The sequence below is a fragment of the Pelophylax lessonae genome (assembly GCF_965119305.1).
Source record: "Pelophylax lessonae genome assembly, chromosome: 11".
NCBI classification, from domain to species: Eukaryota; Metazoa; Chordata; class Amphibia; order Anura; family Ranidae; genus Pelophylax; species Pelophylax lessonae.
In genome coordinates this window covers 65,966,410-66,110,588 of record NC_138778.1, presented here as the reverse complement: position 1 = coordinate 66,110,588, position 144,179 = coordinate 65,966,410, and the positions used below count along the sequence as shown (strand labels likewise).

The 144,179-nt window shown below is 44.3% G+C and overlaps 1 protein-coding gene across 1 annotated transcript; it reads right to left on the bottom strand.

Moving 5' to 3' along the window:
- Positions 1-62,752: 62,752 nt before the first annotated feature.
- Positions 62,753-139,340, bottom strand: ST6GALNAC2 (ST6 N-acetylgalactosaminide alpha-2,6-sialyltransferase 2; the record flags this gene model as incomplete). The annotated part of the gene is made up of 8 exons (XM_082272780.1): positions 62,753-63,217; positions 63,298-63,397; positions 71,913-71,996; positions 88,769-88,872; positions 92,684-92,822; positions 100,631-100,793; positions 132,885-133,068; positions 138,924-139,340. 8 exons carry the CDS (start codon positions 139,338-139,340, stop codon positions 63,050-63,052), a joined length of 1,359 nt encoding a protein of 452 aa, XP_082128906.1. The 3' UTR covers positions 62,753-63,049.
- Between the last annotated feature and the right edge of the window lie 4,839 nt (positions 139,341-144,179).

The window sequence follows — 144,179 nt, the reverse complement described above, 5'->3', positions numbered from 1 at the left end:
AAAAAGTATGAAGACTCAATAGGGAACTTTTTTTGTCTGATTTGATAGAAAAAAATAAAATTTTTATAAGACCAAAATATGAAGACTTGTGATTCTATGTGGATATATTTTCCACCACAAATTAAATAACTGGGCACATTGAATTTAAAAGGTGCATTGAATGTAAAAGGTGCATTGAATTTAAAAAGTGAAGTCCTTGCTGGTATTTTCTCATATCTATTCATTCATTCTTACTAAGTTGTATGGAGGTGATTTTTTTTTTCTGCTGCAGAACATTGAACCATTCACATCAGTCTCTGCCTCTGAAGGAGTTTACAATCTAAAGTCCGTTCCATAGCTATTATTATTAAAATTATCCGCAGACTACAGACAAAGAACATTGTGAGGCACTCCAGTTCCCTAAAACTTCTGAGCAGCTGCTGGCAAACATATATGAGATTCACACAAAAGGCACCTATATGGCTTTTCTACCATTTATTACTTGCCATTGCTAGCATGAAGCTAACAAGTTAAATCTATATTGATTCAGTCCTATCCACTTTATCTTTATATATATATATATATATTTAACAATATTATAAGGCAACACTTTTGTTTTTTTCCCCATTTTTCATGAGCTGAACTCAAAGATCTAAGACTTTTTCTATGTACACAAAAGACCTATTTCTCTCAAATATTGTTCACAAATCTGTCTAAATCTGTGTTAGTGAGCACTTCTGCTTTGCTGAGATAATCCATCTACCACACAGGTGTGGCATATCAAGATGCTGATTAGACAGCATGATTATTGCACTTAGGCTGGCCACAGTAAAAGGCCACTCTAAAATGTGCAGTTTTATCACACAGCACAATGCCACAGATGTTGCAAGTTTTGAGGGAGTGTGCAATTGGCATGCTGACTGCAGGAATGTCCATCAGAGCTGTTGCCCACGAATTTAATGTTAATTTCTCTACCATAAGCAGTCTTCAAAGGCGTTTCAGAGAACTTGGCAATAAATCCAACCGGCCTTACAACCTCAGACCACATGTAACCACACCATCCAAGGACCTCCACATCCAGCATCTTCACCTCCAAGATCGTCTGAGACCAGCTACCCGAACAGCTGCTGCAACAATCAGTTTGCATAGCCAAAGAATTTCTGCACAAGCTGTCAGAAACCATCCCAGGGAAGCTCATCTGCATGCTCGTCGTCCTCATCGGGGTCTCGACCTGACTGCAGTTCGTCGTCGTAACTGACTTGAGTGGGCAAATGCTCACATTCGAAGGTGTTTGGCACTTTGGAGAGGTGTCCTCTTCACGGATGAATCCCAGTTTCACTGTATAGGGCAGATGGCAGACAGCGTGTATGGCGTCGTCTGGGTGAGTGGTTTGCTGATGTAATTGTTGTGGATCGAGTGGCCAGTGGTGGCGGTGGGGTTATGGTATGGGCAGGCGTATGTTATGGACAACGAAAACAGGTATATTTTATTGATGGCATTTTGAATGCACAGAGATACGGTGACGAGATCCTGAGGCCCATTGTTGTGCCATTCATCCACGACCATCACCTCATGTTGCAGCATGATAATGCATGGCCCCATGTTGCAAAGATCTGTACAGAATTCCTGGAAGCTGAAAACATCCCAGTTCTTGCATGGCCAGCATACTCACCGACATGTTACCCATTGAGCATGTTTGGGATGCTCTGGATCGGCGTATACGACAGCATGTTCCAAGTCCTGCCAATATCCAGCAACTTTGCACAGCCATTGAAGAGGAGGTTGGTCCAACATTCCACAAGACACAATCAACAACCTGATCAACTCTATGCAAAAGAGATGTGTTGCACTGCATGAGTGTCACGTACCTGATCCGAGGCCGAGGTGCAGAGAGGGCTCCCCTTGCGGCTGAGTGCGGTACACCCCTGGGGTTGAGACAGAGGGTGTAGCACCCACAGAAGCACCGATTGCCGGCAGGGTCCTTATGGCGGTCTCAAGCAGGGTTCTGGGTAGGAATACACCGGACAATCTAAGAAGGAACCAGGAACAACCAGGCAGTAGGTGTAAGACCGGCCGGGGGTCGAACACAGGGCTAGGTAGGAAGCTTCAACAGGTGCAAGCCAAAGGTATAGCAGGACGGCCAGGAGCAGACAAGTCCATGGGAAAGCCGAGATCAGGTACTGGAGGGCAGGTAGACAGGAAGCAAGAAAGTGGGCCAAGCCAAGGTCAGATAATAGGAGAGCCAAACTGGAGCAGGGATGGTGAGACTAAGCCAAGGGTCAAAGCCAGGAGAGAGAGCAGACAGGTCAGGAACAAGCCGGGTCAAACTGGAATCCAGGAAGTTGTAAATGCTCAGGACACAGGAAGAGCTGAAGACAATCCAGCAATTTGATGAGCTGAGCAGAGTCCTTTTATAGGCCAGTGAATGAGTCTATGGCCTGAGTCCATTGCGGCCATTGGAAGTACTGGCGAAGTTGCCAGTTGCAGCACAGCCATTTCTCTGACAACGAGTCTATGGCCTGAGTCCATTGCAGCCATTGGAAGTACTGGCGGAGTTGCCAGTTGCAGCACAGCAATTTCTCTGGCAATGAGGCAAATGGTGGTCACACCAGATACTGACTGGTTTTTGGACCCCCTAATACAGTAAAACTGCACATTTTAGAGTGGCCTTTATTGTGGCCAGCCTAAGGCACACCTGTGCAATAATCATGCTGTCTAATCAGCATCTTCATATGCCACACCTGTGAGTTGGATAGATTATCTCGGCAAAGCAGAAGTGCTCACTAACAAAGATTTAGACAGATTTGTAAACAATATTTGAGAGAAATAGGCCTTTTGTGTACATAGAAAAAGTCTTGATCTATGAGTTCAGCTTATGAAAAATGGGGGCAAAAACAAAAGTGTTGCATTTATAATTTTGTTCAGTGTGTGTAAACATCCCTTGTAATAGGAATAGGGCATGACAGGTCCTCTTTCTGAAAAGATCTGCAGTCTATAAGTCCCCACATCTCTCCTCTTGGCTGGAAAGCCTGAGTTTAAAAATAAAAAAAATAAAAAATCTCAGACTTTTTATAAAAAAACAATGGCAGTGTTTACACCTGCCGGTGCCAGACGCGACGTCATGAAATCTCTACTGGCCTCCAAGGGTCATAGAGATGGCTGGGGGCCATCTGGTTCCCAGTCAGCTCTAAGGTAAACTTTCACCGGCGGCAGGTTCATTCTCCGACTTGCCGATCTCACAGACGAGACCAGAGAAGCACCGAAGAAGCACTGGAGGGAGGCGGGGGGGGGGGGGGGGGGTTGACATTCCCTCCCGCCGTTGTTAAAAGCAACAAAGTGGCAAAACAACCCCTTTGATTGTTTTTACTGTGCACGGAATCGCCTACTGAAAACAAATATATCTGAATGATGCCTGGAGCTGAAGGCATTATTCAGATATCACCACTTCAAGTCCCCTACGTTAATGACGGCAACCCGGGGGAAGTGAATACTGAGGTTGTTCTCAGAGACGATGCAGAAGAACAGAGAACCAAATTTACCAAACAGGGCCGATGCTTGTCAATTTTGCATCCTAGGCAAGACCAGCTACTTGCACCCCCCCAAAAAAAAAAAAAACTGTACACATTGCCCCACTTCCTGCACATAATATCCTCCCTTTAACTCGACGACCCCCTTCCTGCATACACTGCCCCCCTTCCGGCACACACTACCCCTATTAACGCTACACCCCCTTCCTGCACACACTGCCTCCCTTCAATACTACATACCCTTTAAACCTACACCCGCTTCCTATACACACTGCCCCCTTTTAACCCTACACCCCCCTTCCTGCACACACTTCCCCCCTTCCTGTATACACTGCCCCCTTTAACTCCCTTCCCGCACAAACTGCCCCCTTTCCTGCACACACTGGCCTATATAGACTATACCCCCCTGTGATGTGTGTTGCCCCCTCATTGAACTGACCTGAGCTGCCTTGCCAAACACATTGAGCAGGGAATGGTTGGAGCAGGGCTGCCACTAGAAATCCCGGGGCCCCCGGATTCCTGACAGAGCCCCCCCACCCCCCAAAAAAAAAAAAATAATAAATCTATTAGATATTATCACTAAAAATATAAAAATACATGAAAATCAATATTAGCAGACACAAACATAACATAACATACAAAATTCCTGCTAAATCTAAAAGATAAAACTGTGCTGAGATAATAAATAAAGCTCTCTGTGTGGCAATATGCACCTGATCCCCACCAACCAGCATGGTCTCAAGATTATCACTATGCACATTTATAAATGAAATAAATTTATGATGTGTTTTTTATGTTTCAGATTATTATGTTTTATTTTGTATATTTGAGCACGGAATGCACTTTTGGTTACAGTAATATATTTTTGAATTAGAAGATCTCTAAGGTTATTTTTTTATTTTTTTTATTTTACAAGAAAATAAAATGGTTCCAACAATACTTGGCTATCTTTTTTTCCAGAAAATAGCATCTTTGGAGTAGGCAGCAATATATGTATTATACGTGTATGAAAAAAATAAGAAAGGGACACATAAATAGTTAGATGTTTTCCATTCATAATCCACTGATAATGGTGTTGAGTTAACTTTATAAAAAAAACACCATGCAACATGCATAATAGCCAAATCATTAACATCATAACAGAACACATGCCTCTTTAAATAAAAGAAAAATAATTAGCAGCAGCAGCTTTATTCTTCTCACATTAACCAAGATGAGCATGTGCACTGCATTTCAAAAATGAATTTGCCTGCCGCGAGACGAAAGTTCTTTCTTGATACAATGGCTATTTTTCGTGCACAAATTCTTCCGGGTCATTATTTGCTTCTGATCATGCGTGTTCATATTTTAGATTTTTGACTGACGAATTCTGTACAGACTTCACGAAAATCAGATGTTCTATTCACGTACGACAAAAATTATATAGCCTGCGCATCAGGATTTTTTCGGCCAAAAAGTCGGAGTCGGCTGTTGAAAGCCCTATACTAACAATCCGAAAAATGGCAGATCGTTCGTCGGACGAAATTTCCCTTCAGATTTTCGTATTGTGTGTACAGGCCTTAAGCCTTGCCCTGAACACATAACTTACTTGTACAAGTACAGAATAATACCTGTTGATCTTCCAGACATGCACTTTTAAGCCCTGTTTTGGGCTAGTAAAATCCAGCTTTTTTGTGGACTGAGTGGTATCAGTCCTTCTAATGTCTTAAGCTTAACTACTCAACTTCTCCAGCAAGAGGGCTAATTAGCCTAGAGATAACATAGGAAGTCCGCACAGGACAAAGGACAATTCTGAATTAGAGACAAGATCAATAATTTGTACTTATCGGATATAACAAAATGCTTTCAGTGGTATATTTAACAGACCAAAAGGGAGCAAATAAAAGAAGTTCATTGGACGACTTCACAAACACTCTTAGGCCCCTTTCACACACGGAGTCTGTCAGGCGGACTCAGTTTTTCTCAGCGGGGGATCGATCCTTAGGTGTTCAGGCGCCCTGTGCGAGCTAATCTTGTGGCGCCCCCCCCCCTCCGCGCGCGCATTTTCTTGCACCTTTTATGCACTTCATTTGACTTTTCTTTTTTTTGATCACTAATAACTGAGCCCCCTCTTACATCAGAGACCCCCCACACAGAGCCCCCCCTACATCAGAGAGCCCCCACACACAGCCCCCCTTACATCAGAGACCCCCCCACACAGAGCCCCCCTCACATCAGAGACCCCCCCCACACATCAGAGACCCCCCCACACAGAGCCCTCCTCACATCAGCGACCCCCCCATACACAGAGACCCCCACATCAGAGAGCCCCCCTTACATCACAGACCCCCCACAAAAAGCCCCCTTACATCAGAGTTTCCCCAAACAGAGCCCCCCACATCAGAGAGCCCCCCTTACATCACAGACCCCCCACACAAAGCCCCCTTACATCAGAGCCCCCCCCACACAGAACCCCCCACATCAGAGAGCCCCCCTTACATCACAGACCCCCCACACAAAGCCCCCTTACATCAGAGCCCCACACAGAGCCCCCCACATCACAGACCCCCCACACAAAGCCCCCCTCACATCATAGACCCCCCCTTACATTTTTTGAAGGAGAGAGATCTAACTTACCTCACGCTGTCTGCAGCTTTTTTTTTCTTTAAACTTCTCGCCCCCACACATCCCCGGGGAGTGTGGGCGGGGCGGGAGGAGAAAGAGAAGGGGCAGGAGGAGGAGGAGCTGACAATCTCTCCTCTGGCGTCCCTGCAGGGAGGAGGGATCTTTCAGCGTGGATCGGAGGCTGAGCTGTGTGTGATACACAGCTTGCCTCAGACTGCAGCAGCTAGGAGACCAATGGCACAGCGGCCTGTGTTAACCCTGTCCAGGCCGTGGTCGCCGCTTACCTCCCGCTGTGCGGCCTGATCTTCTGCGAGCTGTGATGGCCGCACGGCGCCCTTGTTGCCCATGGCGCCCTGTGCGGCCGCACCGCTAGCACACCCCAAAGGCCGGCCCTGGATCTGCCGATCCCCTGCTGAGTAGGCGGATGACAGCTGTGTCTCCGCGCTGTGTGCTGAGACACAGCTGTCAAGTCCCCATTCCCCCATAGAGGAGAATGGGGACTTGACAGCCGTGGGAACGGACCGTCTGTTCATTCTCATCCGATCCGATCTGCCAGACGGATGGAAAATAGGGTTTCCATCCGTCCGGTTTTGACAGATCGGATCAGATCGAATGTTAGCGGACATGTCTCCACTGACATCCGATGCCCCATAGAGATGCATGGGGCGTACATTCAGATCCGCCCAAAAAACTGACATGTGGATCTGAACGGACTCCGTGTGTGAAAGGGGCCTAACTCTAAAGCTGGCCATAGACTATTACAATTTGGTCAGTTCTGAAGGGACTTGCTGAATATTGATCAATGTGTGTCTGTCCCCTTTCAACAGAAGTCAACTATTTGACCAGTGGATGGAACATGTTGAAAATGTTGTTTTGATCAGTGCCTGCTAACAGTGGCAGGATCTGCTGTCAGAATACAATGTCCCAGTAGGGGGGGCTCCTCCAACCACCTCGTTGGTGGGGATGGAGGAATCTTTATGATGGGTATACATACACTAGCATAATTTCAAATAAAAATTCATATAAAGATTCTTAAGACTCGTACACACTTTACGAAAATCGGACGAAATATCCTCCGATTTTTCTCTCTCATGCTCAGCAGTCATAACCATTTTTAGTTGACAGTGCAAATTGTTCATGAAATTTCTCGTCCGATTTATTTATTTATTTATTTTTTTGGGACATTTGTTCCTAGACTTCCGGGTCGTCAGCAACTTCAGATCATGCACTTTCGTATCCAATTTTTCGTGGACGTACTGCATACACATTAAACTAAAATTGGTTGTACTGGGGACGGACGATAAAAATTTTGGTGTTTGTCCCTCCACTGGCTGCTGAAAGTTGTGTACACACTAGCTGAAAATCGTACGATTTTTCTTCAGACGGGAATTTTCGGCAGATTTTCTACTAGTGTGTACCCCACTTTAGTAAAATTATCAGAACATTTAGATGTCATTCGAAAGTAGTTCAATACTTTGTTTGCTTTTAACATTCAATTTTGGAATAAATGGCCTACTGAATAAAAACCACACGCATGGTTAGAAATTTGTACATTCGATGGTTGACCGTTGATTTGACCCCACTAATGATTCGAAAAATAAACCAACACTCTTACTTTGAAAAAAGCCAAAGGAAATTGTACTAGTGTATACCCAGCTTTTAGGCTGGGTTCACACTATGGCGAATTGGATGCTGGTTTCCCCCCATCCAATTTGCATGTCAGGAGATTGTGACCGGTCCTGTATGGCCAGTTTGTTAAGATTGTATAAATAATCTTTTGCAGATAATCCTCACCAGAAAGGCCTGTAAAGCAGGAACTTTAATATAATTTTTCACTAAATCTTTAAGCATCTGATAATAGAATGATAAAAAAAAGACTCTTGGACGCAGTGGCGTAGCGTGGGGGGTGCTGGGATGGCCAGCCGCACTGGGTGCAAAATCCGGAGGGGGGTGCATCCCGCGGCCCCGCCAGTGTCACTTAAACGAGGCCGGTTTAGACTTTTTTAACGGAACACCGGCCCAACGTGCTCCCGAGGCGCCTTTGATTTAAAAATGGTGCCGCCCAGCGCCAACATGTCACCGTGCATGAGCCGCCGCCGATTGGGAAAGGCCGCACACGTTCGGCTATTCCCAGGAATAGCCGAACGTATACGAGCTTTCCCGAGCGGCTGCGGTGCATGCGCAATGACGTGTTGCCGCCGGGCGGCACCATTTTTAAATCGATAGTGCCTCAGGAACAGGTAAGTGTGAGACTCCTCCACAGCTGCACTACATGCCATTATGCGGGGCTGCGGGCATACTACAAGAGATGCAGTGCTGGGGGGATGGTACACCTGTACCATCCCTCTAGCACTGCATCTCCTGTAGTATGCCAGCAGCCCTGCATTCTCCTGTACAATGCCCACAGCCCTGCATTCTGCTGTACCATGCCCGCAGCCCTGCATTCTCCTGTACAAAGCCCGCAGCCCTGCATTCTCCTGTACAATGCCCGTAGCCCTGCATTCTCCTGTACCATGCCCGCAGCCCTGCATTCTCCTGTACCATGCCCGCAGCCCTGCATTCTCCTGTACAATGCCCGCAGCCCTGCATTCTCCTGTACCATGCCCGCAGCCCTCCATTCTCCTGTACCATGTCCGCAGCCCTGCATTCTCCTGTAATATGCCCGCAGCCCTGCATTCTCCTGTACCATTACCATGCCCTGTACCATGCCTGCAGGGGGGTCAGTGTAGGGGGGTCAGTATAGGTGTCAGTGTAGGGGGGGTAAGTGTAGGTGTCAGTGAAGGGGTCAGTCAAGGTGTCAATGAAGGGGGGTCAGTCTAGGTGTCAGTGTAGGGGGGTCAGTCTAGGTGTCAGTAAAAGGGGGGTCAGTGTAGGTGTCAATGTGGGGAGGGGGGTCAGTAAAGGGGTCAGTGTAGGTGTCAATGTGGGGGGGGGGGTCAGTGTAGGGGGGTCAGTGAAGGGGTCAGTGGAGGGGGTCAGTGTAGGTGTCAGTGAAGGGGTCAATGTAGGGGGGTCGGTATAAGGGTTCAGTGAAGGGGGTGTTAGTGTAGGGGGGGGACAGTGTAGGGGGGTCAATGAAGGGGGGGTCAGTGAAAGTGTCAGTGTAGGGGGGTCAGTGTAGGGGAGGTCAGGTCCCGCGGCCCTGCCAGTGTCACTTAAACGCGTCCAGTTTAGTTTTTAACGGAACACCGACCCAACGTTCTCCCGAGGTGCCTTTTATTTAAAAATGGCATTCTCCTGTACCATTACCATGCCCACAGCCCTTCGTTCTCCCGTACCATGCCCGCAGGGGGGTCAGTGTAGGTGTCAGTGTAGGGGGGGTCAGTGTAGGTATCAGTGAAGGGGTCAGTGTAGGTGTCAATGAAGGGGTCAGTGTAGGTGTCAATGAAGGGGGGGTCAGTGTAGGTATCAGTGAAGGGGTCAGTGTAGGTGTCAATGAAGGGGTCAGTGTAGGTGTCAATGAAGGGGGGTCAGTCTAGGTGTCAGTGTAGGGGGGTCAGTGTAGGTGTCAATAAAGGGGGGGTCAGTGTAGGTGTCAATGTGGGGAGGGGGCCAGTGAAGGGGTCAGTGTAGGGGGGTCAGTATAAGGGTTCAGTGAAGGGGGGTGTTAGTGCTGGGGGGTCAGTGTAGGGGAGGGTCAGTGTTGGGGGGTCAGTGTAGGGGAGTCAGTGTAGGGGGAATCAGTGTGGGGGGCCAGTCTAGGGGTCAGTGTAGAGGTCAGTGAAGGTGCCGGTGTAGGAGTCAGTGTAGGAGTCAGTGTAGGTGTCAGTGAAGGGGGGGTCAGTAAAGGCGGGGCAGTGAAGAAGGGTCAGTGAAGGGGGGCCAGTGTATGTGTTACTGTAGGGGGGGTCAGTGTAGATGTCAGTGAAGGGGTCAGTGTAGGTGTCAGTGAATGGGGTTCAGTCTAGGGGGGCCAGTCTAGGGGGGTCAGTGAAGGAGGGGCAGGGAAGAAGGGTCAGTGAAGGGGGGCCAGTGTAGGTGTCACTGTAGGGGGGTCGGTGTAGGTGTCAATGAAGGGGTCAGTGTGGGGGGGGGGTCAGTGTAGGGGTCAGTGAAGGTGTCAGGTAGGTCAGTGTAGGAATCAGGAATGTCAATGTAGGGGTCAGTGTAGTAATAAGGTAGGTCAGAGTTACAGTTATCAGGTTGGTTAGTGCAAGAATCAGGAAGGTCTGTGTAGTGGTGAGGTAGGTGTCAGTATAGTAATCGGGTAGGTTTCTATAGTGGTCAGCTAGGTCTCTGTAGGTGTCAGTATAGTGATCAGGTAGATTAGTGCAGGAAACAGGTAGGTCAGTGTATTGGTCAGGTAGGTTTGTGTAGTGGTCAGGTAGGTCTGTGTAGTGGTCAGGTAGATTTGTGTAATTGTCAGTATAGTAATTAGGTAGGTCAGTTTAGTGATCAGGTTGGTCAGTGTAGTGGTCAGGTAGGTCTGTGTAGTGGTGAGGTAGGTCAGTGTAGGTGTCAGTATAGTAATCAGGTAGGTTAGTGTAGGAATCAAGTAGGTCTCTGTAGTGGTCAGATAGGTCTCTATAGGTGTCAGTATAGTGATCAGGTAGGTTAGTGCAGGAAAGAAGTAGGTCTGTTTAGTGGTCAGTGTAATTGTCAGGTAGGTTTGTGTAGTGGTCAGGTAGGTCTGTGTAGTGGTCAGGTAGGTCAGTGTAGGTGTCAGTATAGAAATTAGGTAGGTCAGTGTAGTGATCAGGTTGGTTAGTGCAGGAATAAGGTAGGTCAGTGTAGGTGTCTGTGTAGTGCTCAGGTAGGTCTGTGGAGGTGTCAGTATAGTAATCAGGTAGGTCAGTGTAGGAATAAGATAGGTCTGTGTAGTGGTCAGCTAGGTCAGTGTAGGTGTCAGTGTAGTGGTCTAGTAGATTTGTGTAGGGGGCGCAAATTACTTACCTTGCCTCGGGCGCTGACAACCCACGCTACGCCACTGCTTGGACGTACATCTCAAGGATCAAAACATTCAGTGGTATGGGAAATAATTACGTCCACACACACCTACACAGGTTGAACTGGATGGACTATTGTCTTCATTCAACCTCAACTACTATGTAACTATGTAACGTTTAAAGGCAATAAATATGCACATCTCCTGTACCTGAAAGTTTTGTTTCAATGTTATCTGGCATCTTTTCATGCGTATTATAGGAATGTACAATTTTTTTTAGTGGAAAAGATTATATTGAACAAGAATGTTTGTACAAAACTATTAGTATTCTGGCCAGTTATTTATGAGAGTAAAGGCCCGTACACACGTACCGATCGTCGGCATACAAACGTCGGTGGACGAAGGATCTGCCGATTGTACGCGTGTTAGTATGGTGCCTCCGACAGATGTCTGCGCACAATCCGCGGACAAAAGTCTTTCGTGCAAACATGAAAATATTTGTATGCCGACACCAGAACGGACGATTGTTCGCCTGTCAGTACACAATTCGGCCGACAGACCGCAGATTTGCAAGACTGGGCATGCTCAGAAAATAGAAAACACAGGGAAAGTTAACCATTACATGACATCACTTCTGCAGTCGGCGGACAAAATTCTTGTGCTGTCCTTGTGCTGTCTTTGCACTTTTCAGCAGACACCGACATCCCGGGGAGAAAAGAGGAACATTTGTAAGCCGACCATCGGTACGTGTGTACGGGGCTTAACCCTGTTTGTTTATGGTATTGTGCACTTTTTTTAACTAAAGGCAGCATAAAGGAATGGAGATTTGTTCTATTTAAAAAAAAAAAACTATCCTACACGGAAGCGGATGTAAATGGATGTGAAAAGATGATCATCTTTTGCATTAATTTGTCCATAGGAATGCATTGCCCTCTGTTTTTTATTCATCAACGGATGGATGAAAAATAGACAGACAGAGTGCCCGTGTGAAAATGGCGTAAGGTTTGGTTCACACTACTATGATGTGATTTTGAAGCAATTTTCAGTGTGATTATGTAATGCGACTTTGATCCGACTTGGCTGCATCTTTGCATATTCTGTAGGCCCAGGTCGCATTGTAAATCGCACTAAATTAGTACAGGAACCTTTTGCAAAACTGAACTGTCCAGAAGTCTGAACAAAACAAATCAATCTGTGAATGGGCAGCTTAAATCAGCCACCTGCCTTTCTCCCTCTCCACGGAGAGATCGCAAATGACATGTTAGGGAACGAGCAGGGGAGGGAGCGTGCATCCGGCGGTGCGCGCTCGCCCCCTAGAGGCTCACAGGCTAGCGACGTTGTACTACCTCACTTTGCCTGTGAGGGGCTGACTGCCGCCATAAATAGTCATGCGGCGGTCGGCAAGTGGTTAAGGGCTGTGTCACACCTTTGCTGGCCATACACTATACGAAAAATCGTTCAAACTCATTTTCAAAAAACAAACACTCGGCCCGTGAGAGCAAACGATCGTGCCATCATGTAATGACCGAATTTTGAGCGATAAATCAGCTTTTCATTCATTTTGTCCCATATACCTAGTGCAAACAGTTCGGGCGAGAAACACATTATCCTTTCAATTTATCGTTCATTCGGCAGAATTTTCCAAACTGTTCCTTCAATTTTTCAGCTCTGAAAAGTTAAAACTGATTTTCTATTTGTGCCCATTGACTAGATGAAAAATGAACGAATGGACCAAATGACAGATTTTCGAACGGTTTTTCGGCTAGTGTATGGCTAGCTTTAGGCTCCTTTAAACATGTGACATTCCTTGCCACCCCTCTGAGAATTGATCTGCAGTGGACTGCTCTTCAGACCACATTTGACAGGCAGCTAGGAGGCACTATGTTACCTCCTCACAGCCTGAGTTCCTGTTTTAACTCTGTAAGCCCAAATCACAACAGCAACCATTGCACAAAGTTGCAGCAACGCTCTGTTCACTTCAATGGGTCATGTTTGCTGATGGTGCTGCCTACCTAATGAGAAAGGTAGAATAATTTCTGCTGTAGCCATGAAACAACGCATGCATACAACCCCAATCTGGCTGTCTTTGCAGCTTAGAGAGTGTGGTGGAAAAAAACGCAGCTCAAACACCTATTATTACCGCCCTCCTCCCAACCGCATATGTAAACTAAGCCTAGGAACCTGTGTAAACGGCCTTTGGGTTTGTGTCGGTGGCCTTAGTTTGGGACGCATTTGAGATAATTTAGAAATCTTTGACAGGGGCACTTAACGTGCAGTTGCCAGGCTGCAAGCCAGTTTTGCATAGACTTCAATGGGAATGCAAAACCCATCTGACGCAAACAAAAGCCTGTCGACACAGGCCCCTAAAAATGCTTGTGATGGTATCTGTTTTAGAAGCTGTGTCAATTTTGACATCAATTTTCTATTTAGTTTTAGTCATAGTCTTTTGATTAAAATGCCATTGTAGTTTTAGTCATATTTTAGTCATCTGAATCATTTTAGCTTTTGTCGTATTTTAGTCGACTAATTTCTGCAGTACATTTTAGTCAACTATTATATTCTACAATTTAGTCAACTAAAATTGAATGGGTTTTGTTAAATCATAATGCATTATTTAAACTTTTCTCTAGAATTTCCAAACTCATTAGATTAGGAGGTCAACAGGCCTTAAAGTGGAAGTTCCATTTTTGGGTGGAACTCGGCTTTATTATGAACTAGCCTGGTTGAGAACAATGCATATGGCCTTGTGAATCATGTTGTTTCATATGATGTATGAACACGCACCCAGGCCCAAAGCCAGCCGTCCACACATACTGTTACTTTGTTCTATACCCTAAAGCTTCTAATTTCTTTAAGATTCCAGGATGGAAACAGGTTAGTTCATGTAGCAGCAGACTCCCCCTCCCCCACACGTACCTGCACTGTCTGCCATCCCCTGATCTAGTGAATCACCCAACTTGAAGCAGTAATTAGACTAAGTGCAGGCAGGTTTCAGGTTCCTTTGCATTGTACCTTTTGCCATCTGTCCCTCTGAACAAGAGGTTGGAGAGGGTCAATGACTCAATGACCTTGTCTGGGACCCTGTGGACTTGTTCTAACACAGACAGTGCTTAGATGGGCTACTCCAGTTACATGCCATGACAATGACCTTCTCTGACTTGTGTCTGAACTGTGCTCAACGTTGAACTCCAGGCAAACAGCTAAACATACACAGGTGTTATATATTTATATAAGAGAGCTGTTTTACCTGTCAAAGGATTTGTATTTCTGTCCACCCGGTTCTAATGCCACGTACACACGTACCGATCGTCGGCCGAACGATCGGCCGTCTTTTGTCCAGGGCTGTCGTGTCTGTTGAAAACTGCAAAAGACTGCACACGAATTTTGTCGGCCAACAACAGCCGACTGCAGAAGTGATGTCATGTGATGGTTAACTTTCCTTGTCTTTTTTCTTTTCTGAGCATGCTCAGTCTTGCTAATCTGCTGTCTGTCGGCCGAAATCTGTACTGACTGGCGAACAATCGGCCGTTCTGGTGACGGCCAACAAAAATTTTAATGCCTGCAAGACAGATTCTGTTCGGCCGAAAATGCGCTGTCGGCTGTCGGAAGCATCATACTAACAAGCCTACAATCGGCCGATCGGTCTTCGGCTGACAATCGGTACGTGTGTACGGGGCTTGAGATGTAAACAGCTCTGTCACAAAGCACATAGCAGAAGGCTGATTATTTTTCCTTATACTGTATGTTACTATACATCTCTGGGTGTGGACTTAGCCCCTGAGCCATGATTGACTAAAGGCCTTTGGCCAATCATGGCTCTGACTGGACATTGTGATGTGATTGGCCGAAGCATACAGGTCAGGTGCATGTTTTGGCCAATCACAAGCACTTAATGCACTGCAATTATGGGGCACTCATGGGCGGGTGAACTCACAAACACCCAATGTTCGACTCGAACGTTCAGCCCATCCCTACCCCTGGAGTCGGACTAAAATGCGGCTTTGAAATTGTGCGAGTATAGATGAACTTGCATGATTTCAAAGCCGCTTTCAGTCTGAACAAGGACTAAAGTCAGAATCGATCCAGAGCCTGGACCAGCTGAGATACGTTAGCGGACAGTGGGCTTTAGCCTGCTGTCGGCTGAAAACAGGTCACAGGAGTGCAGAATGAACTGCACTCCTCTAATCCATAAGAGAAGTATGACCAAAAAAGCTTTGGCTATACTTTTCCTTAAATTCATCACTGTGCTTCTTCTTCGGGTCCGCCGGTCACACGCGCGGGGGGGGTCCGTGACCACTCAGGAGTGGGAGCGCGCCTCCGGGGGCGCGCGCTCACTCCCTAGACCCTCACAGGCTAGCGACGTAGACCTACGTCACTCTGCCTGTGAGGGGCTGACCGCCGCAGTAAATAGTCGTGCGGCGGTCGGCAAGTGGTTAAGTACACAAAATGTTGAATACTTTAGTACTTCTACTCAAATCACTTTTTGATAGAGCACTTCCACTTCTACTCAAGTCACTTTTTGATCAAGCACTTGTACTTTTACTCAAGTATGGGTTTCGAGTACTTTATACAAGTGTGTCCACGCCCCACACTACATAAGATTGCTTACACAGCAGCCGTGTGTAGTGTGTTAGTGGAGATTAGGAGTGGAGATTAGGCAGGTAGTTAGTGGATTGTGCTTTCATATTCAATTCAGTCAGTCAGTGTAGTGTAGGGCTAATTCTTGTGTAACACAGTTTACGGCAGTCAGTTTAGTGTAGTATTGTACAGATTAGTGTAATGCTGTGCTGTGATTCTTGTGTAACACAGTGAAGTGGGGCCACTGAAGTGTTGGTGTATACAACACAACTGTGTCAACCCACTGATCCCATTTTTTTTTCATTAAATTTTTTTTTTTTGCAGCAGCATTAGGTTCTGTTGCTGCAATATTAGTACTCCCCCTTCTGCGTCGCAGGTGCTCTTAGTTCTGCGTCAGCAGTGGTTTTTTCTTTTGTGGCGCAGCAGCACTAATCTTAATTAGGGCATAATTGCTGTCCCCCATTTTGTTTCGCAGATGCTATTCCTTCTGTGTCAGCAGTAGGTTTTTTTGTGGCATAGCAGCACTAATTGTATTTAGGGTATAATTGCTGTCCCCCCTTTTGTGTCGCAGGGGCTATTTCTTCTGTGTCAGCAGTAGTTTTTTTTTGGGGCGTAGCAGCAGTAATTGTATTTAGGGTGTAATTGCTGTCCCCCCCCCTTTTGTGCCGCAGGTGCTATTCCTTCTGTATCAGCAGTAGTTTTTATGGTGGCGTAGCAGCACTTTTTGTATATAGGGCATAATTGCTGTCCTCCCTTTTGTGTCGTCGCAGGTGCTATTCCTTCTTCGTCAGCAGTGTTTTTTTCTTTGGTGGCGCAGCAGCACTAATTGTATTTAGGGCATAATTGCTGCCCCCCCCCTTTTGTGTCGCAGGTGCTATTCCTTCTGCGTCAGCAGTGGGTTGTTTTTTGTGGCGCAGCAGCAGTAATTGTATTTAGGGCATAATTGCTGTCGCCCCTTTTGTGTGGCAGGTGCTATTTCTTCTGCATCAGCAGTGTTTTTTTTTTTTGTGGTGCAGCAGCACTAATTTTATTTAGGGCATAATTGCTGTCCTCCCTTTTGTGTCACAGGTACTATTCCTTCTGCGCCAGCAGTAGTTTTTTTTTTGTGACGCAGCAGCACTAATTTTATTTAGTGCATAATTTCTGCTCTCCCTTTTGTGTCACAGGTACTATTCCTTCTGCTCCAGCAGTAGGTTTTTATTTTTTGTGGCGCAGCCGCACTAATTTTTTAGGGCATAATTGCTGTCCTCCCTTTTGTGTCACAGGTGCTATTCCTTCTGCCTCAGCAGTTGGTTTTTTTGTGGCGCAGCAGCACTAATTGTTATTAGGGCATAATTGCTGTCCCCCTTTTGTGTCATAGATGCTATTCCTTCTGCGTTAGCAGTAGGTTTTTTATGTGGTGCAGCAGCACTTATTGTATTTAGAGCATGATTGCTGTCCTCTCTTTTGCGTCGCAGGTGCTATTCCTTCTGCGTCAGCAGTGGGTTTTCTTTTTTTTTGGCTTAATTACTTTTTTTTATTACAAATAAAATACATATAATAAAACAGTTTATAGTGCACCAAGTACAAAAGTATTGCACCCAAGCACCATATTCCCTTCCCCCACTCTATAATAAAAAGTTACAAAAATCTTCCCCAAAAAATAAAAAACAATACTAAAACAGTTTATAGTGCACCAAGCACAAAAGTATTGCACCCAAGCATCATATTTCCATCCCACATTCTATAATAAAAATGTATCAAAACCCCTCCAAAAATCCCCATCATGTCTGAAAGGCCAACAAGGAGAGGCAGATGCTCACAGGCCACTAAAAGAGGGCAAACAGCCTCTGTATCCACAGTGAAAAGTGGTGGTCACGGACATAGTGCATCCTGTGTAGTGATGGACGAACATCGGCCGTGGGCGGTTCGCGAACGTCAGCCGCAAAATTTCTCAAAAGTCCGCGAACCGTGAGTTCGCGGCAGGCCCCATTGACTTTAATGAGAGGCGAACTTTAAAAACCTTTAGGTCATATTTGCAGCCACAAAAGACGTACTAGCTGTGCACAAATAGTCCCAGCACATGAACAATGTCATAACAGAAGTATTGCAATTGAAAAAGTTGCCCTAAATTTTTTTTTTTTACAGCAAAAATATATATTTTTTTCCATAAATCAGCCAGAACTGACAGCAGCCGGTAAATACATGTCTAATACATATAGGGTCCATTCTCACATCTGTAAAATGGGTCAGAATCCATTCCACAATTTGGCGGAACCTTTACAGACCCATTGTTTTTCATTTCCAGTCTGAAAAATTAGGCATTCACAGGATAAAGAAGTAAGTGTTGGCCATTCCAGGCCCCAAAAATTAGCCCACATGCGTTTACCTGACAGCTAAGAACGTAGTATTCTGTGGCTGAAGGTACATTAGGCATTCACAGGTAACAGAAGTAAGTGTCGGCCAGTATTGGTCCCAAAAATTAGTCCACATGGGTTTAACTGACAGCTACAAATATAGTATTCTGTGGCTGAAAGTACATTATAAACAAGCAAAAAATTGGGGGAGCAAGCCCTGAACATGTATATCTAAAGCCGGTGCAGCTATGGACCAAGCAACATGTATATTAAAAAAGAATAGCGCACACATGCAAAATAAATGACTATCAAATATGGAGACAATCCATAAATAAAAATGGGGATTTAGTCCCACCATATGGTCATATCGTGGTCAAGCCCACCACTACGTCAAAGTACCCCATTGTCAGTGGGTCCTACACTATCCATAAAAAAGGGGTGAATCCAGCCTCTCTAACCCTTGGAGACAACACTCCTTGCTGGGATAGATGTGCTAATGCACTACAAGAGACTCCTCCTATATCTACTTGATAGTGGAACGCTGATAGAGTACAGGTGTGTGTGGGGGGTGGGGTGCTCAACATCAGAAGTCTGGTCAGACCGAATACATAATAAACAAGCAAAAAATTGGGGGAGCAAGCCCTGAAATGTATATCTAAAGGCAGTGCAGCTATGGACCAAGCAACATGTATATTAAAAAAGAATAGCACACACATGCAAAAGAAATGACTATCAAATGTGGAGACAATCCATAAATAAAAATGGGGATTTAGTCCCACCATATGGCCATATCGTGCTCAAGCCCTCCACTACGTCAAAGTACCCCATTATCAGTGGGTCCTACACTATCCATAAAAAAGGGGTGAATCCAGCCTCTCTAACCCTTGGATACAACACTCCTTGCTGGGATAGATGTGCTTATGCACTACAAGAGACTCCTCCTATATCTACTTGATAGTGAACGCTGATAGAGTACAGGTGTGTGTGGGGTGCTCAACCTCAGAAGTCTGGTCAGACCGAATACATAATAAACAAGCAAAAAATTGGGGGAGCAAGCCCTGAACATGTATATCTAAAGCCGGTGCAGCTATGGACCAAGCAACATGTATATTAAAAAAGAATAGCGCACACATGCAAAAGAAATGACTATCAAATATGGAGACAATCCATAAATAAAAATGGGGATTTAGTCCCACCATATGGCCATATCGTGCTCATGGGTTTAACTGACAGCTACAAATATAGTATTCTGTGGCTGAAAGTACATTAGGCATTCACATGATACAGAAGTAAGTGTCGGCCATAAAAGGCCCCAAAAATTAGCCCACATGCTTTTAACTGACAGCAAAGAACTTATTTTTGATGGTTAGAGTTACAGGAGGCATTCACAGTATACAGAAGTAAGTGTCAGCCTGTATAGGCTCCAAAAATTAGCTCACATGGGTTGAACTGACAGCAAAGAACTTAGTTTTTGATGGCTAGAGGTACAGTAGGCTTTCACAGTATACAGAAGTAAGTGTCGGCCTGTATAGGCTCCAAAAATTAGCTTACATGGGTTTAACTGACAGCAAAGCACGTAGTATATGATGGCTAGAGGTACATTAGGCATTCATACAGTATACAGAAGTAAGTGTCGGCCTGTATAGGCTCCAAAAATTAGCTCGCATGGTTTGAACTGACAGCAAAGAACTTAGTTTTTGATGGCTAGAGGTACAATAGGAGTTCACAGTATACAGAAGTAAGTGACAACCTGTATAGGCTGCAAAAATTAGCTCACATGGGTTGAACTGACAGCAAAGAACATAGTATATGATGGCTAGAGGTACAGTAGGCATTTACAGTACACAGAACAGTAAGTGTCGGCCTGTATAGGCTGCAAAAATTAGCTCACATGGGTTGAACTGATAGCAAAGAACATAGTATATGATGGCTAGAGGTACAGTAGGCATTCACAGTACACAGAACAGTAAGTGTCGGCCTGTATAGGCCCCAAAAATTAGCCATTCAATGGACATGAAATGCCTTTAATGCCGCTGTATTTAGCGAAGACAAGGACCAGGAATTGTTGTGGGTTGATGGCGTTCTGGCAGATATTTGTGGCCTGTGATGAGGAATTGAATGAAACATGGTCTACTGGTGGTCACATGTGTTGAATTCCTCAGAGATCCATGCCTCATTCATTTTTATAAATGTGAGGTAGTCTACACTGTCATGAGCTAGGCGAGTGCGCTTATCGATCACGATCCCCCCTGCTGCGCTGAACGTCCTTTCGGACAGGACACTGGATGGGGGCAAGCCAACAGTTCCATTGCACATTGTGCAAGCTCTGACCAGAGGTCAAGCCTGCCCACCCAGTAGTCCAGGGTTTTATCACTCCTCAGACCGTCCACATCGGCCGTTAACCCGATGTAGTCGGACACCTGTCGGACAACTTTTTTTACGCTCCAACATTTGAGCCACAGAAGCCTGCCTTTTTCCAGAACAACGTGATGACGGCATCATGGAAGGTGGAGTGTTGGACAACTATGAGGAGACAGGAGAAGGAGAAGAGGCTGGACGGTGAGAGCATGGAGTGTGGCTTTGTGGGTTCTGACAGTGTTGCTCCCACTGGGCTTGGTGATGGCGGATTTCAGGTGCCTTCTTAAGGCAGTTGTCCCTAGGTGAGTGTTGGGCTTACCGCGACTTATGCCTTGACTGCAAAGGCTGCAGATGGCAACACTGATGTCAGCAACGGACACATTAAAAAAAGCCCACACTGCGGAGCCATGTGGCGGCGTCCTGGGAGCACCAGATGTGACTGTACATGGTTGATGGCTCACTCCTGATACATTTGCAGTCTGCTTTGTACCTCTTGTGCAATGCAAGTTTTGCCTGCCTCTCCTCCCTATCTGCCGGTCCGTCAGTCCGCCAGTTCTACAAATAATTGGCCAGTAACTGTTGTCACTGTGTGTAGTACAGTTAACACAGCAAAAGAGGCCAGATTTTTGCAGGACTAAAATACAATTTTAGAAAAGTATACTGTTAAATAACACCTCACTTCAATCTGTGGTATTGGGGGGGCCACAGGTTTATCACACCAGTTCTACAAATAATTGGCCAGTAACTGTTGTCACTGTGTGTAGCACTGTTTACACAGCAAGAGGCCAAATTTTTGCAGGACTAAAATACAATCTTAGAAAATTATACTGTTAAATAACACCCCACTTCAATATGTGGTATTGGGGGTGGGGGGGTGGGGTGGGGATTGGTGTATCACACCAGTTCAAAACATTGGCCAGTGAGTTTGGCGCTGTGTGTACCAGACTTCACTCAGCAAACGAGGCAATATTGTTGCATGACACAAATACACTTATAAAAGTTTACTCAGATAACACCCCTCTTCAATATGTGGTATTGGGGGGCCACAGGTTTATTACACCAGTTCTACAAATAATTGGCCAGTAACTGTTGTCACTGTGTGTAGCACTGTTTACACAGCAAGAGGCCACATTTTTGCAGGACTAAGATACACTCTTAGAAAAATTTACTCTTAAATAACACCTCACTTCAATCTGTGTTATTGGGGGGGCCACAGGTTTATCACACCATTTCTACAAATAATTGGCCAGTAACTGTTGTCACTGTGTGTAGCACTGTTTACATAGCAAGAGGCCAAATTTTTGCAGGACTAAAATACAATCTTAGAAAATTATACTGTTAAATAACACCCCACTTCAATATGTGGTATTGGGGGGCCACAGGTTTATTACACCAGTTCCACAAATAATTGGCCAGTAACTGTTGTCACTGTGTGTAGCACTGTTAACACAGCAAGAGGCCACATTTTTGCAGGACTAAAATAAACTCTTAGAAAAATATACTGTTAAATAATACCCACTTCAATATGTGGTATTTGGGGGCCACAGGTTTATCACACCAGTTCTACAAATAATTGGCCAGTAACTGTTGTCACTGTGTGTAGCACTGTTTACACAGCAAGAGGCCAAATTTTTGCAGGACTAAAATACAATCTTAGAAAATTAAACTGTTAAATAACACCCCACTTCAATATGTGGTATTGGGGGGCCATTGGTGTATCACACCAGTTCAAAGAATTGGCCAGTGAGTTTGGCACTGTGTGTACCAGACTTCACTCAGCAAACGAGGCAATATTGTTGCATGACACAAATACACTTGTAAAAGTTTACTCAGATAACACCCCTCTTCAAAATGTGGTATTGGGGGGCCACAGGTTTATTACACCAGTTCTACAAATAATTGGCCAGTAACTGTTGTCACTGTGTGTAGCACTGTTTACATAGCAAGAGGGCACATTTTTGCAGGACTAAAATACACTCTTAGAAAAATTTACTGTTAAATAACACCTCACTTCAATCTGTGTTATTGGGGGGGCCACAGGTTTATCACACCAGTTCTACAAATAATTGGCCAGTAACTGTTGTCACTGTGTGTAGCACTGTTTACACAGCAAGAGGCCAATTTTTTGCAGGACTAAAATACAATCTTAGAAAATTAAACTGTTAAATAACACCCCACTTCAATATGTGGTATTGGGGGGCCATTGGTGTATCACACCAGTTCAAAGAATTGGCCAGTGAGTTTGGCACTGTGTGTACCAGACTTCACTCAGCAAACGAGGCAATATTGTTGCATGACACAAATACACTTGAAAAAGTTTACTCAGATAACACCCCACTTCAGTATGTGGTATTGGGGGGGGGGGGCACTGGTCTATCACACTAGTTCAAAAAATTGGCCAGTGAGTTTGGCGCTGTGTGTACCAGACTTCACTCAGCAAACGAGGCAATATTGTTGCATGACACAAATAAACATGTAAAAGTATACTAACACCCCACTTCAATATGTGGTATTGGGGGGGGGGGGGGGAAATATCACACCAGTTCTAATACATTATAAGTGCTTTTGTCACTGTGTGTAGTGTTGCTGCAGAAAAGCTCAGTCTCACCACACACCTGTCACAATGCTGAGCAGTGCACAATGATATTACTAATCCACTATAATATGCTTTCTACGAATTATATTATACCGTGGATTACCCCCCTCCCCCACCCCCCACCCCTTTTTAGTGCACTGCACAGCAATACCAAACAATTTGCAGCCCTTTAAATTACTTTTGTGGACATTAACAGAGCGATTTGTGTCACTGCTGACGATCTCTAACTGCCCCTACAGCAACCACTGGATACCTCTCCCTATACTAAAGAGACTGTAATAGACCCTATAACGACATTGCAGCACTTTAAATTACTTTTGTTGACATTAACAGAGCGATTTGTGTCACTGCAGATGATGATTTCTAACTGCCCCTACAGCACAGACTGGATAACCTGTCCCTATACTGAAGAGAGACTAGACCTATACCGATATACCAGCCCTGAAAAGGACTTTTGCGGACATTAACATAGCGATTTGTGTCACTGCAGCCGATCTCTAACTGCCCCTAAAGCACCGACTGGATACCTGTCCCTAACCTGAAAAGAAACTGTAGAAGGCCTATACCGAAATACCAGCCCTGAAAAGGACTTTTGTGGATCTTCACAGCGCTATATGTGTCTAGCAAACTCTCCCTCATGAGCACAGAAGACCTCTCCCCACACTGGCAGAAAACGGAATGTGAAATGGCTGCCAGGTCAGGTCTATTTATAGGGTAGGGGGACTGTCCATGTGCTGGAATGTTTCAATTGGCTGTCCCGTTCCACCTGACGGCTGTGTCATGGGTCAAAGTTCTCCCCAATGTAAACTAATATGGCCGCCGCAAACTACGCCATGTGTTTTCGCAAATTTCTGCTGGCTGACAGTCTTAATTTCGTCTACTAAAATATTTTCGTTGACTGAATTACCACTGTTTTGGTCAATTAAAATACAACTAAAACAAAAACAAGTTCAGATGACTATAATAAGACTACAACTAAAATGGCATTTTAGTTATAAGACTAAAATACGACTAAAATTACAATTTAGTCAAAAGACTATGACTAAAACTAAATCAAAATTCGCTGCCAAAATTAACACTACTCTGCTGGCTATTTCTAAATTGGCACACGATTCCATCCAGAGCCTGTAATAATGGCACATTAAAGTTTAAGCATGTATTGCACTACAGCATAAGCATAAGTAAGGGCCATCTATTAAAAAAGAAAAAAATTAGGAAAAAGGCTTCTATTATATTTTGACTTAATATTTAATGTTGGTAAAATATTCAGGTAATATGTGCAATGACAGTACAGCCAATAGAGTTTACAGTTTTTGGGGTTGTTGTATTTTAAAGTTGCACTTCTGTTTGGCAAAAAGCAATATTTTTGTTTGCTTATATATCACAATGGCTATAGCCCCGTTCACATAGGGGCGATCCGACCTCGGGGGGCGACCTCCGAGGTCGCGGTGCGAGCAGCGCACCGCGACCTCGGAGCGGCCGCCACGGACTTCATAACATTGAAGTCTATGGCGGTCACCTCCGGGTCGCCCCAAAGAAGCTCCGGACCCTTTTTCTAAGTCGGAGCGACTTATGTCGCTCCTATTAGAACGGGTCCGCAGCTTCCCTATGGAAGGCGACCTACGGCGACCTGTGAGGCGACCAGGTCGCCTCACAGGTCGCCTTAGTGTGAACGGGGGCTAAATCTGTGTCTGTAGTGTGTGTTCAAACCTTAATACCATCAATAATAACAAGCTATTAGATTTTTAATCCAGGAGTATATAATTAGTTTGGAAATTCTAGAGAAATGTTTAAATATTGTATTACAATTTATCTAAACCTATTCGATTTATAGTTGACTGGAGATTTTAGGTGACTAAAATCTGACTAAAACTAAAACAATTCAGATGACTAAAATACAACTGAAACTAAAATAGCAATTTTACTCAAAAGACTTAAATACAACTAAAACTAAAATGGCATTTTAGTCAAAAAACTATGACTAAAACTAAATTGAAATTTGCTGCCAAAATTAACACTGCTGGCTGGTACTGCTGGTGAGTTCTGCTGGCTGGTACTGCTGGCGGGTAATGCTGGCAGGTACTGTTTGTGGGTACTGCTGGCTGGTTGCCAACCCACTATCCCAGAGCATCAGTGTGACAGGAGCTAGGGCTGGAGGAAGCATGCAGCTGCAGTAGAGCGCTGATGCTTCCTGTATCGCTCCTGTCACAGGCGGAGTGCATTTGTTTTCACTCTGCCTGTGAAAGGAGCTGGCGCTATACAGGAAGCATCGGCTATGCTTCCTCTAGTGTGGGCTCCGTTCTTTACACTGATGCTGGGGGATGGCGGGTCAGGAAACCGCAATATGGGCTTACGACCCGCCATCCCAGAGCGACTTATTTATGCAACAATAATAAATGCACAGCAAGAGAGAGGAGCAAAATCAAGAACAGCCGGGGTCAAGTTCGGAAGCGTGTAGTCATCTAAGCCGAGATAGAGTCCAGAAACATGTAGTCATCTAAGCCGAGATAGAGTCCAGAAGTGGGTAGTCTACCGAAGCCGGGTTGTCGTCTGATGCGGGGTCGTCTGCTGATGTGGAATCCAGAACCAGGAAGGTTGTCAGACAAGCCAAGTCATGCAAGGAGAAACCACAGAGACCAGAGGACTGCTAGCAGTGATGCACCTTGGAGCACAAACACAAGGGCAAGGTCTGAAAGCCATCAGGTGATATATATAGTCAGGTGTGCAACATCATCACTGAGCAACGCCCATGCAGCAGACAAGTGATGATGCAAACAGAGTTTAAAAGAGACAGAAGTCTGCACATGTCCAAGATGGCTGCCAGCAGGAAGGCAAGGTAAGACCTTGACAGTAACCTCCCCTCAACGGCCCCTCCTCCGCGGAGCAAAAATACAGTTTCTGAGGAAAGTGAGTATGGAAAGGGTGGAGAAAGGTGGGAGCATGAACATCAGTGGAGGGAACCCAGGAGCGCTCCTCAGGACCATAACCTTTCCAGTGAACCAGGTATTGAACCTGACCCCGGAAAAGACGAGAACCCAAGATGTTGCTAACCTCATACTTATGATTGCCCACAGGAATGGGACGAGGGCGAGGAAGTGAAGAAGTATAGCAATTTCAAACCAGTGGCTTCAAAAGTGACACGTGAAAGACATTGGAGATACGCATGTCAGGAAGAAAATCAAGGGCATTGGCCACCGGGTTTACCTTACAGAGGAGAACAAAACAAAACAAAACGAGGTGCCAGTTTTGAAGTGGGCACCTTGAGGTTGAGGTTGAGACAACCACACCCTCTCCCCTACCTGGTACGAAGGAGCAGATAAACATCTCTAGTCTGCCTGGAGCTTCTGACACAGTGCAGAGACCCGTAAAGACTCTTGAAACTGCACCCAAGAGGAACGGAGGGCACGAAGGTGATCCTCTACAGAATGTCCTGTGGCGAGAATGACTTGGGCAACACAGCCGGTTGGAACCCATAATTGGCCATGAATGGAGACATTCCAGAGGACGAGTTGGCTGCAGAGTTCCTGGCAAACTCTTCCCAGGGTAGCAGATCAACCCAATTGTCCTGATGGTCAGAGATATAGCAGCGGAGAAATTGCTCCAGGGCTTGGAACGTTCAGCGACACCATTGGACTGGGGATGGTAGGCCGAGGAGAAGGAGAGTCGAATACCCAACTGAGAGCGAAAGGCGCGCCAGAACCTAGAGACAAACTGACTTCCACGGTCCAAGACAATCTCCTTAAGCAACCAGGATATGATCTGAAGGTATGGCAAATGTTGGCACGTAGTCCTCCCTGGACAACTCAGAATACTGGCGAGACAAGGCATCAGCTTTAACATTCTTGGAGCCGGGCAAATAGGAGACCACATAGTTAAAATGAGACAAGAATAAGGCCCATCTAGCCTGATAGGGTGTGAGCCTCTTGCCCTTCGAGAGACAAGTCAGATTTTTATAATCGGTAAGAATGAGAACTGGAACCCCAGAACTTTCGAGCAAGTGTCTACACTCCTTGAGAGCCAAGATAATGGCCAAGAGCTCTCTGTCTCCAATCTCGTAGTTGCATTCAGCTGGAGACAGCTTCCTGGAGTAGAACCCACAAGGAAATAAGGGTCCATCAGGTGTCTGATGCTGAGACAGGAGGGTGCCTACTCCCGTCTCAGAGGCATCCACCTCTAGGACAAAGGGCAAACCAGGATTTGGATGAGACAGAATGGGAGCCGAAGCGAAAGCAGACTTGAGGGCCTTGAAAGCTTGGATAGCAGCAGGCGTCCAATCGTGGGGATCTCTGCCCCTCTTGGTCAGATCTGAGATAGGTTTGGCCAAAGAGGAAAAGTTCCTGATAAATTTCTGATAGTAGTTGGCAAACCCAAGGAAACACTGAACAGCCAAAACCTTCTGAGGGTCCATAGAGAACACCTCAGCAGAAATGATGTAGCCCAAGAAGGCAACCTATCATGAAAGACATCATTGATAAACTCCTGGAAGGCAGCGGGCGCATTGCACAAGCCAAAGGGCATTACTAAATGTTCGTAATGACCGGTTCTGGTATTGAACGCGGTCTTCCACTCATCGCCCTCCTTGATCCTTACAAGGTTATACAAGGCCCTTAGATCAAGCTTGAGGCGGTCGAACAATTTAGTAATCAACAGAATTGGGTATGCATTCTTGACCGTGATACGATTGAGACCCCTATAATCAATGCAAGGTCTCAACCCACCCCCCTTCTTCTTTACGAAGAAAAATCCGGCACCCGCTGGAGAAGTGGACTTGCGAATGTCCCCTCAGGCAAACGCATCCACCACGTACTCCTCCATGGCCTTATTCTCCGCAACCGAGAGAGGATAAACCCTGGCAGGAGGGGGAATGGCACCAGGTTGCAAGTCTATGGCACAATCGTACGGACGATGAGGAGGAAGAGTACCAGCGTGCACCTTGTCAAATACATCTTGATACTCATGATATTCAGTAGGCAATACTGAATCTGAGGAGGTACAAAGTACCTTAACAGCCCCATTGATACAAACAGCGCCACACTGTGGAGACCAAGAGAGGATCTCAACCGTCTGCCAATCAAAGGTCGGATTATGCTTCTGAAGTCAAGGGTACACTAAAACAACAGAGTAGTGTGGGAACGATATGACCTGGATACAGACTGACTCCCTGTGAACAGCCCCTAGAGCCATTCAACTGGAACAGTCTTGTGGGTAACCTGTCCCGGTTGCAGGGGTCTGCCATCAATCGCCATAATGACCAGTGGAGCAACATAGGGCTGCAAGGGTATGGAATTTGCAGCAGCAAACATACTGTCAATAAAGTAACCGCCAGCACTGGAGTCTACCAACGCCTGGGTATCTTTACGGGAAACCGGGGATGAGGAAATTCCACTTAAGACCTGCCCCCGACAGGATCTTAGGCACGAGCGTAGGACAAGATTTCAGGAAATGTCCACCAAGGCGGCAATACAGATACTGACCCTCCCTCCTCCTAAAGGCCTGCTCAGCCTCAGAAAGGCGAGTGAACTCTAGCTGCATGGGTTCACAGCCAGACGCACCATCCCCAGGAGGCGTGGGAGGTGAGGGAGGAATGGGTGGGAAAGAAAAGGTAGGTGCCAATCTGGTAGGAGGCTTCCTCAGGCGCTCCTTAAACGATGGTCTCTCCCTGAGCCTGGTATCGATCAAAATCAGGAAGGAAATGAGAGCCTGGAGCTCATCAGGGAGATCTTTGGCCGTGATCTCATCCTTCAACGTATCGGAGAGACCATGAGAGAAGACCACCATCAGAGCCTCATTGTTCCAGCCCACCTCTGCTGCCAGGGTACGAAATTCGATGGCATACTCGGCAACGGTTCGAATACCCTGTTGAATGGATGGGAGCAGCTTAGCAGCAGAGCAAGCAGGCACATCGAATACCCTACGAAAGGAGGCAACACAACTCGGGTAATTGAGAATCACAGAGTTATCATTCTCCCATAAGGGATTCGCCCAGGCCAAGGCCTTGTACAAGAGCAACGAGTTTAGGAAGCCCACCTTGGACCTGTCAGAGGGAAACGCCTGAGGAGCCATCTCAATATAAATGCCCACTTGGTTTAGGAAGCCGTGACACTGACTCGGTTCACCCCCATAGCGGGAGGGGGGCTGAACCAGTCATCCCTCTGGTAACAGCGACTTCAGATGCAGGAGCAGGAGTGGCAACAGGAGCAGCAGCGGGTGCAACAACAGGAGGAACCACCGGCCTAGTAGCACCAGGAGCAAGGTGTGCTGTTCATGCAAGCAAGTTCTGCAATGCCTGAGGGAACTGACCCAAAAGGTGATCTTGTTGATTGAGCCTGGTAACCAGCATGGGAAGCGTAGGAGCACCGGCATTGTCAGGATTCATGGCCCTTGCATACTGTCAGAGTGACAGGAAACCAGACCACATGAAGAGGCAAGTAAAATAAAGCGATTTATTTATGCAACGATAATAATCACACAGCAAGATAAAGGAGAAAAATCAAGAACAGCCGGGGTCAAGTTCGGAAGCGGGTAGTCATCCAAGCCAGGATTGAGTCCAGTAACAGGTAGTCATCTAAGCCAAGATAGAGTCCAGAAGCGGGTAGTTTGCTGAAGCCGGGTTGTCGTCTGATGCGGGGTCGTCTGCCGATGCGGAATTCAGAGCCAGGAAGGTCGTCAGTCAAGCCAAGTCATGCACGGAGAAATCACAGAGACCAGAGTACTGCTAGCAGTGATGCACCTTGGAGCACAAAAGCAAGGGCAAGGTCTGAAAGCCATCAGGTGATATATATAGTCAGGTGTGCAGCATTATCACTGAGCAACGCCCAGGCAGCAGACAAATGATGATGCAAACAGAGTTTATAAGAGAGAGCAGTCTGCACATGTCCAAGATGGCTGCCAACAGGGAGGCAAGGTAAGACCTTGACAAGCTGTCAAATTGAAGCCCTAATGTTGGGGGTGGGCGAGGCCAATATGCAGGGCTCTGCCCCTTTGTCAAGACAAACAGCCAGCGTGTATACATTGCTGGCTGGGGAGGAAGTTGGCAGGGGACGGGACCAATTGTAACTACTGTATGCCTACCCACAGCTGTGTATAATTTAGGTTTACATCAGTTCTTCAATTTGACAGCTCCAATCACTCTCATTGTGGTGGCCCCCGCCTTGCCCACCAATCACTGGATGTGCTGGATAGATGTTACACTGCTGAGGTATGTAGCCCCGAGTTCCCAACCAATCCCAGGCCTTGGGACTTGGGGCTAATAATACTAAATAAGCAACACGGGACCTGGGGCTTTTTGGGGGTCCACTCGGGGCTATAGCCCTTTTCAGCTCCCCCCTCCCGACGCCACTGCTCCCAAGTATAGAGATACCACATGTGTGAGCCTTTTTCCCTGCCTAGACTCATACATTGGCCCCAAATCCAAGGAGCACCTTCAGGTGTTCTAGGGGCATAAATTACACATTACAGTTATCTTAATATGTATCAGACCAAATGTTTATTATATTGCAGCTTATCAATTCTAAGTGCCGGTTCACACTTGTGCGATGCGGGAACGCTGCGAATATGCAGCGTGTTCCCGCATCGCATCCGCACATCTGGCAGTTCACACTGCCATATGCGATATGCAAGGGGTGTCAATTAAAAGTTAACGACACCCCCAGTTGTGATCGCATATCGCAGTGTGATGTGCAAGTTCGCACAGAATAGGATCGCACAAGTGTGAACCACTGTGCGATCCGATTCTGATGCGGCTCAAAAAAAGCCTCATGTGCGAGTTTGCTGCGGATGCGCTGCAAATTCAGCCATACAAAGTGTATGGCTGAACTCGCATCCGCACATGAGATCGCATGTAATGAAGGAGCAGTGCGCTCCGAATTACATGCAATCTCGCAAACCGCACAAGTGTGAACCGGCACTTAGATGTGATGGCTGTATTTATTTTCTTTTTAGGCTTTCTTTCCTATATTTTCACCTGGTGATCTGGCCAGTTAGTTTGTTGTTTTTCATCAGAAGTAGCTCTCCTGCAAATGTAACAGTTCTGAGCATGGTTTCTCAATCAGGGTTCAATTCAACTCTAGGGTTCCTCCAAAGGTTGCTAGGGGTTCCTTAAGCAATGACCAATTTTTGCCCTTCAGTTAGGTTCCCACTGACACCAATTATCTTTTTAGCTATCTGTAAGGAGATAATTCTTCCCAATTGCCACAAGTGTAAGGAGCATTCTTCTCACTGACCATCACACTAATGTATCATGAGTTGCAGACACAGTCATTTTTAGCAGGGGTGCTAATCATGAGCAGCATGTGTATGTGCAGCTGCGGGCCAAGAAATGCCTCACTACCTATGATTGGCAGTGTGCAGTGAGGGCTTCCTGGCGGGATTGCTCAGGTGGGTTGGGACTACACTCCAAACACACCTGAGCCCATCCCTAGTCCTTAACAGCCATGGCAGGAAGCAAAAGAACAGACTATCCTGCTCAGCTGCCCACATACTAGTTCCCATTAAGTTACCAGTTGTTTTCTCCAGCATTCACACAATTTCCCCCTGTGATTGACTGTGGCGGGCTCCAATTCTAGGGAAATCTCAATGCAGACCCTGCTGTTTCCCATACTCACCTATCCCAGTTCAGCCGAGATGGAGTAGAGTATGAGAGCTCCATTTTTTTGATTTGAACAATGATGGAGAGGATTCTGACAATGGTGCCAATGATTCAAGGAGTTTCATGGACTTTAACCTTCCTAGCGGTATTCCCGAGCGTGACTCGGGGTTAAATTTTAGAGCCAAAAGCGGTAACCCCGAGCCACACTCGGGGTACCGCTAGGAAGATCGCTGGATCCTGGTATAGGTTTACTTCCCTTTTCTCCGGGATCTAGCGATGTACGTGGGCAGTATGCGGCGGTGGAGCTTCCTCCCAATCCTCTGTGAGCCCCGGCTTCCGTCTCCTGCGACGTGACGTCCGCAGGGGGGTGGAACCGGCGGCAAATTCAAAAAGTATAACACACAAACACACTGATACACTGTAATCCTATTCCCGAAATAAAATAAATTGACCTTTGATTGCCCCCCAGTCAGGGGCGGACTGAACGGTCGGGCACTTCGGACGTGGTCCGAAGGCCCGGCCGGGAAGGAGGGCCCGCCAGGAATAGAACACCCGCTGCCCAGTAGAATTAATTCACTCAATGTTGTCTCTGAGACAACATCGGACTATCGGAGCCCGGCGGCCGAGGCGCCATTACCGCTACGTGAGGAGGGGAGGGGCCCGGCGCTGGGTTTCCAAGGTGTCCACTGTACTGTGAGCGGGGCGTGTCGGCGTCGCATACTGACGTCACGTTCTGACGTCATCGTGCGCCGCCTCCACAGGCCGTGATACAGCCAGCCAGGGTGACCTCACTGGAGTTCCTGCCTGCTGATGCTGATGCCTCCCTTGCGATTGCGAAGGAAGGAGTTCCTTCTTCCTCAGAGGCTGAGCCCTGCCCTGTGTGTAATTGTGAGTAACTATTTTTTTAATGACTTAAAATATTTTTTTTTAGAATTTGTAGCAGCGACAGACGGTAAAAAAGTGTTGCAAATAGGAACTAGTAGTTCCTATTTGCAGCACTTTTTTACAGTCTGTTGCTGCCACAAATTCTTAAAGAAATACCGCCATATAAGTGATCAGCGAAGTGGCAGTAACTAAGATCTTTTTTTTTTTTCTGGCATCAATTGTGTTGTACGTACAGAGATTTTGATTCAGACAACTATGCAACAGATTCATGTACCTTGCCAACAAGTACATAAATATGTCTTCATTTGTTGTGCTATGTGTCACAGCACTCTTTATAAATTTCAGCAAATTTTTAGGGCATTTTGCAGATTCTGTGCTTTGTTTGGTATTTTTTTTCTTTAACTGAGTTCGTTTTAATAAAATAGCTTTGCTAAAATGGTGCATTATAAAGATGGTTCTCTAGCAAAGCTATTTTATTAAAACAAACTCAGTTAAAGCGGTTGTATACTGGAAAAAACACAAAAAAACCCTGCAAGACAAAGGCATAATGAGCTAGTATGCATCGCATCGCATACTAGCTCATTATGAAATACTTACCTTGAAACGAAGCCCCGACGCTTCCGGGTTCGGCGGCTCCGGCGCTGTGAGTGGCCGGCGCCGCGATCATGTCACTCCTGCGCGCGGGAGTCATTTTCCGGCAAGTGCCCGGCGTGGAACTCTGAAGGTCCGCGGACCTTAAGAGCGCATGCGCCGCTGGTGTCAGCAGCTGCATGTAGGGCAAATATCTCCTAAACCATGCAAGTTTAGGAGATATTAATTGTACCTACAGGTAAGCCTTATTATAGGCCTTATTATAGGCTTACCTGTAGGTAAAAGTCACAAAAATCAGTATACTTCCACTTTAAAGAAAAAAAATACCAAACAAAGCACGGAATCTGCAAAATGCCCTAAAAATTTTCTGAAATTTATAAAGAGTGCTGTGACACATAGCACAACAAATGAAGACATATTTATGTACTTGTTGGCAAGGTACATGAATCTGTTGCATAGTTGTCTAAGTCAAAATCTCTGTATGTACAACACAATTTACGCCAGAAAAAAAAAAAAAAATCTTAGTTACCGCCACTTCGCTGATCACTTGTATGGCGGTATTTCTTTAAGAATTTGTGGCAGCAACAGACTTTAAAAAAGTGTTGCAAATAGGAACTACTCAATTTTAGTGCACACATTGCATAGTTGCCAACATTTAACCCCTTCCGCACCGCGTCATGTAAAATGACGTCGGCACAAATCCTTTCTCGATCCGGGCCGACGTCATATGACGGCGCCCGGATCTCCCCGCTACTGCGCGCCCCCGGGGGCGCGCAGCGCGGCGATCGGGGGTGAGGCTCGTCCCTCGGACTGAGCCCAACCCCGATCAAGGTAAACAGCCAATGAAATTGGCTGTTTACCACGTGATCGGCTGTGTCAATCACAGCCGATCACATGAGCGGCTCCAGCGCGAGCCGCTCGTTCCTTCCTTAATGCGCGCCCCCGGGGGCGCGCAGCGCGGCGATCGGGGACGAGGCTCGTCCCTCGGACAGAGCCCATCCCCGATCTAGGTAAAGAGCCAATGAAATTGGCTCTTTACCACGTGACCGGCTGTGTCCAATCACAGCCGGTCACAAATGTCATCAGAGAACACGGTAACTAGCTGTCACCGTGTTCTCCTCCTCACACACTGATCCTGTGTGAGGAGGAGATTGTGGTAACAGCTAGTTACCAATCATAGTGCACCCCAACCACACTGATTGCCCCCCCCCAATAAAGAGCACCTGTCACTAGCCCATCAAAGTACCCGAGTACCTGTCACCAGCCCATCAGGTACTCAGATGACAGGTACTCGGGTACTCTGATGGGCTGATGACAGGTACTCTGATGGGCTGGTGACAGGTACTCGGGTACTCTGATGATGGGTACTCGGGTACTCTGATGACAGGTACTCGGGTACTCTGATGACAGGTACTCTGATGGGCTGGTGACAGGTACTCGGGTACTCTGATGACAGGTACTCGGGTACTCTGATGATGGGTACTCGGGTACTCTGATGACAGGTACTCGGGTACTCTGGTGACAGGTACTCTGATGGGCTGGTGACAGGTACTCGGGTACTCTGATGACAGGTACTCGGGTACTCTGATGACAAGTACTCGGGTACTCTGATGACAGGTACTCGGGTACTCTGATGACGGGTACTCGGGTACTCTGATGACAGGTACTCGGGTACTCTGATGACAGGTACTCGGGTACTCTGATGACAGGTACTCGGGTACTCTGATGACAGGTACTCTGGTACTTTGAGTACCCGTCATCGGAGTACCCGAGTACCTGTCACCTACCCAACAGAGTACCCGAGTACCTTCCACCTGCTCATCAGAGTACCTGACACCTGAAGTACCCGAGTACTTGCCACCTGCTCATCATTACCCATCACTACTCATCAGTACTCATCAGTACCCATCAGTACCTATCACCTATTAGTATCAGTACTGATCATCCGTACCCATCAGTACAGTATCAGTATCACCTATCAGTATCAGTACTACTCATCAGTACCTATCACCTGCCTGTCACCTGCCCATAAGAGTACCCGAGTACCTGTCACCTGCCTATCGGAGTACTCGAGTACCTGCCACTTGCTCATCAGTACCAGAGTACCTGTCACCTGCCCAGCAAAGTACCCGAGTACCTGTCACCCTTCATACAGCCACCATGTCTAAGTCCAAAAAGGTTAACATACGTCGTCCGTTTAAACCTAAATACCGGTGTTATGGCAGCAGATAGCTGCCATAACCCTGGTATTTTTTTAAACGGTGGACGGTTGGCTTTCCGATAAGGGTGGTCCCAGCGGCAGATTCGCCGCGGGATCACCCTTCCGGGGTGGCGGAAGAGGTGCCCCCCCCCCTCCCGCTGCATTCTGGTCCTTTTCCCCGCTTACCGGACCCGCCGGCAGCGGGGAAAACGATCCGGTCCCAGATCCTCACAGACAGGATGTCGAGTGAGGGCAAGCTTGCCCTCACTCGACTCTATGGTCTTGGAGGACCGGAGCTACGGCAAACGTCGTTGCCTAGCAACCAGTTTAAAGGTCCCTTTTTTTTTTTTCATTTTATTTAATTTTTTTTTAATTTTTTTTTTTTATTTTTTCTATCTTTTAGTGTACTTGTGAGATCTGAGGACTTTTTGACCCCAGATTTTACAAAAAAGAGGTCCTGTCGTGCCTTTTTCTATTACAAGTAATGTTTACATTTCTTGCAATAGAAATAAAAATGATCAATTTTTTTTTTAAAAAAAACAGTGTAAAAATAAAAAATAATAAATAAAATAAATAGTAAAAAAAAAAAAAAAAAAAATTAAAGCGCCGTGTCCCCGCGAGCTCGCGCGCAGAAGCGAACGCATACGGAAACCCCGCCCACATATGTAAACAGTGTTCAAACTACACATGTGAGGTATCGTCGCGATCGTTAGAGCAAGAGCAATAATTTGAGCCATAGACCTCCTCTGTAACTCTAAGATAGCAACCTGTAGAAATTTTTAAAATGTCGCCTATGGGGATTTTTAAGTACCAAAATTTGTCACCATTCTGTGAGCGTGCGCAATTTTGAAGCATGACATGTTGGGTATCTATTTACTCGGCGTAACATTATCTTTCACATTATGGAAAACAATTGGGCTAACTTTACTGGTTTCTTATTTTTTAATTAAAAAAAGTGATTTTTTTCCCAAAAAATTGCGTTTGGAAGACCGCTGCGCAAATACGGTGTGATAAAAAATATTGCAATAATCTCCATTTTATTCTCTAGGGTCTCTGCTAAAAAAAAATATATAATGTTTTGGGGTTCTAAGTAGTTTTCTAGCAAAAACAACTGATTTTAGCTTGTAAACACCAAATGTCAAAAATAGGCCTAGGCAAGTGGCTAGGATGCATGATGATGCTCCTTGGATGTTTAGGCCCCTCTATATGGCTAGGCTGTGAAAAAGTCTCACACATGTGGTATTGCCATACTCAGGAGGAGTGGCAGAATGTATTTTGGGGTGTCATTTTTGCGATGTACATGCTATGTGTTAGGAATATCCTATAAATTGACAACTTTGTGTAAAAAAAAAAGTTTTTATTTTTTTCCCACATTTTCCAAAAACTTGTGGAAAAAAATGACATGTTCAAAGGACCCATAATGCCTCATAGAATATACGTTGGAGTGTTTGCTTTCCAAAATGGGGTAATTTTGTGGACTTTTCCATTGTATTGTTGCTCTAGGGCCTTGAAAAGTGTGATAGGTAGTAAGAAAGTTTTATGTGTATTTATGCTCCTAAAACGCCTTATGGTGCTACTTGGACGTGGAGTCTCTTTTTGTGGCCAGGCTGTGTAAAAGTCTCACACATGTGGTATCACCATACTCAGAAGGAGTAGCAGAATGAATTTTGGGGTGTCATTTTTGCTGTGTACATGCTATGTGTTAGAAATAGCTTATAAATTGACAACGTTTTGGGAAAAAAAAAGAAAAAAAAATGTTTTCTTCATTTTCCCAAGAATTGTGGGAAAAAATTATAACTTCAAAAAACTCACCATGCCTCTTACTAAATACCTTGGACTGTCTACTTTACAAAAAGGGGTCATTTGGGGGGTATTTGTACTGTCCTGACATTTCAGGGCCTCAAGAAAGGAGATAGGCCATCAGTACATCTGGTGTGATCAATTTTCAGTAATTGGTACCATAGCTTCTAGACTCAATAACTTTCACACAGACTAAATAATATACACTAATTTGGGTTAATTTTACCAGAGATATGGAGCAGTATAAATTTTGGCCCAAATGTATGAAGAAAAATTAATTTTTTGCAAAATTTTATAATAGAAACTAAAAAAAAGTGTTTTTTTTGCAAAATTTTTGCTCTTTTTTTGCTTATATCACGAAAAAAAAAAACCCCAGTTGTGATCAAATACCATCAAAAGAAAGCTCTATTTGTGTGAAAAAAATGATAAAAATTTTGTTTGGTTACAGTGTAGCATGACTGAGCAATTGTCATTCAAAGTGTGAGAGTGCTGAAAGCTGAAAATTGGTCTGGGCAGGAAGGGGGTCTAACTGCTCTGTATGGAAGCGGTTAAAAAAAACATTTCAGGGACACTTTGCAGCACAGCTATCCATTACTACATTGAAAATTTACCACACCCACTTCCCAAAGCTCCGCCCACTCTGCATAAAAATAATCTCCACCTACTTATAGTGCAGATTACAGGGCCTACTCAATAAAGAGGGAATTGCAAGGAATTGAGATGGTAATTTAAAACTTAAGGCCAAAATAGTTGAGTTGGAAAAATTCTCCCATTCAGTTGCCCTATTTCAGCCTAAAGTTTGAAATTCCCATAACAATCTGTAGGGCAGGGTGCTGACTCTCATTGTCAGGGCATGCTGATACTTGTAGCATATGTACTGTATAGGTGGGTTATCTGTAGGGGAGGGGGGTCCTGACTCTCCTTGTCAGGGCATGCTGATACTTGTAGTTCCTGTGATGGGATGTATCATATGATATGATACATCCCATCACAGGAACTAAAATTATCAGCATGCCCTGACAATGATAGTCAGGACCCTCCCCTACAGATACTCACCTATACATTACATATGATACATCCCATCACAGGAACTACAAGTATCAGCATGCCCTGACAATGATAGCCAGGACTGCAGCCCCCCCCCCCAAACCCACCTATAGATGAAATAGATATTATACATCCCACAAGAGCAACTACAAATATCATCATGTCCATGACTGCTAGGGATGTCCCACCCCCCTACAGACACCCGCACATGACACATCTCATCAGAGGAACTACAAGTACCACCGTGTCCCAGAATAATAGAGATGTGTGATCTCTGCTGAAGGGCCATACATTGTCACTATATGTATAGTGCCCCCCCCCCCCATACCACTCTTATCAGGTGATATATATTTACCATCAGAGGAACTACAAGTACAATCATGTCCTAGCAATCGGCTTGCAGTGTCTCACCCATACATAGCCTGCTGACCACCCTGAAGACACAACAGCTTAGCAGAGACCCCTGGGCATAAAACAACAACAAGAAGACCCCCCTATTCCCCGTCTTCTATTGTACATGGCATTCAAGTCACATCTACTTACCTCGCTCTGGTCGGTACCTGGCTTTCACAGCAGCTCAGCTGAACTGCCTACTGAGGGCTTCCAGACAGCAGGCGGTGATAAGGGTGAGTCAGGGCTGGGGAAAGGATGTGAGCGGGATCTCAAAAAGACATGCGGGGAGCCACGTAACCCATGATCACGTGACACGGAAGTGCTTCGGCGAAAATTCGCATTTGCTGGGACTAGTCCCGGCAGAGAAAATTACCCAGGACGGGCTCCTACTTGCCGGGAATGTCCCGGCAAAAACGGGACAGTTGGCAAATATGACATTTTCGCCGAAGCACTCGTCATTTATATTGCACTTGTTTATAAATTATTGCACTTTTGTTCCTTGTGTCTAAAGATTGTGTAGGGTGTGGCTGGTGGCGGGATGTGGGTGTGGCTGGAGGCGGGGAAAGGGTGTGACTGGAGGCGAAACATGGGTGGGGCCTGGAAGGGGGCCCTTGATTTATTTTGCCCGGGGGCCCTGAGGGTTCTCAGTCCGCCCCTGCCCCCAGTGCTTTCTCCATTGCACTTCCTGCATTTTTCCTATACATTGTGTCTGGACATTGCAGAGCGACCATGGCCTCAAACAAGCGCGCCGCAACCTCAAAAGCGTTATATGACCTGCTGGGCGAGAGCGACAGCAACCCTGAATCGCTTGCAGAGTGGAGTGACAGCGATTCATGGGGAACTTCGTCATCCGACGCAGAAAGTGACTTCAGTGATGATGCTGTGACTGTGCCGAGCGATGTGCGTACTTGGTGCGTGATCGACTGCGGTATGGAGCACGTAGCGCCCCCAAGGTTCCCGTTTACCGGAGCACCTGGTATCAAAGTCGATGTTGAGGAGGACAACCCCTTGGCATATCTGCAACTTTTTTTGACCGATGAGGTTATTGAAAAAATTGTTGTGGAGACCAATTGGTACCAGGAGCAACAAGCCGCAGCACATCGGCGGTTTTCAAGGAGCAGGATGTGGGAACCCGTGACCAGTGCGGATATCTGGAAATTCCTGAGCCTAATTATTCTGCAGGGAGTGGTGGGGAAACCCCTGCAGAAGTGGTATTGGACCACAAACAAATTATTGGCCACTTCTTTTTTTGGCACTGTTATGTCGGAGTACAAATTTTCCCTCATTATGAGGTATTTTCACTTTACCAATAATGACGATTTTGATGAGACTTCTCATCCAGCTCCGAAGCTCAAAAATATCTGGGACATTTACCAACTAATTTTGAAAAATTTCCAGGAGTTCTATGTCCCAGAAAGAGACATTTGTATAGACTCAGCTGGATACAATATATTGCGTCCAAGCGAGCACGCTTTGGAATAAAATAATTTATGCTGTGTGAATCCAGCTCTGGATATATTTGGAATTCGGTCCTATACACCGGGAGAGGAACCAAGTTCAACCAAAGGTTCAGCAGCTATGGAATGGCAACCGCTTCAGTTCTGATGCTGATTGAGCCTCTGCTGAATCAGGGGTACTGTGTCACCACAGACAATTTCTATACATCCCCAGAACTGTTTGAGTTCCTCCTACAACATAAGACAGATGCGTATGGGACTGTCAGAGCAAACCGGCGTGACATGCCCCCCAGCTTTGCCAACAAAAAGCTGAAGCCCCGGAGAATTAGTTGCCTGGCAGAAAGGAAAAATGTTGGCACTGAGATGGCGTGACAAAAAAGATGTCTGCCTGATGAGTACCATTCACAACACCGCCACTGTCATGGTACACACAAAAGGGGGAAAAGATGTTCTGAAACCGCAACTGGTTCTGGATTATAACAACACCATGGGAGGTGTGGACAGAGCTGACCAGGCCATGACTTTCTATCCGGCAATGCGGAAACAGCAGAAAAAATATTATAAAAAAATATTCAGACACCTCCTGGAACAATGTTTGTGGAATGCATTCATTCTCCTAAAAAAGAAGAGTGACAGGCCTGTGCTCCATGCGGACTTTGTGCGGAAAATTGCTGAGCTCATATTTCTCAGGCACCAAACACCAACAGTAAGTAGATCCGGATGCCGTGCTGCTGGTGTTGTAAACCCCTGAACGACTGACCGGTCGTCATTTTATGGACCACATTCCGCCGACGGAGAAGAAGTCTGTACCCACAAGGATGTGTGTGGTTTGCTGTTCCCAGCGCGATGACACCGGACGAAAAATCAGAAAGGAAACGCGGTACTACTGTCCAGACTGTGACGTTGGACTTTGCGCTGTACCCTGTTTCAAAATTTTCCACACCCGGGACGTTTATTGAAGCAATATGACCAGTAATATTGCATCCTTTTTGGGGAAAAAAAAAACATATATTGCATCCTTGTTTGACAAAAAAAAATGTCAGTGTTTTTGATTGTTATTTACTATAATTTATTGAATAAAAAGTGTTATTTTTTGGGAAAAAAAGTGTTATTATTATATTATTATTTTATAGTTATTTATTATATTATAATTTAGGATTTTGTGTTTCAAACTTTATCATACCCGGGATGTTATAAAGAAGAACACACAGTAAAAAAAAAAATCATGTGTGAATAGTTGGTTTGGGCTGCTCATTCTCAAGAATTACATGCAAAATAATGGTTCCGCTTTCAGCACCTAAAATCCGAAAGAATCATACCGCCAGGGAGGTTAACCCCTGGACCTCCGAAAGATTTACCTCCTTTATGACCATGCCATTTTGTGCAATAAGGCACTGCGTTACTTTAACTGAAAATTGCGAGGTCGTGCGACACTGTACCTAAATAACATTTATGTTGTTTTTTCCCACACATAGAGCTTTCTTTTGGTGGTACTTGATCACTACTTGTTTTGTTTTGTTTTTTTCGCTATAAGCAAAACATTTTTGACTTTCTGTTACAAAACATATATATATAAAAAAAAAAAAAAAACATTCTTTATGAATTTAGGCGAATATCTATTCTGCTCCTTTTTTGGAAAAAAAAAAGCCCAACTCCAGCTCAACATTTTAATTCAGTTTGAAATAGAGTTAGAATAGTTGTCGCCAACCTTTCAGGCCTTACAGACCATTAAACTCAAGTTTTTTAATCCCATGGAACACTAACATGAATTTGGCATGCCTTATACATACACAATGCTCCGGCTCTCTGCCCCCACCCTCTGCACTCTGCATCACACTGCTGCCTTACACAGACTCATCATTGGATCTCATCCCTTTATCCAGCCATGTGCTAGAGCTCTTTGCTCCCCCCCACAGTCTGTGATCAGCCCTACCATTGGAAGTCCCCTCTGTCTTCTCCTCCTGCTCTTCGCACTACTCCCAGCGCCTCCCTCTGGGCTCACAGGAGCCAGGACTACACAGGAGACATCGGGTGTCAATGTGCGCTGACAGTATTGACTGTCAGCATGCATTGAGAACAACATTGGAAACAATATTGGGCAGTATACATCCGCCACAATGTTGATTTGAGGCAGAACCCCTGGGGACCACCAAAGTTTTCTCTTGGACCATCAGTGGTCCACAGACCACTGGTTGGTGACCATTGGGTTAGAGCATCCATCAGGCTTTAAACCCTTTTGCTGCCAGGTCCATACGTCATACGACAGCGGAGGGTTTAACGCATCTGGTGGCTGCAGATTGTGTGATTGTGTGTGAAACTGACAGGCAGACTCCTGCCTGTCAGGTGAGAGCATTCGGGCACCCGATCCCTCGCAAACACCCCCGGTACCAACTCCCCTTCTCCATCGCGCCCCGCCGTGCTTTCCTGGGCTCCGCTTGCCCATCGACAGGCCCGGGAGCTCCATGGCAGGTGCCGGTGGGTGGAGGGGAAGAAGAGCGGACACACGTCTGCTCTCCTCCCCTTCTTGTTGTGACCCAAAAAGTGCCGTCTCTGACATCAAGTTCTCGGTGTCCCCGGCTCGTTTAGCTGCAAAAGGATGTTTTGCAATGCGATCTGTATTGCAAAACATTCAGTGGAGCACAGGGGAGACAGGCAGGGTCTTTTAGACCCTGCATGTTTTATTAAAGAGAACCTGTCACCTAAAAATCATCACATAGGGGTTCCTATGTAATAAAAAAATTGGAAAAAAATAAAATACACCCAAGCACATTTTTTTTGAGGCCCCCCCACTTCCACATATATGCACATACGAACGTAAATGCATGTGTTGGGGGCGCCTACACGTGAAATTGTCGATTGCGATACACACGTTAGAGCATAAAATTCTAACGCAAAACCTCCTCCGTAACACTAAACTGATACCTATAGGGGGCTTTTGAAGCGTCACCTATAGAAAATGTAGGGTACTGAGGTTTGTCGCCATTTCATGGGCTTACACAAATTTAAGGTTGGACATGTTGGGTTTCTATTTGCTTGGCGCAACCTCATCTTTTATATTTATTTATATATTTTAAATTTTGCGTTCCCTAGACCTTTGCGGTAATAATGTGTTATGTAAAAAATTGGAACTACCACTATTTTATTCTAACACGTGCAAAAAACCCCACATAAACGGCTCTGGCAGCGAAAGGGTTAATTGATGTGTACCTTTTGGGGATATTTTCCCTTATTTTCTGTCACGACAAGGAAACCAGCAAAAACAAAAATGTTTTAGTAGAGTGGGAAAGAGCGATTGACAACGATTTTATTGCTGTCTGTGTTTTCTACAGCAGAAATATTAAAGTGTATGTAAAGGCCAAATAGAAAAAAAAATATGTAGTACATCTCTGGAATACATGCACATTTCCCTGCATTTATCCCCCATTTAGGACCCTGCGATTATAGGAAATATCTATTGATCTGTCAGAAATGTACTTAACTTTAAATTTACTATTGTAGGCTGAAGACAGCACTTTTGTGGATTGAGTGATTTCAAACCCTGCCTGGTCTTTTGCTAAACTACTCCATCCATCCATCCAGAAGCAAAGGCATTTTATTTCCAAAGCATGGGCACTAACTGATTTGTAGTCCCAAGATAAGAACTAGGAGAGATAAGCCTGCCATGCAGTAGTAAATTATCGAACAAATGTTCATGCAAACATTCTTATGAAAATTCTCAGTACATCTGATGATTTTGTAAATGTTGTTAGAAAGTACTTCAATTTTATCTTGGAATAAATGGACTTTTTTGAGCATACACTGTTAGAAATTCATTGATTCAATTTTTCACCCTGACCCTATTCAACTTTGTGGTCAAAACAAATGTTGATTTGACCCCACTAACCATTGGAATATTTAATGAATGTTTCTAAAACCAAATGATTTTGAACAAAATTATATTAGTGTATGGTCAACTTTACTTGACTCTTTGAGATAACATAGAACATCCTTTCTCAACCAGGATTCTGAGCAACCCTAGGGTTTCTCCAGAAGTTACTAGGGGTTCCTTGAGTAATGAGGTGTGTTTGGGGTCATTATGTTGAAATACTGCCCTGCAACCCAGTCTCCAAAGGGAGAGGATCATGCTCTGCTTCAATATGTCACAGTACATGTTGGCATTCATGGTTCTCCCAATGAACTGTAGCTCCCAAGTGCCGGCGGCACTCATGCAGAACCAGACCATGACACTCCCACCACCATGCTTGACTGTAGGCAAGACACACTTGTCTTTGTACTCCTCAATTGGTTGCAGCAACACATGCTTGACACCATCTGAACCAAACAAGTTTATCTTGGTCTCATCAGACCACAGGACATGGCTACCAGTTAAGCCCTGTACACACGCACAAATTGTTGGCCGTAAATTGTCGGCCAACGTCCGATCTGCCTATTGTAGGCTTGTTAGTATGATGCTTCCGACAACCAACTGCGAATTTTCGGCCGAAAAAAATCTGGTGTGCATGCTATAAAATTTTTGTTGGCCAACAAAGAACGACCGATTGTTCCTCAGTCAGTACAGATTTCACCAGACAAAAATCAGATGAGCAAGACTGGGCATGCTCAGAGAAGAAAAAACACACGGAAAGTCAACCATCACATGACATCACTTCTGAAGTTGGTTTTTGTTGGCCAACAAAAGTCCAGTGCAAGTCTAGAGCACATTTCAACCAACAAACAACACTGGACAAAAGACGGCCGATCAGTTGGCCAACAATCTGTGCGTGTGTACGGGGCTTTGGTCAAGTTATAGTCTGCTTGTCTTCAGCATACAAACTGAAGAACACATTACCAGTTCATGCGCTGATCCTAGATTTAAAACGTCCAGGCAGGGGATTTTTAAATATCACACACGGTGATATGAACAATGAGGCGTTGCAGCTCACCTAACTCTCCACTGGGTAAAAAGTCCCGACCCGGAAGCCGCCTGAGATTACCCTCGGACCTCTACCGGATGATCGAGCTACACCGGACACAGAGAAAGCCGCCAGCCATCTGACTACTCCACGGAGGGCACCACAGTGATTGTCCAAGTTTTGACCCCAGATGTGAGTCACCGTACCCTATTTGTTTTTAATAAAACTCCTTTTATTGCACTCCAGTGGCGCTCCTCCCCTCTTCTTTTATGCTACAAATCGAGCCGCTTCGCTCACCCGGATAAGCAGCCCAGAGTGCCGCCCACCTCTACCCCCCCATCCACCTGGACCAGTGGATTCTTACATCCTCACCCTTCCCCCCTCCATACCGAGGTCTGCCCAACAGCATACTACACAGGCACTTGAACCTTGTATTTCATCACCCCCCCCCCCTCCCCTTTTAAGGCTCCTCTAGCTCTCAGCCTTTTGATGTGCCAATTTGCTGATTGACTCCCACCTGACTGTAATCCCCCATCAGCAGCCATAACAGAGAGTAGCACCCCTTGTGAGCGCTGATTTATATACTCTCTAACTCTCCACTGGGTGGTGGATGATCACTGAAAGTAATTGAAGAAAAAGAGCGCATGACCGCCCTGGCATAATACCGTTTATTCGGGTGTCTACTTTTACCTGAATAAACAGTGTTATGCTAGGGTGGTCGTGCACTCTTTTTCTTCAATTTCTTACTTGCCTTCAGCCAACTGTTTGCATTCTTTCTTGTGCATCATCTTTAGAAGAGGCTTCCTTCTGGGATGACAGCCATGCAGACCAATTTAATGCAGTGTGCAGCGTATGGTCTGAGCACTGACAGGCTGTCCCCCCCCCCCTCCCCCTTCAATCTCTGCAGCAATGCTGGCAGCACTCATACAGTTATTTCCCAAAGACAACCTCTGGATATGATGCTAAGCACGTGCACTCAACTTCTTTGGTCGACCATGGTGAGGCATGTTCTGAGTGGAACCTGTCCTGTTAAGCCCCTGTATGGTCTTGGCCACCGTACTTCAGCTCAGTTTTAAGGTTTTGGCAATCTTCTTGTAGCCAAGGCAATCTTTATGTAGAGCAACAATTCCTTTTTTTTTTTTTCAGATCCTCAGAGAGTTCTTTGCCATGGGTGCCATGTTGATCTTCCAGAGACCAGTATGAGAAAGTGAGAGCACCTGCTCCCCATTTACACTTGAGACCTTGTGACACTAACGAGTCACATGACACCGGGGAGGGAAAATGGCTAATTGGGCCCGATTTGGACATGTTCACTTAGGGGTGTACTTATACAAGCTGTACACTCATTACTTTACATTGTAGCAAAGTGTCATTTCTTCAGTGTTGTCACATAAAAAGATATAACAAAAATATTTACAAAATGTGAGGGGCATACTTACTTTTGTGAGATACTGTATATATCTCTTTATTTAGCCTGTAAGGTGCTTCCAAGCTAACAGAAATGGAGGAATCACCTGCTGCAGGTTATTGTACTCTGATCACTGGCATCGCTGGGTGTCAGAATACCCAAAGGGTGTTGGCATCTGATTGGCTACAGGTAGCTGAGATTTTTTTGCCTGCCTCCCTCATCAAAAGTCAATTGAAAAATTTACATTTTATCTTGGTTTTGCCAACAGGTCCACCCTGTGGCCTAATGATGATTGACATGCTACAGGCTTGTGAATCAGCAGTGACAATGGCAGCCCCACATCTTCTCATCTTACTGCAGTGTAAGCAGGCACATTGCATCTACAACTGTGTACAACTCTGAATTCAGGAGCAGTGCAGCATTGTTGCCATCACAGGAAGCTGCATTAGGCAGACTTCACTAGCAGGATCAACAAGTATTCGTGGGACATTACAAGAGAAAACTAAGTACAGATGCACCCATAATTAAAGCGGTTGTATTCCGTGTAAAAAAAAAACAAAAAAACCCTGCAGGGCAATGGCATAATGTGCTAGTATGCATTGCATACTAGCACATTGTGAAATACTTACCTTAGAACGAAGCCCCCACATGGTTGCCCAGACACCGCTGAAGGAGCCGACATGTTCCCTCGGTGTCTCTTCTGGGTTCGGCGGCTCCGGTGCTGTGAGTGGCTGGAGCCACGATGACGGCGAGTTCACTTTCCGACCAGGAGCTCCGAAGGTCCAGCAAGATACGCCGAACCTTCAGAGCGCATGCGCTGCTGGTGTCAGCGGCTGCATGCAGGGTGAATATCTCCTAAACCATGCAGGTTTAGGAGATATTAATTTTACCTACAGGTAAGCCTTATTATAGGCTTAACTGTAGGTAAAAATTAAAAAGCGGAGTATACTAGCGCTTTAAGTGCTGCAGCTCATATTTGTTTTTTTATTGAGAGGCCATAGTTCTACTTTAGGTGAACCTGTTATTGTGCCTAAAAGCGCAGGTTAATTTCACACATTGTGTACTGCGTCTTGGAGTCAGAAACACAAACAAAACAATAGGACTTTTAAAGTGATTTAAAACCTTTTTTTACTACCAAAAATTGAATACTTACCAACTCTGTGCAATGTTTTTTTGTATTTACTGCGGTATTGTGGGTCCATTGCGCAAAACTTGTAGGTTGTTTCATTCAATAGCCACCAGGGCCGCGATCGCGCCATGATTGGCTAGCGGTGATGTCAATCAGCGGGCCTGACGCACCCAATGTCCGCTGGTGTTCTCCCGAAAGCTCCAACTTGCCGAGAACTCCAACTACGTTATTTCTGGTGAGTGTACACCAGGAATAATTGGAGATTTTCACCACTTGGTGTTTTCACAGAACAGGGGCAACCTTTACACTCCAGTACACACTATAAATAGTGGAGATTGTTAGTCCGCCTGCTAGTTGTCACTGCCTTGGAGGCGGCCATATTTTTGGTTACTAGTGGGCGGACCAACAATCTCCACTAATTATAGCGTGTACCGGAGTGTAAATGTTGCCCCTGTTCTGTGAAAACACCAAGTGGTGGAGATCTCCAATTATTCCTGGTGTACACTCACCGGAAATAACGTTGTTCTAGGCACGTTGGAGTTTTCGGCAGAACACCGGCCACCTGTGATCATCCCCGGGGAACAGGGGAGGACTGGGCAAGGGGGCAATTGCCCCCCTGGCTGCTCTGATGCCTCGTAAAAAGGCTGCACCACTTCTGCCACAGACACGCCTAAAGGATTCCTGGTGAAGAGAAGTAAAAAGTCCCCACCACTGACCTACTGAGTGCGGGATAAAGACAAGGACAGAGTGCCGGCCTCCCCCCAGCATGGATGGCGTAAACTGTGTCTGAGCAGAGGCTGGTTCCATGACCCACTGGAGACTCTCCTCCCCCTGCCAGCCCCAACTGAGCTGTCTGGGCTCCCCTAACCGCCCCCCTGCTGGCTAGGTCAGGAACCCGGATTCGGCCGGTGAGTAGAGAGTACCTGGAACAGAGATTCAGCCTGGAACGTGTTTCAGGAGGAGGCCAGGAAGGGGGAGAGTGGGAGGGGGCTTAGTCGCTGGGCTTCTGGTCTGTACTTGCCCCCTGGGCCGAAAACTGCCAGTCAGTCCCTGCTTGGTAGAGGTAGAACGGCGATCTATGTAAACAAGGCAGATCACGGTTATGCAAGGGGACAATATGGAGATCTTTTGTCCCTCCTAAGCAGGAACCAGGATCTCTGTCTTGCTCCAATCAGTACAAACCCCCCCCCCACTGTTAGTAAGCACCCCCTAGGGACACATTCGACCCTTTGATCAACCCTGATGTTAACTCCTTCCCTGCCAGTGTCATTAGTGCAGTGACAGTGCATTTTTTTAGCACTGATCACTGTATCACTGGTCCCCAAAAAGTGTCAAAAGTGTCAGATGTCCGATTTGTCTACTGCAATGTCACAGTCCTGCTAAAAATTGCTGATTGCCGCCATTACTATTAAAAAATATATATAAATAAATAAAAAATCCATAAAAATATGGCATCGTTTGTAGATGCAATAACGTTTGCGTAAACCAACCAATATTATTATTGGGATTTTTTTGTTACCAAAAATATCTAGCAGAATATTAGCCTAAATCTATGAAAAAAATTTGATTTTTAAGATTTTTTTTATTGGCTGTCTTTTATAGCAGAAAGTAAAAAATATAGTTTTTTTTTTTTCAAAAAATACTGTCGCTCTTTTTTTGTTTATAGGGCAAAAAACAAAAACCGCACAGGTGATCAAATATCACCAAAAGAAAGCCCTATTTGTGGGGAAAAAAGGACATAAATTTTATTTGGATACAGATCCCATGACCGCCCAATTGTCAGTTAAAGTAACCTAGTGTCGTATCGCAAATAATGGCCTGGTCATTAGTGGGTAAAACCTTCCGGTCCAGAAGTGATTATGGTAAGAAAAACCCCTTTAGAACCACTTTTAATGTATGACTTATCTTATTGCCTCATGTTGGGACCTGATGCCAAATACCTGCATCGGTTCAGCAAACCCTAGAACTTGTGGTGTCAGTTTGCTTCTCTTTGTCTACCTGTAAAACGTAAAAGGCAGAACAAACAGAATTTAAATCCCTTTTGTACTTATTTACTAGAACAGTGCTGTCTGTCACGAGAGTAGGAGACATTCCTAACTGCCATGGACTTGAAATGGTCCATGGATATTTTTCTGAGGTTGTTTATGTTACATTATTTCACCAAAGGGTGTGAATGGCGTTCCCAGTTTCATCTGATACGCTTTGTGCTATTGTAATCAAACTGCTCTCTTACACACAGCATGGCTCCTAACTAAACACGTGCTTTGTATCGTTCTGTTTGACAATCCAGCTTCGGTTTGTGTATTAACGGAATTTAAATACACATACAAATATTTGTTCTTGTCACTTTGCATTTCTTTTTATATTCTGTGCTGCTGTTTGCATTTCATCTTCACTCACACGATACCAATGGGATCCCCAGGCATTTGTATTACAATTTGTATATGTTTTGTTTTCAGCATCACCTACAAACCATATTGTAAACAGGTTTTTTTTTTTTTTTTTTATATATATCTTTTAGTTGTATACAATATTTGGCATCGCTACTTTGATTGGTTCATGCTTTCATTTGCATAGTTACCTATATGCTGTGGGTATTTGCATTGATATTTGTATAAGTACATGGCTGAGAACTGGGCTCATGCATACAGGCATGTTAGGGACATACAGGGTAAAATTCTTAGAAGCCCAGGTTTTGCGTACAGCTGGCCAAAGCTGAATTTGAATCGCAATGCGGTGCGAATCACATGCAATGTCTGACATCGCAATAGTGTGAACCCAGCCTCAGAGCTCTCCTTACTGAGCTCTACCGAGTGCAACTTCAGCCCCCAGCCCCCTTTTTTCGGAACTCTCAGGTATGCTTATAAATACATCTTTGAACGGATGTAGGGAAGAGAAGACTGCAGATAGGCAGATACAACTTATGTAGGAGGATTTGTTTCATCTTTGTGTATTACCTGAGAATAGTCCCTTCACTGGGTATATGTTAGGCTTTACAACCAATTTAACCCCTTTGCGCCTAATGGTAAAAAAAAAAAATGTTAAAGGAGAAGTACAGCCAAAGCTCGTTTGGCTGGACATCTCCTATGGATCACAAGAGTGCAGTTCCTTCTGCACGCCTGTGACCCCTTTTCAGCAGAGAGAGGGCTAAAGTCTGCTCTCTGCTGACATCACAGAAGTCGGTCCAGGCACCACGTCATCACAACCAAAGAGTCTGGATCTGTCAGGTCCCTGGACCGACAGCCAGCTTAGCTTCTCAGCGAGCCACTGAGAGCCTGATCCGGCCACTCCTTGCCCCTCCACAGCCCAGCGCTCCAGTGAGCGAGGTGGGGGCAGAGCAGAGAGCTGTCAGAACCGGGCGATCGCCGGTGTTGGATTGCTCGGTTGTCAGTGCAGAGGTGCCGGGGGACAGATGCAGCATCGAACTGATTCTGCATTCACCTATGTAAGTATAAATGGGGAAAAAAAATCCCATATATCTCTTTTAATGTCTAAGCACAATTTTGCAACTTTGACATGTGTTGGTAAAACTGTACATATCATCACAACTACTTTGTGCATTCAAGTGGATTATGCAGCGTTTTTTCCAGGACCAATTGGGCTTTCATTTGATTGTTAATGGTAATGGATATCTCCTGATTTTTTTATTTTTTTTATTATCAAGGTAAAAATGACCCAAAATAGTAAAAAAAAAAAAAATACCTTTTTTTTTTAAATTGTAGCTGTATATTTCTTGCTACTACCATAACCTACCTCCAAAGAACAACACAAAATAAATTCTCCTGATGATCACAGCGATACCACTTATGTGTATGCTAGTTGTTGTTTGTACCCATAGTACAGCCCAGAAACAATAGTGCACTTTTTTTGTTTTTTTTTCATCCTACCTAAAACACACTGACACTGAACTAATTTAAAGAAAGAAAAAAATCCTGCCCAAAATAAAAATGACCCTGACCTTGACTCAAACACTAACCCTGGCACTGACCTAGATCAAATCTTGATTTAGGTTTTTATTTTATTGATTATTGTTATTATTATTATTTTCTTTTTTTTTTTTTACACACATTTTTATTTTCTCTCTGCAAGGAGAGAGAGAGATACAATGTATCTCTCTCCTCTATTACATAGTTACATAGTAGTTGAGGTTGAATAAAGACAATAGTCCATCCAGTTCAACCTGTGTAGGTGTGTGTGGCCATAATCATCTCTCATACCCCTGAATGTTCTGATTATTGAGATGTACGTCCAAGAGTCTTTTGAAAGCACGCATACTTCCCGCCGAAACCACCTCTTGTGGTAGAGAATTCCACAATCTTGTAGCCCTAACAGTAAAGAACCCCCTGCGTTGCCTGAGGTTAAAACGCTTCTCCTCTAATCACATTGTATACCCTCGAGTCCTCATGCAATCCTTTCGACTGAATCGCTTTTTTTCTATGCTGAGATCACCATTGAGGTATTTATAAATTGCTATCATGTCCCCTCTCAGGCGTCTCTTCTCCAGGGAGAATAAATCAAGCGATTGCAGACGCTCTTCAAAATTAGGGTCCTCCAATCCCCTAATTAGTTCAGTTGCCCTTTTCTGGACTCTCTCCAGCTCCAACACATCCCTCCTGAGGACTGGCGACCAGAACTGGACAGAATACTCCAGATGCGGTCGGACCAGAGTTTTATAAAGTGGTAGGATTATAGTTTTAGGCTCCATGTACACGGGACGTTAGAAAAAACGTCCTGCAAAGCTATTTCTGACGCCGGGAAAAAGCAGCTGTTAAACGTGCTTTCAGTAGCTTTTTCCATTTGCGTTATTGCACGTTTGGCCACGCTGCTTTTAGCAGCGTTTTTCTGCCTCCATTCAAAATCAATGGTTCCCTATGGGAGCCTATTGATTTGAATGGAAGGCGCACCGCAAGTCAGATCAGGATGATCCGACTTGCGGCGCGACCTGCACTGTGAGAATCTTGAGGGGGAACTCCACCCAAAAATGGGAAAAAAATTGCGTGGGGTTCCCCCCCAGGTTCCAAACCAGGCCCTTCGGGTCCGGCATGGAATTTGAGGGTAGCCCCACGCCGAAAAAACGGCGTGGGGTCCCCCCCAAAATCCATACCAGACCCTTATCCGAGCATGCAGCCCGGCAGGCCAGGAAAGGGGAGGGGACGAGCGAGCGGCCCCACCCCCCCTGGACCACACCAGGCCACATGCCCTCAACATGGGGGGGGTGTTGGTGCTTTGGGGCAGGGGGAGCTCTGCACCCCCCACCTCAAAGCACCTTGCCTGCCCCCATGTTGATGAGGACAAAGGCCTCATCCCCACAACCCTGGCCGGTGGTTGTGGGGGTCTGCGGGCAGGGGGCTCATCGGAATCTGGAAGCCCCCTTTAACAAGGGGCCCCCCAGATCCCGGACCCCCTCCCTATGTGAATGGGTATGGGGTACACTGTACCCCTACTCATTCACCACATAAAAGGCAGTGTATGGAAATAACGACAGGAGACGTTTTGGAAAGTTTTATTAAAAATCTTCATCCGGCTCTTCTTGTCTTCTCCTCTCCGGGGTCTTCTCCTCTCCGGGGTCTTCTGCTCTTTTGCTGTCCCCTCTCCAGGGTCTTCTGCTGTCCCCCTCTTCTGCTGTCCTCTCTTCTTTTCTTCTCTACTCCGGGGTCTTCTGCTCTTTTGCTGTCCCTCTTCTGCTGTCCTCTCTTCTTTTCTTCTCCTCTCCGGGGTCTTCTCCTCTCCGGGGTCTTCTGCTCTTTTGCTGTTGGCTGTCGGCTCTTCTTCCTCCGGTCCTCCTCCGACAACGTCTCCTTGATTATGACAATCTCCGGTCTCTGCAGCTTGTTATATAGCCATTAGGGCGTGGCCACGATGACGTCATCGGGAGGCCCCGCCCCTCACGTCACAGATGACGTAATCTGTGACGTGAGGGGCGGGGCCTCCCGATGACGTCATCGTGGCCACGCCCTAATGGCTATATAACAAGCTGCAGAGACCGGAGATCGTCATAATCAAGGAGACGTCGTCGGAGGAGGACCGGAGGAAGAAGAGCCGACAGCCGACAGCCAACAGCAAAAGAGCAGAAGACCCCGGAGAGGAGAAGACCCCGGAGAGGAGAAGAAAAGAAGAGAGGACAGCAGAAGAGGGACAGCAAAAGAGCAGAAGACCCCGGAGTAGAGAAGAAAAGAAGAGAGGACAGCAGAAGAGGGGGACAGCAGAAGACCCTGGAGAGGGGACAGCAAAAGAGCAGAAGACCCCGGAGAGGAGAAGACCCCGGAGAGGAGAAGACAAGAAGAGCCGGATGAAGATTTTTAATAAAACTTTCCAAAACGTCTCCTGTCGTTATTTCCATACACTGCCTTTTATGTGGTGAATGAGTAGGGGTACAGTGTACCCCATACCCATTCACATAGGGAGGGGGTCCGGGATCTGGGGGGCCCCTTGTTAAAGGGGGCTTCCAGATTCCGATGAGCCCCCTGCCCGCAGACCCCCACAACCACCAGCCAGGGTTGTGGGGATGAGGCCCTTGTCCTCATCAACATGGGGGCAAGGTGCTTTGAGGTGGGGGGTGCAGAGCTCCCCCTGCCCCAAAGCACCAACACCCCCCCCCCATGTTGAGGGCATGTGGCCTGGTGTGGTCCAGGGGGGGTTGGGCCGCTTGCTCGTCCCCTCCCCTTTCCTGGCCTGCCGGGCTGCATGCTCGGATAAGGGTCTGGTATGGATTTCGGGGGGGACCCCACGCCGTTTTTTCGGCGTGGGGCTACCCTCAAATTCCATGCCGGACCCGAAGGGCCTGGTTTGGAACCTGGGGGGGAACCCCACGCAATTTTTTTCCCATTTTTGGGTGGAGTTCCCCCTCAAGATTCTCACAGTGCAGGTCGCGCCGCAAGTCGGATCATCCTGATCCGACTTGCGGTGCGACTTCCATTCAAATCAATAGGCTCCCATAGGGAACCATTGATTTTGAATGGAAGAAAAAAAACGTATAACGTGGCTGAACGTAGGTTCATCACGTTCAGTCACGTTTAGGCACGTTCGGCCGCGTTTCTGCGTTTGAAACGTCGGGAAACACACGTTCTAACGCAATATAATTGCGTTCTAAAAAAAGTCCCTGAACGCAACTGCCTGCAAATGACTGTAAACGACCATGTGTACATGGACAGATAAGATAACATGGAGCTGCGTTCAGGGACTTCTGAAAAAAACGCCCAACTGCTCCTAAACGGCCATTTCCAGCGTCCCGTGTACATGGAGCCTTATCTCTGGAATACATCTCTTTCTTTATGCATGCTAATATTCTGCCGGCTTTGGAGCTGCCGCTTGACATTGCATGCTATTGCTTAGTCTATCCTCTACCAAGACTCCCAGATCTTTCTCCGTTTTTGATTCCCCCAAAGGTTCCCCGCCTAAAGTGTATTGGGCATTTATGTTTTTAGTGCAAAACCTTACACTTCTCCACATTAAACTTCATTTGCCATGTCGTTACCCACTCTGTTATTTTGTCCTATCTATTCAGAGAGAGAAACACGGGGGCGGGCTTCACAGTGACTGATCACTTGATAACCAAGCAGAGGCTATCACAGTGATCAGGTAACCTGAAATCAGGAGTTCTGGGTCCCCATCAATAGTATGGGGCCCAGGACTCTTGGTAAGACCCCAGTCTCTGTGCTGGGAACATGCAATGTGGCGCGCTCCTGGCACAAAAACAGATTCGCAAAAATGAGGCCACATGAAAGAAAGCCCAGTCCAGTGGGGCCGCATGTTTGCGTTTTATTGGTACCTAGGACTTAATGGACATAATAATGCATAGGTGAACCTTTCCTTTTCCAATGCAGGCTTTACTTCGCTCCCCCATTCCTAACAGCATATACTCACCTTGCACATATCCAGCCCACACATAGTCAGAGGATTTATTTCAGTTAATAATGTAGTACATAAATTCATAATAAGGAAAATGCTTTAATAAAGACCTTTTTTTCTTTAGCCCTTTTGTATCCATCCACATACAGTTTTTTTTTTTTCTGCATCACCAACCATAGCCTTTTTTCTGTATCAGCCTTAAAAGTATTTTTCCATTAAGACCCATTATTTGTTCTTTTCAGGAAATCAAACAAACACATACCGGTACTTATTTACATATTTATTAAAAATATTTTTTTAAACAATGATGAAGACGACATGTAAAAAATACATTATCCCTAAGTTTTTACCATCATTGCAACAGTAGTTGAAGCACATCTAAACTGAAAAAAATAAAAATGTAATATATTGCAGCTTACCAGTCCTTAGATGTGGTGACTGCATTCATTTTACATTTTCAGGTTTTTTTTTCCTTTATTTTCGCCTGGTGATTCTTTAAACAATACACTTCCTATCCTTCAGGTCTACCCTCATTTCTCCACTGTATCTATAGTTACAGCCATGGATGTCACACCGTTTGGACTTTAAACACATCTGCCTTTGCTCATCTCCACTGTATGGTAAATTGAAGGGACTAGAAAATATTCTTTGCACTATCTTTCAAGCTCACAGGAAGTGACAAGGACATTACATTTCTGGCAGGATTAACGAGTCTTTTCTGTACTTGCTGAAAATGTTGTTAGCCTGAAAAATTAAAGCTAATGCAGCCACTACATCTAAGGACAGGTAAGCTGTGATATTCTATATTTTTATTTTTTTATTTGGATACACTTTAAAAGGTAATCAATTTAACATCTGCAACTTCAGTAGTGGCAAGTACAATATAGATAAGGCACAGAATCAAAGAAAGCAGGAGCTGCCAAAAACATAAAAGAGTTGGGCACACCCTTCCTTTCGCTACTTAGGCAGGCTAGAGACGGTGCAAATTACTTTCCTGCATGATTACCCCATCAACACAGACAGTGCTGACAGGGGAATCCATCCTGCCAAGGCATTGTAATCTCCTGGCGCGGGGGGCTTTCTCCTCTGGGAGAAGACAGTGATTATTGCTAGTGGCTATAGCAGCCACTAGCGATAGTCACAAGTAAAACCCGGATGGCTGGATGTATCCAAGTTTATTGATCAATAGACTCGGTGCATTCAGCCTGCCCATACAAGGTTTCAATCTCGAATGGTTCCTACTGAACAAGCCAAGATTCTAACCGTTTATCGCCGGCCTTAGGAACTGCCTTGTATTTTTGTCAGTAAATACTGAACAGGCTTTAATTGGGTGGGGTAAAGAGGAGTGGCAGATGATGTCATGAGGGAAGTTGCTCTTACCCCTCCAGCATAGGACACAGCTTACAGTAGGTAATGAATGCTACTATAGTGGATTCTAGCCGCCCCAGCGACCATATAGTTATTGCATGTGCATGACCAGTTTTTATCAAGCTGGGACACAGTAAGTCTTTTAATCACATTATTTTTGAAGTTCTGGTTAAATTTTGCAGGTTAGGTTATGTTTTAGAGTTCAGACGAGATGAAGAATTTTTTGTTTGTCTTATCTTGTTTTTGGCACCCACATGTCCTGCATCAAGAAACCAACATACCAAAAAAAATTGATAAAGTAGTACAAATGATGCCATCTCATTGTCACATCAGAGTCCCAACTGTTAGGATAGTATAATAGAATAATAGAAGCACTAAAGTGTCAGACACCTCAAGTAAAATATATTTTCATAAACATGGCTGATTGTTCCATTCAAATTCTGAGGCCACCCCATGCAACATCCTTATCTTTGGAAAACAACAGTGATCAACCTGTAAAATCCATTACAGGTGAAAAATCTTTCCTAGGAGATCAGATGACTGGGAGTTGGGGGGCTTACAAAAGTGTGTAAACATACAACTGTCTTTCGGTTAACAGGCCTGATTGGATAATAATCCTCACATGTACATGTGTAGCCTTAGGGCTCTTTCACACGGGCGTTCCTTTTTTTTTTGCCCGATCAGGTCCTTTTTTTTTTTTTTGTAACGGACACGGATGACACTTGTGTCATCCGGTCCGTATGTCCGTTTTTCATCCCATCCGTTTGCGGATGAAAAACTGACATAATGCATGTGTATGTAAATACGGATGTCTGCGGATGACACCACTGACATCCGTTTTTGCTTCAGTTCCATTTTTCGAAAGGAAGAAAAAATAGGGTTCTCCTCCGTTCAAAAAAACTGAACTGAACTGACAAAAAACGAGGATGATCATCCGATGACATCCGTATTTACATAGAGATACATTATGTCCGTTTTTCATCCGCAAACGGATGGGATGAAAAACGGACATACGGAACGCCCGTGTGAAAGGTCCGCTGCGGGACTTTTTTTTTTTTTCCACGGAGCGGATGACATTTGTGTCATCCGCTCCGTGTGCCCGCATATCATCCCATCCGTTTGCGGATGATATGCGGACATAATGTAAGTATATGGCACTGCGGATGTCAGCGGATGACACCGCTGACATCCGATTTTCCTTCCTTTCCGTTTTTTACACGGAAGGAAAAATGGGGTTCTGTTCCATTCGTAAAAACGGAACAGAACTGGCAGGAGGAAAATCGGGTGTCAGCGGATGGTATTCCGCTGACACCCGCAGTGCCATTCACTTACATTGATGTCCGCAAATCATCCGCAAACGGATTGGATGATTTGCGGACACACGGAGCGGCCGTGTGAAAGGACCCTAAGTGATTCCTGCTCAGTACTTTTTTGTTAGTCCATTAGTGTTCATGATAAATTATTTTTTTAATCCCGTAACCAGAGTAGTAGATCTTTGACCAGGAGAAAAAGTTGTTAGAGTCCCTTGTTTTCCAAATGAAAAAGAGAAACATTTTAAGTACAAAAGTATTTCTCTTGTAACTGTAGCCTGCTTTTCAGTCTTCATGGCTGATCATTTCTATTGCTAAATGGGAAAGCCCACCCAAAAGTGATATATATCATATGGTATTTAAATGATCATTAATTTGTCCCCACTGATCCCTTTCACCCTCCCTGATGTGTACATATAATCTTATATATAGATATGGATCTTTACATTGGCCTTACCATCTATAGATTACGGTGTCGCATTGCAAATGCGCAACCCAAGAAATGCTGGAACCTGCTCTGACTTTTTAAAAAATGTTTACATATTATGGAGGGCCAGTGGTACCAAATGATTCAAAATGATTTACAATTTCAGTCCCACTTTAAAGTATAACTAAAGGCAAAACCTTTTTATTTATTTTATTTCTTTTTTTAATTTTGGATAGAGTGGAGACGGATTAGAACCCATGTCACTTTTTATTGCTTTCTGTTCCCCCGTTAGGGAGATTCCCTGTCTCCATTTGTCCTGTTTACCATTATTATAAAAAGTAAAAGAAAATCCCAAATTTTGGGTTGCCCCCAGAAAATCTTAAAATAAGAATACTAGTTCTGGTGACCTGGGGGTCCCCAATTTCCTCTCACTTCCTGTTTGGCTATGGAACAGGAAGTGAAGGGAAATTTTCTAGGGATCGACCGATTATCGGCAAAGCCGATATATCGGGGGCCAATATGCACTTTCCCCGATATATCGGAATCGGCCCCTGAGGTTAGCGATATTGCCAATATTTTGGGAAAGTGCATGTACCGGAGTGATGCCTGCAGCTAGAGGCATCACCCCGGTAAGGGCGTCCATAGCCGACGGTCGGCTGTCTTGTAATGACAACCGATGCGGCTGAGAAGCCACTGGGCTGTCATTACAAGGAGCGGGAGGGGACGTTCTCCCCCTCCCACAGCTCGCCCGGGTCTCCCGTCCCACCGGGAGACTCGGGCAACCAGCCTGCACGGCCGCCAAAGAGAAGACCCGATTAAAGCTGCATTCGGCTCTGATCGGGTCTCCATGTAAAAACATGATGTCATGACATCACTTCCAGGTACTCGGCGCCAAATTAAAAAAAAATTACAGCATTCAAAACAGCCAAACTTGGCGTTTTGAATGCTTCTAAATGTACGAAAATATTGGCCGATACCGATATGCGATGACCAAAATATCGGTATCGGCAATAAAAGAAACCATATCGGTCGATCACTAAAATTTTCACAATGGAACACAGAGGTGTTCTTACTCTAGGTTTCTTACTCTATACAAAATGAAAAAAAACAAAGTTTTGCCTATAGTTCTACAAACCCAATTCCAAAAAAGTTGGGACACTGTACAAATTGTGAGTAAAAAAGGAATGGACTAATTTACAAATCTCATAAACTTATAGTTTATTCACAATATAATATAGATAACATATCAAATGTTGAAAGTGAGACTTTTTGAAATGTCATGCCAAATATTGGCTCATTTTGGATTCCATGAGAGCTACACATTCCAAAAACGTTGGGACGGGTAGCAATAAGAGGCCGGAAAAGTTAAATGTACATATAAGGAACATCTGGAGGACCAATTTGCAACTTATTAGGTCAATTGGCAACATAATTGGGTATAAAAAGAGCCTCTCAGAGTGGCAGTGTCTCTCAGAAGTCAAGATGGGCAGAGGATCACCAATTCCCCCAATGCTGCGGCAAAAAATAGCGGAGCAATATCAGAAAGGAGTTTCTCAGAGTAAAATTGCAAAGAGTTTGAAGTTATCATCATCTACAGTGCATAATATCATCCAAAGATTCAGAGAATATGGAACAATCTCTGTGTTTAAGGGTCAAGGCCAGAAAACCATACTGGATGCCCGTGATCTTCGGGCCCTTAGACGGCACTGCATCACATACAGGAATGCTACTGTAATGGAAATCACAACATGGGCTCAGGAATACTTCCAGAAAACATTGTTGGTGAACACAACCCACCGTGCCATTCGCCGTTGCCAGCTAAAACTCTACAGGCCAAAAAAGAAGCTATATCTAAACATGATCCAGAAGTGCAGGTGTTTTCTCTGGGTCAAGGCTCATTTAAAATGGACTGTGGCAAATTGGAAAACTGTTCTGTGGTCAGACGAATCAAAATTTGAAGTTCTTTTTGGAAAACTTGGACGCCATGTCATCCGACTAAAGAGGACAAGGACAACCCAAGTTGTTATCAGCGCTCAGTTCAGAAGCCTGCATCTCTGATGGTATGGTTTTGCATGAGTGCGTGTGGCACGGGCAGCTTACACATTTGGAAAGGCACCATCAATGCTGAAAGGTATATCCAAGTTCTAGAACAACATATGCTCCCATCCAGACGTCGTCTCTTTCAGGGAAGACCTTGCATTTTCCAACATGACAATGCCAGACCACATACTGCATCAATTACATCATCATGGCTGCGTAGAAGAAGGATCCGGGTACTGAAATGGCCAGCCTGCAGTCCAGATCTTTCACCCATAGAAAACATTTGGCGCATCATAAAGAGGAAGATGCAACAAAGAAAACCTAAGACAGCTGAGCAACTAGAAGCCTGTATTAGACAAGAATGGGAAAACATTCCTATTCCTAAACTTGAGCAACTTGTCTCCTCAGTCCCCAGATGTTTGCAGACTGTTATAAAAAGAAGAGGGGCTGCCAAACAGTGGTAAACATGGCCTTGTCCCAACTTTTTTGAGATGTGTTGATGCCAGGAAATTTAAAATCAACTTATTTTTCCCTTAAAATTATAAATTTTCTCAGTTTAAACATTTGATATGTCATCTATGTTGTATTCTGAATAAAATATTACAATTTGAAACTTCCACATCATTGTATTTTGTTTTTATTCACAATTTGTACAGTGTCCCAACTTTTTTGGAATTGGGTTTGTACTTTAAAAACGGAAGCTCATGGATTGAATTGCTCGGTTGCTAATTAATATACCCTATGGACTCTAGCAAGCTCCCCCCGCAGGGTCTGAACTCCAAACGTGTTCTACTGCAGAGCTTCACTCATTCCTACAGGAAAAGTCCAATTTCTCCCTATGTATCCAGCATATTGTGATTTGGTGAAATTAAAATTTTAAGAGGGAGAAGACACCTCATATAGACTGCAGGAGGAAGATGGTCCTTAACCACTTGCTGACCACCGCACGACTATCTACGTCGGCGGTCAGCCCCTCACAGGCAAACTAACGTAGGGCTACGTTGCTTGCTTGTGAGGGTCTAGGGAGCGAGCGCGCGCCGCCGGAGGCGCGCTCCCGCTCCCGCGTGGTCACGGACCCCCCCGCGCGTGTGACCAGTGGACCCGATGTCCGCCGGTCACTCGGCGATCGGCGGGGGAGAAGGAGAATGTCAGGCAGCTTGTGTAAACAAGCCACCTGTCATTCTCCTCGCTGTAAAGACACTGATCACATGGATCTACTATGTAGATCCGTTGATCAGTGTCCTTACAGCTCAAGCCACAGCCAATCACAGTAGAAAGCACGCCCCTAGGGACACACACAGCCCCTCCCTCCCAAATAAAGTTAACCCCTTCACTACCAGTGTATTTTTACAGTAACAGTGCATATATATAGCACTGATTACTGTAGAAATGTCACTGGTAACCCCAAAAGTGTCAAAAATGTCAGTCAAGGGTCCGATCTGTCCGCCGCAATGTCGCAGTACCGCAAAAAAAATCGCAGATCACCGCCATTACGCGTTAAAAAAAAAAACAACAAAAATGACAAAAATCTTTCCCTTTGTTAGTAAACGCGATAACTTTTGCGCAAACCAATCAAAATACGCTTTTTGCGATTTTTTTTACCAAACATAGGTAGCATAAAATAAATTGGCCGAAAATGTTAAAAAATTTTGATTTTTACTTTTTTTTTTGGGGGAATTTCATATAAAAAAATGTGAAAAATATTGCTATTTTTGCAAAATTGACGCTCTTTTTTTGTTTATAGCGCGTGATCAAAAAATCACACAGGTGATCAAATACCACCAAAAGAAAGCTCTGTTTGTGGGAAAAAAAGGACGCCAAATTCGTTTAGGTACAGCGTCGCACGACCGCGCAATTGTCTGTTAAATTCACGCAGTGCCGAATCGCAAAATACCCCCTGGTCGGAATGGGGGTAAAATCTTCCGGGGCTTAAGTGGTTAAAACCAGATCAAGGTTTCTCCACTGGATTCCTCAAGATATGTAAAAATCTCATGGATGAGTAAAGTGAATTTATTGGTATTGCCTGCGTGAAAAACTCCTGACATATCACATTAACATCAACAGCATTTTTTTTCAAAAGGCTCTACCTTCTAACATTATAAACCAGCTTTGAGCTCCAGTCCAGTGACTTTGCCCAGGCTGAAATGATGGAATCAGTCTGCTGCAGGCAGGAGGAAGAATTTCCTCAGTCTCATTCTCACCTCCAACACAGTAATTTTGTATCAAATCATTAGATAAAAAGCTGCAGCGGGGGCTGAATTTTGAAGACAAAAATTGCACAGGCACCAGAATTTACAAGATTTTGCCATCTCTGAGTCTGCATCTCAGTCTAAGAAAAGAGATGCTGTTTCCGGACAATGGCTAAACAAAGATTACTCCATCCTTCTGGAGAGAAAAGAAGTGAAGGCATTGTAGGGGAATTCTGTGCAAGTGTTATACCTACACATCATAGGCAAGAAAAAAATATTTAATGCTAGGTCCTGCCAGCATATAATTAAAAGTGGGCTCTTAAAATAATTTTACAATGTAGTTAATACATTTACCAGGCTAATGAAGGTTACTTGGCTTTCAGTGCAAGTATGACCTATGTAATGGGCCTGTTCATACGAGTCATCATAGTCTTAGCACTGGTGAGGCAACAGGAGATTAATTAGGAAGTAATTTCCAATAGAAGTCTCTTGGGTCATTGTGTCTGATTTTCCCCCATCAAGTCTTAGTTTTCCCCATAGGGGATATTCTCTTAGATGGAAGAGCACAGAGATCCTGTGGAAAAGAACCAGTCTTGTTCATTGTTCACCGGTCCTTCATCTCTGGTACAGCTTTATTATTTTGTATACATGCAACTTCTGCCACAAGTGCATTTCCATAAGCATGTCATGATTGGCATAGAATTCAAGTTCTTTCTTTTCTTTATCAAAATAATGATCTGAGTAACGGTTATAATTGAAGGTGATAAATCCATATGCATCAACCTAAAGAGAAAAACAGACATCATGATCTGAATAGAAGATATATCTGATACAAGAACTGCATGCACTGGGCTTCTATTTACCTGATCACAGGTATGAAGGGCAGTCAGCAGCATCAGTCCCCCAGTGCTTGGCATGTACAAATCGGCATATTCCGTATCTAATATTTCTGATTTCAGGAATCTGTGAGAGGTACAAACAGATGACATTTAACTTTTTGCCAGTATTTACAATAATTAAAACTCAAGTTACATGAATTAAAACTTCAGCAGTTTGCTTAACCACTTATCTACTGGGGCAATTTTTTTAAATGTTTTGCATACATCTTAAAATCTGCTTTTTTTTTTTTTTTTGCCAGAAATTATTTTAAACCGCAAACAATTACGGTATATATTTTCTAAAAGCAGAGACCATGGGGAATAACATTGTGGCAGCTGTAATTTTTTATGTTGCACTATATTTGCTCAACTATTTTATCAAATACATATTTTTAGGAAAAATACACTAAAATGCAAACAAATACAATATTGTATCACACTTTTTGGGTAAAATAAAAAAGATGGGATTGTGTCAGGTAAATAGGTACCAAACATGCAAAGCCTTCAAACTGAATGCGGTCTTGAAATTCTCCATAGGCAATTTTTTAAAAGCCTTTACAGGTTATCATTTTAGAATTGACAGTGAATTATATCTTTAGAATTATTGCTCTCACTCCGACATATTCGCTGATACCTCAGATGTGTAGCGCAATGTATTTTTACATTGAGGGGGGGGGGGGACTTTCAGACTATTTACTGCGGCGGTCAGCCCCTCACAGGCAGAGCGACGTAGTACTACGTCGCTAGCCTGTGAGGGTCTAGGGAGCTCCCGCGCACCCCCGGAGGTGCGCTCCCACGCGGTCACGGACCCCCCCGATATCCGCCGGTCACTCGGCGATCGTCGGTGCAGAGGGAGAAAGGCAGGCGGCTAATGTAAACAAGCCGCCTGTCATTCTCCCCTGTGTATGAATGGTGATCATACGGTTCTACTATGTAGGACCGTTGATCACTGTTCATACACCTCAAGCCACAGCCAATCACAGTTAGAATCACGCCCCTAGGGACACACATAACCCTTCCCTCTCAAAAAAAAAAAGTTAACCCCTTCACTGCCAGTGTAATTTTACAGTAACAGTGCATATATATAGCACTGATTACTGTAGAAATGTCACTGGTAACCCCAAAAGTGTCAAAAATGTCAGTCAAGGGTCCGATCTGTCCGCCGCAATGTCGCAGTACAGCAAAAAAAAAAAACGTAGATCGCCGCCATTACGCGTTAAAAAAAAAAACAACAAAAATGACAAAAATCTTTCCCTTTGTTAGTAAACGCGATAACTTTTGCGCAAACCAATCAAAATACGCTTTTTGCGATTTTTTTTATACCAAACATATGTAGCATAAAACAAATTGGCCGAAAATGTTAAAAAATTTAGATTTTTACTTTTTTTTGGGGGGGAATTTCATATAAAAAATGTGAAAAATATTGTTATTTTTGCAAAATTGACGCTCTTTTTTAATTTGTTTATAGCGCATGATCAAAAAATCGCACAGGTGATCAAATACCACCAAAACAAAACTCTGTTTGTGGGAAAAAACTCAAATTAGTTTAGGTACAGCGTCGCACGACCGCGCAATTGTCCGTTAAAGTCACGCAGTGCCGAATCGCAAAATAGGCCCTGGTCAGGAAGGGGGTAAAATCTTCCCGGCTTAAGTGGTTAAAAGTGATCGAGTGGCTCCAGAGCTGCCTGGATTACTTTTACACAAGAACCCTTTGCCCACTCTTAAAATCTATACCAAGTTCACAGCTACAATAGCAGCTTTAAATTTGCATTAACCCCTTGAATATCACAACGTTTATAAATGCACCTTGGTAAGCAAGGGGTTAAAGTGATCTAACTCAGTTTCTAAATTTAATTTAAGCTTTAACACGTTACTGTAATATTTAAAACCTATTTTCAATATCTTTTTTTTTTTTATCTTTATTTTATTTTCAAATTGTAGGGCAGTAATAAAATAAGATAGACATACACATTCTCACAAGCGATACAGAGAATAACCATAGTGAGACATCCACAGGTTCCTACACAGGACATAAAGTATATAAGGAGAACCATTACAGTAAGGTAGCATCTCCAGCTAAGAGTAAGGACCCCATTATGAAACTATGCAAATATTGGGGGGAATGTGGGAGGGAACAGGAGGGGAGAGGAAAAGTATATGGGCAAAGTTGAAAGAGGGGGATGACAAAATGGGTTTGCAAGGTGGAAAGTAGGCAGCAACAAGCCAACCCATTCCCAGGATTTTCAATATCTTCAACCATCTCAAGTCGGGACACTTTTACCCCCTTCCAGTCCAGGCCAATTTTCAACTTTCAGCACTGTCACACTTTTAGCACACTGTTCCCAAATGACATTTTTATAATTTTTCGAGAAAGATAGAAGTATTTTTATGGGGTTTTTGTATTTTTGTTATATAAATTCTAGGCACATGATTTACACATCTAATTTTTGGACCACCTATTACATTTTTGGAGGCACTGGAGCACCAGGACAGTAGATACTAGAACTGGTTTGGCAGTGATTAGGGACAATATGACTGGTGTGGCGGTAATCAGGGTCACTGTAACTGGTGTGTTTTTTTTATACTGTCACCACCATAGTGCAGTGTTACAATAGTGACACTGTACTATGGGGGGTACCAGCATTTTTTTTTTTTACACTGTGATTGCTTATTACAGTGATGATCACTGTAATCAGAGATGTATACAGTAAACCCCCCTCCATTGCGGGGGTTACGTTCCCGGACCCAGCCGCGAAAAGTGAAATTCCGCGAAATAGGAAAACCCTATTAAAATGCATTGTAGGCATGTTTTTTTACTGTCACTGTACGTGTAGAAGCATTTTAAGGTCTTTAAACACACTTTTAAAACAATAGAAACTCATTTAAACACATAAAAGATACTAAGAGACATAGCAAGAGCTATGGAAAACACAAAAATATTTCATTTTTAATGATTTATATAGTAAAATAACATTACAAAAAAAACCGCGAATTACCGGGACCGCAAAAACTGAACCGCGATGTAGCGGGGGATTACTGTAGTAACGAAGTAGAACTACTTAAGTACTGTACTTAAGTACCGAAATGCGGTATCTGTACTTTCCTAGAGTAGAATTTTTTTCTCCTACTTCTACTTTTACTTCACTACATTTTTTCGATGATTTTGATACTTCTACTCAAGTATTTTTTTTTGTGCTGCATAGTTACTCGTTACTTTTAAAAAAATTACCACTACCAGAACAGTAGATGGCAGGTTACATAAAGCTCAAAAAAATGTGTATAATGTCATTTGTAAATCAGCGCATACGAAAATAAAGGCTGTGTATAATAAAAGCTGCTATACCAAATCTTTCCAATAAAAAGAAAATATGAAACAAACAAATAAATGGTGCTACAGCGCTTAAAGTGCATCAAGAAATTACTAACAAACACAACTTGGTTGTGCGAATAAAGTGCCTGTGCAATCGATATAATATCATCGTTTCCCCCAGTGCCCACACTCCACACAGTATCAAAAATAAAGTGACACGAATGTGCTAAAGCCTAAATGCAGTGAAAATAATTATTCCCACAATGTAACAGTAAATTCAATTCATATAAAATATGACAATAAATCACAATAAAATAAGTTATGAAATAAGTTAGGTCAGGTGCGTGCAACAAGTTGAAGTGTGTAAAACTATCTATAACGAAAAGTCCATAAATGAATTCCAGTGTGCAAATCTAAAGTGTCACTTCACTTGTCAGATGCTTCCACCTCCTTCAGTGCTCGAGTGACCGACCAACACACTTAATGGTGGTGGCACTGGTGGATAGCGTCTGGGTGGCACTGGCACTGACTGCACTGGTTCAAAAAGCCATATATATATTTAATTATTTCAATTCTCAATCTCATAGGTCCTCTCCTCATAAGATATTAATAACTTAAGATTAGGTGATGAACTTCTTGGGGGCCCTGGCAGGATGACGGGGACACCCGCCACTTCTGGAGCTGAGCCGATGTGATTCCCCAACATGTGACAAAGTGACAGCCAGGAGATCTAGTGGCTAGTAGTGCTCAACAATACCGCTTTTATATATAAAAATGAAATAAAATATACTGACTCACAATTTAGTAGTAGGTAGCGTGTAGCAGTAGGCAGCACAACTCAATTCAATCAATCCCACAGCCTCGCTCGCGTTGCGGCCCGTGGAATCACTGTCATGATCATCAAGTTAAGACCGCACTGGAGGAGCCGTGCTGCCGTCTTCCCGCTCGAGGTCTCCGCCTCTAAACGTGTTGTGTGTCACTCAGACTCCACCCCTTAGGGCACTTACTGAGAGGAGTTGTGACGCGGGCGGCGGGACGCGGGAGCAGGACTCGGAGCATTTTCTTCGTTATCTCATCTTCTTCTCTCTGTGAGTGAGGTGGACCGTGGAGAGGGCCTAATCCTTGCCATGGCAAATGTGCCATTTGAGAATCAAATAATCAATATAAAATATTAATATATTATATACACACAGGTCATGGGTGGCTTTTTTGAACCAAGAAGAGTGAGACTGACGGCTATGATGATTAGCCGACCATCCATGGTCCATGGACCACAAGTGTTGTGTTGTGGTGGTGCCTGTGCTTCCTGTGGCCTGCCTCTGCCTGTGCTTCCTGCGGCCTGCCTCTGCCTGTGTGGCTGTGCCTGCACTGCAGTGGCCACTGGCAGTGGCACTTGACTTGAGCAAAGCAAATGAGCACTACTAGTGTGAAGGACAGGTGGTGGAAGCATGTTCTGACAAGTTCTTATAATGACAATAATATAGACAGCTTTTTGAACCAGTGCAGTGCCAGTGCTACTAAGGTGAGAGGCAGAGAGAGAGGCTATCCAGTCCACCACTTTACTTGAGCAGATCACAGAAGAAAGGTGGAAGCATCTGACAGCAAGTGACAAGCACTTCTTAGATTGCACACTGGAATTCAGTTATGGACTTTTCGTTATAAAGTTTAGTTTACACACTTAAACTTGCACCTAACTTATTCACAATCACAACTTATTTTATTGTGGTATTGTCATATATATTTTATATGACTTAAATTTACATTGTGGGAATAATTTGCACTGCATTTAGCACAGACATGTCACTTTATTTTTGATACTGTGGGCGATGATTTTGAATACAAGAAGAATATATATAATTGCAGGCACTTTATTAGCATTTTTAGCACAGCCACTTTGTTAGTAGTTTTTGATGCATTTTTCACTTTAAGCGTTGTAGGTTTGATGAAGCTGGCCTGGCACATCATCATCAATTGAGCGAATCAAATCAAACCGCGATTAAGAAGACTGCGCATGCTCCTGTTCTGCCTTTTGATCAGCTGAAAAGATGGACGAACCAAAAACACCACCTTCCACCCCTGGCCCTTCAACTTCAAGTGATCTGCCTGGTTGTGAGAGTGAGGAAGCTCAGGAAGGAGACCACCCCTGGCTTTAAAAGGTGGATGCTTTAAAAGGGGAAGGGAGGGACATACTTTATCTGTTTTTGTTTACAAAAAGTTACAGCCTAAGGAATTGTGATTGTCCTTTAGGTTAATCATTTGAATAAATCATTTGAAATAATAAAAAACAATATGATGTTCAAACTTTTGACTTCTTTCTTTAATAACTACATAATACAGTACTTCTACTTCTACTTTCAGTACTTGAGTAGAATTTTTTTTTCAAAACTACTGGTACTTTTTACTTTTAGTTCATAAGTAGCAATTTTTTTGAAAAAACTACTTGCAATACTTAAGTAAAAAAAATGTTGAATACTTAAGTACTTCCACTTAAGTAACTTTTTCTGCGAGCACTTCCACTTCTACTTAAGTCACTTTTTGATCGAGCACTTCCACTTCTACTCAAGTAGAAATTTTGAGTACTTTATACAAGTCTGACTGTAATAAGCAATCAGTAAAAGACTGTGTAATGGTTTCATTCATTAAACCTTGTGTTTTACTATGATGCTGTGATTAGCTACAGATATCACATGGTACAAGGCTGCTGTGATTAGCCCTGGTACCATGTGATCACTGTGACCAATCACATAGCTCGCATGGTAGTAAACAATGACGGCATAGTTTACTACTGTTCATGTGCTCCCTGTGCTTAGTCACAGCGATTACATGGTAGTAGGACCACTAACAACGATCAGTGACACCTGTCTCCCAGTTGTGCTCCTGCATTGTTACACACACCCCTAGTTCAGATACTGACACACACTGTACAATGCATTAGCAAACTAAATGTCATTCAGTTATTATATATTTCTACTGTAAAGGTTATTTCCATCCAGAACCTTTTTTTAATGAATTGTATGATGATTTTGTACATTTTCCATGTTTAAAGTGATTTTACTTAAAGCTTTAAGGTTTTTACCTTAATGCATTGTATCTTGATATCTTGAAAAACAGATATAAGTCCTAATTTACTAAAATTTTTAAAGTGTTTATTAATCAAAATAGTATTAACTAAATATTTTTTTTGATTCCTTCTTATTTCCTGTGCCATCAATGATACTGCTGTGTGCTGCACTTCCCTACATATTTTCATTCTATGATTGTATCCGAAATGCCATCTCAATATAAATCCATTAACAAGCCAAGCTGAATTCCAGACATTACATAATTTCTCAGGTTATTGCACTGTGAGAGTTCTGTTGTATAGTATGCAGGTAGACAATAAGTCTCTTAGAACTGCTTATGGGAAATGCAAACCTATGCATAGCAACCTCTCTAAATAAACACATAAAGGTTATGAATGTACCTGTGCTGGTCTCACACCTGGTATAACAGACACTGTGATTCAGTAGCTGCCACCTCCAAATGCTTTCAGACACCTTGACAGTTCTGAAGCTTGGGGTGCTCTAAATGCAAATTTTCAACTTTACCTATTTTGTAGTAAGGTTGCCCATCATAATGATGGGGCCAATAGGAATACACTAGAAGTAGAAGGGTTGGGCCATGTGCCAAATTTTAAGGTTAAGTTAAAATTTCCATAATTTTTAGGGGAGCTCTGAGAGTAGGATTGTCCTGTATGCAGGCACCCAAAGATACGCTATATTACCAAAAGTATTGGGACGCCTGCCTTTTACACGCACATGAACTTTAATGGCATCCCAGTCTTAGTCTGTAGGGTTAAATATTATGTTGGCCCACCCTTTGCAGCTATAACAGCCTTGACTCTTCTAGGAAGTCTGTCCACGAGGTTTAGGAGTGTGTCTATGGGAACGTTTGACCATTCTTCCAGAAGCGCATTGCAAAGTCAGGACCTGATGTTGGAGAGAAGGCCTGGCTTGCAGTCTGTGCTCTAATTCATCCCAAAGGTGTTCTATAAGGTTAAGATCAAGTTCCTTTACCCCAAACTCGCTCATCCATGTCTTTATGGACCTTGCTTTGTGCACTGGTGTGCTGTCATGTTGGAACAGGAAGGGGACATCCCCAAAGTGTTCCCACAAAGTCAGAAGCATGAAATTGTTCAAAATGTCTTGGTTTGCTGACGCCTTAAGAGTTCCCATCATTGGAACTAAGGGGCCAAGTCCAACCCCTGAAAAACAACCCCACACCATAATCCCCCCTCCACTATATGATTTTGACCAGTGTACAAAGCAAGGCCCATAAAGATATGGATGAGCGAGTTTGGGGTGGACGAACTTGACTGGTCCTGACCTCAACTCGATTGAACACCTTTGCGATGAATTATAGCAGAGACTGCAAGCCAGGCCTTCTCATCCAACATCAGTGCCTGATCTCACAAATGCGCTTCTGAATAAATGGTCAAACGTTCCCATAGACACACTCCTAAACCTCGTTGACAGCCTTCCCAGAGAAGTTGAAGCTGTTATAGCTGCAAAGGGTGGTCAACTCAATATTGAACCCTACGGACTAAAGCCTCGTACACACGATCAGATTATCGAACGATCTTGCGTCTGATTTTTGTTGCATGCTAGTCTCCTATGGAAAGTGAAGAGGTTACTTTCATATGAAAATTCCCATATGACAGAATTCAACTTCAGAAGTGATGTCATGTGTTGAATTGTTTTTTATGTGTTCTTTCATTACTAAACATGCCTGGTCTTGCTCTTGCGATTTTTTTCGGATGAAAACTGTACTAATTAAATGAAAATCGGAAGTTGTGTTGACGTACGATAAAAATGTTTTATCCTGCACATCCATATTTTGTCGTCCGAAAATTTGTAATCGGCTGTCGAAAGCATCATACTAACAATCCGAAAATCGGCAGTTCGTTCATCGGACGAAATTTTACTTCCGATTTTCGTATCGTGTGTATGGGCCTTAAGACTGGGATGCCATCAAAGTAATGTGCGTGTAAAGGCAGGTGTCCCAATACTTTTGGTAATACAGTGTATCTGCTAATGGATATGAATAAGAGACCAGCATAGGTCTGCTTTAGGAAAACATTTTACTGCCACTTCAAATTTTTTTTTTTGTTACATAAAACAAACCCATCAGCCAATTTAAAATTACAGAAGAGCCAAAGAACAAACAGCACAAGTATTACAAATCCTTTGATACTATTTTAAAAAACAACATTACATTAAAGAGAATGGAAAGAGAAAAGGTATTTCCTTACTTTTCTCGGGTATACAGCAGAAAGTCAGGGTGTAGCAGTTTAAACTTCTTGGGAGTTGCTTCAGGGCCATAGTAATCTGAAGGCCTGAGTAGAGGGAAGGAAAAAATACTTGTTGGTTTTGCCATTTCAACATATAAAGCCCAACTCCAGCCAAAACTTTTTCCTTAGAATATGATAGGGAGAGGAATGGCCAGAACTTTGAAGGTTTGAATGCTGTCTCTGGCCTTGTTATATATATTCTTCTGACAAATTTTAAATGCCGTCAGTGTTCCCATTCAAGAGAATACTTTTCTCTTCCGATTCTGGTTTGTGTGTTTCCTTAAAGGAGAAGTATAGTCAAAACTATTTTGGCTATACTCATCTTGCAGGTCACATGAGTGCATTTTGTTCTGTGCTCCTGTGACCCGTTTTCAGCCTACAGCGGGCCCAACCCCGCTGTCAGCTGACTTCACAGAGCCAGTGCAGGTTCTGAAAAGACCCCGACCATACCAGACGCCTGGACCGGCAGCTGGCTCAGCCTCTCAGTGATCTTATCATGCACAGGAAGTGCTGTTGCTGCCATTTTAACTGTGGTTTTCAGGCATTTTTTACAGTGATTGTATATTGTAGATTGTAGATTGTGAACATTGTTTGTGTTTTCCGCTGCACTATGGGCCCTGTTTTATCATCTTGCATTAGTGAGTCCTAACACTGGAGGATAGAGGATGGGAAAGAATATTACTGACAGCATTAACTTGTAACACTCTGGTAAGGTTATGGTGTGACTATATCTTTACTAGGTGTCTCGGAACAATGTTTCACTTTTTGGGCCCTTGAGTATGTGAGTGGATTGGCACTTTTCACAATTTTTAAAAATCTTAAAGCGCCTGCAACCGTTTACAGCCCTTTTGGGCGGAGGTCTTGCGCATTGCCCAAAAGTTCACAGACCATGCTCTTACTTTAGACCCTGCTCTCATCCTCCTTCACCACAACAGTTTCCCACGAGCATCCTACAGGAACTCCATCTTGCCGTTCCTCTTTACGGCGGCTAAAAGTTGTATCCCTCTTCTCTGGAAGCAGTCGCAGCCTCCCACGGTGGCTATGTGGCTGCGGAAAGTGGCCAGTATCAATGAGATGGAAGATCTTGTGGCTACCGAACGGGGCACGAGGGAGAAGTTCCTCAAAAGATGGTACTACTGGCATGAATTCAGCTTTTCCGCAGAATACAAGGACTTGGTGGTCTAGCTTGATATCTGCGGACTGGGTGGTCATCTCTCTCCTTATCCTTCCCTCCCCCCAGTCCCCCCCTTCCTTTTCCCCCCCTTTTTATTTCTACTACCCCCCTCTACTGTCACTGCCTTCTTCCCTCTCACCCTGTGGGTTTGTCCCACTTTCTCAGTAAAAAGAAATGGGAGAGGCGGGAGCATAGGATTTGCTACACTTTTTCTTTTATTTATCGGTCTCTTCTTACGGGCACTCATACCTGGGTCCTCCCTGATAGACTGCGGGGGGGTTGGGCCTGCTGGGGTGTTTCCTCCTCGCCTCCGTATCCCGGCCACATAGGAGATGCCGGTGGGGGGGGGGGCCTCTCTGGGGGCCTGGCCTTCCGTGGCACCTTGATGTGATGTCTTCTTCCACTGCTCTCCTGTTCTGACGTTGTATATTATGTGTTTGCTAGCACTCATTCTGGATCTGAGTTGTGTCTAGAACTATGTATATGGTCCTGTATTGTTGATCTTGACTCCAATGTATGCCTTTTCCTCTCCCAATAAACATTGAATTTAAAAAAAAAAAAAAAAAAAATCTTAAAGCGGTATTACACTCTTTTTTTTTTTTTTCAGGTTATATGCATTTTGTTTGGATGTGGAAGAGATTGAAGTCTATCAGAAAGGATTATTTGAGAATGCACCCAATAGAAGGGAGAAGAATGAGCCCGGAGAGATTGCTGCAGTCCGGCCCGGAGTATCTGGACTTTCTTTTCTTTATTTTCATCTGGTGATCCAGCCAGTGTGCATACACGCCGGGTGAAGGTGCATGGGAATCGAGTTGACATTTCTTATATGTTTAACACTCACGCTATATATAAATTTCATCTGGTAAGAAGATTAACCTGTTGGTGGTGGGGATCGTCTCACGTGGATATCACAATTATCGAATTGAGTTAAAACATTCACATCATCATTCAAGTCACAAAAGTTTATCAGTTCATTTTTGCACGTTATTACACATGGATGGACTCTTAATTTTGGACTTTTTCTTCACATATGTCTCAATTACATTTGCACTATTTTGAATAGTATAATTTATTAAGTTTAGCACACCAATTATTTTTCACATTCATTTAAGCACAACACCTTGGTAGCAGCTTTACGGACGTTTATCAGCGCACCTTTAATTTTACACAATGCACTTATAATCTTGCCTCTGGTAAGGGATTCAGAGCGGCTGATGCTATATATAAATATATACTGTATATGCATAAGGGACCTGATATTGGGCTTAAAGGGACATCATAGGCTTTATGCATTTTGTTTGGATGCAAAAGCTAATAAAGTTCATCAGAGAGGATTATTTGAGGATGCACTTATAATCTTACCTTGGATAAGGTACTTAGGCGGCTAGTGCAAATCCCTTGTGCATATATATATATATATATATATATATATATATGCACAAGGGATTTGAAACTTATAGGGATAGACGCACTTATAGACACACTTTTGTGAGTAATATGATTTTGCAGTTGGTGAAATAAGTTTTGTTACAGTATCACACTATGTGAGTTTTTTTCATCCTATTGTGATGAGCAGGGAAAGAATCTGTCTGGAGGAGAGGTTGAGATAAACAACAACAGACACATGTGAATATTATAAAAGGATTTATTTGAGATACATGAGGGTAAGGGTATATATATATATATATGACCACATTTGGGCCTGATGGAGATTTGTTTGATGTAAGGACAATATAAACGCATGTTATTTATCAATGCTATCTGACAAACTACACCATCTATAGTATTTTTTCTTTTGAGATTTTTCGCACACGGGAAGGAAACACCACAAAGAAGCTGTGCAATTTTTATTTTTTGTGCTACAAACAAAAAAAGAGAGACAATTTTGAAAAAAGAAACAAGATTTTTCACATTCTTTTATATGACATTCTCAAAAAAAAAATGTAAAAATCAAAATTTTATAACATTTTAGGCCAATTTGTTTTCTGCTACATATGTTTGGTAAAAAAAAAAATCGCAATAAGCGTATTTTGATTGGTTTGCACAAAAGTTATTACATCTACTAACTACAAGAAATATTTATGTAATTTTTATTGTTTTTTCTTTTACTAGTAATGGCGGCAATCTGCGATATTTTGGGGGACTGCGACATTGTGGTGGACAGATCGGACCCCTAACTGACATTTTTGGGGGTACCAGTTACATTACTACAGTAATCAGTGCTAAAAATATGCACTGTTACTGTAATAAGGATAGAAAGTATTCTCATGCTCGGTGCCCAGTGCCAGCGGCCATCATCCCTGATCAGTGTATACAAAAGAGTTCCCCTTGAGGTATGGGACTATAAATGCCGCTAGACACTGTATACTATATAAAAAATACTTTATTGGTACAGAAAAACATATAGTGAAGACACAATATGGGAAGAAACACAAATACACATACAGGGCATTAAAAATGCATGCATTTGACAGACCGAATACCGAACCAAGATGTGGACACCTAGGTACATAGGGCAATCGTGGAACCGGAACCGACCCTACGCGTTTCGGGCGTGAAAGCCCTTCCTCAGGGGTCACCCAGAGTTACCATATAGAGCACCTAGTGTATCTAGAAAAATAAAGCAGTTTAGTAAATTGTAAAGCAAGTATCTGTGTAGTTGCATATCTCCTAGTGTATCTAGGAAAACAAAATTGCTTTGATATACTTTCAAACAGACATTTGTACAACTATATATACACAGGTCGACAGTTGTAAAATCTGTCTTTCAATATCAGCTCTATGAGGATCGACCTACCCTATGTGTCCAACCAATGGATTGGATCGATCTGTCGAATAAAAACGGTATTGCTACCGTGTGGAGGGATGCCCAAATTTTCCCAAGGCCCGGACAGGGCATGGAGCTCCGTACGAGTATGAAGAGTATAGTAGCAGTAGCTGCCTGGAGGAATCGACAGGGCACCACGATGACCAGTCAGTGGCTCAACATGGACCGCTCACATGTAGAAGAGTATAAACATTTGTGATACCTAATGCAAAGAATACAAGAGTACAACACCAAGGGTTGGAGATAACTAGGAACAGTGATTCCCTATGAATTTGACTTAGGCCCATGATGGGGACCATGGAAATATTTACCTTGAGTATATAAGGTGAATATGACCGAAAGGTCAAATAAAGTGGATATAATATAAATCTTATGTTGGCGTGGTCAACATTGTGAAGGTGGTCTGAAAAATATAAAGAAGGGGTATAGAGGCTATTAGGGCCCCAATGGATTACAAAAAGTAAAAATAAAAAGAAAGGGGGGGAAAAAAGTGATGAAATCAACATCCCAGATCCATGTAGAAAGACCAGGAGAACCATGCACAACACATAATAGTGCAACAGAAATTAGAATTACCAACAAGTGTGCATAGGATACAAAGTGCATATGACATGCGCATAGTGGAGGGCATGGGCGTGCAGGTGCCTGAATTCGTTCATAATGTGCAGCATAGCAGTGTGCTATATCTTCACACTGACATGACTTCAAATAGTCAAAAAGGAAATTAACTCAAGCTGTCCACATTGATATATGCCATAAACATATGGTCAAATATACATGGGCAATATAAGTTTAAATCCCAGGCAGTGCACATACATGGCCCCCCACACCAACCGGTAAAACATGCCCCATAGCAGAGTGATGATATAAGGAAAAAGGGGGTGATGAGTTTTAGATCTTGGAGAAAAAATGAATGTGAGGAAAATACTAGAGGAAAGGGGGGGATGGTGTGGTGAGTGAGGAATTGTATACTGGATAGTAGTGCAGACCATTAGACCAATGGTACTGGTCGGGAGCATGCAAAAGTACAATAAGAATCAAAGTAATAAGAAACCAGGTTAGTGAGCCGATGACATATGGAAGAGAGAGTTTTCGTACTTACTGTCCTTAGGTGTAAATGGGCTTGGCATCCTCTGCGGATAGTCATACGCCCAGGCTATTTAAGGATCCTCGCATGACGCCAGCGCCTGCGCAGTGGCGACGCATGACGTCGGTGCGGGCGGTTCTGAGAGCCTATCTGGTCATCCGCCCGGAGAGCGCGGGCCCCGCCCATCCCGGAAGGAGAGGCCAGGTCCGCGTTCCACGGGCACCGACGCGGGAAACCAGCTACTCAGGAAGAGAGCTGGAATAGGCGGGGAGCCAGAAAGACTAGCGCCCCCTACCCGCGCCGGGGGAGCCTGCAGTCAACGAGGCAGCCGAAGTAAAGCCAGCAGGACGCTGGTAAACATAGGAGAATAAACAAGAAGGAATATAGTAGAAGAGAAATGAGATGGAGCGGAAGGGGGAAAGAAAAAAGAAAGGGGAAGGAGGAGAGAAAAAAGAAGGAGAAAAAGAACAGATAAAGGGAGCAGGGCATTGATGGGCAGGAAGGAAAAAATCTCAGACGAAAAAATGTGAAAGATAATATACTTGTCCATCGCGGTGGTACAGTATTGGTCTCTCAAATGCATGTTACAGACAATATACAGAAACCATACAAAGCTTATATACATAACCGAAAGCATGTTTTACATCAAATATTAGCCAGAAGGGACCACAAGACCATCATATAGGGTGGTATTACACCCTGCATATTATTAAGTCAAACCGTGTCAGTTGTTGCACAGAAACTACATAGCATATTGTATGAGTATATGATATTGCAGTACATATAAAATATATGATACCCTGCATATAATTAGGTCAGATCATGTCAGTTGTAGCACAGGAACTCCTAACATATTGTATGAATATATTACATGATAGTACATATAAAGTATATGATAGAAATTTTGAACAAACCACCATCACATAGGATAAGATGTACAATGTAGATATCACAATAATGTTGTCAGGTTATCTTGAAAAGGGGTTCTAACCATAGATATTGTGTCATAGAACCAACCTATAACCCCATCGAGTTGTATAGTGATGTTAAACTAAACCCCAGAGCATCTACATGGGCAATCTAGTGGGCAGTACAGTCTATTTTAAAAAAGGGGGGAAAAAACGAAAGAGAAAAGATTTTATTAGGGAATTTATTTGTTATATGTGTACTTACTCTTAGTTGGAAATATAAGCATGATCATTGTTCCCAGCCACCCGAAGAAAAGCCCTCCAGAAATGGCCTAAAACTGATCACATCATTTAGGCCCGGGGCTGTGGTGGCATTTAAGTCCAAGATCCAACGAGTTTCCCGCTGTAGAAGGGTCTTATTCCAGTCCCCGCCACGGGGACTGGGGTGGACCCTGTCCAGAGCGAGAAACTTTGGGACCGGGGGCATACCTGTATGCATATCACGTACGTGTCTGCCCAATGGCAAATCCGGATCACGTTTTTGCATGCTTAATACATGTCGATAAATACGTTTGTGAAAGGGCAGCTGGGTTTTCCCTACATAGTAGGACCCACATGGACAAGAGAGTAAGTAAACCACCCCTGCCGTTTTACAATTAACAAAATGATGTGCCTTAAATATCTTACCATTAGGGAGACGAATATTAGAGTCTCTGTTGATGTACTGGCAATAATTGCACCCTCCACATGTAAATGTTCCGAATCTTTTACAGGGGTCTTTTCGGTATTTGCCAACAAATTCACTCCTTGTGAGGTAATCTTTCAAGGCTTTAGTTCTACGGTACGTAATGGCCGGTCTCTGCGTAATATGTGGGCTGATACTAGGGTCGCAACTCAACATATGCCAATACTTTTGAATCGCTTTAAGTACTTGTTGATGCTGTTCTGAATATTGCATTATAATGCGGAGAAGATTCGCATCTACAGTGCCTGATTTGGTTTTATTCTTATTTTTAAACAGCAGTTCTTGCCGCGTAAAAGAGTTTGCTCTGTTGAACGCTTTTTTGAGGCAGGTTTTAGAGTAACCTCTTTCGCGTAAACGCGCCCTCAGATTGTTGGCCTCAGTTTGGAATTGTCTGTCATTTGAGCAATTTCTGCGAATACGCAGATACTGACTAAAAGGTATAGATCTGACGAGTGGTGCAGGGTGTGAACTTGACGCATGTAAGATGGTGTTCGCGGATGTGGGCTTGCGGTATAAAGTGGTTTGTAAGTTTCCTAGACCGTCCTTCCTGATGGTAACATCAAGAAAATTAATTGAGTATGGGTCATAATTCATAGTAAACTTCAAATTGAAGTTGTTGTTATTCAGGTGTGTGACCCCCTCAATGAGTTCCTCAGACGAGCCGCTCCAGATAACTAGAATATCATCAATGTAGCGGTGCCAGGTTAAGATATTCCTGGTCCAGCTTGTAGGTGAGTCTTCAGATAACAGTTGGCGTTCCCACTCCCCCAGGTACAGGTTGGCATACGATGGGGCACACGAGGTCCCCATCGCAACCCCCTGCACCTGGAGGTAGTGGGAACCATCAAAGGAGAAAATGTTATTGGTAAGTATAAATCTAAGGCCCTGTATGAGGAACCCATTGAGGCCACTTTGATGTCTATCAAATTGAGACAGTATTTTTTGGACTACCTGGATGCCCTGTTGGTGTGGTATCGAACTGTAGAGTGCTTCTACATCGATAGCCACCAACAGGGCATCCGATGGAATCACTATCGAATCCAGAATCTGGAGTAAGTGAATCGTGTCCCTAACATAAGAGGGTAGGCTCTGTACGAAGGGACGTAGTTTTGAGTCTATGAACCTACTTAAATTCTCCGATATACTCCCACATCCTGACACTATCGGGCGTCCTGGAGGTTTGGATGGGTGTTTATGAACCTTCGGTAGGCTATAAAAGGTGGGAACCACCGGAAATTTTGTTCGTAAGAAATCCCATGTGGGCTTATCTATAATATTGTAGAGGTAGGCATGATCCACCATGGTGTAGAACTCTAAATTAGATCTATCTATGGCCCCTTTTGAAATAGGCCTATACCACTCCCTATTATTGAGGATTTGGAGACACATGTCTCTATATTGGGAATTACTGAGTATGACTATGTTCCCGCCCTTATCTGATGGTTTGATCGTGAGATCATGTTGCTCTATTAAGGTTTTTAGGGCTATTTTCTCCTCGTTGGACAAATTAGAGATGGTATTAGAAAATTTAATTTTGTTTATCTCCTGTGTGGTCAAGGAGACAAATGCTGCCAAATTTGGGTTGAGGTTAAGGGACGGGAACATGTCTGACTTCTTTCGGAATATAGGCGTTGTTTGGACTATTGACTGGTCACGTTCAGTCTCAACAAAGTTGAGTAACGAGTCCAGATCAATATTGTCAATCAGGTCTCTTTCTTCTTGTTCCTCAAGGAGTGATATAAGACAATCTAGGGCTTCATTTTCCTTTGTAGTTCTGCTGTCTGTATTGGCAAGAGAGAGAGGGATTTTAGTTTTTTTGTCATACTGTGTTTTAAGTAGGACCTTCCTAGCAAATAAATGTAGATCTTTTATCATAGAAAATTTATCCGGTTTGCTTTGAGGGCAAAAACTCAAGCCCTTTGACAGTAAGGATAGTTCAGCGGTGGTGATAGGGTAGTCCGTGAGGTTAATGACGTCACAGTGGTCCTGTTCGGTGTTTATGTTGTTGGGGTCTATGTGTGAGAGTACACTCTCTCCCGGAGTTTTGGAACATAAATCTAGGTTGTAGTTTTTACTTATATCTCCTGATCCTCTGTTTCTAAAAAACCGTCAGAATCTTCGTTTTCTGATCCTATTTCTGTTTGGGCCGTGTTGGTGTTTAGACGTTTAGTGTGTTTAGACAGGGCATTGGTAGAATCAGATGTGCCAGGCACATTACGCTTTTGGCGGATGTTATATGTTCCTATTGGCGTAGGGAGTGCCCGATTTCCCTCTGTTATTTGCTTTTTAGGTGGATTTTTGACCTGTTTATTAGGAGAATTACGTTTGTTCTTGACAGATTTTCTAGGGACATCCTGTTTAAAGGACGAGGAGGAGATAGATGAGTTTAAGGAAGAATTTGACCCGTATTGGTTTTTAGATGGTCTTAGACCCCTAGATAGTTGGTACATTGGATGATTGGACCACCTGTAGGCCACATGGTCACGGAAGGCCACTCTATCTCTACAGATTTTACGTTCTTTTTTAACAATGTTCTCACTAATAGTTTTATCCAATTGTATCTTGATGTTGGACTCTAGATTTCTATATCTAGGTGAGTCCTGGAAGGGTATCAATTTTTCATAAAGTTTGTCAATTTTACCTTCTAATAGTTTGATACGTTTATTGTACTCCTCTATCAGTAATAGCATCATATTTTTAGAGCAAATCTGTAGGTTTGATTCCCATCGCTTCTTGAATGCGTCATCCAGATCCTCCATGGTTTCACGCCCGAAACGCGTAGGGTCGGTTCCGGTTCCACGATTGCCCTATGTACCTAGGTGTCCACATCTTGGTTCGGTATTCGGTCTGTCAAATGCATGCATTTTTAATGCCCTGTATGTGTATTTGTGTTTCTTCCCATATTGTGTTTTCACTATATGTTTTTCTGTACCAATAAAGTATTTTTTATATAGTATACAGTGTCTAGCGGCATTTATAGTCCCATACCTCAAGGGGAACTCTTTTGTATACACTGATCAGGGATGATGGCCGCTGGCACTGGGCACCGAGCATGAGAATACTTTCTATCCTTATCGCTTAGGGTGGAAGACACCCATTTCCCCGCCTCTAGTATTCTCATTCTCACTGCCATATTTCATCTCATACAATTGATGTGTATGAGTATACATGCTTATTTAGATTATATTTATCCTATTTAAAGTTTAAATCGCTTTTTGCATCAATTTCGTTTATTTACGAACACTTACTAGCCCACAATGTTCAAGGGCAAGAACTTTGAGAGTATTCTGTCCTCTTATAGGGAGCAGGGCAAAAAGGAAGCCCAAGAGTCTGAATTGGACTCTTTGTTTTTTCAGCTTAAAAAAATGGTTGAGAAAAGAACGAATCTACATTTACATATTGAAAATTTTGAGCAGTATGTGAAGGAGGATATTAATCCGTTCGGTCTGCGCATCCAGATCTTCCCAACCATGGAGGATCTGGATGACGCATTCAAGAAGCGATGGGAATCAAACCTACAGATTTGCTCTAAAAATATGATGCTATTACTGATAGAGGAGTACAATAAACGTATCAAACTATTAGAAGGTAAAATTGACAAAATTTATGAAAAATTGATACCCTTCCAGGACTCACCTAGATATAGAAATCTAGAGTCCGACATCAAGATACAATTGGATAAAACTATTAGTGAGAACATTGTTAAAAAAGAACGTAAAATCTGTAGAGATAGAGTGGCCTTCCGTGACCATGTGGCCTACAGGTGGTCCAATCATCCAATGTACCAACTATCTAGGGGTCTAAGACCATCTAAAAACCAATACGGGTCAAATTCTTCCTTAATCTCATCTATCTCCTCCTCGTCCTTTAAACAGGATGTCCCTAGAAAATCTGTCAAGAACAAACGTAATTCTCCTAATAAACAGGTCAAAAATCCACCTAAAAAGCAAATAACAGAGGGAAATCGGGCACTCCCTACGCCAATAGGAACATATAACATCCGCCAAAAGCGTAATGTGCCTGGCACATCTGATTCTACCAATGCCCTGTCTAAACACACTAAACGTCTAAACACCAACACGGCCCAAACAGAAATAGGATCAGAAAACGAAGATTCTGACGGTTTTTTAGAAACAGAGGATCAGGAGATATAAGTAAAAACTACAACCTAGATTTATGTTCCAAAACTCCGGGAGAGAGTGTACTCTCACACATAGACCCCAACAACATAAACACCGAACAGGACCACTGTGACGTCATTAACCTCACGGACTACCCTATCACCACCGCTGAACTATCCTTACTGTCAAAGGGCTTGAGTTTTTGCCCTCAAAGCAAACCGGATAAATTTTCTATGATAAAAGATCTACATTTATTTGCTAGGAAGGTCCTACTTAAAACACAGTATGACAAAAAAACTAAAATCCCTCTCTCTCTTGCCAATACAGACAGCAGAACTACAAAGGAAAATGAAGCCCTAGATTGTCTTATATCACTCCTTGAGGAACAAGAAGAAAGAGACCTGATTGACAATATTGATCTGGACTCGTTACTCAACTTTGTTGAGACTGAACGTGACCAGTCAATAGTCCAAACAACGCCTATATTCCGAAAGAAGTCAGACATGTTCCCGTCCCTTAACCTCAACCCAAATTTGGCAGCATTTGTCTCCTTGACCACACAGGAGATAAACAAAATTAAATTTTCTAATACCATCTCTAATTTGTCCAACGAGGAGAAAATAGCCCTAAAAACCTTAATAGAGCAACATGATCTCACGATCAAACCATCAGATAAGGGCGGGAACATAGTCATACTCAGTAATTCCCAATATAGAGACATGTGTCTCCAAATCCTCAATAATAGGGAGTGGTATAGGCCTATTTCAAAAGGGGCCATAGATAGATCTAATTTAGAGTTCTACACCATGGTGGATCATGCCTACCTCTACAATATTATAGATAAGCCCACATGGGATTTCTTACGAACAAAATTTCCGGTGGTTCCCACCTTTTATAGCCTACCGAAGGTTCATAAACACCCATCCAAACCTCCAGGACGCCCGATAGTGTCAGGATGTGGGAGTATATCGGAGAATTTAAGTAGGTTCATAGACTCAAAACTACGTCCCTTCGTACAGAGCCTACCCTCTTATGTTAGGGACACGATTCACTTACTCCAGATTCTGGATTCGATAGTGATTCCATCGGATGCCCTGTTGGTGGCTATCGATGTAGAAGCACTCTACAGTTCGATACCACACCAACAGGGCATCCAGGTAGTCCAAAAAATACTGTCTCAATTTGATAGACATCAAAGTGGCCTCAATGGGTTCCTCATACAGGGCCTTAGATTTATACTTACCAATAACATTTTCTCCTTTGATGGTTCCCACTACCTCCAGGTGCAGGGGGTTGCGATGGGGACCTCGTGTGCCCCATCGTATGCCAACCTGTACCTGGGGGAGTGGGAACGCCAACTGTTATCTGAAGACTCACCTACAAGCTGGACCAGGAATATCTTAACCTGGCACCGCTACATTGATGATATTCTAGTTATCTGGAGCGGCTCGTCTGAGGAACTCATTGAGGGGGTCACACACCTGAATAACAACAACTTCAATTTGAAGTTTACTATGAATTATGACCCATACTCAATTAATTTTCTTGATGTTACCATCAGGAAGGACGGTCTAGGAAACTTACAAACCACTTTATACCGCAAGCCCACATCCGCGAACACCATCTTACATGCGTCAAGTTCACACCCTGCACCACTCGTCAGATCTATACCTTTTAGTCAGTATCTGCGTATTCGCAGAAATTGCTCAAATGACAGACAATTCCAAACTGAGGCCAACAATCTGAGGGCGCGTTTACGCGAAAGAGGTTACTCTAAAACCTGCCTCAAAAAAGCGTTCAACAGAGCAAACTCTTTTACGCGGCAAGAACTGCTGTTTAAAAATAAGAATAAAACCAAATCAGGCACTGTAGATGCGAATCTTCCCCGCATTATAATGCAATATTCAGAACAGCATCAACAAGTACTTAAAGCGATTCAAAAGTATTGGCATATGTTGAGTTGCGACCCTAGTATCAGCCCACATATTACGCAGAGACCGGCCATTACGTACCGTAGAACTAAAGCCTTGAAAGATTACCTCACAAGGAGTGAATTTGTTGGCAAATACCGAAAAGACCCCTGTAAAAGATTCGGAACATTTACATGTGGAGGGTGCAATTATTGCCAGTACATCAACAGAGACTCTAATATTCGTCTCCCTAATGGTAAGATATTTAAGGCACATCATTTTGTTAATTGTAAAACGGCAGGGGTGGTTTACTTACTCTCTTGTCCATGTGGGTCCTACTATGTAGGGAAAACCCAGCTGCCCTTTCACAAACGTATTTATCGACATGTATTAAGCATGCAAAAACGTGATCCGGATTTGCCATTGGGCAGACACGTACGTGATATGCATACAGGTATGCCCCCGGTCCCAAAGTTTCTCGCTCTGGACAGGGTCCACCCCAGTCCCCGTGGCGGGGACTGGAATAAGACCCTTCTACAGCGGGAAACTCGTTGGATCTTGGACTTAAATGCCACCACAGCCCCGGGCCTAAATGATGTGATCAGTTTTAGGCCATTTCTGGAGGGCTTTTCTTCGGGTGGCTGGGAACAATGATCATGCTTATATTTCCAACTAAGAGTAAGTACACATATAACAAATAAATTCCCTAATAAAATCTTTTCTCTTTCGTTTTTTCCCCCCTTTTTTAAAATAGACTGTACTGCCCACTAGATTGCCCATGTAGATGCTCTGGGGTTTAGTTTAACATCACTATACAACTCGATGGGGTTATAGGTTGGTTCTATGACACAATATCTATGGTTAGAACCCCTTTTCAAGATAACCTGACAACATTATTGTGATATCTACATTGTACATCTTATCCTATGTGATGGTGGTTTGTTCAAAATTTCTATCATATACTTTATATGTACTATCATGTAATATATTCATACAATATGTTAGGAGTTCCTGTGCTACAACTGACATGATCTGACCTAATTATATGCAGGGTATCATATATTTTATATGTACTGCAATATCATATACTCATACAATATGCTATGTAGTTTCTGTGCAACAACTGACACGGTTTGACTTAATAATATGCAGGGTGTAATACCACCCTATATGATGGTCTTGTGGTCCCTTCTGGCTAATATTTGATGTAAAACATGCTTTCGGTTATGTATATAAGCTTTGTATGGTTTCTGTATATTGTCTGTAACATGCAATTGAGAGACCAATACTGTACCACCGCGATGGACAAGTATATTATCTTTCACATTTTTTCGTCTGAGATTTTTTCCTTCCTGCCCATCAATGCCCTGCTCCCTTTATCTGTTCTTTTTCTCCTTCTTTTTTCTCTCCTCCTTCCCCTTTCTTTTTTCTTTCCCCCTTCCGCTCCATCTCATTTCTCTTCTACTATATTCCTTCTTGTTTATTCTCCTATGTTTACCAGCGTCCTGCTGGCTTTACTTCGGCTGCCTCGTTGACTGCAGGCTCCCCCGGCGCGGGTAGGGGGCGCTAGTCTTTCTGGCTCCCCGCCTATTCCAGCTCTCTTCCTGAGTAGCTGGTTTCCCGCGTCGGTGCCCGTGGAACGCGGACCTGGCCTCTCCTTCCGGGATGGGCGGGGCCCGCGCTCTCCGGGCGGATGACCAGATAGGCTCTCAGAACCGCCCGCACCGACGTCATGCGTCGCCACTGCGCAGGCGCTGGCGTCATGCGAGGATCCTTAAATAGCCTGGGCGTATGACTATCCGCAGAGGATGCCAAGCCCATTTACACCTAAGGACAGTAAGTACGAAAACTCTCTCTTCCATATGTCATCGGCTCACTAACCTGGTTTCTTATTACTTTGATTCTTATTGTACTTTTGCATGCTCCCGACCAGTACCATTGGTCTAATGGTCTGCACTACTATCCAGTATACAATTCCTCACTCACCACACCATCCCCCCCTTTCCTCTAGTATTTTCCTCACATTCATTTTTTCTCCAAGATCTAAAACTCATCACCCCCTTTTTCCTTATATCATCACTCTGCTATGGGGCATGTTTTACCGGTTGGTGTGGGGGGCATTGTATGTGCACTGCCTGGGATTTAAACTTATATTGCCCATGTATATTTGACCATATGTTTATGGCATATATCAATGTGGACAGCTTGAGTTCATTTCCTTTTTGACTATTTGAAGTCATGTCAGTGTGAAGATATAGCACACTGCTATGCTGCACATTATGAACGAATTCAGGCACCTGCACGCCCATGCCCTCCACTATGCGCATGTCATATGCACTTTGTATCCTATGCACACTTGTTGGTAATTCTAATTTCTGTTGCACTATTATGTGTTGTGCATGGTTCTCCTGGTCTTTCTACATGGATCTGGGATGTTGATTTCATCACTTTTTTCCCCCCCTTTCTTTTTATTTTTACTTTTTGTAATCCATTGGGGCCCTAATAGCCTCTATACCCCTTCTTTATATTTTTCAGACCACCTTCACAATGTTGACCACGCCAACATAAGATTTATATTATATCCACTTTATTTGACCTTTCGGTCATATTCACCTTATATACTCAAGGTAAATATTTCCATGGTCCCCATCATGGGCCTAAGTCAAATTCATAGGGAATCACTGTTCCTAGTTATCTCCAACCCTTGGTGTTGTACTCTTGTATTCTTTGCATTAGGTATCACAAATGTTTATACTCTTCTACATGTGAGCGGTCCATGTTGAGCCACTGACTGGTCATCGTGGTGCCCTGTCGATTCCTCCAGGCAGCTACTGCTACTATACTCTTCATACTCGTACGGAGCTCCATGCCCTGTCCGGGCCTTGGGAAAATTTGGGCATCCCTCCACACGGTAGCAATACCGTTTTTATTCGACAGATCGATCCAATCCATTGGTTGGACACATAGGGTAGGTCGATCCTCATAGAGCTGATATTGAAAGACAGATTTTACAACTGTCGACCTGTGTATATATAGTTGTACAAATGTCTGTTTGAAAGTATATCAAAGCAATTTTGTTTTCCTAGATACACTAGGAGATATGCAACTACACAGATACTTGCTTTACAATTTACTAAACTGCTTTATTTTTCTAGATACACTAGGTGCTCTATATGGTAACTCTGGGTGACCCCTGAGGAAGGGCTTTCACGCCCGAAACGCGTAGGGTCGGTTCCGGTTCCACGATTGCCCTATGTACCTAGGTGTCCACATCTTGGTTCGGTATTCGGTCTGTCAAATGCATGCATTTTTAATGCCCTGTATGTGTATTTGTGTTTCTTCCCATATTGTGTTTTCACTATATGTTTTTCTGTACCAATAAAGTATTTTTTATATAGTATACAGTGTCTAGCGGCATTTATAGTCCCATACCTCAAGGGGAACTCTTATGTTACTGTAATAATGCCATTGGCAGGGAAGGGGTTAATACTATTGGTGATCAAGCGGTTAAATGTAAGCCTAGGGGAGTGATTCTAACTGTGGGGGGGGGGGGGGGTTGGGCTTGTGAGATGACCATAGAGACATGCGATCCTATATAGCAGGATCGCATGGTCTCTGTGATCATCCGAGGGAGAAGGACAGACGGCTGTGCTTACATCAGTCGTCCGTCCTTCTCTGTCAGCGGGGAGAGATTGCCGGTGTCAGGCGGCAATCAGAGCCACCTGACACCCGCACTGGTTTCCCCGCATGCTCGCCCCCTAGCTCCTTCCAGGCGAGCGCTGTACATGTACAGGGTTTTGCCTGGGAGAGCCAGCCTGCCGCAGTACATCTGCGGCGGCTGGTCGTCAAGTGGTTAAGGCACTCACAAAGATCACTTAACAAAAATTTCAGGTTAATTGTAGGAAAATGGAGCTCGTTATATCTTCAAACCATACAAGCCATGTACCCTTCCTTGGGTCTCAATACTGTATTATTTTCTGCCAATGTTACATCACTGCTTGTGATACTGAGATATTTCTGTGCTATACATAAAATACCAACTTACTTATCTCCCTTGTCCTCTCCAGTAGGAACAGGAATCCCTAAAATGCTGGAGCGTAGCATGACAAAATCTCTCTCGTTGGAAGGTATAAAGATGTAGCGAAGTCCCTTTATTTTCATGCAGGCAAAAATAGGGAATCAATTATCATTTAAAAACATGCTATATCATATATATATTTATAAAACAGCAAAAATATTGCAAATACCAAGACGCAGCCAGACTAAGCCTAAATATGTCACATAAAGATACTAGAAAAATGGTGAACTAGTCTTTTCACTGGGGGCTGTGAGTTTAGTTATGGCTTCACAAATTCGTAGATTGCAGAACATTTTGGAATTACTAAAACATAGACTTTAAGGGTGGCCATAAGTTACTCAACCCTGCCCCAAATAAACGGTTGATCAAGGCTAAATGCTGAAATGTATTATTATTATTATTATACATGATTTTTATAGCGCCAACAGTTTGCGCAGCGCTTTACAATGTGAAGGAAGACAATACAGTTACAATACAGTTCAAAACAGGAGGAACTAGAGGGCCCTGCTCGTTAGAGCTTACAATCTAGAAGGGAGGGTCAAGTGAAACAAAAGGCAATAACCTTGGGGGATGGGTTGATGGAGAAAATGGAGGTACATTTGTTTAGTGTTGGTAGTATAGGCTTCTCTGAAAAGGAGGGTTTTCAGAGATCACCTAAAAGCTAATAGAGTAGGAGATAATTGGACAGATCCATAGGAGTTCCATAGGATTGGAGAGGCTCTGGAAAAGTCCTGGAGGCGAGCATGGAGGAGGTGACAAGGGGGCTAGAGAGCAGGAGGTTTTGAGAGGAACGAAGAGAGCGATTAGGTTGGTATTTTGAGACGAGGCTGGTGATGTAGCTGGGGGCTAAGCTGTGGATTGCTTTGTAAGATGTTGTAAGTATTTTGAATTTAATTAGTTGGGTGAGCGGAAGCCAGTGGAGGGCTTGACAGAGGGGAGCAGTGGACACTGAGCGATTGGTAAGGTGGATGAGTCTGGCGGCAGCATTCATGATGGATTGAAGGGGGGATAGCCTGTGTAGTGGTATGCCAACAAGAAGGGAATTGCAGTAGTCGAGGCGCGAGATGGCCAGGGAGTGAACTAGGAGTTTTGTTGTGTCTTTGGTTAGAAAGGGGCGTATTTTGGAGATGTTGCGGAGGCTGAGGCGGCAAGATTTGGACAGCGATTGGATGTGGGGTTTGAAGGAGAGTTCAGAGTCCAGGACAACACCTAAGACCTTGGCATGCGGGGATGGGCTGATAGGAATGCCATCGATATTGACTGAGAAATCAGGGGAAGGGGCACGTGGTGGAGGAAAAATTATAAGCTCGGTTTTGGATGGATTGAGTTTGAGGAAATGGTGAGACATCCAGACCGATATATCTGATAGTAAATTAGTGATACGTGAGGAGACTGAGGGAGAGAGCTGAGGGGTGGACAGATAGATTTTGGTATCATCAGCGTAGAGATGTATTGGAAGCCGTGGGAGGCTATCAGCTGACCCAGAGAGGAGTTGTAGATTGAAAATAGGAGGGGTCCAAGAACAGAGCCTTGGGGGACCCCAACAGAGAAGGGAAGAGGAGAGGAGGAAGTAGAATTGTACATAATGCTAAAGGTGCGGTTGGATAAGTAGGAAGATAACCAGTGAAGAGTACAGTCACGGAGACCAAAGGCGTGGAGTTTTTTGAGGAGGAGGGGATAGTCAACCGTATCAAAGGCAGCAGAAAGGTCCAGAAGTAGGAGTACAGTTTCAGTGAAGTGTTGAGGCCGAAATCCAGACTGAAGGGGATCAAGGAGGCTATTCTCGGCAAAGTGGTTGCACAGTCGGTTGTAGACTAGACTTCGAGCAGTTTGGATGAAAAGGGGAGCAAGGAAATAGGGCGTAGGTTGTTCAGAGGCGTAGGTTGGGTCCAGTGAGGGCTTTTTAAGTATGGGGCTGACTAGTGCATGTTTTAGAGAGTTGGGGAAGATGCCAGAAGACAGGGAGAGATTGAAGATGTGGGTTAGAGAGCGTAGAATAGGGCCAGAAGGTGAACGTAGCATTTGCGAGGGAACAGGATCCAGAGGGCAGGTGGTTAAGTGGACGTTAGCAAGTAGGTTAGCAACCTCATCTGTAGTGGCGGGGTTGAATGAGGGAAGTAATGATCGTACCTGTGGGCATGAAGCATAAGGCATGGAAGGTATCTGAACAGCAACGATCTCCTTACGAATTGTATCAATCTTCTGTTTGAAGTGGTAATCAATCTCCTGGGCAGTGAGTGAGTCGGTGGGAGGGGGTAGTGGAGGACGGAGTAGAGAGTTAAAGGTAGCGAAGAGTTGCCCGGGGCGTAATGACAGGCTGTTAATGAGAGTGATAAAATAGGTCTGTTTGGCAGTGTGGAGACTGGAATTGTATTTTTGGAAATGTATCCTTTCTTCTCAAGACAGAAGGAAGTACCTGACAACAAATGTGTTGCGGTCCACTGACACACAAAGTGCGTCTCGAACCCAACCCCCGCTCTCTCCTAACGGGCTGTGATTGACAGCATCTGGAGCCAATGGTTCTCACTGCTGCCTCCATGTCCACTGAGGAGAAAGAGAGCAGAAAGAGATGCTGCTGTCGTGCACAGTTTTGGATCAAGATTGGGCTTAGGTAACCATAAGGGAGGGTTGTGGCAGGGAGCTGCACACAGATTTTTTTTACCTTTATGTACAGAATGCATTAGGGTAAAAAACCTTCAGCCTTTACAACCAACACTATGCAAGGGGAGTTGCACTTTGCATGGGAATTTTCCCCAGAGCTTAGTGAATGTTGTGTTAAATACCCAATCAAAGTACAAGGAAATATATATAAAAAAAAACAAAAAAAACTGCATTTTTTGCTTGCACATGACTGTGTGATGGAAGTCAGCAGAGCTTCATCTCATTCACTAAGCTCTGAAGAAAATTCCCTTGCAAAGTAAACAGTCTATTTGTCTTTAGTAAATTAACCTCAGTGCCTCTGCAGCACTAAAATACTAACCATCATAGTCAGCCCTGCCAGTTGCATTATAGAACCTCCACCTATCTCCCACTCATCTCTGTCCTACTCCACATGCATACATAAAAAAAAGTTTTTCCAGCAAAACAATTCTGCTGCCTTGAATCTTAAGGTCCCTTTCACACGGGCTTTCCGATCAGGTCCGCCTGTCAGTTTTCCAGGCGGACCGGATGCTCCATGCACCCCTATGGAGCAGCGGATGTCAACGGCGACATGTCCGCTGACACCGGCTACTCTCTGATCCCATCCTGTCCGTGAAATCCAGATGGATGGAAACCCTGTTTTCCACCCGTCTGGAGGATTGGATCAGAACGGATCGGATGAAAACAGACAGGCGGTCCATTTTTATCCGATCTACCATAGAGGAGAGCGGGGATCTGATAGGTCTGTCCTGCAAAGTAAGCGGAGACAGACCTGTCATCCGCCTGCTCAGCAGGGATCGGCGGATCGATCCCCACTGAGCAAAACGGAGTCCGCCAGACGGAAAGCTCGTGTGAAAGGACCCAAAGAGCCTTCCCACACACTGTGTGTAGGGAAAGGGGTCTTGGTAGATGGAGATCTGGGGGCATGCCTACACCAGTATGAACTGGCCTTCCAATAGCTGTCCCTTCAACAATTTTTTCAGCCTGCTGATAAATTCACAGGGGATAATAAAAGGTGTTTCTTGCTACAGAAAAAAAAAAAATAAAGTGATAGGACATGATTTAAAGGAGAAAGGTGGGTGGGTGGTGTGGAGTTAAATCTGGATAATGCCTGGACATACCCTTTAAGTGTACACTGTTCCTTAGCCTAAATATAAAGGGGATCACTGAGTGCCTTATTTTGAGAGCTCTTGAGTAATGGGGTTCAATGACCATGTGGTAGCAACTACTTATGTACCTTACCTCTCCTTTTGGTGTCTCAGTAAAACCATCCGTAAAATAACTAATCAGTGAATTCTTCATGGTATTGACAGTGAAGCCATAAAATGAAGTCTTTGTACCAACATCCTCCTCAAAACCTTTAATCACTGCACCATTCAGTCTGAAAAGGTACAATAAAAATAGCTGTTTGCAGATAGTAGTACACAAGGAGCTGTATAGACAGGTATTACAATGCAAGCTTTAGCAAATCCCAGGGTTTCCAAAACATATGACAGGTAATAGAATTACAGTTCCAGGTAATATCACAGAGGTATAATAAGTAACACTGTACAGGAGCTGCACTAATCTCAGTAATTCCACAATAAAAACCATGCATTTGATTTACAGTGTGTGTGTGTATAAGAAAGCAGTGTTTCCTTTAACCACTTCAATACCGGGCACTTTTCCCCCTTCTTGCCCAGGCCAATTTATAGCTTTTAGCGCTGTTGCATTTTGAATTTTCCCCACAAATAGAGCTTTCTTTTGGTGGTATTTGATCACCGCAAGGTTTTCTTTTTTGCTAAACAAATATCATCATTGCCATCTATCAGTGCCGCCCACCAGTGCCCATTATTGCCCACCAGTGCCCCCTATCAGTGCCGCTCATCAGTACCCATCAGTGCCGCCTATCAGTGCCCATTAGTGCCACATATCAGTGCCCATCAGTGCCGCCTATCAGTGCCCATCAGTGCCGCCTATCAGTGCCCATCAATGCCGCCTATCAGTGCTGCATATCAGTGCCCACCAGTGCTGCATATCAGTGCTACCCATCAGTGCCACATATCAAAAAACTGGGCAACAAAAAGCTCAACAGGGGCGAACCCAGGAAAACAAACAAGAAAGAAAAAACAGGAGGAGACAGGCAAAAAACTACTCTGTCTCCCCTAAGGCACTGCCGCACTCAAAACTTTGCGGCCAAAAGAGGCATCCGCTGATGCCAATACATCAAATTTGTAAAACTTTGTAAAGGTATGCACGGACGACCAGGTCGCCACTTTGCACACCTGAGTCACCGACGCCTGATGGCTGAAGGCCCAAGACGCACTAATCGCTCTGGTAGAGTGCGCTGTGACAGGGAAAGGCGGAACCTGATCCCTAATCGAATAGGCCTGCACAATTGTCTGTCTGATCTATTTTGAAATGGTTGCCGCAGACGCAGCTGTACCCTTCCGGGGTTCCTCGGGAAGGACAAAAAGACAATCCGACTTCCTGAAGGATTCAGTAGACGACAGGTAGACCCTGATCGCCCGGACCACATCCAAGGAATGCAAAGCAAACTCCTTAGGATGCTTAGGCTTTGCACACAGCAAAGGCAAAACAAAGTCCTCATTGAGGTGGAAGTCTGAAACCACCTTCGGAAGGAAGGACTGATGAGGTCGCAAGACCACTTTGTCCCTATGAACAACCAGATAGGGGGAGCGGCAAGACAGGGCCACCAACTCCGAAACTCTGCGAGCAGAAGTGATCGCAACCAGAAAGGCAACTTTCCATGACAGCATAGGCAGAGGAATCTCACGGATGTTCTCAAAAGGAGGACGTAGTAAAATGGACAGAACCAAATTCAGGTCCCAAGGGGGCAAGGGTGCCCTCCTAGGGGGAGCCAGATGGCGTACCCCTTGAATAAAGGTGCGGATCAAAGAATTTGACGCCAGGGGACGCTGAAACAGAATGGCCAGTGCAGACAACAGGCCCTTAATCGTGGTCAGCGCAAGACGCTGATACACACAGGTTTGCAGGAAAGCCAACACCCTCGCCACCAAAAAGAAGTGGGGATGGAAACCCTGCAACTCCCACCAGGCAAAATAAGCCTTCCAGGTACGATAATAAATCTTACCAGAGGAGGCCTTCCTGGCCTTGAGCAAGCTAGGAATGACTGCCGACAAGAGAGACCCCTGTCTCTTAAGACTTGGCTTTCAACAGCCACGCCGTCAAAGCCAGCGACTGTAAAGCAGGATGGAAGATCGGCCCTTGAGACAGAAGATCATCTCGAAGTGGAAGCCGCCAGGGAGGCTCGACGACCAGTTGCGTGATGTCCGCGTACCAAGACCGACGCAGCCAGTCTGGGGCTACCAGAATCACCAACCTCGGTTCCGAGACCAACCTGTGGAGGAACCTGGACAACAACTGAATTGGGGGAAAGGCATAAATCAGTCGATACCGATGCCAATGCACCACCAACGCGTCCGAAGGCGTCCGCCAGAGGGTCGCGTGTTCGAGCCACGAACCTTTCCACCTTGTTGTTGAGAGGAGATGCTAACAGATCCACATCCGGGGATCCCCATCGCGCACACAGCATCTGAAACACCTCCGGGTGTAGGGACCATTCCCCCTGGTCCAGGGTCTGGCGACTCAGATAGTCCGCCTTCCAGTTCTCCACACCTGGAATGTGAACTGCCGAAATCGCCAGGACAGAATCTTGGCCACTTCCTTTGCCACCTGAGCACTCCTGGTGCCCCCTTGGTGATTGATGTAAGCCACCGCCGTTGCGTTGTCCATCTGTACATGCACTGGGCAGCCCTGAAGCCGAGCCGACCAATGGAGCAAACATAGCCTGATTGCCCGCAGTTCCAAGACATTTATCGGCAGGGAGGATTCCCCCTCCAACCAAGTTCCCTGGGCACACAACTTGCCCAGAACTCCAACCCAGCCCGACAGGCTGGCGTCCGTGGTGACCACAGTTCACAGCAACGGCCGGAAGGACTTGCCTCCCTTCAGAGCCGGAGACTGGAGCCACCACAAGAGATCCGATCTCACTTGTGGGCTCAAAGAAATCCTCCTTTCCAAAGACTGAGGATGTCTGTCCCACTTGACTAGAATCTTCGCTTGAAGAGATCTCATGTGAAACTGTGCAAATGGGATCGCCTCGAAAGCCGACACCATCAGGCCCAGGGACCGCATGCAGGTCCGAAGTGAGGAGAGCTCGTTGTCCCTGAGAGACCTGACCTCGTCCTGCAGGATCCGGAGCTTGTCCTCCGGAAGAAAGACCTTTGCCTGGGCGGAGTCCAGAATCATCCCCAGGTAGGGGAGACGAACCGAAGGGGACAAAGTCGACTTGCAGAAAATTGATGGTCCATCCGAAATCCTGGAGCGTCTGAACCGTGATCGACAGGTCGCGCAACAGGGTGGCACTGGAACTCGACCTTAATAGGAGATTGTCCAGATAACCAAGGATTGCAATCCCCTATACCCTTAACAAGGCTAGAACAGAAGCCAACACCTTGGTGAACACCCTTGGAGCCGAAGCGAGGCCGAAAGGCAACGCCACGAACTGATAATGCTCCTCCGCGATTGCGAAGCGGAGGTACCTCTGATGACCCTCGTAGATAGGGATGTGTAAATATGCATCCTCGATGGAGGCCAAGAAATCCCCTGGACTCAGGGATGCCACCACCGACCGGAGGGACTCCACCCGAAACTTCTGAACCCGCACAAAGCGGTTTAGGGACTTTAAGTCCAGAATCGGACGCACCTTGCCCTCCTTTCTGGGCACTGTGAACAGATTGGAGTAAAAACCCTGAAACCTGTCCCGCTGTGGAAACGGAGTGGACGACCACTCCTTGGGCGAGGAGGTCCTGAAACGCCCAGCGGAGATCCCAGAAACGACCGGGAGTTAAATGAAGATTTGAGGGAAAGAACCTGTCTGCGGGGCGAGACCAAAATTCAATCTTGTACCCTGAGCAAATGAGTTCTTGAACCCACCTGTCCTGAACCTTGGACAGCCAGGGCTCGGGAAAACAGCGCAGACGTCCCCCCACCCCTGAGACAGGTGAGGGCGTCCCTTCAGGACAAGGTGGACTGGGCTGCTGTGCCAGCATGGCCGCCTTTGGACTTACCCGCCCATGGCTTCTTCTGGCCACCAGAGGCCTTGAATGACTTCCCCTTGTCCTGTGTCCTGAAGGCACGATAGGGCCCCTGGCTAGGTTTAAAAGAGGGACCCAGCTTGCCACGGGACGATTTCCCCCTAGCCACCTGGGGCAAAAGAGTGCTCTTACCCCCAGTGAGCCCCTTGATCAGTTCATCCAGAGAGTTCCCAAAAAGACGGCTCCCCGCATAAGGGATGTCAGTCACTGTCTTTTTTGAAGACTGGTCAGCCACCCAGCTAGTGCGGCGCATTGCAACCACGATCGCCGACAGCCGTGCGACTAAGGGAGCCTCATCCAAGGCCGCGTCACACAGGTACAGCACGGCCTGGGCCATTTGATCCACCATCTCCAGCGCAGAAGAAGAGGCGGATTCAGCAATTATAGTGCGCCTAAGCGTCTTGGCCCAATCCGCAACAGCCTGAGAGACCATTACCGAATCGAATACGGGCGTCAGCAAGGATCCGCTACCAGATAGATGTGGCGGGAAAGTGTCTCCACCCGCCTGTCCGCCGGGTCTTTAAACACCGGGGAATCCTCCAAGGGCATTAAAGTGGCTTTATTTAACCTGGACACAGTGTGGTCCACCTTAGGAGCCACGGTCCAGCGAGAATCCACCGGATCCGCAAAGGGATAACGGTACTGAAATCTCTTGGGCACCACAAACATATGTTTGATAAGGCGCCATTGGTCATTCACTGTTTCGTGAAACTCCTCGGGACAAGGAAAAACCTGACCTGATTTTTGGGCTTTGCGGGTCCCGAAGGAAACACGCTTACCCGACAGGGGGGGCTCATCATCCAAATTTAACGTTTCCTTAACAGAGCTGATAAGCGCATCCACCGCAGCACGGTCCCGCGCTGACCCAGAGGTTGAATCCTCCTCCTCCACATCTGACTGAGAGGACAGGAACCCCTCAGGGGGGACGTTGTCTGTGGCAACCAAATCTGTCTCTGAATCAGAAGACTGAGAGGGCATAGGCCGTTTTTTAGAAACCCGGTAAGACATCAGAAAATCCACTTTTGATGCTAAAGTCGCAAGTGCAGCAGATAGAGAGACTATGGAAGCGGATTCAGGAGTGCCTGAACCATCCACCAGGTCTGTGGGGAATTTGCTATCCTGGCACTCCATAATAGCAATATACAATTTAAATGACGCTGGCCCTTTAAATCGGCGATTCCCGCGGCCCCCACCGCAAACCTGCACCGCAAATGGAGACCCTGTCCCTTGCTACAGGAATCCAGAAAAATGAGTTCTAGCAGGAATCCTGGCCAGAAGAAACAGTAAAACACCCCCACAGTGTGTTATACTTGCCCGCGCTGCTGAGGAGCTGAAGGGAAGAAGAAGGAAGTGACCTCATGCCCCTAGAGGCAAAGCCAGCCCTGAGCCACAAGAAAATGGTTGCCAATAGAAGTCAATGGGGAGAAAAGCCCTGGGAAAATGGCCGCTGCCAGGACATCATGCCCACACTAAAGATGGCGCCCGATCAGCGACAAAAGGATGACAGAAAATGGCTGCTGCCCACACTATGAGGCCGAACAGCCTGCCCACACCCAAAATGGCGGCCGCGCAGAGTAGCGCTATTTGCGGCCCCAAAACCCCACGCACTGGCCCCCACAGAGCACCACAAGCACCCCTGGGACGTAGGAGACCCCCGCACCCCCCACACAGCGGTTAAACTGCGACAGCGCCCCCGCAGGGACAGGGAAGGGACACACAGGAGCCGCACCTACAGCCATGAGGGGGATATCACAGAACCCATACCTGAACTGTCAATCTCAAACAGAGGGCCCACATACACACCCCAACAAACATGGTCCAGAGACAGAGGGGTAGTAATAGTACTCACCAGTCCAGCGAACATGGGCACTGCTCTGAGACAGGAAAACTCCCACCCTGGGTGGGGGTGCCGTCAGCCGAAGGGGACGCTAGCAACACGCGGGCGTACCGCAGTTGAGACATCCCAGCGAAGACAGCCACTTCGCAGGCTCATCCCTGATGCCAGGGACACTGTCGTTTGCGAGGCCTGGGCATACCAATAACCTGCTAACGCTCGATGGCAGGCTGGGAGTCCGTAAGGTTCTAGAGAAACCAGTGCGAGGCTTCTAAAGTCTGACTAACTAGCGAAGGAGAAAATAAAAAGCTATCATTTAATAGAAAAAACACTTTTTTAGAGAGAAAAAACAGAAAAAGAAGAAAAAAAGCTGAGACCTAAGTCTCAGCCAGGGAAACCCAGCCTACTCCTGAGCTAGGCAGCAGAAAACTGAATTGGGAAGGAGGCTAGCTGGGGGTATTGACCAGAAGGACAGCCCCCTGTAGGTGTGTCTATACAAAGGTTTTGTGATTATTCTAACAAAATCTTCTGCCTAGCTTACTCCTGCGGAGAAGACCAATACCCAGACGTGCAGAATGAATGAGTGGGCGGCGACTGTCAGAGGACGTAAGAGAAAAAAAGTTTTTTTGTTTGTAATAAAATTTTGTAAATAGATACGTTTTTTCCTGCACTGATGAGCACTGATGAGGCCGCACTGACAGGCACTGAAGAGGAGGCACTGATGGGGTGGCACTAATATGCGGCACTGATATGTGGCACTGATGGGTAGCACTGATATGCAGCATTGGTGGGCACTGATAGGCAGCACTGATAGGTGGCATTGATGGGCATTGATCGGCACTGGTGGGCAATAATGGGCACTGGTGGGCGGCACTGATTGATGGCAATGATGGGCACTGGTGGGCAGCACTGATGGGGAGGGCACTGGCAGGCAGCACTGATGGGGAGGGCACTGGCGGGCTCCCTGAGCCCTGATTGCCATCCCAGATGGCCATGGTGGGCATCCCTGGGGTCATAGGTGGGCATCCCTGGTGGTTCTAGTGGCACCCCCCCTAAGGGTCTTCACTGGTAATCGATGCTCTGATTACAAGTGCAGACCCCCCCCTGTCAGGAGAGCTGAAGATCGGCTCTCCTCTACTCGTGCCTGTGAGGCACGAACTGAGGAAAACCGATCAACGGCACTCCCTATCTACTATGTGACCAGCTGTGATTGGACACAGCTGGTCACATGGTAAAGAGCCTATGTCAGTAGGCTCTTTACCAAGATCGGAGATGCGGTGACACACCGCAGCACCGATCGCCGCTCTGCGCTTATCCTGCCGCTTCAGGAGGACTGAAGACTCGGAGACGCGGGGAGCCGGGGACTGAAGAGAAGCTGCCAGACCGTCCGTGAGGTAAGTGCGGGGGGGTCGCTGGCACTCTGCAATGATTGGGGGCAATGCTGTGGCTGGCACTCTGCAATGATTGGGGGCAATGCTGTGGCTGGCACTTTGCAATCATTGGGGGCAATGCTGTGGCTGGCACTCTGCAATCATTGGGGGCAATGCTGTGGCTGGCACTCTGCAATCATTGGGCAATGGGGGCAATGCTGTGGCTGGCACTCTGCAATCATTGGGGGCAATGCTGTGGCTGGCACTCTGCAATCATTGAGGGCAATGCTGTGGCTGGCACTCTGCAATCATTGGGCATTGGGGGCAATGCTTTGGCTGGCACTCTGCAATCATTAGGGGCAATGCTGTGGCTGGCACTCTGCAATCATTAGGGGCAATGCTGTGGCTGGCACTCTGCAATCATTAGGGGCAATGCTGTGGCTGGCACTCTGCAATCATTGGGGGCAATGCTGTGGCTGGCACTCTGCAATTATTAGGGGCAATGCTGTGGCTGGCACTCTGCAATCATTAGGGGCAATGCTGTGGCTAGCACTCTGCAATCATTGGGGGCAATGCTGTGGCTGGCACTCTGCAATCATTAGGGGCAATGCTGTGGCTGGCACTCTGCAATCATTAGGGGCAATGCTGTGGAACTCTGCAATGATTGGGGGCAATGCTGTGGCACTCTGCAATGATTGGGGGCAATGCTGTGGCTGGCACTCTGCAATGATTGGGGGCAATGTTGTGGCTTGCACTCTGCAATGATTGGGGGCAATGCTGTGGCACTCTGCAATGATTGGGGGCAATGCTGTGGTCACTGTGCATTGAAAGGGGGCACTCACAGTCTAGTCAGTTCCATGCTTACCTGAACACATAGTCATGTTGATCTATCTCTTTCCCTTTGCGGGAACCATTTAGGATTCCACCATTTCCAACCACAGCACAACGTATACATCCCTTTGGCGCCTGCCAGTCAAAAAGTCCCCTGTTTGCAGAATCATTGAGTAGCTTTAATGTAGAGGTAACATCTAAAAAAGAAGCAAATGGTAACTTGAGATTGGTCAAAACGAAACTCCATGCATATAGAACAAAGATCACAGTGATTGGCTCTTTAACCCGATCACAGATCACTGCCGAAGTGAGCCGCAGAGGGTGCTCAGGCAGTGTCATATGAGGGCTCCCCGGCAAAGTGCGGCCCCGCTGTAGCCATCCTACAGCTATAGCATGGTCATGAAGAGGGTTAAAAGGAGAAGCAGCAGACTAATAAGCTCATCTCTGTAGACAGGACTGTGTAGTGATAAATCTGTGTAAATTGCAGGACTGAATGGACAGAAATACAAACCCTTTAGCAGGTAAAAGAGTTTCTTTATCATGCATGCTCATTTCCAAGCCCCACTCTGTGTGTCCATAAGACACACAGAGTGCGGTTCAGCCCCACCCCCCCACTCCCTCCTTACTGGCTGTGACTGACAGCACTGGCTACTACTGCTGTCTCTGAGCCAATGAGGTGGCAGGGAGCCAGGAAAGCCACTGTTCTCATGCAGATCGCTGGATTGAGTTCAGACTCAGGTAAATATTAAGGGAGGGGGGGTAGGATGGAGATGCACAAAGAAGGTTTTTTACCTTATTGCATAGAAAGCGTGAAGGTAAAAAGAAAAAAAAAAACAGCCTTTAGAACTACTTTAACCGGTTGCCGACCGCCGCAAGTAAATATACTGCAGTGGTAAGCCCCAGCCAGGCAAAGTGACGCATCGGCACGTCACTAGCCTGGGAGCCAATAGCGCCGCCGGGGGCGCGCTCCCGCCTCGGCTCGTTCACGGACACCTCCAAGCGTGTGACCGGCGATCGTCCGCTGTGAAGGGAGAAAGGCAGGCGGCTAATGTAAACAAAGCCGCCTGTCATTCTTCCCTGTGTAAAAGCACTGATCTAACGGTCCTGCTATGTAGGACCGTTGATCTGTGCTGTTACACACACAGCCACATCCCTGCACAGTAAAAAGCACGCCCCTAGGGACACACATAGTCACTGCATCTCTAATAGTTAACCCCTTCCCTGCCAGTATCATTTTTACAGTAACAGTGCATATGTATAGCACTGATTACTGTAGTAATGTCACTGGTAGCCCCAAAAGTGTCAAAAATGTCAGTCAATGGGTCCGATCTGTACATTTTTTTGGGGGGAATTTCACTTTTTTTGATTATAGCGCATGATCAAAAAATCCCACAGGTGATCAAATACCACCAAAAGAAAGCTCTGTTTGTGGGAAAAAAGGACGTCAAATTCGTTTAGGTCAGAAAGGGGGTAAAATCTTCCGAGGCTTAAGTGGTTAAGCTTACAAAAAATATATAAATATATAATATATAAAAAAAAAAAAAACCTCCAGGGTATCAATTTATTACACTTCTGAAAAACAACAAGAATATGTTAATTTACTGTCCAATGCACACCTGGATAGGACAGTGAAACAGTTATGCATAACAGCGTTGATGTATTTAAATCACAAGACCGACTGAACAAATCCTTTAGCAGGTAGAGACGGCCTTTGACCAATCAGAATCCATTTCGTCTTTTCTGGAAGTGCTGACAGGGAAGAAGGAGAAGAGTGAGAATTTCAAATTCCTGGACCGCTTTGAGCGGCTGCAGGGGTGCAGGCAACTGGGCAAGACTAGAGGTAAGTATAGCAAGGAGGGGGGGGGGGTGTGTGTGTGGAAGGTGTCCGGAGTTAGTTTACCCTTACTTTTTTTTCTGTAAAAATGAACTAAGATCTTAAGGGAAATATTAATTTTGGAACACAGATCATCATCTTACTCAAAAATATAAGCCATAATCAGATTTCTCTAGAAATAACTATAAATTAGTAGGAAAAAAAGCACACAAGCACAACAACAATAATAGAAACTACTACAATGGAAATTCAATAAGCTTAAGTAATTGCCGAAAAATGCAAAACAGTGTACCACATTTCAGTTTGCATTTGTCAGATGAACTGTTTGTCGTTGGTAATCTGATATATAACAGCTTTGCACTGGTGATATAACACAGTGGAATTTGTTTGTATTGTATAGAGCTATAATATAGCCGTGTGCTTTGTATTAGGTGTAGGCAAAACAACTGCAGTAACCTAAAAGGAGCATGCATCCAAGAAAGCAAAACAAATAATATAAAAAGATATATTTCAATTAAATTTATCAAAAAAGCAGAAACAAAACAACCAAGGGCACAGCTGTTATACATCCGATTACCAACGACAAACATTTCATCTGACAAATGCACACTGTTTTGCATTATTCTGCAATTACAGGACTTACACATTTTGCAAAACAAATTGATGCGCTGGACAGCATAGATGGGGAGCCATATATAAATGTAAGGAATATAAGGAAAACAAAATCATTGTATTTGAATATGGTTTGCATTGGTTCTTTAAACTAGTACAGGTGTGTCATAATACACAAGAAAACCACTTAGGCCCCTTTCACACTTGTGCGACTTGTCCTGCAATTTGGGACTGCAAAGTCGCATGACAAGTTGTACTCCATGATTTCCAATGAGTACCGTTCATATCTGTACGACTTCAAGTTGCAACAACTTCAAAGTAGTCCCTGCACTACTTTGGGTCGATTTTAATGCGTTTTGAGGTCCAAAGGTTCAAGTCAACTCATAATCGCGTCAAAATCGCGAGACTTTTTAGGTAGCTTAAGTGTGAAAGGGGCCTTAGTTGTTTAGTATGTGTAGTGGTTTTATGCATATTCTTTTTCTTTATTATGGTTAGAATTGAAAAAATATATAGCATGTTGCATATTAGTCAAGATGCTATCTTGGAACAGCTTGTAAAAAGTCTATTATTTACAGAAATCAATATGTCATGCTACAATTTCCATGACCTCAGGTCACCTAAGACAGCCCCAAGTTTATTTCCTTCAATTTTCAATTACTACTAAGGCTGACCATAGATAGATGTTTTTTTTTCTTTTTGACCGGCTAGCTGGCTGAAAAAAATAAACTGAACTGATCCTCCCATCCACACATTTAAGGTGGATGAGGGAATCCTTCCCACACAGCGCTGTTGTATTCTTACAGTGGGGCTCCTCCGCCATTAAAATACAATGATCACCTGGACCTTAGAGGTGTGGGTCAAGGCTAGGAGATATAAAGCATAGGAGAGAGGGATTTTGAGATGGAAGGAGGACAAAAAAAATGTATTTTTACGTAAGCAAGCAGAGACTCTTCTCTTAAGTTCTCTCCTTTGCCCACTGTATTAAAATATGTACATAATTTGGGAACTAAAATCTGTTTGAAACCATTTATAATATATAATAGAGTACCCATCAGGGCCCGGGCTCTTCCCCAGGGCAATATTCATTATTGCTCACCCCACATCTTCATGTGTAATCGGGCCTCTAAATCATTTAACTCCTCCCTAGGTGACCTTGGCAAGTCAACCTCCTGTAGATATTCCCTCATAGGTCGGATCTTCCTTTCCCCTTTCCCTACCTTCCTCTTTCTGTCTAACATTATAAAGCTGACTATAATATGAGTGAAATACCTGAGCGATATATCATGGGATAAAAACACTGTTTTCCCGTTTCCCTTTTTAATTTTGGAGATATAGGATGCGTTTTTTTTTTTCTCCCTTACTGCTTTTGCTAGCCATTTCCCGGGTTTATTTCCCCCATTGGTATTTTTCTTTCATAACTATATGAAATGCGTTTTTTGGTCTCCTGCTCCATAAGTACCATCAGTTCCCCTCTCTTCTCAGTTAGTTATCACTGCTCTGGGATGCCATTGGGTCTAGTCCGTTGCTCTAGAATATTGATCTCCCTAAGTAACTGATTCTTCCTCTCCTTCTTTTCCCTCTTTCTCTATGTCCCAATGCCTATTAATATCCCCCTATTATAAGACTTATGCATTTCCCACAGAGTAGTCAGTGGAATCTCTGGTGTATCAATAATTGCAAAAAAGCTTTCCAGCTCATTTTCCACCTTCTCAATTATCTTAGGGTCCTAAATGAGAGAGTCATTCAGTTTCCAGGCCCTTTCCCTGGGTGCCGCTGTTAGTAGATGTAACTGGGCCATCACTGGGGCATGGTCAGAGAGTGTAATGGGCTTAATGGTCGCATCCTTGAGGCAAGTTAATAGTTGATGCTCTATTAAAATATAATCAATCCTTGAGTAGGAGCCATGTACTGAGTAATAACAAGTGTAATCTCTTAGTTTTGGGTGTCTGACCCTTCAGGCATCCACCAACTGACATTCCCCCAATAGGCTTCTAATTTCATTCTGCCGTTGTAGTGGGAGATGAGAAAACCCTGTCGATGAGTCCACACCTGTGTCCAACCCCATGTTAAAGTCTTCCGCTACAATAAGCCTTCCTTCTTTAAATATCATCAACCTTTTCAAAATTTTTCTCAAGAACTTGTTTAGCTCTCTATTAGGGGAGTCAATGTTTGCAAATGTACACTCCATATCAAAAAACTTTCCCTTAATAAACAGAAACCTCCCCTTGGGATCTGCCAGCCGCACCTTTAGCGTGAACATGGTATATTTATATAGAATACAATTGCCACTACCTGTGAGTGGCTCGAAACCGATTCACCATAAAACCACATAGGGGATGACAATTTTACCCCAAAGCATGTGTAATATGTGTTTCTTGTAAACAGGCCACTCCCGCCCCATAATGATGCAGTTCTTTAGTTACCTTATGCCTTTTGCTAGGTGTATTTAAGCCCCTGATATTATATGATACTAGATTAACTAAAGCCATGGGCAGCCACAGGAGCAGCTAGCACATTCCTTTCCGGAAGGAGGTCCTGTATGGTGAAGAAAAAAAAGAACCTAACCCCCCACCCCGGCACCCTTCCCAAGAGGTTAGCCCCCTTGAGAGCTGGACAAATGTCCAGATCTGATTTCTTGTATGGACCTAGCGACACACAGCCATGTGTCGCCTCCCGTCCATACCTTTCTGGGGGGCACTCCGGTGCTCTGACCCAACCCTACCCACTGGATCGCCAAGCCCTCCAACCCTCCCCCTCATCGCCAATCCTAGAAAGAAAAAAAGGGATGGGAGATGAGATGAGAGGGGGGAGGGAGCAGGGGCAAGAGATAACGCTCCCTCAAGAGTAATCCCAGATGCACTCCAGGCTTTTTCCTTAACTATCATCTTTTCTTCTACATAATGAAACCTAACACTCAAATCTATTGGGGCACCCCCAATCTGGCTTTGATATCCTCCCACCCTGTTCACTCTGTAGATTTTTAAGGTTTTTGGAGGCTCCTGTCTCAGCATAGGTTTAAAGAGACTCCGCACTACTGTTATCCGGTCTTCCTTCCCCTGTTCCTCTGGTAAACCCTTAATTCGCACATTTTTCCTTTGGCTTCAATTATCCTGGTCTTCTAGTTTTTACAGTACGGAACAATTAGCTCTCTGCAAAAGCTTCATCTGTTTACTCAGATAATCCAGTACTCAGTCGTATACATCTATTCTCCCCTCCAAATTTAACCTTAAAAGGTACTTCTTGGAAAATCCTTTAGTTAGGGGATTGAGGAAGGTGGCGGCGCAAAATAGAGTAGATAGTGGTTTGAGAAACAAATCCACTTTCTATCCCCAGATTAGCAATAATCATTATGTGGAAGCCTTTAAAGGCATGGTACTCAAATAGATAGAAACTCTGGCCTCTAGAAAGTATGTTAATCCAGGTTATCTTGAGTAAGGTATTAGAGATCTGGAAAAAAGAACAGACATAGTAATGAGACCAGCAGATAAATGAGGGGGGAAGGAATAGTTATTTTAGATAGAATGATGTATGAACAAGAAATTAATGGGTTTCTTTTAAATAGGGAGACTTATAGGATATTAGAAAAAGAATCAACTATCACATAGAATAAAAGAGCTATATAATCTGAGAGAAAAAGGGAAAAGAGTAAAGTTTTAACAAAAAAAAAGAGGGTAAGTATTTCTACCTTTCGGTTTGCAGAGTCTCCACTTTATACTCCTTACCTCAAATCCATAAGGCCTGACTAGGCCACAAGGGGGACCAATAGTAATAGGTAGCAGTAGTATAAATAATTTGTATTATTTTTTTTACAGCAGAGTCTTTTTAAAATACAATAAGGATTTATTGGTACTACTGAAAGATGTCAAATTACAAGTGGAAATATTTTTTGGGTTGCGACAGATGTGGCATCCCTATACAGGAACACTGAGGTTCTGTAGTCCTTCATTACCTTTGTTGCTAAAAATGGGAATGCTTTAAGATCATTCAAAAGGGCAACAAATATAAAAGAGCTAAGCTTAAACTTGGGTGGCTAAACTATAATGTAAAAATGCATTTAAAAGAGCAAAAAAAGGCCTTAAAAAAATATAAAATATAAGGATGAGGGGTCATTGTCAGCATTCCAACACTAAAAGGGATGCAAAAAGAAGTGTAAGAGTGCAATCAGGGATGCTAAAATAGACAACGAAAGACACATAGTGGAGGAGAGTAAAAAAAAATCCCAAGCAATTTTTTAATATATTGACAGTAAGAAAGTGAGGTAAGAGCATATTGGTCACATAAGAGATGATCAGGGGAAGATGTTTACAAAATGCAGGTAGAAGGCATTGGTTTTAAATGCATTCTTCTCATTTTTCACAAAGGAAAAGGGGATATAATAACCAAGACTGTTAATAACGTATCATACAATGTACCATTGTGGCTAACGAAAGACAGTGTCAGAAATGTACTTAAATCCAAAAGTATAGGCAATCAATGGTAATAAATACCTGGACCAGATATGTACTGGGGGCCTGGCTACATACTTTCGATAGGTTGAAGCAGCAACATGGTTTACCTAACTTGTATCTGTTCAGATTTTTGCAGTTTAGACATGCTTTCAATTGTCAATTTAAACAGCATTAAGTGGCTTTTTATACTTCTCCTCTTGAAGATCTACTCAGAGACGAGTTCATGGTCAAACCTTTGTTTATCATTTATAAAGAATTACTACCCGAGCTACACATGGGGCTGGAATCCCTCAGGGCCAAATGGTTGGGAGACTTCCCTAAGCTGGATACAGAAGATCACTCTGCTGATCTCCGCTGAGCAGGCGGATGGCAGGTCCATCTCTGCTCACTGTGCAGATCAGAGATGGACACACCCTGCTCTACCTAATGGGGAAATCGTGTGAAAACGGTCCGCCTGTCTGTTTTCACCCAATTATATCCAATCCGATCCGCCAGACGGATGGAAAATAGGACCACCATCCGTCTGGATTTGACGGACAGGATCTGATAGCGACGGGTGTCTGCAGACATGTCACTGCTGACATCCGCCGCTCTATAGGGGTGAATGCAGGGTCCAATCAGGTCCGCCTAAAAACTGACAGGAGGACCTGATCGGACAACTTGTGTGAAAGGGGCCTTAGGAGGATGTGCGTCTCCTCATTCCTCTATGATCTTAAGCCCTGATTGGCGTGAGTATAATCCTAGTGATTTACTCTGCTCATGTAGTTCGAGTGTACTTTTTTTTTTTTTAGTTATGGTTTTATTTTTTGTGTTTTTGTATCATGCGCAAGCCTGGGTATGCCCAATAGGCTCTGTTTTGTGCTAAACTTTGAGAATTCACAATAAAATTAATTTTCAGAAAAAAAAAAAAAGAAAAGAAAGAAATAGACTTAAAAAAATGTAACACAAATAAATCACCACGACTAGATGGCTTGCATTTGTGAGTACTTAAAAGAACTCAGGTTATAGCTAGATCATTGTTCCTAATTTTTATGGACAGATTACTGACTGGAATGGTCACAGCTGATTGGAGAAAAGCCAACGTGGTACCAATATTTAAAAGAGGGCCAAGATATACATGGAAACTACAGGCCAGTTAGGCTCGATTCACACTGGTGCGATGCGGGAACGCTGCGAATATGCAGCTTGTTCCCGCATCGCATCCGCACCTCTGGCAGTTCACACTGCCATATGCGATACGCAGGGGGTGTCAATTAAAAGTTAACAACACCCCCAGTTTGATTGCATATCGCAGTGCGATCTGCAAGTACGCACAGAATCGGATCGCACAAGTGTGAACCACTGTGCGATCCGATTTTGATGCGGCTCAAAAAATGCCTCCTGTGCGTCTTTGGTGCAGATGCAGTGCGAATTCAGCTATACAAAGTGTATGGCTGAAATTCGCACCGCACATGAGATCGCATGTAATGAAGGAGCAGTGCGCTCCGAATTACATGCGATCTCCGCAGCCGCACAAGTGTGAACCGGCACTTAGTCTAACATCAATATTTTGTAAATATTGGAGGGGATGATAAGGGGACTATATACAAGAATTTGCTGTCGAAAACAGTATCATTAGTAGTAATTAGCATGGTTTTATGAAGGATCATATTTGCCAGACCAATCTGTTAACATTTTATGAGGAAGTGAGATGCAATTTAGATAAAGGAAGGCCTGTGGACATCGTTTATCTGGATTTTGCAAAAGTATTTGATACAGTTCATGAACGTTTTATTAACAAATTGAGGTCTGTAGGCATGGACCACAGGGTATGTATTTGGAGAGAAAATTGGTTAAAGGAACTCGTTCAAAGGGTGGTAATGAATAGCGAGCACTCAGAATGGTCTGGTGTGGTAAGTGGGGTCTGTCTTGGGACCAATTACGTTTAATGTATTTATAAATGATATAGAGAATAGTATAAATAGCTCAATCTCGGTATTTGCAGATGATACTAAGCTAAGCAGAGCAATACCTTCACAGCAAGATGTGGAAACCTTACATGAGGACCTCAATAAAATAGAGGGGTGGGCAACTACATAGAGAACGAGGTTTAATGTTGAAAAAAGTACACACATACAATGCCAAGCAACTGCAAGCAAAGCAAGCCAAACATTAGCATACAATTATAAGGGGATTTACTCAAGAGATAAAACGATAATCCTGACACTGGAGAGAGTCCAGAGAAAGGCAACAAAGCTAATGAAGTACTACAGAACCTCAGTTATGAGGTGCGACTATAGCAATTAAACCTATTTTCCCTGGAGAAGAGATACTTGGGAGGCGATATGATAGGGATATACAAATATATTAATGGTGATTCCAGCATAGGGAAACATTTTTTCAGGGAAGGAGTGTAAAAAGAAACATGGCCATTCATTGAAACTGGAAGAGAAGTGATTTAACCTTAAACTCTGTAGAGGGTTATTTACTGCCATAGTGGTAAAGATACGGAACTTCTTTCCACAAGCAGTGGTAACAGCTGGCAGTGTCAATAGCTCCAAAAAAACTATTAGATGGGCATCTTAATGATCGCAACATACAGGTTTTTGGGATTTATTATTGCACTGCAAGCAATTCTCCGATCCTTGTGACAGTGGGTGCCGCTGCAGTCAGTATGGGGTGGCAAAATAAAATCCAATCTGGGGACAAAACCGGGGACAGACTTTGTCGGGGGACAGTGTCCGGGGACTGTCCCTGGAAACAGGGGACGTCTGGCCAACCTAGGTTATAGTAGTTCTGCTACCAATTACTTTGTTTAGATCACTGATTAATTTCCCAGGAACATAATCACCTTAACTTTATTATCAAACCCATTCTTCTATTCAGTGAAGGTTCTGGTTCTCTTAATTACCTACAGGTTTAGTACAATATCCTGTTTGAGGAGACAGGAGAGTAATTTCTCAAAACTCCCCCTCCCCCCAAAAAGAGAGCTACACATGGAAATACTGGTATGAAGAACTGATGCAGCCAGGAAAGTAAATTTTTGGTGGAAAATGCATTTAGAGAGCTTGTCACAAAAGTTTGTGTAGCTTGAAGAGAAATATGTGAATGTGTTGGACATGCTCAGCAATGGAACAAAAAATATGAGAATGTTAAATAAATTACCTGCCCAAGTATTGGCAAGAGATGATCTTGACAAATTCTTGAAAAAGAGCAAGAGCATTTCTGAGCCCCAAAGACATTATTAAATACTCTTAATGCCCCTTTAAATGTTAAAGGATGAATTCTATTTATCTCCTTGGCAAATATGGATGAAAGTGTAAGCTCTCGACAGATAAAAAGAGAAAACTCAAGCTCCTTGGGCGCGACTGAACAGTTCAGTGAGAGATGCTTGTCGGATATCTTTATTTTTTGAAGGCCTTGGTAATTGATTTTCTACACAGAGAAGGGAAGTTGATGTGCAAATAAAGTTATTTCTTACATTCTCCCCTATGTGTTGGTGCATGCGCACGTTATACCTTGAAACATATTAAATGTATTCGTATTCACAATAAATGCTTTATGCTTTTGGCTGACCCCCCTAGGTAAATAGGCATCACACCTGCTCCAGAGTATAGTTACACTTTCGGTTGTTCTTGTACTGTCTTCTTTGCTAGCTTCCTGTTGCCACCGCTTACCAATTCTAAGTGAATGTTGCCTGCTCTGACCTCTTATGTGAACCTTGCCTCTGATTACTGTCTATCTTGGCCCAGGGACTTGTCTAGTGCATATTTAAGTAGTGACCTTTGGCTTGACCCTGACAACATTTTTTACAACTTTTTGACATATCTATCCAGCTGGTTTGATCCTTGACTTCAACCACCCTGTGCCTGACCCACTGGCTCCATCTCTAATGTACTGTTCTAGTTCTGAGCTGGATTTCTTTATCTAGTCTTTGTTGGATAGGTTACATAATACATAACATATGAACCTGGGGGTCAACATGTAAGCTGTAAGCATTTAAAGTTTTCTGGATGATGTCTCCAAAAATGAACAGCAGAGTAGTAGTGGTCATTAAAGTGACATTATACTTTTGAAAAATGAAATCTGCCAATAATATCAATATATCATGCGTATCTTCGAACTTCCATGGTGCAACAGCTTTCATTCTGGTTGTGCATCTTCTTCCTTCCTGCTTCTACCTACTTATTTCAGCAACACCAAGCAATCCATGGTGCTGCTCTGCCCACCTCCTGTAAACAACCTTCCTTAATTGACTGCAACTGTTAAAAGGAGGCACGTTCACATCTTTTCCCTGTCAAAACTTAGACAAAGGAGTGGCTACGGACATAACATACAGTAAAACCTTGGATTGCAAGCATAATTCGTTCCAGAAACATGCTTGTAATCCAAAGCACTCTTATATCAAAGCAAATTTCCAGTGGCGGAGCCAGAGGGTTAGCTGGGGTGGCAATTGACACCCCAGAAGAAGCCCTTGCCACCCCTGTTGCCACCCCAATCCTGGGCGGGTGGCCGGGTGCATGGCAGGGCAGCGGGAGAATCACAGGGGATCGCCGTACGGTACGGGCGGGAGCTGCAGAAGGAGGCGGATGGAGAGCAGGGAAGACTGGACTCCTGCGTGTCGGCGGGGGGGGGGGGGTGGCTGAACGGAGCTTAAGCCCCGAGTGTGCCCCCAAAAAGCCCCAGGTCTCGTTGTGGATCGTTAACCTCCTTCCTTCCTTCGGCTCTCAGCTGCAGCGCTGCAGCCAGAAGAAGACGGAGGGGGGTGGAGGCGGAGCCAATGCTAGGCGGCAAGGAGAGGAATTTGAAATCCTCCTCCTCTCGTCATGACAGCAGAAGAGGTTCTCGGAGCGGAGGAGGATTTCAAATTCCTCTCCTTGCCGCCTAGCATTGGCTCCACCCCCTCCGTCTTCTTCTGGCTGCAGCGCTGCTCTGAGAGCCGAATGTGAGTGCCCGAGGGGGGGGGGAGAAGAATGTGAGAGCCCGACGGGGGGGAGAAGAATGTGAGAGCCCGAGGGGGGGGGAGAAGAATGTGAGTGCCCGAGGTGGGGGGGGTGGAAGAAGAATGTGAGTGCCCGAGGGGGGGGAAGAATGTGAGTGCCGGGGGGGAAGAAGAATGTGAGTGCCCGAGGGGGGGGAGAAGAATGTGAGAGCCCGGGGGGGGGAGAATAATGTGAGTGCCCGAGGGGTGGGGGGGGTGGAAGAAGAATGTGAGTGCCCGAGGGGGGGGGGTGGAAGAAGAATGTGAGTGCCCGAGGGGGGGGGAGAAGAATGTGAGTGCCCGGGGGGGAAGAAGAATGTGAGTGGCACTGCCCGAGGGGGGGTGGAAGAAGAATGTGAGTGCCCGAGGGGGGGGAAGAAGAATGTGAGTGCCGGAAGGGGGAGGAAAAGAAGAATGCGAGTGCCACTGCCCGAGGGGGGGGTAGAAGAAGAATGTGAGTGCCCGAGGGGGGGGGGAGAAGAATGTGAGTGCCCGAGGAGGGGGGAAAGAAGAATGTGAGTGCCCGAGGGGGGGAGGGAGGACAAACCCCTTGCCATTTGCCACAAGACAAACCCCTTGCCATTAGCCGAGGAGGAGGTGGAAGGACTCGTGGAGACGCGCCGCCGGTCACCGGGACTGAGAAGAAGCCGCCCGCTATCGCTCCAGGTAGGTAAGGGGGCACGCACGCTGATCTCTGCTTTGGGGGCATGTACGCTGGTCACTGCATTGGGGGCATATACGCTGGTCACTGCATTGGGGGCATGTACACTGGTCACTGCATTGGGGGCATGTATGCTGGTCTCTGCATTGGGGGCATGTATGCTGGTCACTGCATTGAAGGGGGCATATACACTGATCTCTGCATTGAAGGGGGCATGTACACTGGTCATTGCATTGAAGGGGGCATGTATGCTGGTCACTGCATTGAAGGGGGCATGTACGCTGGTCACTGCATTGAAGGGGGCATGCACGCTGGTCACTGCATTGAAGGGGGCATGTACGCTGGTCACTACATTGAAGGGGGCATGTACGCTGATCTCTGCATTGAAGGGGGCATATACGCTGATCTCTGCATTGAAGGGGGCATGTACGCTGATCTCTGCATTGAAGGGGGCATGTATGCTGATCTCTGCATTGAAGGGGGCATGTACGCTGATCTCTGCATTGAAGGGGGCATGTACGCTGATCTCTGCATTGAAGGGGGCATGTACGCTGATCTCTGCATTGAAGGGGGCATGTACGCTGATCTCTGCATTGAAGGGGGCATGTATGCTGATCACTGCATTGAAGGGGGCATATACACTGGTCACTGCATTGAAGGGGGCATGTACGCTGATCTCTGCATTGAAGGGGGCATGTACGCTGATCTCTGCATTGAAGGGGGCATGTATGCTGATCTCTGCATTGAAGGGGGCATATACGCTGATCTCTGCATTGAAGGGGCATGTACACTGGTCATTGCATTGAAGGGGGCATGTACACTGGTCACTGCATTGAAGGGGGCATGTACACTGGTCACTGCATTGAAGGGGGCATGTACACTGGTCACTGCATTGAAGGGGGCATGTACGCTGGTCATTGCATTGAAAGGGGGCACGCTGGTCTCTCTGCATTGAAAGGGGGCACACTATACCTTAATTACTGAAGGCCCCTTTCACACTTTTGCGACCTCAAAGTCACGCAATTTTTTACAGCATTTTTTGCCGCAAAGCAATGCCTATTACATTTTTCTGTTTGCGCCCCCCCAAAAATTGTGAGCACCAGCCGCCACTGTCCCCAATATACCTAGAATAATGTGCACATATTAATCTGCAAATGTTCACAGATATTTATAGGTAAGAGTGTTTAACTGACAAAGAATGATGTGCCATAGAACTGCTGATGTTGATGTATTTTTCTTCTCTGTATCTAATAAATGCATACTTTACACCCCCCCCCCCTTTCCAGTACCCCCCAGAGCTCTTCAGGCCCCCCCCCCCACCAGTGCTCTTTAGTCCCCCCTCCCCCAGGGCTCTTCAGCTCCCCACAGTGCTTTACAGCTCCCCCCTATTTTCATAAATTTAGGCTAATATGTATTCTGCCACATTTTTTGTAAAAGTGTATTTTGATTGGTTTTCAAAAAAGTTATTACATCTACAAACTATGGAACGTTTTATTTTTTAATTGTTTTTACTAGTAATGGCAGCAATCAGCGATTATTAGAGGGACTGCGACATTGCGGTGGACAAATCTGACACTAAATGACACTTTATATATTGACCCCCCAAAATAATACCTTGCCACCCCTTTGCCACCCCTGTTTTAAAAGTCTAGCTCCGCCACTGCAAATTTCCCCATAAAAAATAATGGAAACTCTGATGATTCTTTAAACAACCATTTATTCATAAGACCTTCAGTTAATAGTCTATATAAAAAGATTATAGCAATACAACATTTAGCAACTCACATGGTTGATGATTAAAAAGGCACATCTAAGTATGCAAGCATCCAGGGTAAAGCTATCCATATAGACCATCCTCCTTGACGCCGGCTCTCACCGCTGTCAGCCTGCAATCCTGATCGGGAAGACTACCTTGCAGTAGAGCGTTCTGAAAGCGAGGCTTGAAGCGCTCATGGTGCGCAGCATAGAAGGCATGACATCGATGGTGGTGTGGAGGATGGTCTATGTCAGTGGGCATCAATACATTGGGCATACTAAAAGACCCCTTATCCCCTGGAGCCAGCAGATGCCGGCCCCTTAAGGGGGTTTTACATAGCAGGATATGGGCGGGGCTTAAGGTCATGAGACTGCCGTGACGGGGCGTTTTCTGTCACCGCTCTTGGCACAACACTGTTTGCACTAATGCACGCAAATATGTGGCCGCTCGGTGCTATGGCTTGGCCGCCTAAAGGCCACATATTTGCGTGCTGCCAGTGCCAAGGAGTTAAAAAAATGAAGTTATTAAAGTTTATCTGAACACATTCAAAACATCCAGTTTGGATATAGGAATCAAAGCTTCTCTCTCCATTACAGAGAGGTTCATAATAGAGGCGCTAGCAGTTTACAGTTCTGCAGTGTTGAATATGTAAGACTGTACTGGAGGGGAATAAATAGGGTACGTAGTATATTACAGACAGAAAAAAAATGGATATACACCATAGATACCCTTTGCCGAAGGGGCCCTAATGTAGAGCTTGATATTAATTGTTTTATAAGTGACTTGTAGTTAAAACTTTTTTGAGGCGCATTATTCAATGTTTTTTTTTCATATCTTATTGGTATATTCATATGATTTTATATTTACTTTGCATATATATATATATATATATATATATATATATACTGTATATATATTGTATCTCGTTGGGTAATTGCTAGGGGGAGGCTGGCACCAGGCTTTGTGTGTGTTGATCAGTGGCATTTAGCTGTACATTAGGTAGTGTCTCTTCTCACATGACAGTTTGGTGAGACACAAACATGAACGCTCACTACTCGCTGCAATGGTCCGCTGGAGATATTTAGGTTGTTTTTTTGTATTTGCTTGAACGTGAGTATAAAGGCCTTGTGTTAATAAAAGGTTTTTATTCTCACGGTATCACTCTATGTAAGGTGAGATTACATGCAAACATCAGAGGACAGCTCAGTGATTAATGAGACAGCTTTCATCTTTCTGGGATCTCATAAGTGCAATTACCTTATTTGTGAAAGGGTGGCAATATTTTTTGGCGAGTGAAAATCCATGTGGATGGAGGACCACAGGTTGTGTTTGTTTTGGAGTTTTTAAGGGAGGATATTTGGTCGCCATCTCTTAGAGCCCATTCAGACTATCGCGACACGACTTTGGGGGGCGACCTGTGAAGTCGCTCCGAGGTCGCCCCAAAGTAGTACAGGACCCTTTTTCTAAGTCGGAGCGACTTGTGTCGCTCCTATTAGAACGGGTCCTGTGCTAATCAATGGACCGCAACCAAGCGCGACTTGTCAGGCTGACAAGTCGCCTGACAAGTCGCGCTAATGTGAATGGGCTCTTAGAAGTGAAGAAAGAAGCTTTGCTACATTTTTTTCTTTCTTTTTGGACACTGTATCACTTTGGGGTTGATTTACCAAAACTGGAGAGTGCAAAATCTGGTGCAGCTCTGCATAGAAACCAATCAGCTTCCATGTGTCATTGTCAAAGCTTAATTGAACAAGCTGGAGTTAAAAGCTGATTGGTTACCATGCATAGCTGCACCAGATTTTGCACTCACCAGTTTTAGTAAATCAACCCCATATTATCTGTTTCAACTCATTCTGGGAGACTGTTGAGCTTTTTGGGGATTTAGGCCTGGTTCACAATAGTGCAATTTCTGATGCGACTTGAGTCACACAGCATCACATGACAAGGTACATCTTACTGTTTTCAATCAATGTGACTCATAACAGTCTTTTTTTTGGAAAAGGTTCCTGTACAACTCTGGTGCGATTTACATTTCAACCTGGCCCCATAGATTATGCAAAGTCCCACCACATATTTACACTGTAAATTGCATCCAAGTTGCATCGCAGTAGTGTGAAACAAGTCTTGTGTACACATATTTATTGCTGCTACTAATTTTAAAGTGATATTATTTTAGGTGATATATATAAATATATTGTTTTTTAACACATGAATAAGGGGATGAATATGTACTAAACCAGATAATTTGATCTGGTTTATTTACAGTATATTAATCCTTTCGCTGCCAGGCCGAGTGCTCCACTTTTAAACTCAGCTGGCCAGACCATTTTTGCAATTTTTCCTTTGGTTTTTTATTTTTCACTTTTAGGTTTCAGAGTTTGTAAAAGACTCCTCAAACTAGGGATCGACCGATACCATTTTTTCAGGGCCAATACCGATTTTCCGGCCACCCTTTAGGCTGACAGCCGATATTAGGGGCCGATATTTTGCACATTTGAAGTTTTTATTTTTACACTGTCCTTTTACATTTTTTTTTGATCACTTGTATTGCTGTCACAAGGAATGTAAACATCCCTTGTGACAGTAATAGACAGTGACAGGTACTCCTTATGGAGTGATCTGGGGTCTAAAAGAACCCAAACCCCTCCTCTGCACATAAAAGCATTAAAAAAGCCAAGTTTGGCTGTTTTGAATGCTGTAATTTTTTTGTAAATCTGGCGCCTTTAGAGTCCAGTAACCGGAAGTGATGTCATGACTTTGCTTCCTGGTTTTTACATCGGAGATCTGATCAAAGCCGAATGCGGCTTTGTTCGGTTCTTCGGCCAGTCAGATGACGTACCCGCTGGTAGCTCAGGTCTCCCAATGGGACAGGAGATCCGAGCGGGAGGGGGGCGACGTCCCCTCCTGCTCCTTGTAATGAAAATCGAGCAGCTGCTTAGCCGCATCAGTTGTCATTACAAGAAAGCCGACCGTCGGCTCTAAAAAACAATACCGGTGTGGGGTGATGACTGTAGCTGCAGGCACTCCAGTACAACCACTTGAAGCAATATTGGTTATATTGGCAAGTTTGTGGCCAATACCAATACTTAAAAAAAATTGCAAAAAAAGGAGTGCCCAGATGGGACTTTGAATGAGGTGCACACAATAGTCACTACTATGGAATAATGAATGTATTTGTTTATTATAAAAACATAACCTAATATGAACAAGTACCGACAAGTAACAGATGTCAGATATTAATACAAAACATGATCAACATGACAGGATTACAGAGCAACATACATATGAAGTCCCACCACATATTTACACTGCTTCATATGTATGTTGCTCTGTAATCCTGTCATGTTGATCATGTTTTGTATTAATATCTGATGTATATTGCTCTGTAATCCTGTCATGTTGATCATGTTTGGAATTAATATCTGACATCTGTTACTTGTCGGTACTTGTTTATATTCAGTTATGTTTTTATAATAAACAAATACATTCATTATTCCATAGTAGTGACTATTGCGTGCACCTCATTCAAAGTCCCATCTGGGCACTCCTTTTTTTGCAATTGAATTATGGATGGAGGTGCACACAATTGCTAGTGTCAGACCATTCCCCCTTTCTTTCAAAAAAATTGAATATCGGCCCCACCGACAATCGGTTGATCCCTACCCTAAACCATATATTTTCCAAAAGCACATGTAGAATAAAAAGAAGGTGCTACTAAGTTTTAAGGTCCCACGATATTTGCGCAAATGTTTATCAAAATAATATTTTTGCTACAAATCCACTAAAATCATTTCAATCGTTTCAATCAGATAAAAACACAGCAAATTTTAAATATAAAAGCTTAACCTGTATTAAAGCGGAGTTCCAGCCTCAAAAAAAATTTTTCAATAAAAATACCCAAGGTACAGTCAGAGCTAGAGCATTTCAGCAATGATAGCCTCTGAACTGTCCCCGGGTTCACTTACCTTTTAGAAGAAATACTTACCTTGAACTTGTCCAGCGCTGCCATCTCAGGTGTGGGCAGCTGAAGCCAGAGCGTCCTCTTCGGTGTCATCTTCGGTGACGTCGGAGTCCCAGAATGCCCTGCACCGGCCCTGCTCGTCACTTCCGGTGCATGTGTGTCATCCCTGCACAGCTTCTGGGCATGCCCAGAAGCTGTTTAGCAGGGAATGACACGCCTGCACCTGAAGTGAAGAGCAGGGCCGGTGCAGGCGCATTGACTCCTGGGAGCGATGATGTTGGGCTTCCAGGAGTCAAGGCAAGCAGGAAGTCACGATGCGGGCCGAGGCCGCAGAGGAAGGAAGTGGAAGGAAGCTAAGTATATTTTCTTCAAAAACAAGGTAAGTAAAGCAAAAAAAAAAAAAAAATCATGATTATCCAATTCTTTTTCAGGTTACTTAGAGCAGTGGTTCCCAACTCCGGTCCTCGGGACCCACCAACAGGCCAGGTTTGCAAGATAACTAAATTACATCACAGGTGATCTAATTTGCTGCTCAGTGATTGCAGTATTCTAGTCTGCATCCCCCAAGGTAATACTTAAAATCTGGCCTGTTAGTGGGTCCCGAGGACCGGAATTGAGAACCACTGACTTAGAGCAAGCGGATGTCAAATTTTGGTTTTGAGGCTGGAACTCCACTTTAAGTAAATATAAATCAAGGAGGAGAATACCACGCTAATGTCCCAAAAAAGACAAAAAAATTAGCAGCCAGCACAACAAACGACAAATGTATAAAAATTATAACGATACGTGTGGTGCTAATAAATCATAAGTATTACTCGTAATTTAAATAATTGGAACTCACAAATTTAATCACAATAGCAAATGATGATGTGTGATTACTAAATAATTAAATATGGGTATATATGGTGACTAATGTCAGCACAGATATGTTGGATATACATATAGGTCTTAGGACATTAGTGAAATTCATAAATGCGATGTAGTGAACTAAATAATGGTACAATGAATCATGATAAATGTAACATAACACTCAAAAGTTACAAAAAATTATAAAAAGAAATAGAAATGAAGTTTATAAACTTAGAAAGTCCACACAAGTGTATGAAACACAAATCTCCAAAACATGATCCAAGTGGATATTAGATAAAAACCCACAACCAAAGAATACTGCTATGAAGAAATCCACCACCACCAACATAAACGAGGCTTACCAAAACAGGTAGACCCAGTTTGGCATACCCTTAATGGGTCAGCATATACAGTGGTGTATGAACACCTAGTAGGGGAGGGGAGAAAGGGGAAATAGTCTCTCCCACCACTCTCCACATGGCTCTCTACACACACAGAAATACTCTGCATCCACCCTCAATGGAACGACTCAGTAGGGGGTAAGCTGCATCACAGTCAAGAACGGATCAATTGTTCTCTAGTAACACTCAGTGGGTATACCATCCAGAAAGGGAAAACAAAAAGCCCCCACATAGTATAAAACCATACAATAAAGGGGTTTATTAAAAGTTCAGAATGCTTACAATTCAGTCAATAAAAAAGCACTTTCAAATTAATATTCTGAAAACAGCATAGGTACGCAATGGGTCGAGTCCTGTCTGTGCCATTGCTTACCTATGTTGTTTACAGAATATTCATTAGAAAAGTGTTCTAAACTTTTAATAAACCCCTTTATTTATTATTTTCTGAAAGCACATGACCAGTAGAATAAAAAGAAGGTGCTACTGATTTTTAAGGCCCTGCGATTTTTGTGCAAATGTTTATCAAATCACTATTTTCACAAAAAAACCCCACTAAAATCCTTATCTGCACACATAAACACAATATAACTTACGTAACTCCTGCTAAATTCCTACTAAGGCCACGTTCATTGGGGTGTGCTAAAGCGTACGCCCATGGAAGACCATGTTTACCTGCATGGGGATACACAGGTATTCTGTGCAACCCTGTGCAGGGAGTCGTATTGATGTAAATTGGGAAGCACCAGCTGCAAGGACAGATCTGACATCCATGTGGGTGTAAGTGCACGGACCCAAACACAGACAGTGTGAGTTCAGGGACATACACCCACATGGATGTAATGTTGAGAGCAGTTCCTGTGTCCTTGCAGCTGCTGCATCTCAACTGAAATGAATGGGACTGCCTGCACAGGAATGCACGGAACACCTGTGCATTCCTGTGCAGCTGCTGTGTCCCAATTGACATCAATGGGACTGCCTGCATGGGGATGCACTGAACATCTGTGCATCCCTCTGCAGCTAAACACAGCCCTGTAGTAGTATGCCCCATGTGAACAAGGCCTTGGGCTTTGTTTAGACTTTTGACAGTTGGGGGGAGCAGCAGAAATGCATGATTGAGCTGCGTTTCTGCCACCCACCAACCACACCCCTCAACCTGCAGTAGGCAGCGGACAGGGGTGTTTATATGCTGGGGCTGCAATACTTTGCGCTGGTTGCAAAGTTGACCTGACTTATAGCGATGCCGCCTGCCAAACGCTACACATTAAAATGAATGGGGAAGCGCCACAAACACCCAACAACTGCGTGCAATGCATGAAGCTGTGGCGTATTTGTTGGCAAAAATGGGGTTAAAACAGGCGGTGAGGAGACATTGCATCGCTCCTCCCCAGTAGCCTCTGGAGCATAGCCTCGGGCTTCAGAGGCAAGGGCAATTTAGGCACATGTCTAAATCTACCCTTAGGGCCCCTTCACACAGGCTGTCTGATCAGGTTCGCCTGTCAGTTTTTCAGGCGGACTTGATCGGACTCTCCAGTCTCCCTTATGTAGTGGCAGATGTCAGTGAAATGTCTGCTGACATCCGCTGCTATCCGATCCTGTCTGCGAAAAACAGACAGATGGTGGTCCTATTTTCCTTCCTTCTGGCAGATCAGATATGATAGGATAAAAATGCATAGGAGCATTTTCACCCGATCTCCCCATAGAGGAAAGCGGGACTGTGTTCATCTCCACTCTGCACAGTGGAGGGACCTGTCATCTGCGGGGGATTTGCAGACCGATCATCTGCTGAGCAAACAGATTCCATCCCATAGAGATGCCTGTGTGAAAGGGGCCTTACTATGATTTTTTTTTTAACAGATACAATTAATCTTTTTTTTTTTTTTTTACAGTTTTTTTATTGGGGGGTTGGAAAAACATCAGGGGTCTAAACAGACCTTAAATGTCTCTTTTTGAGACAGAGAAAGAAACTGAAGCAAGTTCAGTCCCTTTCTCTGCAGGCGCAGCTGTAATATTTATGAATGGATGGAAGCTCCTGTATATCCGCTCTCATTCATTCATACACTGGGGCATAGTAAACACTGTTTACTGTGCCACAGTGACAGCTGAACATAGGAGCGATCAGTACCGATTTCTCACTATGTTCACCTAGGAAAGGAAGGGGGCTTGTAGACACCCCCGCTCTCCATCCTGACAGCCAGCGATCCAGGATCCCTCCCGAGCAGCAGCAGCTGCAGCCGACAGGAGGGGGGGGGGGAAGCCGACTGGCTGCAGTGTGGGGAGGGGTCCACGGAGATCAAGAACGCACTACGGGGGGGGGGGGGGTCAGAACACCGGCGGGGGGTTATACATGTTTTTTTTTATTACCCATTGTGCCTCCACTGCAGCATATAAGCCAGCAGGAGGGCAGAGGAGGGAAACCGCAAGCTGCAGGGGTAGATCGTGTTTGGGGGGGTGGGGGGTGGTGAGTGTACATAGTGAAAGGTGCTGTAGGGATTAGAGATATATTTTTAGTGTTATATCTCTGATCAGCGGATTGTCATCTGCTGATCAGAGCTAAGGTTTTGTTCAGCTGAGTCTGCTGAACAATTCTGATATTAACTCATGGTCACTAAAGTGACCATGAGCTTATAATACAAGGAAGAATGACCTGGCCATCTGCAAGCAGTTCTGTAGGTCTGTACGCTGTACGGACCTGGCAGTAAAAGGATTAAACAAAAGAACCAACAGTAAAAAAATATTTAAGGTCCCCCTTACAATCCATACCAGACCTTCATCAGAGCATGCAGCCCAGTAGACCAGCAAAAGGGGGAGCAACAAGCCACATGCCCCCTCTGACAGCAGCGACGAGTCATGGTTGTAAGGATGCTGGCAGGTGCAGGCTCCTTGTTAAATAGTGCATGCTTAGACCACAACTTATTAAACAAATGTATTTAATTATTTATTTATTTTTGTGCACTGAGGGCCTCTTGATCATCTTGGGAAAGAGAGCCTTGACTAAGGGGGCATGGCCAGAAAAAATCACCCGGGGGGAAATCAGTGCGTGAGGTGGTTGCAGGCGATTGGATCAGTGTGACGGAGTTGGGCCTGAGCTTACTAAAAGCTATTCCCACATTGAATGCTGGGTCTTTTTGGATTCAACATGTGGATGAAAGAGCTGCTCACCCTCCCAACCCCTTTTTTGATGGTCTGTCACAGCTTTAGCGGCGGTTTTTTGACCTTGCCAGCATTAAAACTTGGTAATGGGCTATGCCCTTGACTGGAAGTTGGAGTTAGTCGGTCCAGCATCTCTGGTAAGGACAGGCCCCATTTAAAATTGTACTGTTACATGTACTTACATTACAACTGTGAACGGCACATTTGAATACTGACAGTTTTTTTAAATTGGCGCCGTTGGCAGCAGAGTAAACCGGAAGTGAGGTTGTGACGTTGCTTCCAGGTTACTACATCAGAGACCCTATCAAAGGAAAATCCGGCTTTGTTCGGGACTCTAACCAGCGGACGGACATGCCGGCTGGCTGCTCAGATTTCCTGGTGGGACAGAGCCAAGGAAGGCGGTAGGAGGGGGGGGGGGTGGACGCCCCCTCCCGCTTGCTGGTATAATGGCCGAGCGGCTGCTGAGCCGCATCGGCTGTTATCTCCTGAAAGCCGACCGCTGTCTGCAAAAAACGGTACTGGGTTGATGCCTCTAGCTGCAGGCATCATCCCGGTACAACCGCTTCTGCAAGCCGACGTACAAGTACGTCAGTTTGCGGGAAGTGGTTAAAGTGTTACTAAACCCCCGGACCCAGGACACAACATTCACTATATCTGGTCTCCCACAATACACAGAACATAGAATACAATAATTTTAGTAAATAAAAATAAAAAAAATTGCTAAATACGGTTTTTCAGCAGTAAATAGCAGTCTTGTGACTTCTCTCAGTGTCCGGACGAGCACTGGTTAAAACTTGTAAAAGGAATTTTCATTCCCCTTTGACTTTCCTATGAGGCTGCATGACCCCTGACCCTCTGTCTGGACAGTACTGATTGGCCCTGTCCTGATCACATGCACCCTCCCAACAAAAAAAAAAAAAACCTCTCTAGCAATACACACCAAACTGAGCATGTGCAGCATGCCTCCAAGGCTCTGTTTTATCAGCAGATGGATTGGGGCCCGTGGAAGAAGGTGAGGATCAGAGAAGACAGGATCAAAGAGCCTATTCCCACAATGCAGAGGAATAACCCCTTAGGTTCCACAGGGAGTATAACAATCATGCTTTACTGCATTTATACAGACTGATTTTACTGTTGTGGGTTTAGTAACCCTTTAATATCAGTTTATACGGTATTTGCCTTGCATTTGTTATTTTTGCTGTAAATACTGCATAAACTGAAAGTGAATTCACTTTTTCAATATTACATGTGATATTTTCTTGTAATGAGTCACATGATTTAAATATCACATGCCATGTTCTTTAGTGAATTGAGCTCTTGGCAACTATGTAAGGTTCTAGGTAACTAGTTGCTGACCAGCAGTAGTAATATTACGCAGTGATGGGCCCAGATATCACATGATCACTGTGACCGATCACAATGATCACATGTCACCTGGAAAACAACAGTCATGAATAGAATTCATTCATTACACCGTTGTTTACTACTGTGTGTGATCTGTGATTGGTCACAGTGATCACATTGTACTTGGGCCAATCACATCACCTTGTACCATGTGACTGTTGTGGCCAATCCCAGAATCACAATAGTAAACGAGTCATGATTGAAAGCAATTCATGACAGTTCAAATGATTGCTGTTACAGTGATGACCACTGTAACAGGCAATCATAGCGTAAAAAAAACCTAAATAAATAAATTCTGATCACCTCCCCAGAGTAATACAGCATCAAGTGGTTAACACTAAGGGCTGCAAAACTGTAAATTACACAAAAAAAAACTTTAGCATGATCATTTACAGCTTCTAATGGCTAATGCAATAACTTTTTAACATTTTGGATGCAGTTTATATAAGTTACCACTTTGAGAACTAGGGACATCTGCCAGTGTCAGTAAAATGCAGCTCAGCGCATTATCCTCCCCTTATGTGTTTAATTCCAACACCCACAATACAGCTTTTTGTGTCCTCCACCACAGGAATTTAGGACACTGAAACGTTGTGTGTTTCAGCGGGTGTTTCCACCAAAAATAAGTAATGTCATTGTTTCACAGATCTGATATGCTCTACTGAAATGTCACAGACTTATTCTGCTATCTCCATATTGAAGATAGATTCTCCTCTGGGTATGTGTTGGTGTCAACAGGATAATATTACACATTAGGACGTGGTAGAAGTCTGTTAGGAATTTGCACTTTGATCCAATGAAATGAATGGGTGAGTGCGAGCTGTTTGAATAAGTGAGAAGGCTCAGTGAGCTAATAACACCATCAATCAAGACTGTATAAAGAGGTCACATTAGGAAGGATATATATATATATATATATATATATATATATATATATATATATATTTTTTTTTTTTTTTTGTATAGGACCTGTATGTGCAGAGTTGTGAGAGGATCACATTCTTTTGTAGGGTGCTGTAACTGGTAGATTGAACAGACTTACATACTCCAGGTGGAAATAAAATAAGAAGAATCCTGCTCTATATTCTGTAGGGACCTGATGAATTTCTAATGGAGAAGAAGTCTAGTACTGTGACACATTGTGGGTTATTTACTAAAACTGGAGCAGGCAAAATCTGGTTCAGATGTGCTTAGAAACCAATAAGCCTCCCGGTTTTAATGTAAAAGTTTAATACACCTCCATGCAGACATAAGGAAGATCCTTTAGTTACATAGTTATAAAGTTGGTAAGGTTGAATAAAGACACCAGTTTGTTTAGTTCAACCTGTCTGCGTGTGTGTGTTTATGTCACTACTATTTTCAATATCGCTGGACACTGTTGGGTTGATTTACTAAAACTGGAAAGTCAAAGTCTGGTGCAGCTCTGCATAGAAATCAGCTTTCAGTTTCTGAACAAGGTGAAGTTTGCAGCTGATTGGCTACCATACACAGCTGCACCAGATTTAATCTCTGATCATTTAGTAATGTGTGCAATGACTTACCAGTTCTGCTTAAAGTTTGTCGAAATACAGATGAAAATATCTTCATGACTCAAAAAGAAAGGCCAAAGGTCCAAGCTGGATTTATTTCTGTTTGGTTAAAATCAGTGGTTTTTAACAAGGATGTTGGGGCAATTCTTTTTTTTTTTAAAAGTCAAGTTGTTTACATAGGTAAGTAACCCCTAGTTTTGTTAAATCAGCGCTCTCTAGTTTTTATCTAGTTTTGCACTTTCTAGTTTTGTTAAATCAGCCCTATTGTGTGCAGATAAAATTTATAAAACAGGCATTTACTGTGCCTGAAAGTGCAAACACAAAGTTACATACATCAATTCAATATTTGATTCAAGTGCATGATATCCGTGTAACATTAAACATAATCTTCACCCTGAACACAAGCTTTTCCCGTGAACCTGCATGCACCACAGCAGTGCACTAATAGATGTGCTCTTCTATTGCTGAGTCTGTCATCTACTAGGACCTCCAGATCCTTTTCCATCCTAGATTCCCCCAGGGGATCCCCCCCCCCCTAACCTGTAACTTGCATGCAACTTTTTAGCTCCCAGGTGCATTACTTTACATTGTTGTACATTAAACCTTATCTGCCATATGGCCCCCACATCTAGGTCTTCTTGTAAAGTTTCTATGGGGTTGATTTAGGCTCCGTTCACATCTAGGCGTTTTGGGGCGTTTTTGGGGAGTTTTTCTGCTCTAGGATCAGCTCTCAAAACGCCCAACAAGACAAATCCTATTCATTTCAATGGCCCCTGTTCACATCTGAGTATTTTGTCGCTGTTAGCAAAACGCCCAACGCTCAAAAAAGTACATGAGCTTCTTTTTGGGCAGATTACAGGCGTTTTCCATTGGTCTCTATTCAATCTAAGAACGCCTGCACAAAAAACGCCTGTAAAACGCCTGTAAATCGCGGTAAAAATCGCGGTAAAATCGCGGTAAAAAATGCGAAAATGTGAATGTAGCCTTACTAAAGGCAAATGGACTGTGCACTATGCAAGTGCAGTTGCACTCTGCAAGGTCATCTGCTCCAAAGCTTAGTAACCTAGTCTAAAAATACCAACCTATTCATTCTCTTTGTTTCTCCCAAACCTCCTGCTCCCTAGTTCCCTTGTCACCTCCTCCCATGCTCGCCTCCAGGACTTTTCCTGAGCCTCTATTATCCTATGGAACTCTCTACCCCAATCTGTCCAATTATCTCCTACTGTGTCCATTTTTAGACAATCCCTGAATACCCTTCTCTTCAGAGAAGCCACCTCTGCCTCCACTTAACTGTACTTTTATTTTCTCCATCAGCTCACCCCCCACTGTTATTACCATTTGTATCACCTGGCCCTCCCTCTTGGATTGTAAGCTCTAATGAGCAGAGCTCTCTGATTCCTCCTGTAATTAATTGTATTGTAACTATACTGTCTGCCCTCATGTTGTAAAGCGCTGCCCAAACTGTTGGCGCTATATAAATCCTGTATAATAATAATAATATAAAATAATAATAATAGTAAGGGGAAGTTCTGCTGACTTCCATAATCCAATTAATCTGCAAGCAAAAATGCTGTTGTTTTCCTTGCATGTGATTGGGTATTCTTTGCAAAGTGAAGCTTCACCTCATTTACTATGCTCTGGAGCAAATTCCCTTGCAGAGTGCAACTGCATTTGCAAATGGCACAGTCAATTTGCCTTTAGTAAATCAAACCATATGTCTTCTCTTTTTTTTAATGAACAGAATGTTGGCATGGTACAAAAATCAGCAATAAAGAATGGAACCAAGGCAGAACACACACTGACAGTATTGAAAACTCAATGTCCACATGGCATAACACAAGTACACACAAGCCCCTATATAAATCATAGTGTCAATGCCCCACATCCGCAGCCACATTAAATAAGATTACCGCACCACATCAGCGCCCCCACAGGACGAGTAATTGGAATAGACGCTCCTCTGCTAAACCGTCCATGGCTGCCATACCCTAGCAAACTTCCTAGGGCAATTTCTACTAATGTAAGTCAGTTTATACAAGAAAGAACAGCGTTAACAGATGTTTCCCATGAAACTACGGAGGGAGGGGAATGAGCATTCCACTTAAGTAAAATGTCTCTCTTGGCGTGGTTTAACAAGTATGAGGATAATAGTTTAGTTAATCTGGGCCGTTGCTCATCATCTGGTATATCTAAAAGCACCAGTTCGGGGGAGACCGGGAGGGTCAGCTGGAGACGGAAGTTAATAAGTTTAAACATCTCCACCCAAAACTGTGCCACACCTGGGCAACTCTAGAACATATGAAAATAGGTGCCTATACCAACTTAAAAACAGGGGCAATCCGGTGATCTCTGAGGATAAATTCTGCGCAATCTCTGAGAAGTATAGTACATCCTATGTAAGAATTTTGTCTAAATCAATTTATCCCGTGAGGAAATCATTAGTTTGGTCAACCCTTATATCTTGTTGTGAAGTCATTGCCCTTCTTAGTTTTGTATCATCAGTAAATACTGAGACTGAATTATGTATTCCAACCTCTATACCATTTATGAACAAGTTAAACAGAATTGGTCCTAGAACAGAGCCCTGGGGTACCCTGCTCACAACTCCAGTTGTAACTTATAACCTACTTTGTCAGGTGAAGCTGAACTCCAGCCAAACAGCTAAATACACAGTTGATCAACATATATATGAACTGTCTTTCCTGTCAAATAATTTGTTTCTGTCCATCCAATCCTAAGATTTATACAACCCTGACACATACACAGTGAGGGAAAAAAAGTTTGATTCCCCGCTGATGTTGTATGTTTGACCAAAGATATGATCAATCTATAATTTTATTGGTAGGTTTATTTCAACAGTGAGAGACAGAATAATAACAAAAAATATACAGAAAAATGCATTTATTTAAATTTATACTGTAATTGATTTGCATTTTATTGAGTGAAATAAGTATTTGATCCCCTATCAATCAGCAAGATTTCTGGCTGCCAGGTGTCTTCTATACAGGTAATGAGCTGAGATAAGAAGCACTCCTAATCTCAGCTTGTTACCTGTACATAAGACATCTGTCCACAGAAGCGATCAATCAATCAGATTCCAATCTCTCCATCATGGCCAAGACCAAAGAGCTGTCCAAGGATGTCAGAGACAAGATTGTAGATCTACACGAGGCTGGAATGGGCTACAAGACCATAGCCAAGCAGCTTGGTAAGAGGCTGACAACAGTTGGTGTGATTTTTTGCAAATGGAAGAAACACAAAATACCTGTCAATCTCCCTCGGTCTGGGGCTCAATGTAAGATCTCACCTCGTGGAGTTTCAATGATCATGAGCACAGTGAGGAATCAGCCCAGAACTACAAGGGGGAGAATCTTTTTATTGATCTCAAGGCAGCTGGGACCATGGTCACCAAGAAAACAATTGGTAACACATTACATTGTGAAGGACTGAAATCCTGCAGTGCTAGCAAGGTCCCCCTGCTCAAGAAAGCACATGCACAGGCCCATCTGAAGTTTGCTAATGAACATCCGAATGATTCAGAGAAGAACTCGGTAAAAGTGCTGTGGTCAGATGAGACCAAAACAGAGCTCTTTAGCATCAACTCAACTCGCCATGTTTGGAGGAGTGTGAGGAGAATGCTGCCTATGACCCCAAGAACACCATCCCCACCGTCAAACATGGAGGTGGAAACATTATGCTTTTTTTTTTTCTGCTAAGGGGACAGGACAACTTCACCGCATCAAAGGGACCATGGACGGGGCCATGTACTGTCAAATCTTGGGTGAGAATCTCCTTCCCTCAGCCAGGGCATTGAAAATGGGTCATGGATGGGTATTCCAGCATGATAATCACCCAAAACACATGGCCAATGCAACAAAGAAGTGTCTCAAGAAGAAGTACATTAAGGCCCTGGAGTGGCCTAGCCAGTCTCCAGACCTTAATCCCATTGAAAATATGTGGATGGAGCTGAAGGTTCAAGTTACCAAACAATAGGCTTGAAACCTAATGACTTGGAGAAGATCTGCAAAGAGGAGTGGGACAAAATCCCTCTTGAGATGGTGGCCAACTACAGGAAACTTCTTCTTCTTTGTGATTGCTAACAAGGGTTTCGCCACCAAGTACTAAGTCATGTTTTTTTTGCGAAGGGGTCAAATACTTTTTTCACTCATTAAAATGCAAATCAGTTTATAACTTTTTTTAAATGTATTTTCTGGATTTTTTTTGTTGGTTTTTTGTCTCCAAGTCTTAAAATTAACCTACCATTAAAATTATAGACTAATCATATCTTTGTCAGTGGGCAAACATACAAAATCAAATACTTTTTTCCCTCATTGTAGCACAGTCAGCCGGGTGACCTAACTTTTCTCTACTACAGTTAAACACCACAGCTATGTCGTCTCCCTGTACTGACCCTCCTTCTCCCAGAGTGCGGATGTACAGGGAATTACACACGACTAAAGTCAAGTCAAATTCTTGTATTTAAATGAGTTGCATTTCAAATACATTTAATATTTTTTTCTCAATGAATATATAAAACCCATTAATTGGTGTTCCTATAACTTCCTGGAGAAAAAGCTTCAGGGAAAAATAAATGTGTTTTAAATATGACTAGTACCGGAAAATGTGTTTCTGAAATCCTCTGAACCAGTGGCGGCTGGTGCATTGGGAGCGCAGGGGCATCGCCTCCCCTATCCATGCATCCGGCCACCTAATCTATATGCAGGGTGCCGGACGCATGGATTTCAATGCATTTTTTTTTTAAGCATTTGATTTTAGAGCCAGAGTCTCTAATAGGCTTCAAAAAAGGGTGGGCTCGGGGCGCAGAGCCCACCCAGTTGTGTGACAATAGCAAATTAATATTCACTATTATCACACGGATCCTCCTCCCAGCCAATAAGGAAGTAGGTCCTGAGACCCGTTTCCTGGTTGGCCGAAAGGAGAGGCCATGCTATTGGCCAAGGAGGAGGAGGGAGGAGAAGCAGGGGAAACTGCTGCCGCTGGGGGAAGCTGCCGCCTGCTCTCCACTTCAGTCCAGGGTAAGTAAGCCGGCGAGCGAGCGAGCTAGTGTGGTCAGGGGGGGTATGGTGTGGTCCGGGGGGTATGGTGCGGCCCATATACTGCCCCCCATCCCATGGAGCACCAGTCGCCACTGCTCTGAACAGTAGCACTCAAACTAGGAGGGTCCGCACTTTCACCCAATCAGAAACTTTTGTACTGTCTAGTGCTGTCTAATGGTTAGGGATGGGAGAGCACAGGGATGTCCTTATATGCTGTTGCCCCTTCAATGTCCAATCAGCAGGTCGGGTGGGTTGTGGATCAATTTGTAATAGAGAAAAGTGAGGTCCAAGTCTTGCTTATGTTGTCTAGCGGAAGTTGCTGAATCACATAAGTTGGTGAACAGAATAACAAATCCTTTGCATTGTATAGCAATTCACTGTGCATTTAGCTGTTTCATTTCCAAATTTTTTTTTTTTACTGGCAGATTTCTAGTAGTGCATATCAAACAGGTACAAATGATTATCCAACTAAATCAACCAATAATGACATAAAAAGCAGAAGGCTTGAGAATAGGCCTTAACATGTACCCCCACTACCCCCCCCCCACCCTTAAAGTGTTTGTAAAGTCCCATTATGTCTTTGCTGGTATCGCCTTTGGTTTATACAGTCATAAACCTTTGTGTGTGTGTTTTTTTAAAATTACAAGGCTAAATACTGTACCTTTTCTCACACCGCAGCTGTACGGTCACATGATCCCCACAGCTCTCCTTCCTTGATCTAAGGAGAGCAGCAGAAGGGGTTGAGAATCCCCTCTGAAGTCAGCCGGCCAGCAAAAGGAGGTCACGTGACTGCACAGCGACAGTGTGAAAAAAGGTATTTAGCATTATAATTTTAAAAAACTCACACACTCTAGTTAATGACTGTATAAACCAAAGGGAATACAATTATTTTTGCTACATATTGCTGCGGAATAGGGATGGGAGGGGCGGGGAGGAGATCAGCTCTCACACTGACAAGCAGGAAGGGGAGAGGGGAAGAAGGGAGACTCAGAGTAGAGAGCAGGATGGCAGAGGCATGAAAAACTAACCACGGTATCATGGCTCAGCAGCCATGATTACCGTGGTCAGCACACACAGGGGGGACACAGGAACAGGCAGTATCAGCCAGGTGTTTTACTACATTCAAAGGGACAAATTATGCCTTAAAGGAACAGGTTCTTTTTTTTTTTTTTTTTTTAGGGTTACAACCACTTTAATCAGAAGAATTCCTAGACTAGTCTGAAGGTGCAGTCAAAGAAGAAAAGAGGAAAAGGAAAGGAAAAGAGTTAGTAAAGTATTTAGTGCAATGGCAATGCTCCAAACATGGACTCCAGAAGCACCTTCAGACTCTACAAATTCCCTACAAGGCTCCCAAAATCTTTTCGAACTGTGAAATTTTATAATTGACGATAGTGAGAGATTCTTATTGATCATTATCCAGGAAAGCTTGGCCTTATCCAGGTCAAACGATATTGTATGGGATTTCCACGACAAAAAGACGAAAGAGATCAGTCTCCTCGCGTGTAGCTGTTTCTGTGAAATTTAGCTTTAAAATTGATATGAAATTATATCTGTACTGTTCAGAGGAAATGCCAGCACATCAGAAGTGGGTAAAAATGTAGCCTCACGCAAGAATGGATTTCCTTAGCTACTCTGATAAGTAAACAAAATAAAAATTTTGACTAATTACCTTCTATAGGAATATTTTTCCATCCATATGGTGGTAGCTTCTGGATTAGTTTTTTCGTAGTCTCTTCCGTTAAATGACGGTCCCACATGAGAACTGGGATGTCAAAGTTGAATATTTTTCTGAACGAAGATTTCTGCACTCGAGTACGGAGATTGTCAGGGCAGGCTGATGAAGAGTGCTGAGTCTAAAAAAGCAGAGAAATACATACAGTTCATTCGTATTGCAGTTAAAAAGACATATGTTCATTGCGTTAAACTGAGATCCTCAGAAACCACTGAAATGTTTGTCCAAGATAATATTTTTCTTCATACATATGTGAAAATGAATTATTGTATGTTGGACAATGCTATCTTTGACTGCTGTGCTTTTTCCCAATGTCACAGAGCAGAGATTGGATGAGGTGCTAAGTCTAGTGCACAGGTAAAGTTTGTGGGCTGAACGGAAAAAAAAAAAAAAAAACACTGACAGATTGCCCTACAAACACATGTGATGTTAGTGTGGCTATCTCCCCCACTGTGCCTTTGTTTTCTGACAGGGGGACTGCTCCCCCGCTAGAACACACTGATCAGATGCTGCTTTTTCAGCATGTCCTTTGACAAAAGCCAGTCGTTAGACCGGCTTCTGTCGGAAAGACAGCTGTACACAATGACTGAATGTCAGTGGGTTCTTGTTGAACTGGACGATATTTGGCTTGTGTGTACCCAGCTGTAGGAAACAAATTATTTGCCATCTAAAGCTACACAGATCAACATTTAGCTGATACCTGCTGAATCAGCTGAAGTATGTTCCCTCGGTGGCCCTGTCTGCACCATCAGACTCAACAAAAGTGGATTTTTAAAATTGCCTTTTTCGAAGAACCCGTATGGAACATTCTTCGCCAAACAGCGCCTGAAACCAGTGAATTTTTTGTAGTCCTCAGGAATACCTGGGAACAATGTAAGAGTGCAGCTCACTAAGTTCAGTTTACATGATTTTTTGCAAGGTCAACAGGTATTTGCAATTATTCAACAGATATAACAAAACAGTAACACTTCTGCTTTGTGACAATGCAAGCTAAGTTAACATGTGCTACCACAATGCACAGCAGTGCACCTATTCTATATACCAATCATTGTGAATGGCGCCGCACTGCCCTTTACAGTATAGCACAATTCACTGCAGTGCACCACAAAGCATATACTGTGTGTTGGGGTGTGCTGAATGTTTAAAAGGAGATTATGCTGCAAGGAGGAATGGCAGAGGATCCCCAAATCCAGGTGTGAAAGACTTGTTGCATCTTTCCCAAAAAGACTCCTGGCTGTATTAGATCAAAAGGGGGCTTCTACTAAATACTGAGCAAAGGGTCTGAATACTTAGGACCATGTGATATTTCAGTTTTTCTTTTTTAATAAATCTGCAACAATGTCAACAATTCTGTGTTTTTCTGTCAGTATGGGGTGCTATGTGTACATTCATGAGGAAGAAGAATGAACTTAAATGATTTTAGCAAATGGCTGCAATATAACAAAGAGTGAAAAATTTAAGGGGGTCTGAATACTTTCCGTACCCACTGTATGTCAACCCCCTAGAATGACCATAGACCTGAGTGGTTGGCAATCTAATCCCTCTTAGGAAGAAACGACTGCAAAGTGGGGCGCAGTTCTGCAAACTCAACTTGCCTTTATGGAAATGGGAGGTGGTAGAGTGAGAGCTGGTGCTGGCTTCTAATAGGGAAGAACGATTGTGAGCAGAGCAGGTTTGCTATCCAGTCCTATTCATGGGTTCTCCCATCATGCACCACTGACATGAAGCTGTAACGCAATGCCGATGGCATACTTTCGCCTCTTTTCTGTGGAAATCTTTAAAGCCATGACAACACACTTATTTCCATGATAAAAGTTAGATTAATAGCCAATCTGCCAAAAAATGCAGATGTTGGGAGACTGATGGTCACAGATGCCCTGAATCACTGAACCAGAAGTGCTGGGATGTCTGAAAGTGTATATAATTTCAGCGTATGTCCCAAATTAATTGTGCATGTAATTCAACCTGGCTAAATAGCTGAAACAATTATATCACTAGAGCGTTCCAGGCAAATGCACGTAGATAACATTCAATGTCTGTAAAGAAAATCATGTAAAAATATTTATGACTGCGTGTACTAAAAGTAGTAATTTGAGGAGGTTTTACAGACAAATATCCCATTCCAGTTGGCAGTGGAAAAATTATCAATTTTTGTATCGTCTAGCCAGATATCAGATGATACATTTCAGTGCTGCAAGGAGGAGAAAACTCACAATTTTGTGACTGGACACTGCACATATATTTTACATTGGCTGTGCCACAAAGAGTTAGAAGTGTTTTTAAACCCTAACAATAAACTTGTATTTGCTCCATTTTGGTCTGTTACCTATACCATTTAAAGCAGAGTTCCACCCTGAAACATTTTTTTCACTGTCTGCTTGCTCTTAATAACCTGTAAAACAATTGGATAATTACAATTTTTTTTTGTTATTCACTTACCTTCTTTTTAAAGAAAATATACTTACCTTAATTCCTCTCCCTCCCTCTGCGGACACGGCTGCCACCATCACTTCCTTCTAGCATTGACTCTTGGGAGCCGAACATCATCGCTCCCAGGAATCAATGCACCTGCACCGGCCCCGCTCGTCAGTTCCGGCGCAGGCTTGTCATTCCCTGCTAAACAGCTTCTGGGCATGCCCAGATGCTGTGCAGGGATGACGCACCTGCGCCGGAACTGACAAGCGGGGCCGGAGCAGGGCATTCTGGGACCGAAGCGGACGCCGAAGAGGACGCCCCGGTTCAGCTGCCCACACCTGAGATGGCAGCGCTGGACAAGAAATGTTCAAGGTAAGTATTTCTTCTAAAAGGTAAGTAAATCCGTGGACAGTTCAGAGGCTATCGTTGTTGAAATGCACTAGCCCTGACTGTCCCGGGGTTATTTTTATCTACATTTTTTTTTTTCAGGCCGGAACTCCGCTTTATGCATTTTGTTATATCTGTTCAGTAAGTACAAAATAAAACACCTGTTGATTCTGTTAGAAACTTTGTGAGGTTAGAACTTCCTGTACACTTGACTCTGATGACTGTTATCAGTTAGCACTGTTCCCAGTTGTCTTTGTAGACTACAAAACAGCCCCTTCCCATGTTACAGAATGTTACAGAGAAGAGTACAGGAGAACACTTTCTGTAGTCCCAACACATTTCCTTGTCCTAGAATGACAACTCTGCACTCCTAGGGTGACATGCTACAGTACAATGAGTGAGCATTGTCAATCCAGACCAGGAAGTGTGTTACTTGCAGGATTATCAAGTGAAAACAAAGAAAAAGTGTAAAAGAAAAAAACAAATGAAGTCACCACAAGGAACGATAAGTGGCAAAACACTCTTCAGATCACACATACATTTTTGTTCTTGGGTTCTTGCTGCGGAGACAGAATGAGTCAGCAGAAACATGCTAAGTATTCATCTGATCTTTACCACATATACTCAAGAGTGCATGTTTTTTGTTTAATAAGTGTGACCGTTTGTTTTAAAAACTGATATTTTCAAAGTGCAGGACAGAGACAAGATCTGTGTGACTTCTAAGGATTAATTTCTAGAGCAGTGCTGTGTGGTAGAGTGTCAGACCCCAACAGAAGTGTAGATAAGTGACCAACTCTCACGTGTTGTGAACTGGAACCCAGGGTGCTGCACAGCTAGTCAATGAGATTCAGTAGCATGCAAAAATCCAGAATATTGCTGCATTCACTGGTATCTTTATTGAAGCAATAAAATCACATCACAGGTATGACAGGAACAAAAAAGATAACGCGTTTCGTGCTAAAGTAAGCGCTTTCTCAAATGTCATTACTCAAACATGAGGTTTGAGTAAGTACTGACTTTATCGTGAAACATGTTGGTGTAGCACCCTACAAATAGGTGCTAGGTAAAACTATAGTGGGCCTTGTCTGCCTAACAGCAGGGCTGTGATTTATCTAGTCAGGGTGTCATGGCTTCCAAATGTGTTTGCTGAGGGGAGGAGTATCCCCACTGGCTACTGTGAGAGGCTTCTCATAGGGCAGTGTGGGAAGCCCAATTAAGAGACACATCCCAGCTTTTAACTACCCCAGAAGGAAGATTACGCTGAAAGGGATTCTGGGAGTGGGTATAAGTTTGGGGGGAAGTGCGTGGCAAGGTGTCTTTGGCGGGAACAGAGTCCCAGGAAGGAGAGTGCAATTGTCTCTCCTCCTGTCTGAGGAAGGTGGATGTCTCTGGGTGTCGCCTGCGGAGAGAGAGAGGGGTCCAGTCCCAGGAAAGCCTACACAGGCCGTGAGTACTGTGGATTGCCCCTGGGGGTCTACCTAGAGTCAGAAGGGACCACTCCGGAAGAGGTTCGGGGATCCAAGGTCAGCTAGCTGTAAAGGGGGTGCCTAGGTTGAGGACCCTGAAGTGTAAAGGGGGTACATAGTCAGTGGACCCTGAAGAGTTCAAGGAGCAAAGGGGGCACCTTCAGTCTGGGCCCTGAATCGTATTGCGTGTGCAAGTACAGTGTTAACTATTTGGAGTTCTACATAATACGACCTCAAGCTGTGCCAGGTGGGGGAAAGTATTCAAAGACTTACACAGTGAAGCAGTGTCAGGTGGACAATAGGTCGGGGATTCAACACTTCCTCTGTTTTACAGAGTATTCTCAGAGTCAGTGAGCGCTGGCTGGTGCTGGCTAGCATCAAGGAAGCGCCAACGGGCATTTTTCCAGGATCAAAGTCCCAATTGTAATAAGTTCAAGCCTAAAGGAGTATCCCGCTCATTCCCTTCTCCCATCCCCTTAATCCTTACTAAAAACCACAAACAAAGATGCCGGAGTTGTCACTGTTTCAATTGTCACACCTGGGGACTCAGCTCACATAGGATGGAGAGGATTCCAGTACTATTGGCAGACCCACCTCGCTACATTACCTTTTATGTTCCTGTCATACCTGGGATATGGCTTTAATGCCTCAATAACGATACCAAGGAGTCTAGAAATATTCCGGATTTTTGCATGCTACTTATTATATGTGTGGTTTCCAGTTCTAAGAAAGGGTCTCTCTATGGGTCCCCAGAAAGTTTCAAAGAAAGAAGAACAGCACATGTTACAGTAAGTCCAGTACAAATGTAATAGTATTGATAAAAAAAAAAAAAAGACAGCCAAAATGTTTTTGGTGTTAACACCTCTCCCTTTATCAATGCTTGTGTAATGGCAGTGATAGAAGAAATTCTGGGCAGTAAATAGTCTACGAATAGCATAAGGCTGCTTGCACATGGGAGTAAAAAAAGACACATTTTTAGGGATCTGTAATCAGATGCATTGCTGTTTTTGACACAATGTGTACTGCTGTGTAAAGATCAGTACAGCAATGCTGTGTACAGAGCCGTAAAACCCCCCCAAAAAAAAAAACAAAATAGAAATATTTATATTTACCTGCAGCTGTATATTGTACCCAAGTACATACACACGAGAATACAGGATATATAGGTGTAAATAAGGGTGCTGGGCAAATAGGGTTCCCTCCCACTGCCTCCTCTACTTGCGGGAAGACAGAGCTAAAAAAAAGTCAAAGGGGTGATCAAAATGCTGGAAGAGAGGGTGGGCAGCACAATTATATGAACTAGTCCCACCTGTGTGGCTCTCCCCTACACTACAGTGAATTGGCTTCTCCTCCTCTGTCTCCCTGCCAGATTTCAGTTGCTGTAGAGAGAGACACACAGGGGGGGATTAGTTCCAATAATTGTGCCACCCACCCTCCTCCAGCAATCTGACCACCCCCACTTCAATTTCCAAACTCCCACCCCGCAGTGCTGCCAGCTTCTCTCCGGTAAAGAAGAATGGAAAATTGGTCCCTGGGAGAGAAGATCTGCTCACAGCGGCAGCCACCCGAGCATGTCCACAGGCAGCTACACCACGTCGGCATATCAGGATTGACGAGGCCAATCAGGAGTTACAAAAATGACTGGATTCCCATCTGCCTCTATCCTGCACAGGAGAAAAGGGAGACGCTTGAGAGGAGGAGACAATACTGGCTTCACAGTACCGCCAGAGTATCTGTTGTGTCCACCAGGGGATTCCTTGCTCTTGCAACAAACCTCAACACCTTCCTGAGACCAGAGCCACCAGATGAAAGAGGCCCTGACAAACTGACCTAAGTGAATCTGATTGTCCAAGAATGCAGGAAACTTGTCCCATCTAGACAAGATTTCCTTCTGCAAAGCCCTTGTGTGGAACTCTGCATATAGGACATCTTGAAGTCCAGAACCTGCATGCAAAAACTCAGAAAAGAACACTTGAGGGACAGCAGAAACCAAACTGCAGTTCAGAGTTTCTGGAGCTTTTCCATCTAGAGGAACACCTTGGCCTGCAACCAGTCGAGAATCAGACCCAGATACTCCAACTGCCTGATTGAGTTCAGAGCAGATTTCTTGAAGTTCAAAACCCATTCAAACTCAAACCATGTTGTCCGTCAGCGCAGAACAGGTCTCCACTTGCAGGAAAAGGTCGTTCAGGTAGCCAACCATGGCAATCCCCCGTTGTCCCAGTAACGCCAGGACCGGAGCCAGTACTTTGGTAAACACCCGAGGAGGGGAGGCCAGATCACGGGGAAGTGCCAGAAACTGGATCCTTGAAGGTAGGAGGATCGTTCATCCTAGAGATGGAGGAGGAGGTCCACTTCTACAAATGGCCCACCACAAAAAGGTAATGCACCAAAAACATGTCGGGACCACAAAAGAACGCTTCCCAATCTTTGTAGACAAATTTATCAAAATAGGCTCAGTAAGGAAAAATCTTAGTAGAACAAGCTGGCTTGTGCGTACAAAGGGGATAGTCACTTCCTCTGTAGCCTATCCTCCATTTTTAATGTTTCCCACGCAGAGGCAATGAGTGCAGCCACCGGTGCCTGTTCCTGCACAGCAGCAGTGGCAAAGGAATCATGTTCGCAAATCATCTGAGGAATTGGGGATCAAATCTTCTGGGCACACAGGGAAAGCTGCACCCATGACAGTGGAGCCAGACTCCAGCTCAGAATCATTGAGGGACATTTTTGGGCTTTCGTTGCAGCCAAATGCCACCGCCATCTGGGGGACAAAGAACTTGGGGACTGCATCCAAGGTAATAGAAGACTCACAGGAGTGGATGCCTCCATAGGAGAGCCCACCCACACCAGGTACCACCAGAATTAAGGCTAACAGAAAGGAATAAAAAAAAAACCTGAACAGACTGCAACAGAGAATGGGGGACCCCAGTGAGACACGTAACCACTGGAATCTAGGTTGCCTTAGGCTGTGAACCATCCGCCAGCTGAGAGGGAAAGAAGCTACATGAAGAAGCACACCAGATCTACAGTAGTCCTGAGTTGCAGGGAGAACTGCTCACACACACAGATCTTGTCACAAAAGCATCTCAAGATGGCTGTCATCAAAAAAATGAATGCCAAAATGGCCACCTATCCACCATAACCCAGGCCACAGAAGTTGGATGAGATCCACAACAAAAGGCCACCACTCCAGTCCACCTCACAACAGCAACCCAAAAAGGTCACAGGCAAAATGACAGCCACAACTAGCATGTCCCTCCAAAAATGTTTGCTGCGGCTACAACAAAATGGCCACTGGCCACCCATCAAGCACATATATACCCTACATACATAAAATAAAACCCTGACAGGAGGAGAGAGTCCAGTGCCTGCCCTTTAGACTGAAAGTGCTACTCGCCCATTTTAGGTAACTACACAGACCAGCAGAAAACAGGAGGGGGAGGGTGGGGGAGAGGGATAGGTGAGACAGGAACATAGGACCAAGGCTTGGAGGGGAGGAGGAGATCCCACTACGGCCAACCACCACAAGGAGTACCCATGCCCCGCACTGTGCATGAGGGAGAGGGGCATCTACCTACCAATCCAGGGAAATTTGAGAAATACTCCCGAGACAGATCCACCTCTTACCGAGATAGGGGGCTGTCTGTAAGGGAAACACTGTGACATGGACAGTAGATGCCTGGTCATATGTGCCCCTGCGAGACCTTTAACTCAACGCATGCCCCAGGTCCAGGATGGGGCTATTGCAGCCAACCTGGCATGTAGCTAAATGTCTGTGTGTGCTTGCTGGCAAGGCTGGGGTGATACTGGATCTAGATTATCCAGCTTGTTGTCCATCCCGGCATTTAAATAAAGATCTCTGCAGGAAATGATCCCCGGAAAAATAACAGAAAAATTTCATGGAACCACAGGTCCCAGTGAGGAAACTGGGTCCTCATTCCTACATTAGGCAGAAAACAACTAGGCTGTCTAGCATAGGAAGGGTTTATGCCAGTTAGAACTAACCACAGGTGGTGCTGTGTTCTTTTTATGCCTACTGTCTTCCTTCTGTAGGTGGTGCTATAAACCCTATGGTCGAGAAAAAGAAGAAGCTGTGTTCATCAATGTATGTAAGAGAAAGTACAGTACTGGTTCAGTTTAAACACCCTGTTACAAAAAAAAACATTTGGTACCTAAACAGTGTGGCCTTTCTCATCGTTCTTAACATGGACAAACCGCTGGTCCTGTGAGCTAGCCCGATGCTGAAGCCCAGGAGCTCATTTATGCTCCACACCGTACCTGAATTCAAAGGTAAACAGGACGCACACAGATGACGTCTTAAAAATCCAATTAGCTTTTCTAAACAAGCAAGCCACACAGAGCACACCAGCCTTCAATCTGAGGCCACACCCTCCAACGCGTTTCACCCACAGCAGGTCTTGTGGAGAACAATCGCTACAATAAAGTCCTGCTATGGATGAAATGCATTAGAGGGGTGGCTTTAGGTGAAAGGCTTGTATTCTGTACTGTATGTGGCTTGCTTGTTTATTAAAGCTAACTGGATTTTTAAGATGTCGTCGGTGTGAAGCCTGTTTCCTTTGAATTTTATTACAAATGTTTAATAACTGCAAAAAATCTTGTAAGATGATAACTTCCTATACTCGCTGCCTCTACGCCACTGTTATCAGTTAGTATTGTTCCTAATTCAGATCAGGTTTGGAGACCAGTAGCTTTAACAGTAGATGGGTTCCCACTGAGTAGCAGGATAAGTACACGAGTAGGTCACCCTGGTGGATGACGCAAGGTCACCCGAGATGCGGGGTCTAAACACTAAACAATCTTCAGCAAAGCTCCTGATGGTAGAGATGGGTTTCTTTTGCGTGCTAGTGCCAGGTTGCTGTCCTTTTCGCCTCACTAGGAGGTGAGCAAGACATGGACTGATAACAGATAGAGATTAATCAGATGCGTAGTCAGTAAACAAGCCAAAGGTCAGTAACAAGTGGTTGCAGGCTGGGCTCAAGCAGAATCGTAGCTGGGGCACAAGTCAACAGCCAGTAACTAGTGGTTGTCGATTAGGATCAATCGAATGCATAGTCCTGGAACAAGTCAAAAATCGGTAACGAGTGTTAGAAAAAGTATCAACAGGAGTGAAAGAAGCAAAATATTGGCTGGAGAAGGGCACAATAATAAGGAAATGAGGAGACATTACTTAAATTAGGAAGTTTATGTGAGGAGCAACGAGTACAAGGTTCACCAGAAACAAGGTACCAGGGATCAGAGAGGGAAATGTGCAGCATCTCAGGTGGCACAACGAGATGAGCTACATCCAGACACCGCTAAGGACCCAGGTTAAGATCCAGACCCTAAAACTATCTTTCTGTGGCCCACAGAACACCTTTAACCTATGTTATGGTATTTGTCATGCCTTCAGCTTGGAAGTAATTAATGTTAGTGGAACTTGCAATGCCAATATTGTCCACAAGATGCCACTGTGACAAAAACGATTGTTGGACAGTACTTTATGGTATCTCTTGCTCTCTATTGCTGGATATTAGTTCCACCCCTCTGTGAGAAAATCTCCATTTTAGATTTACCTCAGGAAGGAGCAGTCGGAATCTGAGGTTGTTGTGGGAGATTCCTGAACCCCCCTTTGAAGCATCGCTGGTATGCCTATGAACTTTCAGTTATATACTCAGTGCATATATTGTTTATGTTTGGACACTAATTGTATGTTTATCTGTTTATTTACAGTTTCACCATATTCTCAATCCTATCTGATCAGTCCTATCTGACTATTCACAATCCTATTTGCATATCCATTCTGACTTGTAACCTGTCATGTGACCACCATTCTTTCATTGGAATAAAGCCTTAAGTTACAAAAGGACTGGTTATTATAGGATTAAAGGTTTAGCTGTATGTTGAGCTGCACACGCCTGGGGCATACGTGTAGTGAGAACATAACAGTATTTTTTATGTCTTTTATGTCCTGTTCTACAGGAACAACATTGAGCATTATCTATAACATTGAGCATTGTAACCTTAGGACATGAACTGTGTAACTGGCAAGATCACAAGGTGAAAAAAGATCCAGCCACCAAACCTAGATCAAGAGAGGTAAGTTGCAATATATCAATTGTTTGTTCTTGTGTTTAGATATGCTTTAACATTATCAATGCAAATTTGTCACATTATTCAAAGATACTATTTACCTTGGCTTTTGTTTCCAACTTTAACAATGCTGCTTCCTCCTTAATGTCACTTTTCCTGAAAGGAACAGATTTGTATGTCTTAGGTTTGTACTGATTACAATGAAATAGTGTCAAACAAAGAATTTATCTGGTTGTGGAATCTCACCATTCCTCCTCGGCCTGGTTATTTGGAGAATCCAGACTTTTATTCAATCTTTTTACCAATTTAGAAGGACCAGGGCCTTGCCAGAAATTACTGCAAAACATAAAACATCTTTTAATTATCAATTAACAACAACTTTTAATAGGAATGATCAACGTTATAATAATTTCAACAATATCTTTATCATGAAACAACTCTATCATATTATCTTGAAAAACCTTTTTGTACCCCTGCTCTACTCAGCTGCTGATAGCCAAGAAAATGTTCTGACCTGCATATTTGCTTCATTTTAAAGTACTGAAGCCAGAGTATCAGCATGACAGCCAAGCAACTAGCATTTTCAGAATGAGAACAAAAAAGGCAGCCCTGGAATTTCTTTTACAATAGGTTTACTTTAAGCAAATCAGACTCCTCAGGTATTGAGTTCCAAGTTAAAATGTATGCAAACTTGAGTCTGACATTATCCCAGTGTGTCTAGCTAGTACAATATTATGTGAAAAGTTTTGACATTGCCCACATTTCTGACATTATCAGTGTCACATTATGCTGGCCTTGAGGAAATGATATGTCAGTATATCTGGGTCCTGTAAAAAGATAAAAGGTGGAAGGCTTGGCAAGACACGGGGAACTG